Source organism: Salmo trutta, chromosome 5 (assembly GCF_901001165.1).
Source record: "Salmo trutta chromosome 5, fSalTru1.1, whole genome shotgun sequence".
Classification (NCBI taxonomy): Eukaryota; Metazoa; Chordata; class Actinopteri; order Salmoniformes; family Salmonidae; genus Salmo; species Salmo trutta.
In genome coordinates this window covers 43,344,697-43,488,875 of record NC_042961.1, presented here as the reverse complement: position 1 = coordinate 43,488,875, position 144,179 = coordinate 43,344,697, and the positions used below count along the sequence as shown (strand labels likewise).

The 144,179-nt window shown below is 42.2% G+C and overlaps 6 protein-coding genes and 2 pseudogenes across 12 annotated transcripts; 6 read left to right on the top strand and 2 right to left on the bottom strand.

Moving 5' to 3' along the window:
- The first annotated feature begins 2,462 nt into the window (after window positions 1–2,462).
- LOC115194236 (zinc finger protein 397-like) lies at window positions 2,463–5,628 on the top strand. Its single transcript, XM_029753753.1, has 2 exons — window positions 2,463–3,041; window positions 4,760–5,628. Exons 1-2 carry the CDS (start codon window positions 2,726–2,728, stop codon window positions 5,278–5,280), a joined length of 837 nt encoding a protein of 278 aa, XP_029609613.1. The 5' UTR covers window positions 2,463–2,725; the 3' UTR covers window positions 5,281–5,628.
- Window positions 5,629–13,752: 8,124 nt separating this feature from the next.
- On the top strand, window positions 13,753–15,805 carry LOC115194237 (zinc finger and SCAN domain-containing protein 2 pseudogene; annotated as a pseudogene).
- Window positions 15,806–33,965: 18,160 nt separating this feature from the next.
- On the bottom strand, window positions 33,966–47,032 carry LOC115194233 (5-hydroxytryptamine receptor 3A-like). The gene is made up of 10 exons (XM_029753750.1): window positions 46,902–47,032; window positions 44,432–44,543; window positions 42,007–42,167; window positions 40,755–40,799; window positions 38,955–39,064; window positions 37,784–37,956; window positions 37,488–37,645; window positions 37,167–37,377; window positions 34,676–34,834; window positions 33,966–34,517 (listed from the first exon to the last, which is right to left on the bottom strand). The coding sequence occupies exons 3-10, from the start codon at window positions 42,151–42,153 to the stop codon at window positions 34,240–34,242; spliced, it is 1,281 nt and encodes a 426-aa protein (XP_029609610.1). The 5' UTR covers window positions 42,154–42,167; window positions 44,432–44,543; window positions 46,902–47,032; the 3' UTR covers window positions 33,966–34,239.
- Window positions 47,033–53,118: 6,086 nt separating this feature from the next.
- LOC115194238 (U2 small nuclear ribonucleoprotein A'-like) lies at window positions 53,119–56,226 on the top strand. Of its 3 annotated transcripts, none has more exons than XM_029753755.1 (5): window positions 53,124–53,207; window positions 54,267–54,556; window positions 54,738–54,917; window positions 55,389–55,466; window positions 55,913–56,226. In XM_029753755.1, the coding sequence occupies exons 2-5, from the start codon at window positions 54,372–54,374 to the stop codon at window positions 56,055–56,057; spliced, it is 588 nt and encodes a 195-aa protein (XP_029609615.1). In that variant the 5' UTR covers window positions 53,124–53,207; window positions 54,267–54,371; the 3' UTR covers window positions 56,058–56,226. The 3 variants fall into 3 exon arrangements, with proteins under 3 accessions (XP_029609616.1, XP_029609615.1, XP_029609614.1); XM_029753754.1 differs by having other exon boundaries at window positions 54,735–54,917; XM_029753756.1 differs by lacking the exon at window positions 54,267–54,556 and having other exon boundaries at window positions 53,119–53,207; window positions 54,726–54,917.
- Window positions 56,227–58,238: 2,012 nt separating this feature from the next.
- LOC115194936 (cytoplasmic aconitate hydratase-like) lies at window positions 58,239–75,499 on the top strand (annotated as a pseudogene).
- Window positions 75,500–76,292: 793 nt separating this feature from the next.
- frem1a (Fras1 related extracellular matrix 1a) lies at window positions 76,293–105,854 on the bottom strand. 5 transcript variants are annotated; one of them, XM_029753747.1, is made up of 38 exons: window positions 105,674–105,851; window positions 105,549–105,589; window positions 95,241–95,682; window positions 92,862–92,956; window positions 92,266–92,576; window positions 91,822–92,018; window positions 91,051–91,374; window positions 90,729–90,837; window positions 90,325–90,456; window positions 89,876–90,220; window positions 88,751–88,893; window positions 88,440–88,636; window positions 88,183–88,273; window positions 87,928–88,095; window positions 87,379–87,587; window positions 86,999–87,092; window positions 86,642–86,894; window positions 86,206–86,409; window positions 85,742–85,927; window positions 85,289–85,485; window positions 84,308–84,533; window positions 83,946–84,090; window positions 83,388–83,529; window positions 82,891–83,083; window positions 82,351–82,615; window positions 81,684–82,101; window positions 81,290–81,491; window positions 80,920–81,064; window positions 80,482–80,611; window positions 80,204–80,276; window positions 79,967–80,116; window positions 79,508–79,734; window positions 79,318–79,365; window positions 79,011–79,217; window positions 78,588–78,719; window positions 78,208–78,323; window positions 78,027–78,112; window positions 76,293–77,933 (listed from the first exon to the last, which is right to left on the bottom strand). In XM_029753747.1, the coding sequence occupies exons 3-38, from the start codon at window positions 95,481–95,483 to the stop codon at window positions 77,731–77,733; spliced, it is 6,606 nt and encodes a 2,201-aa protein (XP_029609607.1). In that variant the 5' UTR covers window positions 95,484–95,682; window positions 105,549–105,589; window positions 105,674–105,851; the 3' UTR covers window positions 76,293–77,730. The 5 variants fall into 5 exon arrangements, 4 of the variants coding, with proteins under 4 accessions (XP_029609607.1, XP_029609606.1, XP_029609605.1 ...); XM_029753746.1 differs by having other exon boundaries at window positions 105,549–105,851; XM_029753745.1 differs by lacking the exon at window positions 105,549–105,589.
- Window positions 105,855–111,448: 5,594 nt separating this feature from the next.
- On the top strand, window positions 111,449–114,814 carry LOC115193414 (bone morphogenetic protein 2-B). The gene is made up of 4 exons (XM_029752118.1): window positions 111,449–111,596; window positions 111,911–112,565; window positions 113,335–113,421; window positions 114,644–114,814. Exons 1-4 carry the CDS (start codon window positions 111,449–111,451, stop codon window positions 114,774–114,776), a joined length of 1,023 nt encoding a protein of 340 aa, XP_029607978.1. The 3' UTR covers window positions 114,777–114,814.
- Window positions 114,815–115,599: 785 nt separating this feature from the next.
- On the top strand, window positions 115,600–142,113 carry LOC115194230 (tetraspanin-5). Its single transcript, XM_029753744.1, has 10 exons — window positions 115,600–115,983; window positions 125,732–125,782; window positions 126,855–127,001; window positions 127,568–127,738; window positions 137,201–137,326; window positions 138,554–138,601; window positions 139,229–139,345; window positions 139,688–139,749; window positions 141,563–141,612; window positions 141,799–142,113. Exons 1-9 carry the CDS (start codon window positions 115,903–115,905, stop codon window positions 141,573–141,575), a joined length of 816 nt encoding a protein of 271 aa, XP_029609604.1. The 5' UTR covers window positions 115,600–115,902; the 3' UTR covers window positions 141,576–141,612; window positions 141,799–142,113.
- The last annotated feature ends 2,066 nt before the right edge of the window (window positions 142,114–144,179 follow it).

The window sequence follows — 144,179 nt, the reverse complement described above, 5'->3', positions numbered from 1 at the left end:
TCTGCAACTGGATCCTGGACTTTCTGACGTGCCGCCCCCAGGTGGTAAGGGAAGGTAACAACACATCCGCCACGCTGATCCTCAACACAAGGGCCCCTCAGGGATGCGTGCTCAGTCCCTTCCTGTACTCCCTGTTCACTCATGACTGCACGGCCAGGCACGACTCCAACACCATCATTAAGTTTGCTGATGACACAACAGTGGTAGGCCTGATCACAGACAACGACGAGACAGCCTATAGGGAGGAGGTCAGAGACCTGGCCGTGTGGTGTCAGGACAACAACCTCTCCCTCAACGTGATCAAGACAAAGGAGTTGATTGTGGACTACAGGAAAAGGAGGACAGAGCACACCCCCATTCTCCTCGATAGGGCTGTAGTGTTGCAGGTTGAGAGCTTCAAGTTCCTTGGTGTCCACATCACCAACAAACTAATATGGTCCATTCACACCAAGACAGTCGTGAAGAGCGCACGACAAAACCTATTCCCCCTCAGGAGACTGAACAGATTTGTACTCAGATCCTCAAAAGGTCCTACAGCTGCACCATCGAGAGCATTCTGACGGGTTGCATCACTGCCTGGTAAGGCAACGGCTCTGCCTCCGACCACAAGCCACTATAGAAGGTAGAGCGTACAGCCCAGTACATCCCTAACCCAAGCTTCCTGCCATCCAGGACCTCTATACCAGGCGGTGTCAGAGGAAGGCCCTATAAATTGTCAAAGACCCCAGCCACCCTAGTCATAGACTGTTCTCTGCTACTGCACGGTTAAGCAGTACAGGAGCTTCAAGTTTAGGTCCAAGAGGCTTCTAAACAGCTTCTACCCTCAAGCCATAAGACTCCTGAACAATCAAATGGCTACCCAGAGCATTTGCATTGCCCCCCCTTTTACGCCACTGCTACTCTGTTATTATCTATGCATAGCCACTTTAATAACTCTACCTACATGTACATATTACCTCAATTACATCGACTAACCTGTGCCCCCACACATTGACTCTGTACCGGTACCCCCTGTATATAGTCTCGCTATTGTTATTTATCTGCTGCTCTTTAACTACTTGTTACTTTTATTTCAGATTCTTATTTATAATTTTTAAACTGCATTGTTGGTTAGGGGCTTGTAAGTAAGCATTTCACGGTAAGATCTACACCTGTTGTATTCGGCGCATGTGACTAATAAAATGTGATTTGATTTGATGATTTGATTTAATCAATCAACACATGCTTCTCTTTGTTTGTCTGAATTTATTATAATTTCTCTTTTGCATATCCCAACTCCCTTTAAGACACCCTTGATGGCAGGGAGGGGGGATCTAGTTAGATGTTTACACGGGGATGGTGGCTGGAAGACCGCGCTTGTTTGAAATTGAAAAACGTGACGGTAGCTTCTGATAAAGAAGAACATCAAGACGAAGCAGCTGCTTTATAAGTGGGATGCACTGTTGAGCACTACATCCCGAGGGGTTCGTGCTGATTATACGGAGATTGTGACAGCCGGTTAAATGGCATCCCTTGAGAAAGGAAGAACAAGATGTGTCTGGAGAAGTGCAGTATTATCAAAAGGAGATGTATACTTGGAATACAGAGGAGGAATGGAGGGAAAACGAGAGGCAGAGGAGGTCTGAGAGAGGGATGAAGACTGTGAGGTTGTCGGTTAAAAATGGTGGGAAAGTGAATGGTGAAACAGAAGTGTCATTGTTCTTTTGAGTTTTGATGTTGTCTTTTCCCGACAAAGTGATGTTAGGATATATAAGTTATCCTGTACGAGCTTTTGTGCCGAATACATTACTTTATTACTTTGTCAAGCTTATGGGCATGTGGCAGCAGTGTATAGGAGGGAGGTTCCTTGGTGTGAGAAGTGTGCAGAATGGCATGAGACAAAGGAATGTGTAGCATTGGGGAAAGTAGTGGTATGTGTTTATTCGCGGGGTGCCCATGGGGCTAGGGATCAGAAACGTCCTATGCGAGAGAGGCAGGTTGAGGTTTCCAGGGTTAGAATAGTGCAGAAATTGTCATGTCCTGAGGCAGTGAAGAAAGTAGAGGAAGATGGGTCAAGGGGGAGGGATCCTGAGAGGAGTGGTGTGAGTAGTTGATCTGTACCAGTACAGAGGGATAGGCCAATAGGGGATATATGTTTCAGTAAGATTGGATTTCTTGCATTTATAGCAATGGTTATCAACTGTACTGCAGGGATGGAACATAAGTCATAGAAAATTGAGGTTGTGGTGGTAGCTGCATTGAGGTATTTGGGTGTGCGAGACTTGACATCAGAAGAGTTACAGGGTGTGTTAAGTGGTCGTGTCTCATCCTTTCAGGTTGTTGGCATGAGGTAGGACTAAATATATTGAAATAGTGGAGTAGAGTTGTTATTATTTTTTTGTGAGTGTAGTGTTAGATGGTACAAGCAATGTATAAGGGAGTTTTACTCCAGTAGGTGGCGGTAATGCAACATATATTGGAAACCAACCGCCGTTAAACCTCAAAGAAGAAGAGGTTCTTTAACAACAGTTAGTGAGCCACCACGGTAGCTTGCTAGCCAACATAGTCGAAAGATTCAAGCTCTTTAGACTTCGGTGTATATTAGCCACTGTGTTTTGAACACACTTCGGTCGTCAAGCTAGTTTACCATTTACATTTCATATTTACGTTGCTAGTGGTTAGCTGGATAGCTAAAACAGCCTAGCTGATGATAATAATGTGCTAACTAGCTAGCTAACATCCGACCATGAGCTCATTAAGCTACTGCCCTGCTAAAGAAGAGGAAGTCTGCTGGACGGAGAAAGAGGGTCTTTGGCTGAACATTGTCGTAAAAGAGGAGGAGGAAGAGGAGGCTGTCACAGTAAAAAAAGAGGTAGAGGGTGAGGCTGTTGCAAGGAAAGGTGAAGGAGCTCCAGTGAAGGAAGAGTTCAGAGTGAAAGAGGAGGACGTCGTCACTGTGAAAGAAGAGGGGGAAGAAAAAGTGGAGGGTGGCGTTTTTGGAGTGAAGGAGGAGATAACTGTAACATTGAAAGAGGAAGAGACTGGAGATCAGATTAACAACGGTGAGTAATGTTATTATCTTAATTAACAAGAGGGGCACAAATTGTCTTAACGTCAGACTGTTACCATGTATATTCAGTTTGAAAGAAGTCGACCTAAAAAAAAAGTATCTACAAGCCAGAATGTTGAATATAATGACATTAACACCAAATATGTCTAAATGTTCTGTGTTAACACTTTACCGTTGTCTGTGCTGTTGGTGCATTTGACTGTGGGAAGTGGAGGTAAAATATCCACAGGAAAGTATTATTTAGCTGACTTTTTGCGGTGTCGGTAGGTTCTGTCACGTGTATTTTCAATCCGTTGACGCATTGCATGTGATGCACAATATGTAAACAATAGCTGAATTGAACCTTGAATGTTGTTGACCAAGGCAAGTTCCCTCACAATCAGCTGGAAATGCTTGTGAAACTTGCCAGCTGATTGCGTGGGACAAATTTAGCTCTGTGTCTGTGGTTAAGCGCCGCCATTGTTTACATATTGTGCAAGTGTTTGTTGTGTGCGAATTGCATCAGTATTAAAAAATACTAAACCGGAAACACAACCTAAATACAGACCAGCGTACTGAAACTCGGGTTAACACTTCCCTGTCTATATTTTGTCTAAGATTACATCAGATATAAGGACAAAATCAGTGGACAACAGGTAAATTAATTTAAAAATGAAGAATATTTAACATTCTGACATGTAATGGGATGGTTCGGAAAGGCTGAGTATTAATGACAGGAGCCAATACAAGTCTTCCACTCTTGGATTCTAAAAGAGGCCAGGTCACACTGTTGTTGAACCAATGCATGGTTTTAAAGGGGCCTTTTTGATTATGCAGTTTTTTAATGTCGGAAAGAAAGTTACACTGTAAAATGTGTATACCATTGAAGTCGGCCACCAACAAATGTTAACAATGGATTGTTTTGTGCGAAATTACAACTTAAATATCTCACCCTTAGGGGTAGCCCTTCAAAGCTCGCCACCGTGTATACAGTTAATAACAGTAAGTACTGTAATTTTAACAGTAGTGTCCCGTCTTAGGTCATTCCATAGTGACAGCTTGTGAGATATCGATATCACCCGAACCCGTTGCGGTACGCTACTTGTTTTAGCAGTAAGTGTCCTGTGTTGGATGGTATCCATAATCTCTAGACAGTTTATCATTGTTTGCATCGCCAAGTAATGCCCAAGAAAGTATTAAATCCACTTTTTGATGCTACCCCCACCCCTTCCAATCTAATTCAAAGATGGATTCCCTCTTATGGATGTTACATGGATTCCCAATTTAGCGTTATGGATGTTACATGAAATGGACAAGCTTTTTTGTGGAGACTGAACATATTAGCTGAAGTCTGTGAGTTGGTAAGTCTTAGGTCAAAACATGGATAGCCATTTCGAAGGAAAGGCTTGGCTGAACACAAAAACGATCATTTTGAAAATATTGTAATTCCTATTATTACTTTAGAGATAGTGGGCCACCAACAAAACATTGTTAACAATCGATCAAATGCAACCTGTAACATTGACTGAAATAGTTTGACATGACAATCCATTAGAGCAAGATTTGATTTGGAGCTCTTCATTTGTTTTTTAAATATTTTTAATTATGAAATGTTGTGAAGACTGGCCTCAGGTTGAGGGATCTAGTCCGGAAGAAAACTCGTAGGAAGACACTTATCACGTGGGGTTTTTATTCAGGTCTCTGTTGAACTAAATACTCTGTCTTTGGCAGGAGAGAGACTTGACTCTCCCTCTGACAGCGAGAAGAGTCCTTCAAGTGAACCAGACCCAAAGACGTCCAAACCTGCAGGACGACACCACTGCTCCCAGTGTGGAAAGAGTTTTACCCAGTTAGGGAGCTTGAAAACGCATGAGAGAATACACACAGGAGAAAAGCCCTACCACTGCTCCCAGTGTGAAAAGAGTTTTAGGTGGTTAGGTAGTCTGAAAAAGCATGAGAAGACACACACACGAGAAAAGCCCTACCAATGTTCCCTGTGTGGTCAGAGTTTTACCCAGTTAGGGGCCCTCAATAAGCATGACAGGACACACACGGGAGGTGATAAGACCTACCACTGCTCCATGTGTGGAAAGGTATTTAACCGGTTAAGGCATCTGAATAAGCATGAAAGAATACATACACAGGAGGAGAAGACATACCACTGCTCTCATTGCGGAAAGACATTTTCCCAGTCAGAGGACCTGGAATCACATGAGAGAATAGAGAGGCTGTGTTCTGACTTATGTTTTTGACTGGGAATTTGTGTTTTTGTTCATGCCACATGAAATGAAATTGTGTAAATGAAGTAACTATTGAAATGGCAACAGACGGCCCCGATTCTCCCTGTAATGCAGAGCTAGAGGATTTTAATAAAGCCATGGAGGCGCTGAAAGAAGCGCACAAGCATTCTACAAAATGGGATTGAGTATGGGAAAAAATTAGCAAACTGGATAAGATTGGTCAGCATTTCCCGGCTGATGGAAAATTCCAATCTGATAGAAAATTCAGGGAGGCAATTATGACTTGGCACAATGACATAAAACCTGAATCAAAAGCTGAATATACCAGTGTTTTCATGTCAGCATTATCTCAACAAAAAATACAAACCTATAAACCCGGAATTAGTAGATGTACTCAGCTACAGAAAGACTGGGTACGTGAGTACATTGATAGAATTTGTATTTCAGCTTTGATGGCAGGTTTGAAACCTGTGATCACAACGGCAATTGCGGGGTAGTGGATGAAATAGAGCAATATGCTTTAAGAGTGGAAAATAACTCCGCTCACTTCACAGACGTGAGAGGGGTTAATACGGCCACAGGGAAAGACTATAGAATGACAGGGTTCTGATAATATGAAATATACTTATTCATGTCACTGAGGAAGAGAGGATAATGTATAACGTTTACATTATGTCAGGATGTGTTTTTGTTATCCATCAGGGATCCTATGGGAGGAATCCTCTGGGAGGAGAAGAGACACAGTCTGGTACCAGTCGCCATGACAGCTGTGAGTTGGGGAGGAGTGAGCACTTTGGGGCAGAGGTCAGGTCAGATGAAGTGAGGAAGAACAGATATCACTAAGGTTCTGTCTAGCAACAGAGATGTATTGGCTGTTCAGATGTGTAGGAGGAGACTCGGCATAGGAGAAAGGGTTACATATCGGTGCTTGTGTGAATATGTCGTCATCTGTAGAGCTGTTTGACCCTTTGGGATGAATTAACTTGGTTTAAGCTTTCATAGTGTCCGTTGAGTTCTTACTTTAATAATTAAAACCTAACAATATAGTGCCTTAAGAAATGATTCACACTCCTTGAATATTTCCACATTTTATTCCGATTTTGTGTCACTGGCATACACACAATACCCCATAATGTCAAAGCGGATTTATGTTTTTAGAATTTATTGAAATGATTTACAAATGAAAAGCTGAAATGTCTTGTCAATTAGTATTCAACCCCTTTGTTATGGCAAGCCTAAATAATTCAGCTTTTCCATGGACTCGCTCTGTGTACAATAATGTTTAACATGATTTTTGAATGACTTCCTCATCTCTCTACCCCACACATACAATTATCTGTAAGGTCCCTGAGTCGAGCAGTGAATTTCAAACACAGATTCAATCACAATGACCAGGGAGGTATCCCAATGCCTTGCAAAGGAGGGCACCTATTTATTGGTAACAACAACAAAAAAAGACAGCAGACATTGAATATCCCTTTGAGCATGGTGAAGTTATTAATTACACTTTGGATGGTGTATCAATACACCCAGCCACTACAAAGATACATGCGTCCTTCCTAACTCAGTTGCCGGAGAGAAAGGAAACCGCTCCGGGATTGGGCCAATGGTGACTTTAAACAGTTAGAGTTTAATGGCTGTGATAGGAGAAAACTGAGGATGGATCAACAACGTTGTAGTTACTCCACAATACTAATCTAAATGACAGAGTGAAAAGGAAGAAGACAAATATTCCAAAACATGCATCCTGTTTGTATCAAGGCACTAAAATAACACAGCAAAACATTTTGCAAATCAATTTACTTTTTGTCCTGAATACAAAGTGTTATGTTTGGGGCAAGTCCAATAAAAAACATTAGTGAGTACCACTCTCCATATTTTCAAGCATTGTAGTGGCTGCATCATGTTATGGGAATGCTTGTAACTGTTAAAGACTGGGGAGTTTTGTGGATAAAAAAGAAATAGAATGGAGCTAAGCACAGAAAAAATCCTACAGAAAAATCTGTTTCAGTCTGCTTTTCACCAGACACTGAGAGATGAATTCACCTTTCAGCAAGACAATAACCTAAAACACAGGGCCAAATCTGGAGTTGCTTACCAAGAATGCAGTGAATGTTTCTGAGTGGCAAAGTTAGTGTTGAATCTGCTTGAAAATCTATGGCAAGACCTGAAAATGGTTGTCTAGCAATGATCAACAACCAATTTGACAGAGCTTGAAGAATTGTGAAAAGAATAGTGGGCAAAAGTTGCACAATTCAGTTGTGGAAAGCTCTTAAAAACGTACCCAGAAAGACACAGCTGTAATCACTGCCAAAGGTGCTTTTACGCAGTATTGGCTCATGTGTGAATACTAATGTAAAGGAGATATTCTGTGTTTCATTTTTAATACATTTGCAAAAAATTCTAAACATGTTTTCACTTTATCATTATGGGGTATTGTGTGTTGATGGGTGAGAATTTTTTTTATTTCAACCATTTTGAATTCAGGCTGTAACAAAACAAAAAATGTGAAATAAGTCAAGGGGTATGAATACTTTCTGAGGGCACTGTAGATGAATAGAATTTTGCATTTCTTGATTCCAACCTTGAAATGTCTTGAATGTGATTTGATATATGATTTGGATATAGCTAAATTAATTTGATTGGACACACCTACTCATTCGAGTTTTTCTTTATTTGTACTATTTTCTACATTGTATCTCAAATTTGGACTCATCAGACCAAAGGACAGATTTCCATTGCTTGTGTTTTTTGGCCAACGCATGTCTCTTCTTATTGGTGTCCTTTAGTGTGGTTTCTTTGCAGCAATTCGACCATGAAGGCGTGATTCACTCAGTCTCCTCTGAACAGTTGATTTTGAGATGTGTCTGTTACTTGAACTCTGAAGCATTTATTTGGGCTGCAATTTCTGAGGCTAGTAACTCTAATGAACTTATCCTCTGCATCAGAGGTAACTCTGGGTCTTACTTTCCTGTGGTGGTCCACATGTGAGCCAGTTTCCTCATAGCGCTTGATGTGTTTTGCGACTGCACATGAAGTAACATTCAAACTTCTTGAAATTTTCCGGATTGAATGACCTTCATGTTTTAAAGTAATTATGAACTGTTGTTTCTCTTTGCTTATTTGAGCTGTTCTTGCCATAATACGGACTTGGTCTTTTACCAAGTAGAGCTATCTTCTGTATACCAACCCTACCTTGTCACAACACAACTGATTGTCTCAAACGCATTAAGAAGGAAAAAAATTGCACAAATTAACTTTTAACAAGGCACACCTGTTCATTGAAATGCATTCCAGGTGACTACCTCATGAAGCTGGTTGAGAGAATGTCATCAAGGCAAAGGGTGGCTACTTTGAAGAATCAAAAATTTGTTTAATACTTTTTTGGTTACTACATGATTCCAAATGTGTTATTTCATAGTTTTGATGTCTTCACTATTGTTCTACAATGTGGAAAATAGTAAAAAATAAAGAAAAACCTTTGAATGAGTAGGTGTGCCCAAACTTTTGAATGGTGTTACATGTAGGAGCATTAGAGACCTAGTTGCATATTTATATATCTGTTTATCTGAATAATGAATAAGACATTGCCTTAAATGCAGTAGTTGATGTAAAGTTTGTTTAAAATTATTACTAATCAATCAACACATGCTTCTCTTTGTACTTCACCATTTAATATTGAAAAATGAAAAAATAAATAAAAACATTTACATTTTAGTCATTTAGCAGACACTCTTTTCCAGAGCGATTTACAATAGGTCCCCTGTGGAAATCGAACCCACAACCCTAAATGTTTGTAAAAAATAAAAACGTGCTCCTTTCCTACTCCAGTCAGCAGGCATGTGTGTTTATATACAGTTGAAGTCAGAAGTTTACATACACCTTAGGTTGGAGTCATTAAAAATCATTTTTCAACCACTCCACAAATTTCTTGTTAACGAACTATAGTTTTGGCAAGTGGGTTAGGACATCTACTTTGTGCATGACACAAGTAATTTTTCCAACAATTGCTTACAGACCGATTATTTCACTTATAATTCATTGAATCACAATTCCAGTGGGTCAGAAGTTTACATACTGTGGGGTACAGCAGGTCAGCCACCAGGGGGAGACTCGTCGAGGCCTGGTGACAGACGGAGTATACATCACGAGGCGATGGCTCCATCTGCTGGACGTGCCAGGTCTCGACGGGCTCTCCGGCCAGGACAAATTGGGGCTGATTGGTGAGTAATCAAGGGCTGATTGCTCACCAGCTGTACAAGTCCCATAAAGCTGCCAAAAGGGCAGCACATGGGGGGATAGACTGGGGGAGGAAAGGACTCCTGTATAGTTGGGGACGGTAACAGGAGGGAGTTCAGTTTTTGATCCCCACAGGATACAGCAAGACCCGGAGCCCAGAAGACGGTATCCTGGAGAGGGTCTCTTGGGGGAGACCTTTTCTTTTGGGCTATTATTTTAATAAACACCTTTGAAACTGAGATAATCCTACTCTGTCCGTGTCTGATCTGTGTAAACGTTTTGACCCAACCCCTGGTCTGCCACAATACACTGTTGCCTGTGCCTTTAAACAGCTTGGACAAATCCCAGAAAATGATGTCATCACTTTAGAAGCTTCTGATAGGCTAATTGACATCATTTGAGTCAATTGGAGGTGTACCTGTGGATGTATTACAAGGCCTACCTTCAAACCCAGTGCCTCTTTGCTTGACATCATGGGAAAATCAAAAGAAATCAGCCAAGACCTCAGAAATAAAATTGTACACTTCCACAAGTCTGGTTCATCCATTGGGGCAGTTTCCTAACGCCTGAAGGTACCACGTTCATCTGTACAAACAATAGTACGCAAGTATAAACACCATGGGACCACGCAGCCGTCATACCGCTCAGGAAGGAGACGCGTTCTGTCTCCTAGAGATGAATGTACTTTGGTGCGGAAAGTGCAAATCAATGCCAGAACAACAGCAAAGGACCTGATGAAGATGCTGGAGGAAACAGGTACAAAAGTATCTATATCCACAGTAAAACAAGTCCTTTATCGACATAACTTGATAGGCTGCTCAGCAAGGAAGAAGTCACTGCTCCAAAACTGCCATAAAAAAAACAGACAACGGTTTGCAACTGCACATGGGGACAGAGATCGTACATTTTGAAGAAATGTCCTCTGGTCTGATGAAACAAAAATAGAACTGTTTGGCCATAATGACCATCGTTATGTTTGGAGGAAAAAGGGGATGCTTGCAAGATGAAGAACACCATCCCAAACGTGAAGCGCAGGGGTGGCATCATCATGTTGTGGGGATGCTTTGCTGCAGGAGGGACTGGTGCATTTCACAAAATAGATGGCATCATGAGGATGGAAAATGATGTGGATATATTGAAGCAACATCTCAAGACATCAGTCAGGAAGTTGATGCTTGGTCGCAAATGGGTCTTCCAAATGGACAATGACCCCAAGAATACTTCCAAAGTTGTTGCAAAATGGCTTAAGGACAACAAAGTCAAGGTATTGGAGTGGCCATCACAAAGCCCTGACCTCAAACCTATAGAAAATGTGTGGGCAGAACTGAAAAAGCATGTGCGAGCAAGGAGGCCTACAACCCTGACTCAGTTACACCAGCTCTGTCAAGAGGAATGGGCCAAAAATTCACCCATCTTATTGTGGGAGGCTTGTGGAAGGCTACCCGCAATATTTGACCCAAGTTAAACAATTTAAAGGCAATGCTACCAAATACTAATTGAGTGTATGTGAACATCTGATCCACTGGGAATGTGATGGAAGAAATAAAAGCTGAAATAAATCATTCTCTCTACTATTATTCTGACATTTCACATTCAGAAAATAAAGTGGTGATCCTAACTGACCTAAAACAGGGAATTTTTACTAGGATTCAATTTTAGGAATTGTGAAAAACTGAGTTTAAATGTATTTGGCTAAGGTGTATGTAAACTTCTGACTTCAACTGTATATATACTGAACAAAAATATAAATGCAACATCCAAAAATGTTAATGATTTTACTGAGTTACAATTCATATAAGGAAATCAGTCAATTAAAATAAATTAGGCCCTAATCTATGGATTTCACATGACTGGGCAGGGGCGTAGCTATTGTTGGAGGCGGCTTATGGTAGAGAAATGAACATCAATTCTCTGGCAACAGCTCTGGTGGACATTCCTGCATTCAGCATGCCAATTGCATGCTCCCTCAACTTGAAACATCTTTGGTATTGTGTTGAGTGTGAAGAAACTGCACATTTTAGAGTGGCCGTTTATTATCCCCATCACAAGGTGCACCTGTGTAATGATCATGCGGTTTAATCAGCTTCTTGATATTCCACACCTGTCAGATTGATGGATTATCTTGGCAAAGGAGAAATGCTACCTAGCAATCAATCAAATGTATTTATGAAGCCCTTTTTACATCAGCCGATGTCACAAAGTGCTATACAGAAACCCAGCCTAAAACCCCAAACAGCAAGCAATGCAGATGTAGAAGCACGGTGGCTAGGGAAAACTCCCTAGAAAGGAACCTAGGAAGAAACCTAGAGAGGAACCAGGCTCTGTGGGGTGGCCAGTCCTCTTCTGGCTGTGCCGGGTGGAGATTATAACAGTACATGGCCAAGATGTTCAAACGTTCATAGATGACCAGCAGGGTCAAATAATAATAATCACAGTGGTTGTAGAGGGTGCAACAGGTCAGCACCTAAGGAGTAAATGTCAGTTGGCTTTTCATAGCTGATCAGTCAGAGTTAGAGACAGGTAGAGAGAGAGAGTCAAAAACAGCAGGTCTGGGACAAGGTATCACGTCCGGTGAACAGCTCAGGGTTCCATCGCCGCAGGCAGAACAGTTGAAACTGGAGCAGCAGCACGACCAGGTGTACTGGGGACAGCAAGGAGTCATCAGGCCAGGTAGTCCTGAGGCATTGTCCTAGGGCTCAGGTCCCCCGAGAGAAGAGGGAAAGAGAGAGAGAGAGAGTTAGAGGGAGCATACTTAAATTCACACAGGACACCGGATAAGTCAGGAGAAATAATCCAGATATAACAGACTGATCGTAGCCCCCCGACACATGAACTATTGCTGCATAAATTCTGGAGGCTGAGACGGGAGGGGTCAGGAGACAATGGCCCTGTCCGACAATACCCCCAGACTGGGCCAACCAGGCAGGTTATAAGCCCACCCACTTTGCCAAAGCACAGCCCCACTTTGCCAAACACTAGAGGGATATCTTCAAACCACCAACTTACTGCACTGAGACAAGGCCGAATATAGCCCACGAAGATCTCCCCCACGGCACGAACCCGAAGGCGGCGCCAACCCGGACAGGAAAATCACGTCAGTGACTCAACCCACTCAAGTGACGCACCCCTCCTAGGGACGGCATGGAAGAGCACCAGTAAGCCAGTGGCTCAGCCCCCGTAATAGGGTTAGAGGCAGCAAATTCCAGTGGAGAGAGGGGAACCGGCCAGGCAGAGACAGCAAGGGCGGTTCGCCGCTCCAGTGCCTTTCTGTTCACCTTCACACCCCTGGGCCAGACTACACTCACTCATATGACCTACTGAAGAGATGAGTCTTCAATAAAGACTTAACAGGGATGTAAACAAATTTGTGCACAACATTTTAGAGAAATAAGCTTTTTGTGTGTGCGAAACATTTCGGGGATCTTTTATTTCGGCTCCTGAAACATGGGACCAACACTTTACATGTTGCATTTATATTTTTGTTCAGTATAGTTGACGGGGCGCTTCTTCAACAACAACAGCCCTTCAAGCCATGACTGGCTACCTTTATAGAGCCCCACCGTGGAGGTGTCATAATACCCTTAAAACCTAGCGGTCAAACAGGGAAATTGTTCCAATCGTTTTTCCACCATTCATTTGTTCCATAGGGGATTTTAGAAACACTCTTTTGTGTAGGCTTACGCTGGCGTGACGCTTTGATAACCATTTAAATCTCTCTCAGACAAGGTGACTTTGATCAATATTTTCGGCTCTATTTACTCTCAGATTCGAAAACGCTAATTATCGTTAAAGTAGACATCATGCAAACTACAAATCCCTGCAAGCTCCTGCATGTCATCTCTAGCAGACACCTTTGCTAACAGGTATTGTGCTAATTTAAAACTTGCACAAGACAGTTCAGAATTGTCCATTTAAAGAAATGTAGGCAATTTATTAATTACTACATTTAGTTAGTTCATCCCAAGATTTTTACCTTTGCCTCGATTCGGCGGTCTCGGCCAGATCCTTATGGCATTTGTAGTTCTTTATTATAGCCACATTAGCAGCTAATTACAATTTTATTTTGGTGGGGTAAATACTGCAGCATATTTTTATAAATCACCTTGTCCTAGAAAAATGTACACGGTTATCAAAACTTCCGCCAGGGTAAGCGTACATGAAACACAGCCCTTATTTTAAGTGTTTCTAAAATCCCATATGAACGGTGGAAAAACGATTGGAACCATTTTCCTGTTTGACCGCTAGGTTCTATGGGTATTATGACTCATACTGAGGTAATCTATTATTTAATGAAATTAAAGAAAAATAAAACGTTTCCCTCAACTGCGTTACCTAATCCAGTCAGCAGTACCAACTCCAGTCGGCAGAAGGCGATATGCTTCTTTCAGACGAAGCTACCAGTGTGACGTACAATCTAGTTAACCGGACCCTTCTTCAACAACAGCTAGTCTGCCACCACGGTAGCTTGCTAGCCAACATAGCCGAAGCATTGGAGGTCTTTAGATCATTTCGTTCTATATTAGCCACTGTTTTAAAAACACCTCCGTCGTTGTACAGTATAAAGTTAGCTAGTTACCCCCTTTCATTTCATATTTACGTTGCTATACCTAGCTGGGTAGCTAAAACCGCCTAACAGGCTAGTCGCTCAGGCTAACTAACTAGCCAACCTCTCTGAGCATGAGTTTACTAAAATACTCTCCATCTGCTAAAGAAGAGGGGGTCTGCTGGACGGAGAAAGAAGCTCTGGGGCTGGACATTGTCGTAAAAGAGGAGGAGGAGGATGTTCCAGTGAAAAAAGAAAATAAAGAAATTACAGTGAAAGAAGAGGAAGGAGAGTTCAGAGTGAAAGAGGAGGAGGATGTTACTGTGAACGAAGAGGAGAAAGAGAAGGAACAGGATACCGTTTTTGGAGTGAAGGAGGAGGGGGAGATCACTGTCACATTGAAAGAGGAGGATGAGACTGGAGATCTGATCAACACCGGTAAGTACTATATTAAAAACAGGGGCACCAATTGTTGAACTAACGTGTGTTTTTTATAGCAGCATTCTACTGACGTTATAGGCTACACTTGAGTATGTTGTTCTGTACTGTATTGTTAAAGCTACACTGTAAGATGTATATACCATCAAATAGTGGGCCACCAACAAAATGGATGAATCAAATGCGGGTGGGTATAATTTGTGGAACGTTCCAACAGAAATCTGTTCTAAAAACTTCTGAAGTACAAGAATGCCAATAAACAACGCATACAGAGTAGCATGATCAATTCACCTAGCTAACTAGCTGCTGAATAAAAATAAAATCACCACGTAGCTTATTATTAATGTTTGTCCAGAGCGAGGACAGACATTTTTCGGGAAAAATAATGGTTGTGAGTGAAAACTTAAATTAAATTCCACTCTCCTTACCCGGTATCTTATTCTGCCGCTATACAACTTTGTATGCTTTGTTTGTTGGCAACCTTGTTATTTACGAAGTTTTGGGAACAGATTCCCGTTGGAACGTTCCACAAATAATACCAACCCATCAAATGCATCCAATGATATTGATTTAGCTAAATACTGTTGTCCACAATATCTATTATTTTAGTGCTCTGCTCAGCCTGAAAACGAACCTAATAAACCAGACTGTAATAACAGGTCTTGGTATACACTATACAGTCTGCAACATAGCACTGCAAACAATTTATTAGGCAATCTAAAAACACAACTTTCCGTGAGAGCAAGATTAAATTTGAAGTTCTACATTATTATTATTATGGCCATCAAGTTTTTATAATTGATGAAATGTTATGAAAACTGACTTCAGGTGATTGAGGGACCTAGTTCTGGATTAAACCTCATAGGAAGACAGTTTTACCATGTGTGGGTTTCATTCAGGTCTCTGTTTAACTAAATACTCTGTTTGTCTTTTGCAGAAGAGAGACCAGACTCTCCCTCTGACAGCGGGAAGAGTTCTTCAGGGGAACCAGATGCAGAGACGTCCAAACAAGCGAGACGACACCACTGTTCCCAGTGTGGAAAGAGTTTTACTCAGTTAAGGGGCCTGAAAATGCATAGGAGAATACACACAGGAGATACACCTTACCACTGTATCCACTGTGGAAAGAGTTTTAGGTGGTTAGGGAGCCTAAAGGACCATAAGAGAATACACACGGGAGAGAAGCCTCACCACTGCTCCGAGTGTGGAAAGCGTTTTACCCGATTACTACACCTGACATCACATCAAAGGACACACACAGGAGAAAAGCCTTTCCCATGTTCCCAGTGTGGAAAGGGTTTTACCCAGTTAGGGAGCCTGAAGGAGCATGAGAGAATACACACAGGAGAAAGCCCTTTCCCATGCTCCCAGTGTGGAAAGAGTTTTACCCGTTTAAGGAGCCTGAAGGGGCATGAGAGAACACACACAGGAGAAAGGCCTTTCCAATGTTCCCAGTGTGGAAAGGGTTTTAACCGGATAGGGAGTCTGAAGGAGCATGAGAGGACACACACAGGAGAAAAGCCTTTCCAATGTTCTCAGTGTGGAAATAGATTTACCCGGTTAGGGAACCTGAAAGGGCATGAAAGAATACATACAAAACCACAGGAGGAGGAGGAAAAGAAATACCATTGCTCTCATTGTGGAAAGAAATTTTTCCGATCAGAGGACCTGAAAACACATGAGAGAATAGAGAGGCTGTGTTCTGACTTAAGTTTTTGACTGAGAATGTGTGTTTTTGTTCATGCCACATGAAATCAAATTGTAAATGCAAAAACTTGCTAAAAAATAGGCCTACATTTGTTTTTCATTTTTAACCTCGCGACATACAGGGTGTTTCTCAATATGCATACGTTCTCTTGAGTACTTTCTTGTGAGGATGAATGTGGAGAACATTTGATTTGAGAAGCAATCGCACTCCCCATACTGTATTATTTCATGCTGCGTCTCCCCATTCACTGAACCTTCTTCCAGCCAGGACAATGGAAACAATAGAGATGAAACAAGATATACACAAAGCAAAAGTTTTACTTCATAATTATCAGCTAGATATATGTGAATCGTAATCTAACTATCCATCTAGCTAGTAAACAGGCAAAAATGATCTAAAACGAATGTTATGCAAGGTAAATGTCAATTCTTCATGGCTTGCTAGCTAGCCAGTAAGTCCTATTGACTTACTTTGGACTTACCCATTCACTGAACCTTGCTTTTTCTAGGCAGGACAATGGCAAGAGACGAAACAAGATGTACACAAAGCAAACGTTTTACTTCATAACTATCAGCTTGCTATATGTGAATCGTAATAATATAGATAACCAGATAGTATAACAAGCAAAAATGACCTAAAACCAATGTGATCCAAGGTAGATGTAAATTCTTTGTGGGTAGCTAGCTAACAATTCTTTGTGGCTATCTGGCTAGCTAACAGTAGTAGCTAGCCAGTTATCTCTATTGATTTACTATGGGCTTAGGACCTACGCACACTACAGTGGGGTATTGTAGGCAGGTAACCATGCCAAAATTAACACTGTGTGTATTTATTAACGTAGCAAGATAAAATATTGCAGCCAGGCAACATATGAGATGTGAATAGGCAACATTTCATTCCGAAGTCGGAGTATATTTTCTCTTTCTTCAGCTCAAATAATGGTCGCCATTGATTTCAAGAAAATTTGAGAAACATCTACGGTGTCTTCAGAAAGTATTCACACCCCTTGACTTTTTCCACATTTTGTTGTTACAAAGTGAGATTAAAATGGATTTAATTGTCATTATTTGTCAACAATCGACACAAATAATCAGTCAAAGTGGAAGAAAATGTATTACTTTTTCTTAATGGAAAATAAGACACTAATATATTTTTATTTCGATATGTATTCAAACCCCTGAGTCAATACATGTTAGAATCACCTTTGGCAGCAAGTACAGCTGTGAGTCTTTAAGAGCTTTGCAAACCTGGATTGTAAAGTATTTGCCTATTATTCTTAAAATAATTCTTCAAGCTCTATCAGGTTGGTTGTAATCATTGCTCGACAGCCATTTTTAAGTCTTTCCATAGATTTTCAAGCTGATTTAAGTCAAAACTGTAACTAGGCCACTCAGGAACATTCAATATCGTCTTGGTAAGTAACTCCAGTGTATATACAGTTGAAGTCAGAAGTTTACGTACACCTTAGCCAAATACAATTAAACTTAGTTTTTCACAATTCCTGACATTTTATCCTGTAAAAAGTCCCTGTCTTAGGTCAGTTAGGATCACCACTTTATTTTAAGTGGTGATCCTTAATGTGAAAAGCCAGAAAAATATAATTGTATTTATTTCATCACATTCCCAGTGGATCAGATGTTCACATACACTCAATTAGTATTTGGTAGCATTGCCTTTAAATTGTTTAACTTGGGTCAAACGTTGCGGTTAGCCTTCCACAAGCCTCCCACAATAAGTTGGGTGAATTTTGGCCCATTCCTCCTGACAGAGCTGGTGTAACTGAGTCAGGTTTGTAGGCCTCCTTGCTCGCACACGCTTTTTCAGTTCTGCCCACAAATTTTCTATAGGATTGAGGTCAGGGCTTTGTGATGGCCACTCTAATACCTTGACTTTGTTGTCCTTAAGCCATTTTGCCACAACTTTGGAAGTATGCTTGGGGTCATTGTCCATTTGGAAGACCCATTTGCGACCAGGCTTTAACTTCCTGACTGATGTCTTGAGATGTTGCTTCAATATATCCACATCATTTTCCTCCCTGATGATACAATCTATTTTGTGAAGTGCACCAGTCCCTCCTGCAGCAAAGCACCCCCACAACATGATGCTGCAACCCCCGTGCTTCACGGTTGGGATGGTGTTCTTCGGCTTGCAAGTCTCCCCTCTTTTCTCGAAACATAACGATGGTCATTATGGCCAAACAGTTCTATTTTTGTTTCATCAGACCAGAGGACATTTCTCCAAAAAATAAGATCTTTGTCCCCATGTGCAGTTGCAAACCGTAGTCTGGCTTTTTTATGGCGGTTTTGGAGCAGTGGCTTCTTCCTTGCTGAGCGGCCTTTCAGGTTATTTCGATATAGGACTCATTTTACTGTGGATATAGATACTTTTGTACCTGTTTCCTCAAGCATCTTCACAAGGTCCTTTGCTGTTGTTCTGGGATTGATTTGCACTTTTCGCACCAAAGTACATTAATCTCTAGGAGACAGAACGCGTCTTCTTCCTGAGCGGTGTGACGACTGCGTGGTCCCTTTGTGTTTATACTTGCATACTATTGTTTGTACAGATGAACGTGGTAACCTTCAGGTGTTTGGAAATTGCTCCCAAGGATGAACCAGACTTGTGGAGGACTAAAAAACAATTCTAAGGTCTTGGCTGATTTCTTTTGATGTTCCCATGATGTCAAGCAAAGAGGCACTGAGTTTGAAGGTAGGCCTTGAAATGCATCCACAGGTACACCTCCAATTGACACAAATGATGTCAATTAGCCTATCAGAAGCTTCTAAAGCCATAACATTTTAGGGAATTTCCAAGCTGTTTGAAGGCACAGTCAACTTAGTGTATGTAAACTTCTGACCCACTGGAATTGTGAATTAATCTGTCTAAACAATTGTTGGAAAGATTACTTGTCATGCACAAAGTTCATGTCCTAACGGACTTGCCAAAACTATAGTTTGTTAACAAGAAATTTGTGGAGTGGTTGAAAAATGAGTTTTAATGACTCCAACCTAAGTGTATGTAAACTTCTGATTTCAACTGTAATTGGCCTTGTGATTTAGGTTATTGTCCTGCTGAAAGGTGGATTTGTCTCCCAGTATCTGTTGGAAAACAGACTGAACCAGGTTTTCCTTTAGGACTTTGCCTATGGTTAGCTCTATTCCATGTATTTTTATCATAAAAAACGCCCTAATCCTGCCGATGACAAGGATACTCATAACATGATGCAGCCACCACCATGCTTGAAAATATGAAGATTGGTACTCAGTAAAGTATTGTGTTAGATTTGCCCCGAACATAATGCTTTGTATAGAGAACAAAAAGTGATTTTCTTTGCCACATTTTTTGCAGTATTACTTTAGTGCCTTATTGCAAACAGCATGCATGTTTTGGAATATTTGTATTCTCTTTAGGCTTCCTTCTTTTCACTCTGTAATTTACAGTGCATTCGGGAAGGATTCAGAAGTAGATTTTTCCCCCCCCACATTTTGTTACGTTACAGCCTTATTCTAAAATGGATTGGAAAAAAAAAAAATCACACAGTACTCCATAATGACAAAGCGAAAACAGGTTTTTAGACATTTTTGCTAATTTATTACAAATAAAAAAACAGATACCTTATTTACAAGTATTCAGACCCTTTGCAATGAGACTCAAAATCGAGCTCAGGTGCATCCTGTTTCCATTGATCATCCTTCCAATGTTTCTACACCTTGATTGGAATCCACCTGTGGTAAATTCAATTGATTGTACATGATTTGGAAAGGCACACACCTGTCAATATAAGGTCCCACAGTTAACAATGCATGTCAGAGCAAAAACCAAGCCATGAGGTCGAAGGAATTGAGCTTCGAGACCGGATTGTGTCGAGGCACAGATCTGGGGAAGGGTACCAAAACATTTCTGCAGCATTGAAGGTCCCCAAGAACACAGTGGCCTCCATCATTCTTTAATGGAAGAAGTTTGGAACCACCAAGACTCTTCATAGAGCTGGCCACCCGGCCAAACTAATCAATCAGGGGAGAAGGGCCTTGGTCAGAGAGGTGATCAAGAACCCGATGGTCACTCTGACAGAGCTCCAGAGTTCCTCTGTGGAGATGGGAGGATCTTCCAGAAGGACAAACATCTCTGCAGCACTCCACCAATCAGGTCTTTATGGTAGAGTGACCAGAGGGAAGTCACTCCTCAGGAAAGGCACATGAGAGCCCGCTTCGAGTTTGCCAAAAGGCACGTAAAGACACTCAGACCATGAGAAACAATATTCTCTGGTCTGATTAAACCAAAATGAAACTCTTTGGCCTGAATGCCAAGCATCAAGTCTGGAGGAAACCTGCCACCATCCCTACGGTGATGCATGGTGGTGGTGGCGGCGGCATTATGCTGTGTTTTTTTTGCGGCAGGGACTGGGAGACTACTCAGGATTGAGGGAAAGATGAACAGAGCAAAGTACAGAGAGATCCTTGATGAAAACCTGCTCTAGAGTGTGTGGGACCTCAGACTAGGGCGAAGGCTCACAATCCAACAGGACAACGACCCTAAGTGCTGTCATGACTTTCCCTCCTGGGTGAGGATCAAAGAGAGACCCCCCCCCCTCCCACCAGAGATGAAGGGGGGAAATTGGTCCGGTTGTATGACTTAACGACCGGTCGTAAACTTTCTCCCTCTCTTGCCTTTGCAGTATGGAGAATGGAATGTCTGAGTGTTACAACAGAGAGAGACTTTGCAGTACTTTAACCTCTCTAGGGTATGTGGGACGAAATCGTCCCACCTAGTCAACAGCCAGTGGAATCGAGTGGTGCGATATTCAAATACCTTAGAAACGATATTACTTCAATTTCTCAAACATATGACTATTTTACACCATTTTAAAGACAAGACTCTCGTTAATCTAACCACATTGTCCGATTTCAAAAAGGCTTTACAACGAAAGCAAAACATTAGATTATGTCAGGAGAGTACCCAGCCAGAAATAATCACACACCCATTTTTCAAGCTAGCATATAATGTCACAAAAACCAAAACCACAGCTAAATGCAGCACTAACCTTTGATGATCTTCATCAGATGACACTCCTAGGACATTATGTTATACAATACATGCATGTTTTGTTCAATCAAGTTCATATTAATATAAAAAAACAGCTTTTTACATTAGCATGTGACGTTCAGAACTAGCAAACATACCGAAAACTTCCGGTGAATTTACTAAATTACTCACTATAAACGTTCACAAAAAAACATAATTATTTTAAGAATTATAGATACAGAACTCCTTTATGCAATCGCGGTGTCAGATTTTAAAATAGCTTTTCGGCAAAAGCACATTTTGCAATATTCTGAGTAGATAGCTCGCCATCACGGGCTAGCTAATTTGACACCCACCAAGTTTGGCGTTCACTAAACTCAGAATTACAATAAGAAAAATTGGATTACCTTTGCTGTTCTTCGTCAGAATGCACTCCCAGGACTTCTACATCATCCACAAATGTTGTTTTGGTTCAAAATAATCCATAGTTATGTTCAAATATCCTGTGTTTTGTTCTTGCGTTCAAGACACTATCCGAACGGTGACGTGCGGATGCGTATCGTGACAAAAAAATTCAAAATATTCCATTACCGTACTTCGAAGCATGTCAAACGCTGTTTAAAATCAATTTTAATGAGATTTTTCTCGTAAAATAGCGATAATATTCCGACCGGGAGACGTCTTTTTCGTTCAAAGACTGAAAATGTAAAATGGCCTCTTCACGTGCACCTGCGCACCTATCTCATTGTTCTCAGATCGACCACTATCCAAATGCGCTACTGTTTTTCAGCCAGGGGCTGCAAAGTCATCATTCAGCGTTATGGCGCCTTCTGAGAGCCTATGGGAGCCTTAGAAAGTGTCACGTTACAGCAGAGATCCTCTGTTTTCGATAAAGAGGCCAAGAAATGGTCAGAGAGGGCACTTCCTGTACAGAATCTTCTCAGGTTTTGGCCTGCCATATGAGTTTTGTTATACTCACAGACACCATTCAAACAGTTTTAGAAACTTTAGGGTGTTTTCTATCCAAATCAAACAATTATATGCATATTCTAGTTTCTGGGCAGTAGTAATAACCAGATTAAATCGGGTACGTTTTTTATCCGGATGTGAAAATACTGCCCCCTACCCTAGAGAAGTTAACGTCAAAGATTGGACATTGAAACAATATTTCTAACATAAATAATGTAGGAAATGGTTGGTGGGGACCCAAACAATAATCATTTCAAATCAGTTGTTGTTTTGTGATGTCATTAAAGATGGTATAACAAGATAATGGTAACTCTACAAATGTATATGTCCCAGTTATCAGATTTACATCTAAATGTTGTGGAACTTATATGATTAAATATGAAACTATTTGTGAGAAGATGAAATGTGATTCTAGCCTTCTAAATGAGAATTGTTTTTCATATAGACTTTTGCCAGGTCAGTAACCACGCCCACGTGAGCACAGACATTGTGGCAACGTGATTAAACCACCCTTCAAGGCGAGTGCATAAAATGACTGCTAACGAAATTTACATTAGACCAGAAAGCGTGGAGCGGTGGCTACACGTTGAAATGGTTGCAATTTAAATACAGACCAGCGTGACCGGCAGTGTGAGCTAAATGTTACGAAATGGTAAGACCCTCTGAAACTTAACAGAGAAGAAGAAGACTAGACTAAGACATGCACTGCCTGCAGCTCTGCATGTAACGTAGTCTAGGAAACTCAACCGAAGAGGAGAAAAGAAGAACATTTCCCTCTCAAACACCGTGCGGTACGTCTGATGTGTCCAGTCTAATGAACAGTCAGGAACAAAGAGGGCCAACTACTACAACTGAGGACATTGTGACCTCTGGTGGACAACCAGAGACTTACACAACTAGAGACTTCTGTCGAACTGACTCCCCATAGACGGACCGGGCGATTTCAACAGAGAGACAACAAAGACATGCAAAACGTAAATATGTTTAATTTCTAAATCCGATTGAGCGGTGGTTAGGGTGCTAAATATCCATATTGATGATGAGTGTATTTTCCACATGTATGTACAATGGGTCCCCTCTCTGTCTCTTCCACTCTCTTTCCCCACCCTATTCATTGTGTAACAAGCCGTCATATCGGGTTAGTCCACTAGGGACTTTTCATTGCATTATGTTAGTTATCGATGTATAATCTATCCTGTGTGTGTGTGTGTGTGTGTGTGTGTGTGTGTTTATGTAATACTGGGTACTGTTAGTAAATAAAAAATTAAGCCAATTTGTGTATCGCTGAATCATCATTTAGACTAGGGTTTGTGCAGATTTGAAGTCAATGACGTTCAGAATGAGACTATGAGGTAATAATGAATGGATGACTGGTATGATAACGATATATTCTTGAGTTAATTTGGGAAATGGTAACTCATTAAACTTTTTCCGTGGCGCCCCAAGATTGCTAATGAGTTCATTTTTACATGATTAATGAAGTGGCTGGAGAGGTGGCCTGGATAGCAGAGGGCACAGTGGCCTGAGAGGTGGCTAAAGAGGTGACCTGGAAGGCAGCTGGCATGGCCAGTGTGTCAGCTGGAGCATTACATTTTTACATTTTAGCAGACGCTCTTATCCAGAGCGACTTACAGTAGTGAATGCATACATTTCAATTCATTTCATACACATTTTTTTTTCTCGTACTGGCCCCCTGTGGGAATCGAACCCACAACCCTGGCGTTGCAAACACCATTGCAAACACCATGCTCTACCAACTGAGCCACAGGGAGCAGGACGATTAGTGACAAGTGAGGGTGCAAAGTCACATTCCTGAAATATATCAGGGTTGTATGCCAAAATGCCGGTGCACCTGAACCCAGCCTGTATATTGGTGGGTGTTGTGGCACCTGGAACTTTGCAACTGATCTGATTAACTTCCCCTACTCTGCTACATAATTTGATGCTCTTTTCAAAGTGTGGAGAGCTTCTGTCTTTCTTGTCCATGATCTAGACATGCTGAAAGTAAAAGAAAACGTACCAAAAACATCCAGTTTTACTCAGGGTTAGTTGTAACATTTTCTCATGTTGTTACAACTAACCCTGACCCTTGCTGCCAATAGAATCTGCAGTTTATCACAGGGACTTGCTTTTTTCACATGAGGGTTCAGGACTAAACTGAACATTTGCACAGTGAATCACATGATTCTACCTCACTCCTGATTGGAGGCTTTGCAAGTGTTACAACTATCCCGTGTTACAACCATCAACGGTCTCCCCTGCACAATGAGTAACGATAACTTGGCTGTATACATGGGAATGCCTAGCACCAATGCTCCCTCTAAAATCATTGCGTGCCCGCAGTAGCCCGAGACTACCACGCAGCGTAGAAATATCAGCCCACAGAGAGAAGCACAAGATTGAATTTCACTCAACTTTCTAGAGCAGGTCAAGTTCCTCGGTGTCCACATCACTAAGCAATTATCATGGTCCACACACACCAATACAGTCGTGAAGAGGGCACTACAACGCCTCTTCCCCCTCAGGAGGCTGAAATGATTCGGCATGGGCCCTCAGATCCTAAACATTTTATACAGCTGCACCATTGAGACAATCTTGACTGGCTGCATCACCACTTGGCAAGGCAACTACTTGGCATCCGACCAATAGGCGCTACAGAGGGTAGTACGTATGGCCCAGTACATCACTCGGGCCGAGCTCCCTGCCATCCAGGACCTCTATACCAAGCGGTGTCAGAAGAAGGCCCAAAAAATTGTCAGACTCCAACCACCCAAGTCATAGACTGTTCTCTCTTCTACTGCACGGCAAGCGGTACAGATGCACCAAGTCTGGAACCAACAGGACCCAGAACAGCTTCTACCCCGCAAGCCATAAGACTGCTGAATAGTTAGTCTGGGTAGCTATTGGTTAACTATTTAACAACCTGCGTTGACCCTTTTTGCACTCTTTTGACTCATCACATACGCTGCTGTTACTGTTTATTATCGATCCTGTTACCTAGCCACTTTATCCCTACCTATATGTACATATCTACATCAATTACCTCGTACCCCTGCGCATTGACTGGGTACTGGTACCATAGTCGATCGCCAAACATTTCTGTAAAAAAAAAAACAATAAAGCCTTGTGTTCCTATTTTGTTTTATTTGTCTCGGGCTGTTGACGGTAGGTGCACCTGATTCAGCTGCCATGTGTGCCGGGTAGGCGAACTGTTGCCATTTAGAACCATTTAATGTGTCTGAAGGTACAAACTCTGCCTTCCCGGTGGGCCCAGAGAGCAGGGGCGGAAATCCCGGGGGGTACGGGGGGGACACGACCCCCCCCATCCTGGGAAAAATATGATTCGTCCCCCCCAATATATCACGGAAACATAACTATGTAATTTAAATAATATTAATAATACGCAATGAAAGCAATTGTGCTGATTATAGACACTTAATAGCGCGTTTTTAAGTTTCAAAAGATTGCGACCCCCCCACCCTTTGCCTCAATGGTTTGATCTACTGCCAGTTCCTTAGTTGGCAAGGTTACAGAGGGGTCGTGTCTACTGTCTGAAAGGCACTCAATGCACGTAACTGACGTGAGGTTAATCCAGTCAATCGCGCACACACACTAGCTGAATATGCAGAGCTAGCGCGCAAATATTAACTATTAAGCTTACTAGTAACTATTCCATTTATGTGGCGTCGTCAAAGATGGAATCTTTGCTATCGTCAATTTATTCCAAGATCAGCATGCAGATGATGTAAGTTAGTGCTTCAAAGTCCCTGTGATAAGGTTAGCGATAAACTGAAGTCCAAACTGAACAGAACTCTTCTACCATTGTCTTAAATATATTTAATGGTCTTGTTGCAAAAGCTAAATTGTCGCAAGGGAACTTTTATTTATTTATTTTATTTCACCTTTTATTTAACCCGGGTAGCAAAGATTATAGCAAACACCACTGAAACTGAATTGGTGCTCGCTAGCTTTGCAAATTCAGCTATTGTTGGAAGCCAGCCAATATGAAACAAACTATTAAAATTACAAAAGGTTGCAGCATATGTTGTGTAAATGGTGAACTCATACAGCTGTCAACTTTTGTCATTTTAATCCGTTTCACATTTGCTAGCTACCTTTTAGATCGAAGCCCAAATAGAATGATAGAAGATGATAGAAGCCCATCTCCTACTGTAAATAACCTACACACTGTGTGTGTGTGTAGCCAGCCAGCCAGCCAGGTAGAAAAATGGCAGAAAAATAAAAGACAGACATCAGAGTATTTTTCAATACACCAAAACGCATAGTAAGAACCCTAGTAGCCTAATATCTCAAAGACTAGTTGATAAAATGTTCATAAGAAAGAAATGAAATTCTAATGGAAATGTTTCACAATGATGTCATTAGGCAGAGCAGGCAACAGATGGCACACAGACAGCAGAGTTGGGGACAGATATGCAGGGACAGACTGGCAGAGACACGGAGTCTCAGGTAAGTTTGTTGAGTCTTTGTTTGGCAACATTATGAAAGGTTCTCCATTTTTTGGACTTGTAAAACAGGAACATAATTGGAAAATGCCATGGATACCCCCACTCTCAACTTAAACTGGTGACTGAACTAAGATTTGTTAAAGGCAATGGTATTGCTGTTGTGATTAGTTGTGTAGTTTTGGGTACCGGTAGTTAGGAGTACGGCAAACACCTTATTTCTTTGGTTCCTCAATATACATTTACCATATTACAATGTAGGCTATGTGTTACAGCACTACTTTTGGTGTCCCCCTCAGGAATTGCTCTTGAGAAAATTTTATGTAATTGTCCCCTCCAAAGTTGATATCAGATTTTCGCCCCTGCCAGAGAGTAGATCAAGTGCACTATGGTCATACCACTGGCCAATTGGATGGCTCAGATTATCGTGTCTGCAGTAAATTAGCAGGCATAAAAGAAAGTTACAGCAACATTGATCAAAAAGTTTACAACCATGACTAGAAAGAGACTTACAGTGAATACAGCAAAGAGATGCTGTTTTTATGAGTGTTCTTACTCAGCACTGTCAACACTTTGCATTCAACACTTTTATAAACCATAAAATGCGCGTTCCTCCTATTTCCACTCAGCGCTACAAACAAGCAGTGCAGCAGTAATGAATGAGTAGGAAGTATATCTATAGACTTGTGTTGTTATTATTAGTGCCTTGGGTCTTTTTTAATATTTCACTTTCTCGGTTTATAGGAGTAACAACATGAATTTGTGCATGAGGCAGAAATAATGTGGTGCAACTAGAGTTTCCCCATCAGCTGGAACACGGTGTTCCTTTTTGGTCAGTGTCAGTGGAGGAAAGGGAGAGCGGAGGGATGTTGAGAGGCGGACCCTCAGTCTGCTGCTCTCTCCCTTCGCTGAGACTGACCATCAGATGCAGGCATCATCAGTCCAGTAAAATAAAAACACAAAGAAAATGATTTAAATGCTCACTCAGCTGTGCCTCACAAGTAATACAACAATGGATCTATTACCGGTGTGATCATATAGCCTACCTCAAATGTTTTAATATAATTAAAAAAATGTCCAGAACAGCAATGCATTGGCAGGGCATTTCCAGCAAAGACAATATGCAGTGATAATGTATTGGGCCGATAGCTTACTACACAAACCTCATTGCTACAGTACTGTTTTTAATTGGCTAATGTTTGTGGTGGATGAATCAGAATTAATTGGGTAACATAGATAATTAAGATGTCTTATCTGTATAATATGCTTATGTGATATACTTGTTATTAGAATGTATCCCTTTGGACTTTGGTGTTGGCAGTTGTACTTCTTCCCTCAGCTGGGGCTCAGTCACCTGGGGCCCAGAGAGGGGAGAGGTCAGGCTTGTCTTTTACATGTCTCTGGTGCAATGCAGAATATCAGAAAGGGAAGAGGACAGGATGGAACATGGTTTTCATATGTGAATGTGTCTTTACCTATTCTTAAACCATGTGAAGGGATGGCGTGATTAAGGGGGAACAAATTACTTGTCTCCACAATGTCTGTGCGCAAGTCACTCCCTCTTTTGGCATTGGGGGGAGGTGTATGGCAGTGTCTGGAACCATTGTATGTCCTCTCTGATGTTGCACTTATCCTGGGATAATGTATGACCTAGAGACTCACTCCCCTCAGTGAGCTTGTCCAGGAGAGGGGTCAAGAAGGGGTTTTACTTGAGATGGGAGTATCTAGAGTTGACAATTGAGTTATGCCATTGGATGAGTTGCTGGTTTTGTGCTATGAAGTACCAGGAACGAGATTAGAACCTCGTCTTAAGGACCAAACTGAACGATAATTTATAGCGAATGCTATCTGGCTACGGGATACTCCTTTCTCATTATAAAGTCTTCCTTTGTGAACTGTTTCTAATATCTGTGGTTTGTTATGACGACTAGGGGGGTGGATCTTTGCTATAAAAGATCTCAGTAGCCATTGTGTTGTCACTCTCAACGGTTCATTAGAAATAGGGAATCGTTGAAAGTCATTGCTATTGCAAAGCTCTTATTATTAAAGATGTGGTTTAAGTATAACTCTGACTGGTGTGAAGTTTCTCTCCTCATTTGGTAATACAGAAATTAACCACCACATGTTGCATTGGCTTGCGTTTTTTAAGTAATGTTAAAAAAACATCTGAGCGTTAGGTCTCAGCTTGCATTTTGACACAAAGTGATCTTGAATCAGAAAAGGTTGGTGGCCACTGTTCTAGAGTTTTCCCTGTTAACATTATCAATGTTTCCCTTTACTCTGGCAATTGTGATCGAATCAACCCAATATTAGCCACTTTCAATGCAACATACTGAAACAAAAACCTTGCAAGAGATTTTGTTTTAGGCAGAACGCATCGGAGTCGGATTCTATTGCATTGACACACACTACTCAGCCCCTACTGTACACAGACCGGTGTGGCATAAACAATCAGAGCTGCATTAGGCCTATATGCAAATTGACCATTGCCATATATGGATCTGTGCCATTTACTTTGAACTGGACTGTGTTTACAGCATGAGGGGTCGTGAGTAGATGCACTTGTTTTGAGATTTTACATTTTAGTCATTTGGCAGACACTCTTATCCAGAGCAACTTACAGTAGTGAATGCATACATTTCATACATTTCTTTTTCCCCATACTGGTCCCCCGCGGGAATCGAACCCACAACTCTGGCGTTGCAAACACCATGCTCTACCAACTGAGCCACACGGGACCTGAGATCAAAGCGAGAGCTGCATGTAGCCACGTGTGAACATTTTGTTCACATCCTCTGATAGTGAGTTATTAGCCCAGTTATAGATCATTTGCAGTTAACCATAGGGGAGTGATTGCTTCCTACAAGAGCACAAAACATGTACATTTCTAGGCATCTTTGAAAAGCAAGTCAGGTAAAAAGCTTTTTTTTGTCTTAAAGAGGTGGTGTTGAGTTTTGAGACCGGCTTGAATAAGCTAAGTAGCCAATAGGCAGACGGTAGCATAATTTGTCTGAATCTCTGTAATAATGGTATAGAAATAACAATGCATTTTAGTTTGTAAAGTGGTTTCTTGCATCAAACTACAAAACATTTTCAGTCACCTCCTTGTCTTTAGGATTCTCATTGAAATATAGGCCTACATTGAACACCACACATTGGCTGCTACTGTAGGCTGAATGAAAGAAAATGTAAAAATGTTATGAGTTGCATTTCCTCCATTGTTTTTGGTGGTAGGCCTACATTATGATCAAATAGCCACAGTAGCCTACATGGCCACTATTAAAACTGGAACTTAAACTGGGTACAGCCTCAGTGTTCACAGTAAACGTGCCCTTGAAGTTGCATAGAATCTTCACAACATTCAAGTTTGCGCTCGTCAATGCCATTGGATGAATCCCTGAACATATTCCAGTCTGTGCTAGTGTAACAGTCCTGTAGTTTAGCATCTGCTTCAGACCACTTCCGTATTGAGCTCATGATTGAGCTCAGTGTAAAATACAACAACTGTATGAACAATAAAGTCATCGCTATCATAAGTAAATTGAAACAAATTAACAATAGCCTAACAAGGATTACATTCAAATGCAAAAAAAATCATACAGTACTTTCTATGAACTCCCATGATAGGTAGGATTTACCATGTAAGATGTTGATTTCTAAAAATCTTATGGATATTAACTCTATCAGTGAAAATATAGCGTGACATGTCCTTTACACAGATCACTGGCTCTACTTACAAAAAGTCAAAAGTACGACAATAGTTCATTAAAAAAAAATCTGACGCATCCGAAAAGACAACGTAGTGTCAGAGCGTTTCGTATTATTCTGTACGTAAATCTGAGACACTCCATTTAGTATGATATGTTACGTTTTGTATGATCTGTATTCATGTGTGGATGTCCATCAGTTCACACATATGCTGAACACTTGGTGGCTGCTTTTCCTTCACTCTGCGGTCTGACTCATCCCAAGCCATCTCAATTTGTTTGAGGTCTGGGGATTGTGGCCAGGTCATCTGATGCAGTTCTCCATCACTCTCCTTCTTGGTAAAATAGCCCTTACACAGCCTGGAGGTGTGTTGGGTCATTGTCCTGTTGAAAAACAAATTATAGTCCCACTAAGCCCAAACCAAAACGGGATGGTGTATTGCTGTAGAATGCTATGGTAGCCATGCTGGTTAAGTGTGCCTTGAATTGTAAATAAACACAGACAGTGTCACTAGTAAAGGACCTCCACACTATAACACCTCCTCCTCCATGCTTCACGGTGGGAAATACACATGCGGAGATCATCCGCTCACCCACACCGCGTCTCACAAAGAAACGGCGGTTGGAACCAAAAATCTCAAATTTGGACTCCTGACCAAAGGACAAATTTCCACCGGTCTAATGTCCATTGCTCGTGTTTCTTGGCCCGAGCAAGTCTCTTCTTCTTAATGGTGTCCTTTAGTAGTGGTTTCTTTGCAGCAATTCGAACATGAAGGCCTGATTCACACAGTCTCCTCTGAATAGTTGATGTTGAGATGTGTCTGTTACTTGAACTCTGTAAAGCATTTATTTGGGCTGCAATTTATGAGGCTGGTAACTAATGAACTTATTCTCTGCAGCAGAGGTAACTCTGGGTCTTCCATTCCTGTGGCGGTCCTCATGAGAGCCAGTTTCATCATAGCGCTTGATGGTTTTTGCGACTGCACATGAAAAAACTTTCAAAGTTCTTGAAATGTTCTGTATTGACTGACCTTTATGTCTTAAAGTAATGATGGACTGTTGTTTCTCTTTGTTTATTTGAGCTGTTCTTGCCATAATATGGACTTGGTCTTTTACTTAATAGAGATATATTCTGTATCTCCCCCTACCTTGTCACAACACAACTGATTGGCTCAAACTCCACAAATTAACTTTTAACAAGGCACACCCGTTAATTGAAATGGATTCCAGGTGACTACCTCATGAAGGTGGTTGAGAGAATGCCAAGAGTGTGCAAAGGTCTCATCAAGGCAAAGGGTGGCTATTTGAAGAATCTCAAATATAAAATATATTTTGATTTGTTTAACATTTTGTTGGTTACTACATGATTCAATATGTGCTATTCTACAATGTAGAAAATAGTAAACATCAAGAAAAACCCTTGAATGAGTAGGTGTTATAAAACTTTTGACTGGTAGTGTATATGTTATGAATTCCAATTTGTTGTGGCTAACATTAGCTAGCACTAGGGGTTAAGGTTAGGAGTTACGTCAAAGCATTAAGGTTAGGGGGGGTTAGCTAAAACAGTCAAGGTTAGGGGAAGGGTTAGCTAACATGCTAAGTAGTTGCAAAGTTGCAAAAATGCTAAAGTTGTCCGTGATGAGATTTGAATATGCAACCTTTGGGTTACTAGACATTTGTGTCATTCACTTACCCATCCACCCTGACCAATCGCACTCCTGTCTTTTTTTGCCTTAAATAACCTTATATCTTATGTAACCATACCAATCATAAAATATTATACTAATTTGAGTACCATGTTATCTCTAGTCTGAGACCAGTCTGGAAGAGATCAGGGAAGGTCATCATCAGGTCAACACCTGTATCCTCAGCACTGCAGAAGGAGAAAGAAACACTAAGCCTCCTTCAATGGTAAGAGAGGGACAACTTTTAGTACTGGGAAAAACATTTGTCTTACTAGTGCTCATGGAGGTTGTGTATGAAGCATAGTAACCCCAACATGTTCTCAGGGTAGGGCTTATTTTTGTTATCAAGTTTCTGGATCAGTTCAGATGCCAGCAGCGAACACAAAACAAAATCTGTAAATTGCGTACCTCTACACACTCTTCCAGGGGATATCCCACTCCATTGTTTTAGTGTTTCCATATACTGTACAGATTTAAATATACACTGGGTGGTTCGGGCCCTGAATGCTGATTGGCTGACAGCTGTGGTATATCAGACCGTATACCATGGGTATGACAAAACATTTCTTGTTACTGCTCTAATTACATTAGTAACCAGTTTATAATAGCAATAAGGCATCGCATCTAAGAACAGCCCTTAGCCGTGGTATATTGTCCATATAACACACCCCCTTGTGCATTATTGCTTAAATATACACTGTACACATTAGGAGCACCTTCCTAATATTGAGTTGCACCCCCTTTTTCCCCCAGAACTGCCTCAATTCGTCGGATCATGGATTCTACAAGGTGTCGAAAGTGTTCTACAGGAATACTGGCCCATGTTGACTCCAATGCTTCCCACAGTAGTGTCAAGTTGGCTGAATAACCTTTAAGTGGTGGAACATTCTTGGAACATACAGGAAACTGTTGAGTGTGAAAAACCCAGCAGCGTTGCAGTTCTTGACACACTCAAACCGGTGTGCCTGGCACCCACTACCATAACCCGTTTTAAAGGCACTTAAGTCTTTTATCTTGCCCATTCACCCTCTTAATGGCACACATACACAATCCATGTCTTAATTGTCTCAAGATTAAAAAATCCTTCTTTAAACTGTCTTCTCCCCTTCATCATTGAAGGGGATTGACATCAATAAGGGATCATAGCTTTCGCCTGGTCAGTCTGTCATGGAAAGAGCAGGTGTTCCTAATGTTTTGTACACTCAGTGTACGCGTTATGGTAAATTATAAAAAATGACATGTCTCACCTTTGATCCCCACTGATAGAAGGCTCTCTCCATAACACATTTCTCCAGAGCTTGTATGCTGCAGTTGCTTGACTGTTTCCCCTACTGACGTCAAATTCCATTGTTTCAGAACGCCAAACATCTTTCAGAACTTTCAAAAGTACTTCACAAACCGTTTGTTTAAAATTAATATTGTTACTTTTTTAGCGATAATATGTTTATAAATCAACTGAAAAACAATACTATGGTGCCTAGTGAAGGGTTTCCTTCTCCATGACCCCTTGTTTCATATACACCCTTTAACACCACTGATGAGTTTGTGGTTTGAACTCAAACAAATGCTTACACACCGAGACACACACACACACATTATAATAATGTTGCATCTATTATAAAGCATGTAAAGATACATATTCTATCAAATCTTTAAAGAAAATGTGTATTTTACGAAAGGATAAAAGGAACATTACATTTTTTTATAGTGTTCTGAATATTTATTAATATTCATGAACAGAAGAATGTGCTTTAAAAAATTGTATTACAGATAGGTTTACTAACCGATAGATTGCAGACAAAATGTCCTAAATGTAGAATAAAGGTTGTTTTCTTTATATCATGGGAAAAAGTGTATGTTAAGCGCTACTTTGGTTTTGGGGGATTTATTTTGTTATGAAGGACAGTAAACACACGAGCAAAGCAAACTAGCAGTTTATTTACTATCCGTAAACTCAACCACAAAGTAATATCATGAAGGACAACTCTACAGATACAGACACCATGTACAACCAATTTGAAAGAAGAAGAAGATCGCACGGGTCAAGTAACTTAAAAATGTAAGGTCAAACACAAGGCATGTGAGTATAGCTAAATATATATTCTAGAATATAGGCAGATAGCAGACAAACACAAGGGGCTTAGAGCGCCAAGACATACGTACTGTATGATCTACACACACCTTATAAAGTGCAAAACTAATGAAGCCACTGATGATAAGTGAATACCAGAAAACCAATGGTGGTGATGAGATAAAGGCAAAAGTAAGCCTGGTCAATTTGTCGGCCAACTCTCTCCCAGTACCCAGGCTTTTTTTTGTCACATCTCACGCTAGCAAAAAAACATTTCTGCCGTATGTTCCGCACCTCTAGGATCCGCTGCAGTAGGCGGGGGTTGCTCAGCCAGTCTCCATTAAGGTCCTTGTTTGGAATGTCCTCAACCTTCACCAGGCTGATCTCAGCATCTCTCTGAGACTCTAGGAAGAAAATGGGAGGTTTTGTAGCAAGTATTACAAACATAAGGAAAGATCTTGAGCGTCATGAACAATCCCCTTCCTCCCCTCCTAGAATCAACGTGGTGTTTACCCAAGAATGTACACTCTTATGAGGATGACAAAAGAACGAGAGATTTCACCTCTTTGGCAGTCGGTCTCTTCCGGAGTCTCCTCACAGGTCTTAGAAGAGGTCTGGATGTCGTGATCAACCCTGCTGTCCATATCAATCAGGAAGCTCACCAGCATGGTCTCCAGGAGACTGAGGCCCGTGAGGGCAAAGATTACGATGCAGTAAAGAGCTGGAGATGGAGGACAAATGATGTGAAGAGGAGATGAAGACTTCACATTGTACATTTCCTATCCTTAATAACAAAAGTGCAGGTTTACTGTGGGCTTGTGTTTAACAGTGTTACATGATACTGTGCACAGCGGGCTTATGTTATCATAAACTGATAGAGATGTGTTCCTATAATCACATAACTGCTTGACATGTTCTTTTTATCCACAAAATGTCAACTGTGGCCCCAGATGACCAGACTTGACCATTTACGGTACAAAATAACATGAAGTGCTAACAGCTTAGCCATAATCAAAAAGTTAATTAGAAAACATTAGCCTTGCAAAACAGTTTTAGCTTAGCTAGCATCTATTTGTCACTGTCCACTGTTGTGCTATCACAGACTGGAACATGTTCCGGGATTCTTCCGATGGCATTGAGGAGTACACCACATTAGTCACTGGCTTTATCAATAAGTGCATCAAGGACGTTGTCCCCACAGTGACTGTACGAACATACCCCAACCAGAAGCCATGGATTACAGGCAACATTCGCACTGAGCTAAAGGGTAGAGCTGCCGCTTTCAAGTTTCGGGACTCTAACCCGGAAGCTTATAAGAAATCCTGCTATGCCCTCTGACGAACCATAAAACAGGCAAAGCGTCAATACAGGGCTAAGATTGAATCATACTACACCGGCTCCGACGCTCGTCTTATGTGGCAGGGCTTGCAAACTATTACAGACTGCAAAGGGAAGCACAGCCGCGAGCTGCCCAGTGACATGAGAATACCAGACGAGCTAAATCACTTCTATGCTCGCTTCGAGGCAAGCAACACTGAGGCATGCATGAGAGCATCAGCTCTTCCGGACGACTGTGTGATCAAGCTCTCCATAGCCGACGTGAGTAAGACCTTTAAACAGGTCAACAGCCTATAGGGAGCCTATAGGGAGGAGGTCAAAGACCTGGCCGGGTGGTGCCAGAATAACAACCTATCCCTCAACGTAACCAAGACTAAGGAGATAATTGTGGACTACAGGAAAAGGAGGACCGAGCACACCCCCATTCTCATCGACGGGGCTGTAGTGGAGCAGGTTGAGAGCTTCAAGTTCCTTGGTGTTCACATCACCAACAAACTAGAACGGTCCAAACACACCAAGACAGTCGTGAAGAGGGTACGACAAAGCCTATTCCCCCTCAGGAAACTAAAAAGATTTGGCATTGGTCCTCAGATCCTCAAAAGGTTCTACAGCTGCAACATCAAGAGCATCTTGACTGGTTGCATCACTGCCTGGTACAGCAATTGCTCGGCCTCCGACTGCAAGGCACTACAGAGGGTAGTGCATACGGCCCAGTACATCACTGGGGCTAAGCTTCCTGCCATCCTGGACCTCTACACCAGGCGGTGTCAGAGAAAGACCCTAAAAATTGTCAAAGACCCCAGCCATAGACTGTTCTCTCTACCACCGCATGGCAAGCGGTACCGGAGGGCCAAGTCTAGGACAAAATGGCTTCTCAACAGTTTTTACCCCCAAGCCATAAGACTCCTGAACAGGTAATCAAATGGCTACCCAGACTATTTGCATTGTGTGCCCCCCCACCCCTCTTTTACGCTGCTGCTACTCTCTGTTGATCATATATGCATAGTCAATTTAACTATACATTCATGTACATGCTACCTCAATTGGCACAACCAACGTCCCCGCACATTTTTTACATTTTAGTCATTTAGCAGATGCTCTTATCCAGAGCGACTTACAGTAGTGAATACATACATTTCATTTTCATTTCATGCATTTTTATTTTTATATTTTTTTGTACTGACCCCCTGTGGGAATCAAACCCACAACCCTGGCGTTGCACACACCATGCTGGCGTTGCAAACACCATGCTCTACCAACTGAGCCACAGGGAGGCTGCTCATTGGCTAACCGGGCTATCTGAATTGTGTCCCGCCACCCACCACCCGCCAACCCCTCTTTTACGCTACTGCTACTCTCTGTTTATCATATATGCATAGTCACTTTAACCATATTTACATGTACATACTACCTCAGTCAGCCCGACTAACCGGTGTCTGTATGTAGCCTCGCTACTGTTATAGCCTCGCTACTGTATATAGCCTTGCTACTGTTATTTTTCACTGTCTTTTTACTGTTGTTTTTATTGCTTTACTTACCTATTGTTCACCTAATACCTTTTTTGCACTGTTGGTTAGAGCCTGTAAGTAAGCATTTCCCTGTAAGGTCTACACCTGTTGTATTCGGCGCATGTGACAAATAAACTTTGATTTGATTTGGAGAGGTAGATGTGGATTGAGATTTGACATGGTATGATTGGTAGTTAATATTATTACCTATGAGTGGCAGGTCATCTGCTGTGGAAGGCAGGATGTCATTGAGAATCAGCAGTAAGACAGAGATGGACAAGAGTATGGTCACTTTGTAGCCCAGCTTTTCCCCCTTGGCCTCATCAATGAAAAAGGAGGCCAAGTCCAGGATGAGGAAAAATAAGAGTGGCAGTAGGAGGTTGATCACGTATAAAAGGGGTCTTCTTCGTATGCTGATCTGTGAGGAAAATAGTAACTTACTGGACTTAACATTGTTTTTGGAGAATGATCAAATACCATGATGGAACACATTCCTATTCAAGTTCTTGCTCTCTCTGATTTGCATACCTTGTAGACCAGCTTGTCCCAAACAATGTTGTTGTCGTAGATTAGCTTTTCCATGGACAACCTAATGCCCAGGAAGTCCCATTCCCCCAATGTAACCATGACCTTCTCGGAAAATTGGCTCATGATAATGCTGTTGGAGAAGGGCCCCAACTTTATACCTATCAGTAAAAAGATTAAAGAAAATCTATTATACCTCCTGTGTGTGTGTGTGTGTGTGTGTGTGTGTGTGTGTGCGTGCGTGCGTGCGTGTGTGCGTGCGTGCGTGCGTGCGTACGTGCGTACGTGCGTGCGTGTACCTTTAAGCATAAAGGAAATAAAGGTAATGCTGCAGTTCTGGGTGTCAAAGGGGAACTTAAAAAGATTCATCTTGCAGGTGGTGGTCAACCGGCGGCTTTCTGTCACATAGGCCATGCCAGAGTGGGCCACCTCTGTGTAGGGGCTCAATGTGATACTGCCTGTATCAGAAATGCTGAGGGTGCAGACAACAGTGTATCAGTATTCAGCTACAGTTAAAGTTGACTTATTTTAAAGAGACATACTCTCATTAAATCATGATTTACATCATGGAGCAACAGATTTAGTTTAACTTCACTTGGCAGACATATCAGACTGCAGGTCAGGCCCATTGTGTTTTTCATTAAAAGCGAACAAGGCATCGCTCTCCCTAGCTGAGTAAACTCAACTCTGTCCATATGCAGTATACATCTCTATGGAGTTGAGTTGCGGTGGGTGTCGGCGGAGTGTACCACCGGCTACATTGAGTTGCTATTAGTCGATACTGTGGTCCTTTCTTTGTTTGCTGAAATCCATACTTTTTAATATAACTCATGAAATACAATCATCTTTCTCGTTTCTGTTGCTCTAAGATGATGACACAGTGCAATTGAATCTCAGCCTACGATTAGAGTTTAATGAAAAATGATGGATTTCAGCAAACAAAGAAAGGACCACAGTTACACGGGACAAACATAGGTACACAGTAAGGCTTTAACAATTGACATTTTTTACAAGTATCGTCTCATAGCGACTTGATGTAGTCATAGGACACTCCAGATATGTATAGACTGAAATGAGTTTACTCAGCTGCGCTCTCCCAGACAATGAGACATATTTGCTGTTTTTAAGAGGCTTATGAAGAGAGCAGAATCCAGTAGGAAACACATCCGTACTAATTACTATGAGTGAAAACAGCCTTTTCATAAAAGTACCTGTAATCTGAGGTATATGTTGTCCCTGAAACAGTGTGCTAAACACAGACAGAGAAATGTGGTTCTCACACCCAATGCTAATGCCCATTGTTAAGGATGTTTCGGATGTGTTATTGAACCTCTCGTCAAACATGCACCATTATCGACATTGACATTCACTAGAGTACTCTACACCTCCATTACTTTTTACATCATGGCGTCGTAAGCATGCGCAAATGATATCAATCATTTCAACATCCCTATGATGAATGATACTCACTCCTCTAAGATCATAACGTCTGGTATCCACAGCATGTCTCTGGGAACTGCTACGCTCTCAATCCCACACCAGTCGTTGGGTTCCCACGATATCAGTTCATTCTCCCAGCCCTGTAAAAAGACATGGGAGCGAAGAGGCTCATGGGTGAATAAAACCGCAGTAATTTTTTTTATTAAAACATGATATAACACTGCAGTGAATGGATGGTTGTTATTGGTCAAGAGTGTCATTGAGTCATGAGGAACCAATGACATTCATATTGATGATGAATGGTTCTTATTTCTGATTAGGCAGGTTGAGTATTCAATATCAAATATGAGAGGTCAAATGAGATGAAGACATTCACAGCCTTTTAGAGATGGATTGACGTTATATCAATATAATCTATAGTCACTGGGCAATTCCATGGTAAAGGAATTACGCTGAGGCTCATATTTTTCGCTTTAAAATCTATGCCAAACAAAAACAAATGATCGCAAAGTTAAATAAACCATTCAACTCTATGTTAAAAGTAGTCCTTGTGCAATCCCCCCCCAAAAAATAAATAATAATAATCGAATGTGTCATCCAGACAGACACTCAAAGTAGATCGCTGTCCATGGTGCTGAAGTTGCAACATGACTATGCAGCTGCATGCCTATCGAATTGATGATAGGCTTTCTATGGTGCCAGGGCTTTGCTTTAGCTAATGGATGAATGTTTATTGGTAGGTCTATTTGGTCGTAATTTTCTCAGGTTAAGCCTAACATTTCAAGAAGCTATACACGGTGTCACAATGCTGCATTTTTAGACCGCTGGCTGATGGCAATAATAGGTTTACTTTTTGAGTAATTAAAGTTGGAAATTCAAACATTGCAGATTGTTATTCTTTTGTATCAAAAATTTATTTGACAATCAGCTACCCATGGATTTGGTAGCTGTCCTGTTTAGGCTAACTGAACCTGCATTACATGAGCCGTCCTCGCGCTTTCTCCTAGCTTGGATAAAAAGTTGTTTGTAAAAACCAGTCTATTATTGCCAAATAATACAGTCAGTCCACCCTCAAAACACTAGCTTACTAGAAATTGTTTCATTATACAGTGTACTATAAATAGCTACAGTATATACTGTCTTTGGCTGCTATTTAGGTGCTATTTATACATTTTTTCTGAAATCCTTTTTTGTGTGCAAATTTGTGTCCACGCTTGTAGGTCTAGGTTGCGGGCCAGCCTGTTTTCTATACTGTGTATTGCCAACCCATACAGTCTTTCCTGAGACATTTTGCATTGTATGTCCATTGCACTGCAAACAATTGAAATATAGCCTTGATTCTTGAATGATGCATGCCAAGATAGAGCAGAGACAAGAGACTGTTAATATTGCAACCACACGACTCAAACACCTGTTTAAAAAAAAGGAGTCTTGATGCCATGGCATTTGTTCGCAGATATCCCCCTTATACTTTCAATCGGTTTGATAGTTGTCCGCTACTTTGCAATCATTGATTTTTGTTTGGCATACATTTTAAAACGATTCTCAGCTAAATGATGGTCCCGTGGAATTGCCCTACCTGCCCCAACCACATCTTCTTCTTTTTATTTTACTAGGCAAGTCAGTTAAGAACAAATTCTTATTTTCAATGACGGCCTAGGAACAGTGGGTTAACTGCCTTGTTCAGGGGCAGAATGACAGATTTTTACCTTGTCAGCTCATTGATTTGATCTTGCAACCTTTCGGTTACTAGTCCAACGCTCAAACCACTAGGCGACCTGCCGCCCCAGTCAATCTAAATGATAACTAACTATGATTAACTGTACTTACCATTGAGATCATCACATGGGAGGTGAAGGTTTGGGACTTCTCATTCTGCAAACAATCAGAAATGAAAGGATGTCACAGAGACAACACTGGAGTGTGTGGTAGTGCAGTACATATTGTGCATTTACTTACACAGATATCATTCAGTGCACTGTATTACAAAGTGCTGAAATCAGTTTAGTACTAGTCACTTTAACATACAGGATAACCAGTTAAATGTAACTAAATGTAATAAAAATGTAATCCATGTAATCCCCAAAAGTAATTATTTATGGGAGGGCTATAAACAATAAATCGTAATGCTGCATACTCAAAGAAAGGTTACAATCTCACCTTTTTGGTAAAAATAGTTATACATTGCTGAGGTGTAGTCACTTTTGAGGACACAAGCTCAAGTACACAGTACAAATATGATAAAAATGTAAAATATTTTATATGATGTATTTCCTATTCAACAAAACTGTATGAATAAGGCTCAAAATGACATGCTTACTAAATATAGTGTAATACAATTATAAAAGGGCTAACTATAAGATTTCACCTTCCTTATAACTGTAAAATACATATTTGTATGTTTTAGTATCAGAGAAAATGTGCATATTTTCTAAAGGTCTCTTGATCAAAACGTTTGCCCCGATCTCTGTCAATGTCTCACAGAGCTCTAGCTTGGCTTCCTGAACTTGTTAGGAACTCGCCGTTCTTCTCAAATATATTGTCCATGACCAACAGAAAGTGTTTTTTGTTTAAAATCTAGGAATTGTTTTAAATGAATGACTATAAATTGATCTCCAAAAGTGCTACAGTGATAAAACCACTCTCTTCTGCTGCGCTACGATGTAAGGATTGCAGGCATGTGCTTTGTCAGTGGCTGTGACACGAGGTTCGGCTAGGAGTTGATGGACAGTCGGAAGAGCGAATGAAATGGTAGGAGGGACATCCCAGCTTCAAATGGTTTCAGATTTCACATCCTACTTCACACAGGCAAAAAAATATATAGATCCAGGGCTCCCGCTCAATGCAAGCCATTTTGATCTACATTGTCCACAGATCGATATATAGGCAAAAATGTTGGTCCGAACTGGTACCAGAACCATGCAGGTCCCCTAAACAGGGGACTTTAGATGTTTATTAACATACAGGACAAAGGATGCATGAATGTATCAGTCAGGGGTCAATACACAAGGAATATCAAACAACAGACAGTATTGAAAGTTAGATCTGAATCTGTAAGCTACAGGGAGCTAAAAATACTTACCACATCCAAAATACCATATAGATAAGTGTCCACCATAACCGGCGTAGGTGTTGTCCAGTTCCACACCGGCCGCACATTTGATAAACTCTCACTTTTCTGTGACAGACCCAGGTGATCTAGAAGACGATGATAGGAACAATTGCTCATACTTGAGACGCCACCTGCTAAGGAGATGAGGTCCCATATTAGACATTATGCTGGTACCATAATAATGGCAAACAGGACAGGTTAACTTCCTCTCATCAACCAAGTGTAGACTGTGCAACTCACGACTGTGCGAGGCATTAGCTCTGGGAGCTAACGTATGTCTACAGGTCTCGAGCAAGGTTACTCATCATGCGGAAAATGGCTAATTGAACCACCTTGAGAACTCACCCATCAGAGCCAGTGAATACAGAAGCCACAGAGCGATCGTCATTGCTGTGTGTACAGGCTCACAGAGTGGTGTCCAAGTGGCAGGGCTGCGTTTTCTATTTGTGTGTGAGTGTATTGCTAGTGCGCATGACTCAGTCGACACCATAATTTTTCATTACTTTGGTCAGGGGAACAGAGTAATAAAACAAATATCCATTCTGGTTAAAATGTGTAGTTCCGCCTGTTGCATAGGCGTAAAGCTCCAGTACTGAACGACACAGATTGGATTCAGTGGACTGATGGTGAGGGTCTGCTCCTAACTTAGAGCTGAGATGAGCAGCTTGTGGTCAGTAGCCTCGTCTCACCTCGTGTTTAACACCACTGCGTTTGTGGCTTGATATAAGAGAGAAGAATATGTGCTTTAGAAAATTGTATTACAGAGAAGTTTATGAACCCATAGATTGCAGACAAAATGTCATAAATGTATAATAAAGAATGTTTTCTTTATATCACAGGAAAAAGTGTATGTTAAAGCACTACTTGGGTCAAATCGTCTCCCATTACCCAGGCTTCTTCTTGTCACATCGGCCAATTTCCAACCTTCCATTCTTCAGCAAAATTCTGGAGAAATTGGTTTTCAAACAGCAAAATTATCTTTTAAGTTTAAAAAAAATCCAATCTGGTTTTCGTGCCCGCCACAGCACAGAGACAGCCTTAGTTAAAATGGTAAATGATCTTGGAGCCAACAGATTCCAAACAGCTCTCTTTCCTTGTACTCTTGGATTTAAGTGCTGCATTCAACCCTATTGACCATGATGTCCTTCTGGACAGACTGGAGAGGTATGTTGGCCTCTCCAGTCCAGTTCTAAATTGGTTTAGGACCCATTTAACTGGTCAAGAGTTTGTCATCACCCTTGGTGAACATAACTCAGAGAAAATAGCTATCACATGTGCCTTTCCACAAGGTTCGATTTAGGTCCGGTTTATATACTTGGCAGCGTTGTCAGGAAGCACATCATTGATTTGTATTGCTATGCAGAAGATTCACAACTTTACATTTCCATGTCACCAGATGATTTTAGCTCCACATAAATTATTAGACTGTATTAGTTAGTGATTTAAATACTTGGAAGGCTCACAACTTCCTCCAGCTAAATTAAGACAAGGTACTTTTTATTGGAGCCAAAGCACAGAGAGAGAATCTGGCTGCACATTTTAATTCATGGGCAAAAAAGATAAAACACCAGGTAAAAAGCCTAGGTGTCATTTTAGATTCTGAACTCAATTTCAAATCACACATTGGGAATGAGACCAAAATAGCTTTTTACCGTCTGAGGAACATTGCCAAGGTGCGGCCGTTTCTATCTCAGGCTGATACAGAGAGACTCCTCCATGCTTTTACTACAAGCATGCTTGACTACTGTAATGCTCTCCTGTCTGGTCTACCCAAGAAAGCCATTGGTCAACTGCAAAACAAAACAGAATGCTGCAGCACAGGTGTTGACAAAGACCAGACGGAGAGCACACAATACATCGGTTTTAAGGTCTCTGCACTGGCTGCCTGTGAGTTTTAGAATTAGTTTTAAGTTTCTTCTATAGTTTTTTTTTTTTAAATCAATCCACGATTGTGCACCCCAATGCATAAGACATGCTTTTGAGTTACGTCCCACATAGGTTCTCCGGCACTTACCTTTTAACTATCCCAAAGCCTAGGACCAAGAAGCATGAAGAGGCAGCCTTTAGTTACTATGCCCCCAGCCTCTGGAATAGTCTGCCAGAGAACATGAGGGGGGCTGAAACTGTGTACATATTTAACAGAGATCTTAAAACACATCTTTTTAGCTTTTTTTTTTCCTTAAGGTACTTTTTCACTCATTCCGTTTTTATTGTTATTCTTTCGGGTTTTTTTTATCCTCTTATGTTTCAGTTTTTTTATTCATTTATTTATTTATGTTTTTCCCTGTGAAGCGCATTGCGTTGCATTCATGTCTGAAATGTTCTATATAAATGCAGCTTTGATTTGATCTCACGTTAGCAAAGAACCATTTCTGCCGTACTGTACGTTACGCACATCCAGGATCCGCTGCAGCAGGCGGAGGTTTCCTTCAAGGTCCTTCTTGTTTGGAATGTCCTCAACCTTCACCAGACTGATCTCAGCATTTCTCTCAGGTGCTAGAAAGAAACTGGGAGGTTTTGTAGAAAGTATTGCAAACACAAGGAATGTTTTAGTTGACAAGACAAAAAAAATAAAAACACAAACCAACAGACATTACCCAAATATACATTTATTCCCCCACCCTCTCCCCTTCCCACCCACAGGACCTGCTTACTTAAGTACATATAAAGTAATGATTTTATACTGCTAATAGTTGTAGTCCATATATAGGTATTTCTATAAATAACGGGGACGGGGGTTGTATATGCTGTACAGTGCATGAGTGCAGAGTTTGATGGTGAGCCGTGCATTGCATGAAGTGCAATTTTGTGCTGTTTCTATCAGGTACATTGTTAAACATATTATATTGTGTATTGTACTTCTTGTATTATTTTGGTAACTACTGTACATTGCCCCAGTGAACAAGCACCAAATCACCATGCGTGAGTGATGAGTTGGATGGTGAGCCGTGGATTGCATGACGTGCAATTTTGTGCTGTTTCTATCAGAATAAATCTCCATGACTGGTGCTACAAATTGGAGTCCGTGTCGATGATTGTACACAACACACCAGAAGAGTACTGTTACACAAGCCTCTTGTATTGTTTAAAATTGCAGGTGTAACATGGCAAAACCAAAATATTTGTCATGTTATTTCATTACCAGGTGATATTGTGAATAAGCCCAGCAGGCTGTGTAATATGTTGTCATTTATATCCAGAATAATGAATAGGAATAACGAATAGGAATAACGTTGGGTGTTGCGCGATTATTCTATCCTGCACACGATTAGTCTATCCTGCACACTATCGCACAGTAGACTAGCGTGTCCAATCCTAGGCACAAAAACATATGAAAACATAAACTCATTACCTTGATGCGATCTCTGTTAAATCTAACGATTAGAACGGTTAGAAGCATTTGATTTAGCAATCGCATACATTCGTTTGGATTTGTGTGCCAATGAAAACTGTTTTCACCATGTAACTTAAGGACACACAAAATGTTACTTAGTTACACTGCATTTCTGAGATCTCTATACAAAAAAACTGTAGGACAGCTAGATCCAGGGTTCTTACAGGGTTTAAGTTTAATGTCTAATGTAACTGATTAATGCTTAATATGATATAACGACAACGTACACTGCCATAAATGCAAGGACAAAAAAGTAATGTTTTATGTCACACAATTTGACAAATCCATCAAGACACCAACCATGATAAAGGGTTGTATTTTTTCCCTTATTTTAGCAGGTAAATTGACAGAACACGTTCTCATTTACAGCAATGAGCTGGGGAATAGTTACAGGATGAATGAGCCAATTGTAAACTGGGGATGGTTAGGTGGCCGTGATGGTATGAAGGCCAGATTGGGACTTTAGCCAGGACACCGGGGTTAACACCCCTACTCTTACAATATGTGCCATGGGATCTTTAGTAACCACAGAGAGTCAGGCCACCCGTTTAACATCCCATCTGAAAGACAGCACCCTACACAGGCCAATGTCCCCAATCACTGCCCTAGGGCATTGGGATATTTTTTTTAGACCAGAGGAAAGCGTGCCTTCTACTGGCCCTCCAACATCACTTCCAGCTGAATCTGATCTCCCATGCAGGGACTGACCAGGACCAACCCTGCTTATCTTCAGAAATAATCCAGCAGTGTCATGCAGGGTGGTATGTTACAGGTTTTAAATCAACCCATGCATTTTTTATTGAATATAGCTATGATCCCCCTTATATCTTAATGTAATGACATAAAACAAATAGGCAGATTATTATCAAAGACTTATCAACTGCTGTAACAAGTTGTCCAGTATAGAAAATCCTCACTGGTATCCTAGTTTATAGAAAGACCCAAAGGTTAATATTCTATGATTTTGCACCATGCAGGCTAGCGATTGATGGTTAGTTTAGCAACCATTCTCTTGGCTGCTGTTAGGCCTGTAGGAAAAATCCTCCTCTGCCTGTATGTTAAGTTCAGTGAAGGGTCATAATTAAGCAGCAGCACTTTGGGCAGACATGCAATGGGTTTAGGCAAAATGCCTGATAAGGATGAAGCCACAGATTGCCAAAAGGAGAAAACCTCTGGGCAATCTTAGACCATATGAATACATGCGCCAGGAGTACCCTGGAGGCAGAGCATACAGACAGAGGTTGAGTTTATGTTCATCTGGAAAAAAAAAAAAATTGAGTCGGAGAACTCATATGGGCAAAATTGTCGTGGGTCATTTGGTAATTACGTTTCTTGATGAGAATGTAATATTGGACCAGACAGTACTTCAGTTAATATCTACTGCTGGTACATCTTCATTCCATTTTTAATAGATTGGTAATATGTTGGTTTGTAGAAATATTTATAATTTGGAGACTATGCCCTTACTTACCCTTGAGGTAATTATTTTGTGGATAGGATGAGATGATTAGAATCCCAGTGTACTCCATAAGCACACAGAGCAGAACGAAGCTGCAAATTAAAGAAAAGTTAAGAACCAGACCGATGTTATTGCTTTTTCAAGTCATGGAATTGTTGGGGTCCGTTTCCTTGTTCCTTGTCAATCATTGGCTCATTGGTGAAATTAGCATTATGACAATATCTTTAATTAAATCATTCAAAAACCTTTATTAATGCAACTGCAGTCAGAAGTTGACAACAGGAACTTAACGTATGTTTCCGAGTAAGTTCTGCATCAAAGAAAAGGTTCCAAGTTATTTTATTAAAGCCAAAGTCCAGCCCTAGTGATGTCACTTCCTACGTCATTATCTTCTACTTATGAGAGCAAAACCAACACTAAAACTCTTGTTTATATACCTATCTAAAAGCTTAGCAGTAAATGTCCAAGTTGATTTATAGTGGAATGTCTTACATCTCTTACACTCCCCTGCAGAGTTCTGTCTTCAGTCACACATTTCTCAGACAGTTTCTTCATAATAGGCAGAGAGACTAGAAAAGTGCTGTGGAACAATATTAAACCTCATAATGTATAGATATTGTTCATCTGTAGTCTAGGACCCTATAAATGTAATGAGGGAGGGGTCTTATAACCCCTCCCCATCTATTAATACAACATAAGCATAATCAATTATTATAATACATCAAACATTTGGTACAGCCCCTATCATGACCCCTAGGTGAACCCCTTTCAGAATGCAGGTAGGCTACAACTGTCCACAATGTCAGAGAGAGTATGAATTCCTCTCTCACTCCAAACTGGAAAAGATATTGGCTGGCCACCCATGAGGAGACTGTAATTATTAAACAATGGTATATGGGGGTGAATGGTGATGATTAATAATATATTTGCAATGGTTCCCCATTGAACACCATATTGCATGCATTTGCATGATGATAGGGCCAAAGGTAAGTTTGGCTTTTTTTGATAGAGATGTTTGAATATACCAGATCTTGGAGCCTGTACAGTTTTGCTAAATTATCCCAGAGGGGGCGCCAGGTCACTGAGACGTTGGGGTTCAACCACACACATAGTGGGCGCAAAATAAAGGTCCAGAAATATAATTTAAGATTGGAGAGGTTTTGGCCTCCAGAACACTTCTGTCTTTGTTAAGTGGACATTTCCCCTCCATATAAATTTGGAAATCAAAGTGTCCCAGCGGCGGTGAAAGTGGAATCATAGAGCTGTAAAAGTTTATTGGAGGAAGTATATTATTTTAATTTGTGCATTTAGACCATCTTTGTAGGTCTGATTCTACTTGTTTATAAACACTATTAAAATTGGTAGTGGTGGTGATCTGTAAGGACGGATGGATGTCAATACCTAGATATTTGAAATGGCTTACTATTGGGATGTCAGGGGACAGGGAGCTATTTCTCATATCTTTATAAAGCGGTAGTAGTGAAGATTTGGCCCAATTCATTTTGCAACCTGAGATTGAACTGAAATTTTTAATGATATTGAGAAGGACAGGTAGAGAACGAGGAGCGTCTCCAACATATAATAAAATATCATCCGCATAAAGGGAGATATAGCGGTCAGAGTTGTGAGCAGTGATAGGAACATGTGTGGACTGACAGACTGCCTGAGCCAGGGGTTCCAGTGATAACGCAAAGAACAAGCTGCTGAGAGGACATCCTTGCCTTGTACCTCTGGCAATGGGAAATTGTTTAGAACACAAAGTGTACAAAACATTAGGAGCACCTTCCTAATATTGAGTTACACCTCCGAATATGTCCTGGAGTCTACAAATTGTTGAAAGCGTTCCACAGGGATGCTGACACATGTTGACGCCAATGCTTCCCACAGTTGTGTGAAGTTGGCTGGATGTCCTTTGGGTAGTGGACCATTCTTGATATACACAGGAAACTGTAGAGCGTGAAAAACCCAGCAGCGTTGCAGTTCTTAACACACCCAAACCGATACGCCTGTCACCTACTACCATACCCCGTTCAAAGGCACACATATTTTGTCTTGCCCATTCACCCTATGAATTGTACACACACAATCTATGTCTCAACCGTCTCAAGGCTAAAAAAATAATTATTTAACCTATTTCCTCCTCTTCATCTACACTGATTAAATTGGATTCAACAGCTGACATCAATAAGGAATCATAGCTTTCACCTGGATTCATTCTACAGTGCCTTCGGAAAGTATTCAGACCCCTTGACATTTTCCACATTTTGTTACGTTACAGCCTTATTCTAAAATGTATTAAATTAAATGTTTTCCCTCATCAATCTACACACAATACCCAATAATGACAAAGCAAAAACTGTTTTTTAGACATTTCTGCTAATTAAAAAATAAAAAACTGAAATATCACATCTACATAAGTATTCAGAGCTTTTACTCAGTACTTTGTTGAAGCACCATTGGCAGCAATTACAACCTTGAGTCTTCTTGGGTATGACGCTACAAGCTTGGCACACCTGTATTTGGGAGTGTCTCCCATTCTTCTCTGCATATCCTCTCAAGCTCTGTCAGGTTGGATGGGGAGTGTTGCTGCACAGCTATTTTCAGATCTCTCCAGAGATGATAGATCGGGTGCAAGTCCGGGCTCTGGCTGGGCCACTCAAGGACATTTAGAGACTTGTCCCGAAGCCACTCCTGCGCTGTCTTGGCTGTGTGCTGTCGTGTCTCTGACTGATTAAATAAGATGGCAGGTTATTTTTCAAATTGATTACCTAATGTTTAATTTATTACGTGATTTAATTAAACCATGTAACAATTAACTCATTAATTACCTGGGGCACCACGGAAGAGTGTTTATAGAGCTGCTGTCTTCCGAATAAACTCTTTTAAAGATCTAAAGATCTTTTATATCAATATCAGTCAATTATTAATCATCACCTTATTCAGTCTCATTCTGATTGTCATAAAGTACTTGGTAATCTGTACGAACTCTGGCTAACAATTGAATCAGCAATACACAAATTGGCTTAATTATCTATTTACTAAATACCTAAATAATCACACAGAAGGACATATATATACACAGGATAGATCATACATCGATTACTAATCATGTCATGAAGTCCCTAGTGGACTAAGCCGATATGACGGCTGGTTACACAAAGAAAGGGGTTGGGTTTGAATGAAAGAGCAGGAAGACTGAGGGACAAAGAATTGGGTCTCTATCGGACCTTGAGAACCTATGCTACCGTAAATACAGAATCTTATGCATTCTAATAACCGCCCATTCGGAAAAGGAAAATGCAAGATCGAGTAAATATATAAGCTGCGCTTCGATAGATGGGTGGAAGATGGAAGACTGGTTTGCCAAGCAGAGATCGCCATTGTCCTTTGAAGAATATTCCAGTCCTCACGTCATCGGGAACTAAGGTTGACTTCCGTCAACAGGCTTTTGTACTGGGGGAGAGAAGGGTGTGTTTCATAGTTCTCAACCAATGTCTGTTCACTTGGGTGTGGCCACTGACTGGGCCTAAGTTATACTATGAAATAATTATGTTATTTAGGAGGCTAAAATTACATTTCATCTTTTCACAAATAGTTTCATATTTAAACATTTCAATTGCACAACAATTCCTCACCCAACAGGGCAATGTCATGAAGGTGCTTAGGGTCATTGTCCTGTTGAAAGGGGAAGCATCGCCCCAGTCTGAGGTCCTGAGCACTCTGGAGCAGGTTTTCATCAAGGATCTCTCTGTAATTTGCTCTGTTCATCTTTGCCTCGATCCTGACTACTCTCCACCATGCCACCACTATGCACTATGGGATGGTGCCAGGTTTCCTCCAGACGCTTGGCATTCAGGCCAAATAGTTGAATTTTGGTTCAGATCAGAGAATCTTTAGGTGCCTTTTGGCAAACTCCAAGTGGGCTGTCATGTGCCTTTTACTGAGGAGTGGCTTCCGTCTGGCCAATCTACCATAAAGACCTGATTGGTGGAGGGCTGCAGAGATGGTTGTCCTTCTGGAAGGTTCTCCCATCTCCACAGAGGATCTCTGAAGCACTGTCAGATTGAGCATCGGGTTCTTGGTCACCTCCCTGACCAAGGCCGTTCTTCCCTGATTGCTCAGTTTGGCCGGGCGGACAGCTCTAGGAAGAGTCTTGGTGGTTCCAAACTTCTTCCATTAAAGAATGATGGAGGCCACTGTGTTCTTGGGGACCTTCAATGCTGCAGAATTTTTTTAATACCCTTCCCCAGACACAATCCTGTCTCGGAGCACTACGGTCAATTATTTTGACCTCATGGCTTGGTTTTTGCTCTGACATGCACTGTCAACTGCGGGACCTTATATAGACAGGTGTGTGCCTTTCCAAATCATGTTCAATCAATTGAATCTACCACAGGTGGACTCCAATCAAGTTGTAAAAACATCTCAAAGGTGATCAGTGGAAACAAGATACACCTGAGCTCAATCTCGAGGGTCTGAATACTTATGTAAATGTGATAATACATCTTACATTTTTAATACATTTGCAAACATTTATTAAAACCAGTTTTCACTATGGAGTATTGTGTGCAGATTGCTGAGGATTTATTTGTATTTAATCCATTTTAGAATAAGGCTGTAACGTAACAAAATGTGGAAAAAGTCAAGGGGTCTGAATACTTTCCGAAGGCGCTGTATATGCAGTTATCTTAGCCAGCAAGCCAGCCAGCCAGCCAGATAAAGTTAGTTATTTTAGTATGCATGCTAGCCTAGCCAGCTAACTAGCCAACCACCACGGTTGACATAACTAAGTAATAAGCCAGAAATCAACACCAATTAATCTAGCCCAAGCAGGAACCCAGAGACCACAACAAAACAAATCCAGTAGATATACAGTAGAGAGCGGAGACTTACCGATTGACGGCTGAGTTGGCAACCAAATAAGAGCCAAGGAGCAAGGTGCTTCAGAGCGAGAGGCCGTTTCACCGGCCGAGGAGGAGACAGCTAATAGAATAGCAATAGTACTAAACCCGGACATGAGCCTGGGTCGTTCAGTCATTCCTTTGGGGAAAATGTATGGAGAAAGAATGGAGAAAAACACAGAAAATATGGTCTGAGGTTAATACAGGCTTTGGAGATCTTATACGTTTTGTTCTATGAGATAATCAACATCCCTGCTGTTCACAGCATGGTTACCAGGGGACTAAAACAGCTGAGAAGTTGAGCCTCACCCTTCAAATCTCTTAGTGGTTGAGGAAATTAACCCACTATGCTGTTTACTTTCTGCATCTACATTATATTGCTGAGTTTACCTTTAGTAACATGTATATAGATAATGTTACCGTTACATTTGCTGTGTTATTTTAGCCAGTAATATTACTGTTTAGTGTTATATTGCTTATTTCAGGGGAAATGTGCAGTATCTATTAGTATTCTAAACTACACCGAAGCAAAAATAAACGCAACATGCAACAATTTCAAAGATTTTACTGAGTTACAGTTCATATAAAGAAATCAGTCAATTTAAATAAAATCATTAGGCCCTAATCTATGGATTTCACATGACTAGGAATATAGATATGCATATAGATATATAGATATAGATATGCAAAAAAGGTAGGGGCGTGGATCAGAAAACCAGTCAGTATCTGGTGTGACCACCATTTGAAACATGCAGCGCAACACATCTCCTGTTGATTGTGGCCTGTGGAATGTTTTTCCACTCCTCTTCAATGGCTGTGCGAAGTTGCTGGATATTGACGGGAACTGGAACACGCTGTTGTACACATGACTGGAACACGCTATTGTACACATAACATGTCTGGTGAGTATGCAGGCCATGGAACAACTGGGACATTTTCAGCTTCCAGGAATTATGTACTGATCCTTGTGACATGGAACTGTGCATTATCATGCTGAAACATGAGGCGATGGCGGTGAATGAAAGGCACGACAATGGGCCTCAGGATCTCGTCACGGTTTCCCTTGACTAGAAGAATAACTATAAAGGATTTTTGTTTGGGAATAACTGGGCCAGTAGATTGTGGAACATTCAGAGACAAATGTATTATGTAGAATGAACATGCCTCTTTGACACGTGGAATAAGGAATCGTGTCAGCTCTATTCATTACATTTCTATCTGAAACTTAACATATTGTTACGGCACTTGTTATGCCGGGTCTTGTCCTTTGGGAGAACCCGTGGACAGGAAGGGGTTAACGGCCAATGTGATTATCCGGATCTTGTGATCCAGAGCTGAGCCATGAATGAGTGCCTTTTATGTGCAGTGAGCAGACTGCATCTGGGCCGGTAGAGCTGCCTGAAAACCACACATCGTGGTGAGTTGGATCAAATGGAATGATTACCTGTATATAGATCTGTTCATGTACTGTATGTATTGTTTGTGAAATCATGTTTGCCTATTTGAACTGACCTGCTTCTATGAATGTTCCTATGTATCTCTGACAAGTCTGAGAGACAGCTTTGCTGCACCCGTGGTGTCATTCGTGAGCGATCCAGATTGTTTTTTAAGAGTTGCCGACCATACAACCTTAGCTTTTTCATATCCTTTTTTCAAATGGCAAGATTTAAAGATGTTTGTAGAACTATGAGAAGGCTAATCTGCTTGGAGAAAAACATTTCACTGAGGGAATTACATGCACAGGCATTTCGTCTGGTTTTCTAACAGAGTGGGTCATTCATTCATAGCCTCCTGGACTCCAATACCCTCAGCCCTGATCTAATGGTGAATTGACTTTAGAGTAGCACATGACAACAGGCACTGCTGTTGATCTACTGTATTCTACAAATAAAGAAGGGTGAACTGAATGATAACCGAACCACCTCGCTGACGGTAAACTACTGTATTATGCAGTACTCTCAAGCCAGAAAATGCTTGTTAGTGTAGTCTTTTGACCAGTGTAACAGTGCTGTAATGAACTCACGTCAACATTCCAACATTCTCAAAGGTGAAAAATGGTTATACATATTCAATTTTGGTCCTGAAGGTCTACTGCAGCTGCTGGTTTCCATGCAATCCCTCCGATCAGTGACTGATTCAGATCTGGGACCAAATACTATTTGAAATCATTTCAAATACTTTAGCTGTGCTTCATTGAGCTTCCCTGTTGCAAACCCCACCCGCATAGCAACCCAGGCAGGCTGAAGCAAACGCTCAAAGTATGTAAAAGATTGCAAATAGTATTTGAACCCAGGTTTCCCTGGGACATCAGCTGAATTAACTACCTAGTCTGTCAATTATATGTACAATTCAGCAGATGTTTGGGTGAGCGATTAGCATTTTGGCTGCTTGTTTATGTTTAACTCCTGGAAAAGAGATTTTGGAAATTAGTACTCTCAATAACTAAACCATGATGCCCTTGTCGTTTTGATTTGAGGGTGGATATTGGGAGTTATGGCGCCATGTATCTGAATCCCCTGGTAATCTGGCTAGTTGGCACCGAGAAGTGAGGTGTTGGAGGCTGTAGTTCGGCCTCTTGGCCATGGAGACAGCGGGGCCTCCTGCTGCACCAGGCCAGCCTGGCCAACCCGGTCAGCCAGGCCCGGTGCTGGGGCTTCGGAGTCTCTCCTTTGCCTACCAGGGATTGCTAGAGATCCCCTACGAAGTCATACTAGCCCAGCGAGACACCCTGGAAGTGTTGGACCTCAGCTACAACCTGCTGGAGGAGTATCCTTCTGCTCTGAGCCCTGTAGAGACAGAGGCAAATACACACCCATTACATACACACACATCTGAATTCCATCTCTCTCTTTCACGCACCAATCAGAGACATGCTATGCATGTGTACTATACTATTAACACACAGTCTACCTGGCAATGTTTCTCCTTCATTCAGCTGCCAACGGAGCCCAGCTCTCCTGGGTGAACTGGAGAAGCTCAGCACTCTGATCCTGGACTGCAACAGCTACTCGTCCCACGTCAAGTTCCCCTACATGCCTAGTGTCACCACCGTGTGGATCAACAAGAACAAGATCGGCAACCTGCCCACCTTCGTTGAGGAGATCCGAAGCAAGTTCCCCAACATCAAGTAAGACTGGCTTTTACTGAAGCCATTGGGGCAGTGTGTGCCTGTGTGTTTTTGCCTGGGTGACAGTTTCTGTTGAAGTCAACACCTTTGTTGGTTTCGTTCCAAACTGCATTCAGTAGGGTGCAACATTGTGGAGCATTGAACAGACATGTTATTACAACATAAAAAAAACATGAGACCATAACCCAAAGACCATTTTCAAGTTTCAAGTTTTAATGTCACATGCACAAGTACAATGCAGTAATACATATCAATGTAATCCTAAAAGCAACACAAGGTAGAACAAACAAGAAATACAAATAAGATAAGAACAACACAAGAAAGTAAATAAGATATATACAGGGTCAGGTCCAATACCATATTTACAATGTGCAGGGATACTGGAGTGATAGAGGTAGATATGTAAAGGGATAAGGTGACTAGGCATTTAAGTGTTGTTGTCTGACCTCTGGATGTTTTTACTTCCTTTAGGATTCTCAGCATGATGAACAACGAATCAGCACCCAGCTACTTCAATGGAGGGAGTCTAGACCAGTACATAGACTACAGGTGAGCTTGAGTGAACACAGCTGATACACTAAAGCTGCATCTTTTTGATGAGGTGTCTTTTTAGATTAAAATGAGAAGGATGTGTTGTGTAACCTTACAGGTCATAGGAATATGACATGATTCTATAACTCAAAATAAGTTAGAGTTAAAATTGTGTGATATGCAGTGCATTCGGAAAGTATTCAGACCCATTGACTTTTTCCATTTTGTTACGTAACAGCCTTGTTCGAAAATGTATTAAATTGTTGTTGTTTTTTTGCATCAATCTACACACAAAAAACACTTGCGGGTAAGTTTTGGAACGCGGGCCGCCTGTTGCCGACCCCTGCTATATACCAGACGTACTGTTCCTCATCAATATGTTAAGTCATTACTACAGTATGAAATTATGTGCTTTATGCTTTTTGTGTCTCGCCCACCAACATGTTCCTCCTCTGGCCACACAGGCAGTATGTGATCAGTCAGATCCCAAGCCTGAAGATCCTGGATGACACTGAGGTTTTGGAGAAAGAGAGAGCGCAGGCTAAGAAGACCTATAGGATGCAGAGGACCAGGGAAGGCAGCAAAAAGAGGAAGGAACTTCAAAATTAAACCCTCCATTACACTGCTCCCTATCGAACTGAACTTTATCAAAGATTTATCAAGATGAGAAAAAATAATCACTGTATAGATAGATGTCTAGTTCAAGGCAAGTTAGCACAATTTCAAATATATTTTCAACATGTTTATCTATCAAAATTAAAATGGGATAATTTCTCTTATGACTTTATGGATGGGGGGTTCTAAGCTGAAATATGGAATTGTTTAAAGATGGTCATACTATGGATAATTTAGCTATTTGATTTGGAATCTTAGGACCCCTTCAGGTATAACACATATTTGATCAAATATTGAATTTGGCCTTTACTACTATAGCACATAGAAACACATTGAATAACACATTCATAAATGGCTAAAAAGACAGTCAGAAAATAAATCATAAGGAACAAGGTTTTGAAGTGTCTGTCCTATATCTAGAAGATATAAGAACGCTGATGAAATATACAGTATCAGTCTAAAGTTTGGACATACCTACTCATTCAAGGGTTTTTCTTTATTTTTACCATTTTCTACATTGTAGAACAATTGTGAAGACATTAAAACTATGAAATAACACATATGGAATCATGTAGTTACTGAAAAAGTGTTTAACAAATCTGAACATATTTTAGATTCTTCAAAGTAGCCACCCTTTGCCATGATGACAGCTTTTGCACACTCTTGGCATTCTCTCAACCAGCTCTACTTGGAATGATTTTCCAACAGTCTTGAAGGAGTTCCAACATATGCTGAGCACTTGTTTGCTGCTTTTCCTTCACTCTGCGGTCCAATTCATCCCAAACCATCTCAATTGGGTTGAGGTCAGGAGATTGTGGAGGCCAGGTCATCTGATACAGCACTCCATCACTCCCCTCCTTGGTCAAATAGCCCTTACACATCCTGGAGGTGTGTTGGGTCATTGTCATGTTGAAAAACAAATGATAGTCCCACTAAGCGTAAACCAGATGGGATGGTGTATTGCTGCAGAATGCTGTGGTAGCCATGCTGGTTAAGTGTGCCTTGAATTCTAAATAAATCACAGACAGCGTCACCAGCTAAGCACCATCACACCTCCTCCTCCATGCTTCAAATTTGGAACCACAAATGCAGAGATCATCCGTTCACTTACTCTGTATCATGACATGGCGGTTGGAACCAAAAATCTCCAATTTGGACTCCAGACCAAAGGACAAATTTCCACGGTCTAATGTCCATTGCTCGTGTTTCTTGGCCCAAGCAATTCTCTTCTTCTTATTGGTGTCCTTTAGTGGTTTCTTTGCAGCAATTTGAAAATGAAAGCCTGATTCACGCAGTCTCCTCGGAACAGTTGATGTTCAGAAGTCTTGAACTCTATGAAGCATTTATATGGGCGGAAAGTTTTAAGGCTGGTAACTTTAATGAACTTATCCTCTGCAGCAGAGGTAAATCTGTGTCTTCCTTTCCTGTGGCGGTCCTCATGAGAGCCAGTTTAATCATAGCGCTTGATGGATTACATTGTTTTTTCCCCCTCATCAATCTACTCACAATGCCCCATAATAACAAAAAGAAAACAGATATTTAGAATATTTACAAATGTAAAGAATAAAAAATAACAAAAAAATATTTACAAAATTGTTGTTGAAGCAGTGATTACAGCCTCGAGTCTTCTTGGATATAATGCTACAAGCTTGGCACACCTGTATTGGCACCCCATTCTTCTCTGCAGATCCTCTCAAGCTCTGTCAGGATGGACGGGGAGCATCGCTGCACAGCTATTTTCAGGTCTCTCCATAGATGTTCGATCGGGTTCAGGTCTGGGCTCTGGCTGGGCCACTCAAGGAGATTCAGAGACTTGTCCCTAAGCCAATCCTGCATTGTCTTGGCTGCGGAGTTGTTGTCCTGTTGGAAGGTGAACCTTCGCCCCAGTCTGAAGACCTGAGCAATCTGGAGAAGGATTTCATCAAGGATCTCTCTGTACTTTGCTCTGTTCATCTTTGCCTCGATCCTGACTAGTCTCCCAGTCCCTGCCACTGAAAAACATCTCCTCAGCATGATGCTGCCACCACCATGCTTCACTGTAGGGATGGTGCCAGGTTTCCTCCAGACGTGATGCTTGGCATTCAGGCCAAAGAGTTCAATCTTGGTTTCATCAGACTAGGGAATCTTGTTTACAGGCTTGAGGGCACCCCAGACAAGTTCATCACCTCCACCGACATGATCCTCACCGACACCAAGGTAATCGGTTAGTCAGTTGCATGACAGTGGGGCCACTGTTTATCTATCCTTTTAGACATCTCTTTTGAACAAATCTGTCCAGTCAGTATAGTTTAAGGCATGAAATTATTCAACAAAGTAGTACTATCAATGCGATCCATTTGGAGGCTGTTGATTTGTTACTTGTGTAACCCTCTCACCAGGCTCGAATATGACTCTCACAATATTAACTTATGCAGAGTATCTCAGCAGCATGGGATGTTAGGTGAGAAGGACATCTCCAATAAGAATTCCTATTGTAAACTATCTAGGGTTATGACAATAGGGTATTAACTTCAGAATAAATGATTATAGGTTTTTGTTATTGAATCAGGATAGACCATCCCATGCATTAAATTAAATTGAGACAATCAATGACTCCACCAACTCAATATACATAACGTTCCATATGTGTATTAGAACATTGTCAAACACAAATACATTTTCAGACACAACAAAAGAAATAGAAAATAATAAACCCCAATGAGTCCAAATTATTTCAAGTTCGCTTAAATAAACCGTTGGCGCGCGTTGGAGCTCAAAAAATGATGACACCCAAAAATATCCTGAAGCACCTCACGTGGTGGTTACTCACTGCTTGGTAGATATTCCCTCAGCGAAGTATGGCAATTCCATGCAGGTTTCCTCACAAAGTCCAAGGCAAGCACAGCTACCCATGCAGACAGTACTCCTTAGCCGTAACCGATATCCCATGGGAACACGAACTCGTTAAGCTTCCCAGGCAATTATCTCCCAGTGTCACACGATGCTAGGCTAACCTCAATGCTGACAAATACCTCCACGACGAGACGGTAGCTTCAGTCTTTACTGAGTTTTAACAAAATTATAACAACTCTTTTATAAAATAAAACATGTATTTCCCTTCATATCCTAGTAGGTATGGGTTTTGTTCTAGTTCTGTCGTCTTCTTTTATAATTAATTTACCAACCGTCCTAAGGTAAAGACGTCCATCCTTTTCCATCAACGTCTTTTTCCCTCTCTTTCTTTCCCCAGGCCTCCCGTTAACCAGGTCAACTCCCATTGGCCACAACTTAACGAGCGACCTTATTGGTCAAAACTTACAATTCAAAGTAAAACAAACTATTCACTTATACATTAAATAAATATTTCTTCAAAAGCATAATGCATTAACAACATTACAGGTTAGGAGTAATTCAATTATCTTTTAAATATATAACCAATTAATTATAACAAATAAACTCAATACCTGGTTCAAACAAGGGTATTACACTCTCCCCCCACCAAAATTAGGCATGTCCTCATGACTTGTAAACACACAGTTGAAAAGTAATAAGTAACCGTGTCAACTCTTAACTGTCTACAACCTACAACTGAGACAAATCTTGTTAGATAATTGAAAAGGAGATACATTTGTATTTCCCTTATCCAATCCACTTGTATAGTGTGTAACAATATCTGACAACTGGGGCTAGACTTGGAACTCCAGGTTTATCATAGGTAAGTAGTACAGGAGCTTTCTTTATTCTCTGAGATCTTCGTATCCCTGGTCCTATTTCCTCTGAAATTTCCACTTCTCCTTGAACTTCTTGTTCCTCTTCTTGAATCTCCTCCATTGAATTAGATGTCTCATTATCATCTGCTTCAACTCCAGTTGCGACCTTAGCTTCTTGACTGGACTCTATTGCTTCTCCAACTTGTTCTGTTCTTTCAGATTCCCCTGTCATTTGATTCCAGACTATGTCTAGGTCCAAGCTAAACGGTTCAGACATCTCTTCCACTTCTCGGCTCATACAATTTGTATTAGGCACGTCATACCATACTCCGATGTCCTCATCTTCTGAGTCAAAATCCTTCTCATCTTTTGGATTCTTAACCTCTTCAACTTTCTCATTATTCTGAGGAGTACATTTCCCAGGCAACTTTTCATTTCCCTTTCTCGTCCTCCTTCTTTGCAGGGTCCTTCTACTAGGAGTTAGTTCTATGTTAACCACAGGTTCTAGGCGCACTTTCTGCCCCAGTGGTAGCAGGTGATTCCGATGAAGAATCTTATTGGGTCTATCTCCACTTTCAGGCTTCAAACGAAACACAGGTACGTTTGACATCTGACTCTCCACCACATATGGCGTAGAAACCCAGCGATCTGCCAGCTTATGTTTTCCATGCAGTCCTAGATTCCGTATAAGAACTCTGTCTCCAGGCATAAGTTGCGTGTAGCGAATCTTCTTATCATATCGCTGTTTGTTTTCATGGTTTTGCTTTCCAGCAGTGCTCTCAGCAACTTTGTAAGCAGCTTGTAACTGTTTCTTCATATCAGATACATACTTGAGGTATGTTCTCTCTGATGAGCTATCACTCGAGACTCCAAAACAGATATCAGCGGGCAATCTAGCTTCACGTCCAAACATCAGGAAATAGGGCGAGTAGCCAGTCGCTTCATTCCGAGTACAGTTATACGAGTGCACTAGATGACCAATATACTGACTCCATTTTTTCTTTTGAGTAGGATCAAGAGTTCCAAGCATGTTCAACAAGGTTCGGTTGAATCTCTCGGGTTGTGGATCTCCTTGAGGGTGATATGGTGTTGTGCTTGACTTCTCCACTCCAAGCATATTCAGTAGCTCACGGATGAGTCGACTTTCAAAATCTCTACCTTGATCGCTATGCATCCTCTTCGGAAGACCATAATGGATGAAGAACCTTTCCCACAATACTTTGGCGACAGTGGATGCTTTCTGATCCTTCGTAGGAAAAGCTTGAGCGTATCTCGTGTAATGATCCGTAATGACCAGGACATTCTCTATGTTACTTGAGTCAGGCTCAATGGACAGGAAATCCATACACACAAGGTCCATAGGTCCCTCACTTTGCATATGACCAAGTGGAGCAACAATCTTTGGAAGTGTTTTCCTCTGTACACAGCGAACACAGGATTTACAGTAGTCCTCTACTTCCATCTTCATGCGTGGCCAGTAGAACCGGTCTCTGACAAGTCCATAAGTCTTGTCAAATCCTAAATGACCTGAGTCATCATGCAGCGACTTGAGAACAATAGTTCTGAACTTCTCTGGAAGTAGTAACTGAGCACGACGAGTTTCGTTTGGCGGATGCGTGATCCTGTACATAACTCCATCTTCCATCTTTAGCTTCTCCCACTCTCTCAGGAGCAAAGAGATTAATGGATGTTTGGTCTTTGTCACCCTGGTAACATCATGTTTATTAAGAGCAACCCACATCTCTCCCAAACAAGGGTCTTCTTGTTGCGATGCAGAAAGTTCCACAGTGCTCAATCTGGGCATTTGAGACTTCAACATGCTCAGGTTACAGTATGCTTGAGGCACAGCATGCATAGAGGCTCCCAACTGATCAATCACTCTACTAGATAATCCAGGAGTTACTCTAACAACATTAGACATCTGGCACATGGCTCGGACACCAGATGCAGGAATGTCTCTCCAATCTTGTTCCACTGCAGATTGCTGATGAGAGCGGCGAGATAAAGCATCGGCATCTATGTTCTGCCTGCCGGGCCTGTACTTGAGACTAAAGTCATAGGTAAACAACGCAGCTAGCCAACGATGACCAGTGGCATCCAATTTTGCGGACGTGAGGACATATGTCAATGGGTTGTTGTCTGTTCTAACCTCAAACTTGGCCCCATACAGGTAATCGTGTAGTTTGTCAACCACGGCCCACTTCAACGCAAGAAACTCTAACTTGTGAGCTGGGTAGTTCCGTTCAGAAGCGGTTAGGCTTCGACTCACAAATGCCACGGGACGCGGACCCTCACCTTGATCTTGGTACAGTACTCCTCCTAACCCTTCGCGGCTAGCATCTACATGGAGAACGTATGGCAACTGAGGATCAGCAAAACCCAACACAGGAGCTTTTGTGAGGCTTTCCTTCAGTGTCTCGAATGCTAATTCACACTTCGCATCCCACCTTGATCCAAATGGTTCTGAGGGGTTAAGGTAGGCTTTCTCCTCCTTAGACTTTCTTCCTTTCCTGGCAGAGGGAAGATATCCACATAAGAGCTGATTCAGGGGGTAACTGACTTTAGAATAGTCTTTCACAAATCTTCTGTAATATCCACAGAATCCTAGGAAAGAACGCAGAGCAGTCACAGTTTCAGGCTTTGGCCACGTGGTGACAGCTTCAATCTTTGAGGGGTCTGTAGCCACTCCACTCTGGGATATGATATGTCCAACATAGTTGACAGATGTGCGGCAAAACTGACACTTGTCAAGGGACAGTTTTAGACCTTCACTTTTCAAGCGGTCTAACACCTTCAGTAACCTCTGCTCGTGTTCCTCTAGCGTCCTTCCAAACACGATTAAGTCATCAAGGTACACAAGAACTTCGAGTAGGTTCATGTCTCCAACTGTCTTTTCCATGACACGTTGAAATGTTGCAGGTGCTCCGGACACACCCTGTGGCATCCTCTCAAATTGGTAAAATCCAACTGGACAGATAAATGCAGTCTTCTCTTTATCTGTATCGCCCATCGGAATTTGATAGTATCCACTTCTGAGATCTAACACACTGAACCATTTGCTTCCACTCAAACATGTCAGAGCATCCTCCACACGTGGGACTGTGTACTGATCTGGAACAGTGCGCTTGTTGAGAGTCCTATAATCAACACACATACGTATGGTGCCATTTTTTTCCCTCACCACCACAATAGGAGACGCATAGGGGCTTCTCGACTCAGATATGATCCCAGAACTTTTCAAGTTATTAAGGTGCTTCCTCACATCTTCAACGTCAGCTGGGGCCAAGCGGCGAGATCTCTCCCTAAACGGTTTGTCTTCAGTAACTCTGATGGTGTGGTGAGTACTCTTTGAACAACCCACATCAAACTCATGTGTTGAGAACACTTCTTTCCGTTCAATCATCTTTTCACATAACCTCTTCTTCCATCCTTCAGGCACTGAAGAATCTCCAAAGTTGAATGAAGAAGACGTCAGTCTCTCAGATGAATCCTGCTTACTTTTCAATGGGACACCCGGAGCAACATCTACAGGAAACAGATGAGCAATAGGCGTACCTCGTTTCAGGGTGATCTCTTTTGTCGAGACATTCCTGACAGTAAGAGTGATTCTTCTAGATGACAACTGCAACCGTCTGGATTTCAGGCCTCACTAGAAGTTCGTCGGGGAACCGGGGTTCTTCAGGCCTCTCTACCAGAATGGCTTGAGTAGAAGGTATCCCAGGAAACTTTGGAATTCCAGTAACTCTCATCTGCCCACCAGGTGGCAGGGTGACAGGTTTTGTCTGTGCGAACCAGACCGTTCCTCTTTTCTCTTCGTCATCAGTTGAGCTTTCTATCAGCCTCTCATATGCCTCTTTGATAGCAGGATGAACTTGTAGTGTGCTAAGGAAACCTTCACCTTCCTTTTCTTTGCAAGCAGTCATAAGTCTCCTCACTACAGATGTATTGGTGCCGACCAGAATAGAAACGTCACCTTTCATGGTCGGATCTGGACATACCAACACAAGTGCTTCCATGGTCTCTGCTACACCCACAACCGATCCTGAGAACTCAAGCTTGAGTGACAAATAGCCATCATATGGATACTGATCAGAGCTAAGGCCCCATATCTCTAAGTTTCCTATAGGAATCAATGGCAAATGCGTCAAGTACTTGTCATAAAAGGATCTGTACAGTAGAGTAATCTGAGAATCACTATCTAGTAAAGCTTTAGCATAGATACCTTCAATCTGTACAGGAACGACAGAACTTGGACCAACTAAACCTGTAGGTAGCATGTCTTTCATGTCTTCATACTTGTGGCACTTGGTGGAACGTATCTTCACCGGGACGTCAGGCCGCTCCTTTACTGGGTCCCTCTGTAGTTTCCCATAGACCGCTTTTGTTTGATTAGGCGTGTGTTGACTTTCCTCAAGTTCTCCTCACCTTCACAGTTTCTCTTGAAATGGCCATCTTCTCCACATCTATAACAGAACACTCCGGGGTTGCTGTCGGCTTGTGTCTGTTCTTGTGATGGATTTATTCTCTTCTTTTTGCTTTTAAATGCCACATCTGACCTTTGTATGTCAGATTGAGCTGCTGTGACGTTAGCAGACATGAGACGTGTCATTTCAGTTTTTAAACCATTCAGCTCTTTCCTCAGCACTTCTATCTCAGAATTAGCTTCTTTGCAAACTGTGGCAACAGGAGCAACAGCTGATGACTTCACAACACTCTTTGTTGTGTTCCTGTCTTGAATCATGTCCTCCTCCTCCCTTACTTCTTGCATTAGTTCAGTAAAGGTTGGTGGTTCACGCAGTTTATAGGTCATGCGAATACGAAGCGCAACCATGTCATGTGAGGAGGCACCTCTCACTATTTGACCAATGCGTGTGCAATTCATTTCTGACAGCTCAATGCCTCCTTTTCGATAAACAGCATGCAGCAATTTGTCAAGTCTCAACAGGTAAGCTGAAAGCTTCTCTCCTTCATTTTGGAATGTGTTTCTGAACCTTACCATGAGATCAGGTGCACTTTCGGTGGTACCGAATGCCGTTTCTAGAGCCTTCATGTATTCAATCGCTGTAGCATGGGGGTTTCCTGTCTTGAAGAACCTCACAATGTCAGCAGCAGGCCCTTTAAGACTTTCTATTATTCTCTGTTTTTTCACATTGTCGGCGCACTGCCATTCCTCTAGAAAATGGGTGGTTTGTTCAGCCCATGCATCATACTCTTCCTCTCCACTAGGAGTGGGTTTCACACCTGAGAACATACGCAGCTTACGGTAACTCTGAGTCTCAGATGGCACATTGTTGCATTTCTCTACCAGTGAACTTATGGCAATAACCAGTTCAGTGTTGAGGTCAGCACCAGAGGGACTTACCAGGCCTTTAACATCAGCTACAGTCTTCCCTTCATGTCTTAGAAAGGATAATAGCTTCGCATGAAAATCTTCACCCTCTCTCTCAACAGGAGATGTGACTTGTGAAACTACATGTACAGGCCAGGGACCCAACTCTCCAGGTATCCCAACCACACTTGGCACAGCTATTTCGTTAAGGTTGTTTGATATCTCCACCAAAACATACTGCTTTTTATCAGCTGAATAAGAACAACGACCATGCAGTCTAATTTTACCAAAAGCCTTAACATAAGTCAGTGTTTCCAGCAGAACCTCATCAGACATATCCTCTGTCACATTGCTAAGGACAAATGCACGATTAATAGCTAGTTGTTTCTCTCTACACCAGGTAACAATCTCTTCAGCATCCATGTTGTAAGTCTATACCTATACAGCAATGTTAGATAGAAATTCAAAATTTCAATTAAAACATTCAAATGGTGAGTCAGTGTAGAATCTTAGCATAGATGTCAGCAGTGAAAACAGTGGACAAAGAAATCTACACCAGTCATTTCTGAAAATATCCATCAACAATAACAGAAATCCCGGACGAGCCCCCAAAAATGTAACCCTCTCACCAGGCTCGAATATGACTCTCACAATATTAACTTATGCAGAGTATCTCAGCAGCATGGGATGTTAGGTGAGAAGGACATCTCCAATAAGAATTCCTATTGTAAACTATCTAGGGTTATGACAATAGGGTATTAACTTCAGAATAAATGATTATAGGTTTTTGTTATTGAATCAGGATAGACCATCCCATGCATTAAATTAAATTGAGACAATCAATGACTCCACCAACTCAATATACATAACGTTCCATATGTGTATTAGAACATTGTCAAACACAAATACATTTTCAGACACAACAAAAGAAATAGAAAATAATAAACCCCAATGAGTCCAAATTATTTCAAGTTCGCTTAAATAAACCGTTGGCGCGCGTTGGAGCTCAAAAAATGATGACACCCAAAAATATCCTGAAGCACCTCACGTGGTGGTTACTCACTGCTTGGTAGATATTCCCTCAGCGAAGTATGGCAATTCCATGCAGGTTTCCTCACAAAGTCCAAGGCAAGCACAGCTACCCATGCAGACAGTACTCCTTAGCCGTAACCGATATCCCATGGGAACACGAACTCGTTAAGCTTCCCAGGCAATTATCTCCCAGTGTCACACGATGCTAGGCTAACCTCAATGCTGACAAATACCTCCACGACGAGACGGTAGCTTCAGTCTTTACTGAGTTTTAACAAAATTATAACAACTCTTTTATAAAATAAAACATGTATTTCCCTTCATATCCTAGTAGGTATGGGTTTTGTTCTAGTTCTGTCGTCTTCTTTTATAATTAATTTACCAACCGTCCTAAGGTAAAGACGTCCATCCTTTTCCATCAACGTCTTTTTCCCTCTCTTTCTTTCCCCAGGCCTCCCGTTAACCAGGTCAACTCCCATTGGCCACAACTTAACGAGCGACCTTATTGGTCAAAACTTACAATTCAAAGTAAAACAAACTATTCACTTATACATTAAATAAATATTTCTTCAAAAGCATAATGCATTAACAACATTACAGGTTAGGAGTAATTCAATTATCTTTTAAATATATAACCAATTAATTATAACAAATAAACTCAATACCTGGTTCAAACAAGGGTATTACACTTGAAAAACTGACTTGCCCTAAGGGGATCAAAAAACTTGTATTAAATAGTTTAGTTGTAGATAAACAATGGTGAGTGTTTCATTCCACAAGTGTATGTCACATAGAAACACCACTTGTCTGAGTGTCCCATGCTCTCCCTCTGTGCCCACAGCACCTGCGCCAGGTTGGCGTCGTGGGGAAGTTTGTGGAGTTCTTCAGCCCAGGTGTGGCACAGCTGTCCATCACCGACCGAGCCACCATTGCCAACATGTGCCCAGAGTATGGAGCCACTGCAGCCTTCTTCCCCATGGACCACATCAGTGTTCAGTACCTGGAGCAGACAGGTGGGATCTTTAAATGTTGCATATTTGTAAGGCTTGGGCATAGTGGGTGTGAAGTCAGGCGCAGGAAGCAGAGAGTACAGGGTAGTGTTTTAATGAACACAACAGCGAACACAAGCCACCCCACGGTGATACAGGGCGCACACAAAAACAAGGTGCCCCAAACACAGGGGACTGAAACAGTCCGAGCAAACCACGTACCAGCACCTCAAACATGAGCGTGCACAGAAACAAAATACAGATAAACAATCCCGCACACAGAGCAGGTGGGCCTACTGGCTAAAATAGCCCAGCTAATCAGCCCAACACAAAACAGGTGCAAACAATAAACAGAAAGGGGGAAAAAAGGGAATCAGTGGCAGCTAGTAGGCTGGTGACGACGACCGCCGAGCACCACCCGAGCAGGAAGGGGAGCTACCTTCGGTAGGAGTCGTGACAATATTTGAGAAAAAGCAGGACAGATGCTACTTTTAAACTGTAGCGTTTGAGGTTTTAGCATCTACTGTCAACAATGTCTAAGAACCTCAGATGTATTTGAAATGTAAAACGGGGCTGGCAACAGTATATCACCTTCTCATGGCAGTCAAAACTCTTTCCTGTCTCTTTTTTCCCTTCATTTATTTTTTCATCATTGCTCTTTTTGCTGCTCCCTCTACTCAGGGAGAGATGCTGAGAAGCTGGACTACGTCACTAGGTATCTGAAAGCAGTCGCCTTGTTCAGAGACTACAGCAACTCCTCCCAAGACCCCGACTTCACCCAGGTACTCAATTCCAAACTGGATCATTTTAAAATGCATTTAATCATTTAGAAATGAGGACTTGTAGATGTAAGTTTCTAGACTTATGACAAAAGATTGTCAGGCATGAGTTATGGCAAGTTATTCTGTTTTGAAAATGATTGGACACAGTCTATGTCTGGGATCTACAGTATGTGTCAAGTGATCACTAATAAGCTTCACCAAAAAAATCCTAACTCTTGTTCTACTTTCCCTCTACTCCCCCCTGCCCCCTCTCCATCCTATGCAAGGTGCACAAGCTGGACCTGAGCACCGTGGTCCTGTGCTGCAGTGGTCCCAAGGGACCCCACGACAGGGTGGCCCGTGCCGGACATGAAGACAGACTTTGAGGCCTGCCTGACAGCTAAGGTAACGACAACACCCGTCTCTCACTCACTTGTTGGTATCTACATGCTGATAGTATGTCCTGTTATCACAAGTCCTTCCCTTAACATTTGTGTGTATGAGGTGTGAACAGATTTAGAAAACCTAAAGGGGGCATTTGGGACAAAAAACTGATTGCATGCACCATTTTAAAGTAGTCAACCAGATTGGACTTACTATGGGTTAAGGAGGCACAGATTTCCATCCAGGTCAGTAGGAGGGGTCATGCTAGAGGTGTGCTCACTAGCTTTTCTAACTCAATGTCTTTGCAGCAAGGCTTCAAGGGTTTCCAGGTGGCCCGGGAGCGTCACCACGCAGAGGTTCCCTTCCAGTACAATGACAAGGAGTACAGCCTCTTCCATGGCTCAGTGGTCATCGCTGCCATCCCCAGCTGCACCAACACCAGCTGCACCAACACCAGTAACCCCTCTGTTATGCTAGGGGCTGGTACGTACTAGGCCTTGTCCCATGCCCTGCCCTATCTGGGTCGTGGTCATTAGACATCAAATAGAAGAACATTTTCTGAAATGGGGAGGGACTACCTGCAGTTTTTCATCATCCGTTTTAAAACGTTTTTCATTACGTGCCTGAATGAATACGACCCAGCTGATTTCTTCTATCTGGGAAGTTGTTTAGTCATTGAGGTTGAATTGGTTCTGTGTTGCTTTTCAGGTCTCCTGGCAAAGAAGGCCATCAAGGCTGGACTGAGTATGAAGCCCTACATCAAGACCAGCCTGTCGCCCGGCAGCGGAGTGGTCACATACTACCTGAAGGAGAGCGGCGTCATGGACTACCTCTTCCAGCTTGGGTAAGGCAGTCCTTCCTAAAGACTGACTAATAGTCTATAGGTAAGGGGTTCATCTCAAAAGTGTTTCCCAGCTCCTTCCATTTTTTTCTCCTTGCATTCCACTCCCCGTAAGGTTTGAAGTGGTGGGGTATGGCTGCATGACTTGTATAGGCAACAGTGGGCCTCTCCCAGAGCCTGTGGTGGAGGCCATTACTCAGATAACTACTAACTTTTAACATTTACACCCACACCTGGGTCGTGTTCATTAGGGGAACACAACAGAAAACGTTTAGGAAGGGAAAATGAAAATGAGTGTTTCTCAGTGGACAAGTCCAATGAGTGTTACAGTCCTTTTTCTTCTGTTGGGTGCCTTATGAACATGACCCTGCAGGGTCAATGGCTACAGGTCCTCACTCGATGCTCTACCTACCATTCTCTTCCAGGGAGATCTGGTAGTTGCTGGAATCCTATCAGGTAACAGGAGCTTTGAAGGGCGTGTCCACCCCAACACACAAGCCAATTATCTGGCCTCTCCCCCCCTGGTCATCGCCTATGCCATCGCCGGAACTGTGAGGATTGACTTTGACACAGAGCCCATTGGTGAGTATCTTCAAACAAACACTGTGTTCTCTTTGCAACAGTTGTATAGTTTTACTATATAGCATTCACACCAGTGGAAGCTGTAATGTCTGTAATGAAATGAATCGAGTAGTACCGTTCCATTCAATCCATTCCCTCATTACAATGAGCCCTTTCTCCGATTTCAAAGAGACACCAGCCTCCTCTGGTTCACACATACTGTTCTGGAACACTCAAGAAGTTCAATGAGATTGGGCCGTCCGGTGCTGATACTGGTTTCTGTTGTTTCTCTTTCGCTCTCTCTCATATATCTTCTCTGGTTTCATGATGTAGCTTTGAACAACAAAGGGAAGGCGGTTTTCCTGAGGGATATCTGGCCCACGCGGCAGGAGATCCAGGCTGTGGAGAGACAGTTTGTCATTCCTGCCATGTTCAAAGAGGTCTATGAGAAGATTGAGGTAAACGCAGCTCTTTGGATAATAATATTCTATAATATCCCCAGCTTTGATAGTGTAGAAAACTTGATCGGGGGCGGGGATTCTAAGTAATGTCAACTTTTCAGGATTTAGAAGGCCAAAAAAAGTATGACAATTTTTAAGATGTGGGTGAATAGCAGACTTTTTCGAGGTATTGGTACATTTAGTGTAGAGAGCTGTTGGTGTTGTAGTTTTATATGGGACTGTTCTACCCTGCTCCACCCTGGCAGAAAGTGAACGAACGCTGGAACACCCTCAACGCCCCCTCAGACAAGCTGTATACCTGGGACCCCAACTCCACCTACATCAAGTCTCCATCATTCTTTGATGGACTGGTACGACACACAAACTAATGTCCTCGTTGTAATGTCCGATTTCTTTCCCCTCTCAGGTTTTATCTTTTGAAAAGGATTGTTCAGTGAAAGTACATATTTATATATATTTTTTCCTTACCTTGAAATTAGTCTATGGGCTGCAATCCACAACCACTTTCACAAACTTTCTTTTAGCGCAGCTATCCCTTCAGCCTTTCTGTGCTTTCTTCAGACCAGGGAGCTCCTGACCCCCGGGTCTATAACGGATGCCTACGTGCTGCTGAACTTCGGTGACTCTGTGACCACATCTCTCCTGCTGGGAACATCGCCCGAACCAGCCCTGCAGCACGCTACCTGACCGGCAGAGGGTGAGAGAGATGGGAGGGGAGGCAGTAACTATACCCTTTTCACACTACTGAGCTGTATTGGCCTGGTTAGTTGCTGGAAAGGACAATGTGAAAGGAAAAAAATCCAAGCCAGCCCAGTACAGTTTGGGTCAGCATGATAGTGTGAAAGCATCTTTTGCTAGCTAGCTTAAGGTTATTAGTGAGCTCCAAAAGTATTGGGACAGTGACATTTTTTAAAAATTGTTTTGGCTCTGTACACCAGCACTTTGGATTTGAAATGATACAATGACTGTGAGGTTAAAGTACAGACTGTCAGCTTTCATTTGAGGGTATTTTCATCCGTATCGGGTGAACCATTTAGAAATTACAGCACTTTTTGTACCAAGTGCCCCCCCCCTCCATTTTATGGGACCAAAAGTATTGGGACGAATTCACTTATATCTATTAAAGTAGTCAAGTTTAGTATTTGCTCTCATATTTATAGCACGCAATGAATACATCAACATTGTGACCCTCTACAAATTTGTTGGATTCATTTGCTGTTTGTTTTGGTTGTGTTTCAGATTATTTTGTGCCCAATAGGAATGAATGATCAATAGTGTATTGTGTCATTTTGGAGTCCCTTTTATTGTAAATAAGAATAGAATGTGTTTAAAGAATTGTGAATAATGATGAGTAAGATAATGATGAATAAGATAAATAAATGCTAACCTCCCCTGTTATTGTACTGGTGAGAGGTTAGCATGTCTTGGGGGTATGATATAAAATGCCAACCTCCCCTGTTATTGTAATGGTGAGAGGTTAGCATGTCTTGGGGGTATGATATAAAATGCCAACCTCCCCTGTTATTGTAATGGTGAGAGGTTAGCATGTCTTGGGGGTATGATATAAATTGCCAACCTCCCTTGTTATTGTAATGGTGAGAGGTTAGCATGTCTTGGGGGTATGATATAAAATGCCAACCTCCCCTGTTATTGTAATGGTGAGAGGTTAGCATGTCTTGGGGGTATGATATAAAATGCCAACCTCCCCTGTTATTGTAATGGTGAGAGGTTAGCATGTCTTGGGGGTATGATCTTTGTGCATCTGTAACTTTCTCACTCATTATTCACGATTCATTCAGGATTATCCATAATCATGGTAGCATCCACATTAATGTAGAAGTGTTTAGAAACATGTTCTATTATTTTATTACAATAAAAGTGACTCCAAAATGACACAATACATTATTTACCATTCATTTATATTGTGCACATAATAATCTGAAACACAACCAAAGCAAACAGCAAATGGAAGGTTGCTGGATTCTGATTCAGAGGGGTTAGGTTAAATGCGGTCAGACACATTTCAGTTGAATACATTGTTGGACAACTGGGATAGGATAAAGTAATCCTTCTAACCCCCCCCCCCCCTTTAAAAGATTTAGATGCACTATTGTAAAGTGGTTGTTCTACTGGATATTATAGGTGAATGCACCAATTTGTAAGTCGCTCTGGATAAGAGCGTCTGCTAAATGACTTAAATGTAAATGTAAATGTAAACTGACTAGGTATCCCCCTTTCCCTTTCTCAAACGCATCCAACACATGTGTAGAGGGTCACAAGCTTGATGCAATCATTGTGTGCTAGTAATATGGGACCAAACATTAAGCTACTTTAATACATATAAGTGAATTTGTCGTAATTCTTTTGGTCCCGTAAAAAGGGGGGTGGGGGTAGACTATGTACAAAAAGTGTGGTAGTTTCTAAATGGTTCACCTGATATGGATGAAAATACCCTCAACTTAAAACTATCAGTCTGCACTTTAACCTCAGTCATTGTATCATTTTAAATCCCAAGTGTTGGAGTACAGAGCCAAAACATTTAAAAGAAATATCACTGTCCCAATACTTTTGGAGCTCACTGGATGTCTAGCTAGCTTTTAGCTTAGTATTTTTTTTATGTTGGAGTCAAGTTGCACCCAGAATCCAAAGTAACATTTTAAACCCTTTCCAGTTTGAACCCACGTGACTTCAACTCGAACGGCTCTCTGCGTGGCAACGATGCTGTGATGGCCCGTGGCACGTTCGCCAACATCCGTCTCTTCAACAAGTTCCTGAACAGACAGGCACCGCGTACCCTGCACCTACCCTCTGATGAAACGGTATAATGCCCTGGAACAGCGGATAACGTAATAACTTTCAATAATGTAATATTCTTTCCTGTTATAATGTAATAAAACCAGGTAAAGTTATACAGCTCCAGATAATTGTATAACTTATTACATTATCTGGTGGCTATTACTTTATCAAATGAGTAACACAATTTTTATGACTATCGTATTAACTTACTTTTATTGTATGTTTAGCATTTCTTCTTGTATTTTGACTGCATATTAGCGTATTTTGTTATATGGCTGTTATATGTATTATGGTTGTCCCTATGTATCAATGTATGTATTTAGTGTGCTCTAGCCATTGTCTGCTTCCCTGTACAGCTGGATGTGTTTGATGCTGCAGAGCGTTACCAGCAGGCTGGCTTCCCGCTCATGATCCTAGCTGGGAAGGAGTACGGCTCCGGCAGCTCCAGAGACTGGGCCGCTAAAGGCCCTTTCCTCCTGGTCAGTCTCTCGTCTTCGATCACAACAGCGTTCTCATCACACCAACTCATTTGATCATGTATGATGTAATAGCTGAATGTAAGTTAGGGGCTAGCCTGTATGACACTTTTCAGTATCAAATATAAGATTCTGGTGGGCTATGTGGATGTTTTTTTTTATTGAACAAAGATTAAACAATACAAAGTAGGGAGCATACAAGGTACACATAACAAATGGTGAGCTATGTGGATGCCCACTGTTACCTGCCTGACACCCTTTCTCTGTTCCCCTCTCCCAGGGCATCAAGGCTGTGCTGGCAGAGAGCTATGAGAGGATCCACTGCAGTAACCTGGTGGGCATGGGGGTGATCCCTCTGGAGTACCTGGCCGGGGACACGGCAGACAGCCTGGGCCTGACGGGCCGAGAGCGTTACACCGTGGTCCTCCCAGAGCCACTCACACCCAGGGTGATTGTTGACATTAAGGTACGACCGGTGATTACATAGGGTGGGAAATTCTCAGTGGAAAGGGAAAATTGGATACATAGTCAGTTGAATGCCTTCAACTGAAATGTGTCTTCCCCATTTAACCCAACCCCTCTGAGTTAATGAGTTATGCGAAAGTCTGAGTTGCTAGTAGATGTCTAGTCCAAAAAAAAGAACACTTTGTGATTTCTATGAACTCTCTAATACATTATGATTCTGTAATACATTTGAAAAGAGCAATACTCAATATATTGGCCTTTTTTACTATGAGCAACCTACAACTGTCTGTTTCCCTTCCCTTACAGCTCGACACGGATAAAACATTCCAGGCGAGGATGAGGTTCGACACAGACGTGGAGCTGACGTACTTCCACAACGGAGGCATCCTCAACTTCACGATCCGCAAAAATGTCTGAGAACTAGAAGGAGCGCACCATCGGGACCAAGCCGCGCTGAACAAGCACATCCTCCATGTGGACGGAGAGACAGAAAGCCCTGACTCACCCTCTGTTGGTTTGAGTTTACCATTTGGTTTTCATCATGTTGTCTCCATTGGTTTTAGTGCATTAATCAACCGCAGTACTGGTTCCATACTTGATCCATTGCGGGTCGGGATGATGAAATGAAAGTCAGAACCCGCCACATTTAACACTGGTATGATAGACACCTGGGTTCAAATAGTAATAAAGTCCAGCCAAAGTATTTGGAAGAAAACATATTTTTTTTTTAAACCCAGGTCTCAAATAAAGTGACAATAGTACAGTAGCCAAGGACTTCTGGCCTCTCACCCTACCTCTGTGTTGCCAAACCAAATGCTAACATTAGCTAGCCATGCACGTAAGCCTAGCCTGCCCTGGTTGGTTCAATGTTGCCGTTCATTGTTATTTGTCAATTTAAATTAATTGCCGCTGTGGTGGAGTAGACATGGGTTCCTTCTGAAATTGCACCCTATTCACTATATAGTGCACTACTTTTGACCAAAAGTAATGCACTACATCGGGAATAGGATGCCATTTCGGATGCACCCATGGTGGAGTTCCATTCTGTGTTCTGTTTGAACAAGAGATTGCCATGGGTATTCTAATTCTAATCAAATGTTTTGATTGCCTTAATGTTTAAGTTGCCACTATTAGCCCTCCCCTTTTGGAGAGGTATATTGTGTGCGCTTCTCCATCTGAGAATTTGAGGCAGCGTAATTCCAGTTCTCTGTCGTGTAAAATGTACTTCTCTCTTAACCCGTTGATGTTAGCTATAGGACTTCTATGATTATGTAGCCCTGAGTGCTTATTACTGTTGGTGAGTAGGGTTGCAAAATTCCAGATCCAGTTAATTCCCAGTTGTTCCAGGTCTTCCCGGTTAGTAGATTCAGGAGGGAATGAGCAGGAAATGCAGGAATTCTCCAACCAGGATTTTTGGGAAAGTTGATGAAGGCCATTGAAAGCCCGAAATGTTAGTCTTTTAACCTTGCTTAAAAAAAATGGAATCATTGTTAATGGTGAGCGAATGTTGCACCTTTTTCTTTCCTATTTTGGGAAAGTTACCAGAATGGTTCAACCCTAATGGTGAGTTTGGCTGGACTTAAAACCCTAGTACTAGTGTAACGGGGCGAGTTAATCAAATCAATCTATCAAATAAACATAAGTAAACCTCATTAGGTTTCTGACCTGAAGCTACAATTCATATTTTCTCGAAGCACTAAGGGTTTTACGGACCAAATTGTTTGCGTCTATCAAAAGGAATGAAGGCCTACTTTGAGATTTGTACTTGTTTGTGACCTCGTCACTCTGATATGGATAAAATGTGTATTTTGTCTGTTAGCAGAAGGAGTCTGCTACAAGGCCATATCAGGGCTAGTGGCTGACTCCTAATAGTCTTAGTGCTGTCCCCTTCCCGTTTTCCTTTCCATAACTGGAGGGGCCAGGGGAAATTCCTGGTACATATCCACCATATTGCTTTCGCTTATTATGTATTCTTAGTGATTGCATAATGATTTATATCAACTGATATGTTATGGGCAGGTTGGCGTTTATTGGGATGAGTCTTGTCCTTGAGGCAGAACTGAGCGATTTCCGCTAGATGGGCCAGCTGCAAAGTCAAAATTGCCTATATTGTAACATTTATGAAAGAAAAACATTACCTTTTTGGTCTAAATTTAAGATTAGGGTTAGCAGTGTGGTTAGGCTTAAAATAAAATGTTATGACTTGTGGCTGTGCCAGCTAGTGACCACTGCAGAGCTGTCTCCAGATCAGGATTCATGATGAAAAATGCTAACCTGCGTGATATGGCTCAGGGGCAGAGTAGACTACGTTTGTCAAATTGTTTAACTTCTACTTTACTCAAATGCAGCATTGTTGTGTCAAAATAATTTTGCATTATTAGCATACGGTAGCCTATTCTTGAAAAACAACTAATTAAGCAGTAAAATAAAGATTAACCTGATAGATTTGTGGAATAATATACGTTTATAAAATAATTGCATACAAATCATTACATTTTAAATGTAAATTCTATACAGTAACTGGCTAAAATGTTGCAAATGTCACAATGTAATTTGAGAAAGCAACGGAGTGATCCCACAACTGCATACGAAGCTGTCTCGAAGGCTGCTGATGCCTTTCTGTATTTGTGGAGTTTCGGTGGCATAATGTGAACTGTAGAGTTGGCACCATATACACTCAGTGGCCTGTTTATTAAGTGCACCCATCTAGTACTGGGTCGGACGTCCCTTTGCGTCCAGAACAGCCTGAATTCTTCGGGGGATGGAGACATTGCTCAATATGTGTCAAGGGACGTAACGTGTGCCAGGAAAACATTCCCCACACCATTACACCACCAACACCAGCCTGTACCGTTGACACCAGGATGTGGCCATGGACGCCAAAATCCTGACTATGCCATCAGCATGACACAGGCAATGTTTTTCCACTCCTCAATGTTTTTCCGTTATCTTTTCCGCCGGACATTTCTGAGATACTGGAACCGACGATCATAACACGCTCAAAGTTGCTTAGGTCACTAGTTTTCCCCCACTCTAACGTTCAATCTAACCGTGACTGACTGCCTCGATGCCTGTCTGCCTGCTTTATATAGCAAGCCACGGCCACGTGACTCACTGTCTTTAGGCGCAAAGCATTTTAATGAACAGGATGGCATACCTAATAAACTGGCCATTGAGTGTAGTTTCAGTGATGAGTGTAACCTGAATCTTACGTTGTTATTCATAAAATATAACATTTGTTAATACAGAAATACTATAGTCCCCAAACCCAGTTATGACTGATTTCAGACAAGACAGTGTTGCTACCATCAACGACCGTACATTTGAATACAACCTTGAGACGGTGAAATCAAATAATACTTGAAATGTACACATTGAGAGGTATGCGTTACTCACAATACAATTTGTTATACACAGATATGAAATATTACACAGATGGCCAGGGCAGCAGTTACAGCACTCAACAATAATACTAGTAATAAGTATAGCTGTTACACAGGTGAACAGTACTGTACATCTGCACATGGTAAAGCTACTCAACATTAAGAATGGTAAGGAAACCAATGTCATTGGAGGGAACGTTCCCCTTTAAACTACTGTAGCCGGGAAAAAGCGTGAGCTTCTGCGGTGCATGTGTGACCTGTTCGCTGACCGAGTTTGCAACCGATGTGTTTGACGCAGTACTTCCGTTTGAATTAAAGCTGACCTCGTCATCTATCTATTTCTGTAGTACCGTAGTAAATCTCCTTTGGGTGATTGGCTGATGTTACCTGTAGGAATGCAACTTGTCTTGAGGGTCAGCTCCATTCCTGTTGGAACAGCCAGTGAAAAGAGAATAGTTCTGATTCATAGCACCAATCCAACGTTAGGGATCCCCCTCGGCTCACGTCTTGATGTAACACATGTAGAGATGACCCCTGCCCGTCTTACAGTCTCTGATCTGCCACTTGGCCCTCCTCCACACCAGAACACACCTCCTGGTCCCCTTCCTCTTGCCACTGGCTGGACTCTTCCTCCAGTTGGTGTAGGTGATGGGTTCTCCACCCACCCACTCCCAGCGTCCTCGGCTCTCCCTGTCGTTTAGACCTGAGAGATGGAGAGGACAGCGAGTGAGGTAGACGCACGCACACACGTTGAGCCACTTTTCAGCCAATGGAAATAGGACAGGATACTTTTTACCTATCCAGAATGGCTTCCTTCCACTGAAGTCCCACAGCCAGTCCATGTCTGCCTTGGAAAAAACGCTCACCAGATTGGCTTGGTGACTGGAACCACAGGAAAAATAAGAAATTCTAGTTTACTACAACACAAAGGCACATTCTCGCAAAATAGGTCACATGTTTCTTGTTCCCCTCCTCACCTCTCCCTGCATGCCTTGATGGCGGTGCTCCACGACGACTTGCGCTCGGTGCTCAGGAAGTAGCAGTAGCCGCTGTGATAGGTCCAGCCCTTACGACAATTCTGAGCACTGACCATCTGTGTCGGGGAGGAGGAAAATGGCTGGCCAATGAGGTGAGAGTTCATTACTGAAATATGACTAACATATAACTAACATTAAGGGCTTGTTTCCCGGACACATCAAGCACAGTCCAAGACAGTGGCCCAGAATGTTGAGCTATGACTTGGTTAGCCCATACTCTATGACCCTGAAATAGTCTATGATATTCATAATACAATTGGGCAAATGATGAGGGTACATTGTTATTCTGTTTCAGGCGCCATCCGTCCCAGATTGATTACCTCATCAGTGGGAGCCCAGGGCTTCCAGGAGACCCCGTTGCAGCGGAGGAGCCCGCCTGAGCTCTGGTTAAAGTGTAGGAGCCCCATCAGCTCTGGGACACAGGGTTTAGGGCCAGAGCTAGGTGAAGCCTCCTGAGGGCCAAAATTATTAGAGTAAGTAACACATTTAGTTAATTTGTTCATCATGTTGGAAGTAGTTTATAGGCCAAGAGAGAGAGACTGTAATCTATGCTTTGGGTTTGTTTATATAGCCACTGCCACCAATGTCTGAATAACCCTCAGTGTCTGTTTTATATTGAGGCGATTTCAGTCCTACCTTAACTGTTACACCATGAGATCCAAACCTCTTGATGTGATTACCGGTGTTGTACTAAAGTCGCTACAATATAGAAACTGTTCCGAATCAATGTAACGATGACTCACCTTATTGGGCTGCTCAGTCATTGTTCGTGGGAGCAAGCTGTCACTCTTCGTCTTAGGGACAGGTTTAGGGTTGAGGTTGGGAGCCACTGGTGGTGCTGCTGCTGCATGCTGCTGCTGCCCTCTGCTGGTCACCTGAATATTAGCCTTCCTTCCCTTCCTAGACGGAGACTTGTCATCCTCCAGGTGCACGGACATGATCCCGTGGTACTGCAACCACAGAGAGGCAGTGAGAGAAAGACAGTGATTGCTGTCCCTAGGTTAGATTCGGTGTGTTTGATTAGTGCAAAAGGTCGTAGCCTCAGCTTACCGTGAACACAGTGTCTGTTCCATTACGATGGACTGATGATGGTGGAATCTGTGAGAAGATAATACATGATCAAGTTGTACTACATAACTCTTAGGTTTAGAATAGTTTAAAGTGAAGGCTTGGAACAAAGACTTGGGACAAACCTCAACAGAATAACAGTCACACCGGTGATTACAGAGTAAAAACTCACTGTCTTTCTATTGGCCATGGCTCTGAGTTTCATATTGGGCGTGGCGGGCACAGCAGCGGGCACAGACTGGGGCATACCATCGCCCCGGGTCCAGGTCATCTGCTGGTCTCCTTTGGCAAGGGGCAGTGTCTCCAAATGAATGGAGCCATGTTGGGGGTAGGGCCCTGACTGAACCTGCTTCCCCCCCAGACTGGAGCCCACAGGGGCCCGACTGGATCCACACTGTCCTGGAAAAGCACAGAGACTTACATTGAGATTTTGAAACCACATCAATACTTCATAGAAGGTTGGTGTATTGTCTCTATCAGTCTTTGGCTTCATCGGTCCCTCCAGTTTCAATAACTTGAAAAATGTACCTTGACAATGTACAACCTTTTTAGATTCAAATAAACGGCATTGACTCACAGGACAATCGAAAAGGTTTCTATTTGATTTAGTCACTAGTTCCCCAGTGTTCACCTTTCCCAGAGTCCTTGATTTTAACCAGAGCTTTGGAGGTGCTGCCTACTACGGTTCCCTCAGGGGACACCAGTGTCACTTCAAATGTCTCCTCTGCCTCCTCCAGGTGATCTTGGGTAATCTCAATACGCCAGCTCCTTTTGGATACACCTTCATAGAGAGCACAGGTTTGAGTTACCTATCTCCTAATCTATGATGGTAACTCATATCAGCATCCCACTCCGAAGCCACACTTACCAGGATCAAACTGGATTAGGCTGGACGGGCTCAGAGTGAAATCCTTTCCAGCAGTCGCTGTGACCTCTCTCACCTAAGATATTGACAAAAGGGGAATCCGAAAGTGACATTACATTCATTGCACTAAAATGGATTTATAGTGCAGTCTATCACTCGATTTACCTCACCGAGACTAACCTAGTTAAATAAAGGTAAACAATTAATATGTGCAATTTAGCTGAATTTCGAGATTACAGGAATTGTTCTGAGAATCATACTGTTTGAAACAGATCAGAAACCTTGATGGTGATGTACGAGGACTCGGCCATGTTGCCTTTCCGTAGGACGTCCAGTGAGACCGTGCCCTGGTCCTCACATGCCTGGTACTCAGACACAGCCAGCTCCACACGAGACCACTTCACTTTCAGTCTGCAGCATGGGACCATGAAGAACACAGCACAGTGAAAACAGTTTAACACACTTACCAAAGATCCTGCGTTGCCTTTCCAAGTTGATTGAGGGTGATGGTACCTTCTTTCATTACGAGGACACAGTACATATGTTACATACAGAGACCAGTACGGTCGTTGGGGACCATTTATCAAATCTTCATAAGCTGTCATATAAATTGGCCTTGTCGTGTATGTATGTAACCATTGGTTCTCTCCTCCCCTGACTGACCACGGTATTCAGAGCATATTAATACTATTTGTGTCTTGCGCGGAGTAGCATCTCACGTGTGGGAGGGCCCAGTGTTCCCCAGAGGGTCGGACACTTTGAACTCCAGGCTGTCCGACAGGGCTTCTGTCGCTGGGTCTATGATATACACGATAGTCCTTTTGCTCAGGTCCCTCTGAGTGAAACGCTGCTGGATAAAGCTGCCTGCAAGAGCACAGTGTAAGATTGACTGTTTACTGAAGAGCAAACACAATTAACCTGGGGTCTATGGGCTATCGTAATGGTCTTATTTTGAAGGAGCACTGATGGCCTAATTAAATGCATTTGGATTAATTATGCGTAAAATAAAGAATATTTTCTGTATTTTCAGTGTACAAACGGATAAAACAGAGGGAATGGGGTCTGACACCCCTGCATATAAGGCCTCACCTTTAATAGTATTCTCCAGGTAGCCAAAGTATGGTGGTCTGTGGATGTGGAAGGTGAGGTCTTCGTCCTTGGTGTTGCCGTCCTGCGCTCTCAGCTCCCGGGACGAGAGGTAGATCCCATAGCGACCGTCAGACAGGACTTCCGCCTTCCACAGAGACTGCAGCTGCACAACCTCAGGAGCCGAGCTGTCCAAAGGCTCAATCTGGAATACAGGGTCTTGTTCATCAGGCACCATCAAAAGCGTCCATCGAAACCTTCCCAAAACATTGCACAACTAATTATTTTGATTCCACTACTATTGAATAAGTTGCTGTGCTGATCTACTGTATACCTGAAAGGGCCCCTCGATCGACATACCTGGGCAGAGGTGTGTATGCAGATGTGTGTGTCCTACCTGAATGGTAAAGATAACAGGTTCCGTCTGTACCCTCCCCTCCAGCAGGAAACTCCTGTTGGTAGTGTCTGAGGCCGTGAAGGCAAAGCGGTCGATCTGCGACGGGCCGCCCCCGTGCCTGTAGGTCACCTCCAGCTCCTGCAGATCCCACTGGGTGAAGTTACCCCCGGCAGCGAGCGGGACACCGCCCCGGAGCAAGGTGCCGTACTGCGGAGGCTGGGCCAGGAAGAAGAGCAGGTCACTGGGTGGGGTGTCGGGGTCGGACAAGGCGAGGACGTCAGGCGTCACCGCCATGGAGGACTCCTGAGGGACTCTCAAGCCGCTGTTACAGGCCAGTGATGGCAGCACGCGGTCTGTGGTCTCAACGAAAATCTCCAAGGTGCCGTTACGGGTGGCCTTGCCGTTGCTGACGACGAACCTAGCAAAGACATACAGGAGCATGGCAGGTTCTTAGGGGAAGGTACTTCATCTCATACAATGTATCAAACTTCTAGATGTGGGTCAGATTTGGGCCATCTGCTATCTGTTATGATGGCTACCGTCTTGGAGATGTAATTTTTTTTCTACAAACCAGCATCGTTTGCAGCATGTTCCAACCACTATTATGTGGAATAATGTTAAGATTATCAGCTGTTTAATTTTATACATTTAGAAAGGTTGCCATTACTGTAGTGTCTCCAGCGACGCGGTGGCCCTGTTGTCGTGGACGTAGCCCACCAGGTTGGCAGCGATGTCCAACTGGCTGAAAGTGCTGATGGTCACCCCAGGGTGTTTGATGTACTCCATGTGGCCATTGCCGGGGGGGACCGTAACGATGTAGAACAGCTCCTCGGGTTTGTCTGTACCGTCCGTCGCCAGCAGGACATCCGTGGTCAGAACCACGCGCTCACCGCGGCTGGTCTTCACCGGCTTCACAAAAACGGCAATGTTTCCTGGGAATTGACAGAGAAAGTGAAGTCTTAAAATGAAAGTTTGCACAAATTGGTTTACACAACAGACTTATAAACCAGCTTATTTTATTCATTGTTTTAGCTCTGTTTAACATTATTATAATAAAATAAGACAACAGTAGTAGTAGCTACCAGCTGATATGATGAGACATCTCTACTAGCGTTTGTTTTTTACACAGACCATGAACGTGTAGGTTATGGCAAACTGCATAATAGTGCACTTCCCAGTTTGGTGGTCTGTCCATCTGTTCACAAACCTTTCTCCATGTCCTTGAGGGAGATGTGGAAGTGCTGCGCGGGGGAGCGGTTCTTCCCGTCCAGCAGGTAGAACATAAAGAAATCCTGTGTGTGTCCCAGTGGCCCGGTATGGAGGTAGCGCAGCAGGTTCATGTCCACTGTCTCCTGGGTGCAGTTCATCCCCGCAGACTGGGTCAGCCAGTCAGAGCCTACCTGAGAAGGGACCATGGACAGTTAGGGAGAGAACGCATAACGGAAGGCACATAATGACTGAATGTTGATGATTAACTTACAGTGAAATCATTAGTGGACTGAAAGTAATATCTTCTGAAAAAATGTTATGTTGACATGCATGATTTTGAATGTTTCAAAAGTTGAATAATGAAGCATTTATATATATTAATGCTTTTTTAAAAGTGAAACGCCCCTTTAAGCTAGCATGGAACAATACTTTCTATACTGGCATTTGTTAATAACACCTACCAGTTCATATCAGATGATATTTGAATGTACTGACCTTAACCTGTAGCAGTCCCTGAGTGGGAACGCTCTCCAACATGTAGACTATCTCCTGAGAGGTAGTGTCGCTGTCCTGAGCAAAGAGAATAGCACTGGAGATCAGCCTAGCCTCGCCTGCCTCCACCTCCAGTCCATTGTTCCTGTAGGGCAGACAACCATGTTTGTTTTAGGAGTAGGGTGAAGTTGCTTGGGTCAGTTTTGCATTTCCCCCACTAATGGTTAAGGTTAGGACTGGGGGAGGGGAAACTAATCCTAGATCTGTACCTAGGGAAACTTCACCCAAACGGTTTGTTTATTAACTTGTGTGAAATGTGTACCGAATGTACACAGGAAGGAGAAATTGTGAAGTAGTACTCAGGAAAGCCAGAAGGGGGAGCACAGATACAAGGGAAGTCTAGATTCGGCGGGAGGAAGTTTATACGACCTGTTGTAAACTGGTTGCAGTACGTTCCATGTATGGATTATTGGTGAAGCAAACTCATAGTAAACTCTCCAGAACGTGTGGACATCAATTCATTGTTTTCTCGGTGTAAATGTAACAAGTCCCATCTGTTACCTGATGACTCGAGGCTCCTCATCATTGACAGGGAGTACGTTGACCATCACGTGCCTCTGGAGCTGGTGTTTCCCATCGGTCAGATGGATGGTGAAGCTGTCCACCATGTTCTCAGAGTCATCGTGCATGTACATCAGAGACATACCTGAACAGTGGAGTTGAACTCATTATTTCAATGTGCCTGTATGTATAACCCCACGACTGAAGATCACTAGTACACAAATCCCACCAAAATTGCTCTATTTGAATCTCAACAGCTTTTTCATGCTCTTCAGGATCACCAGTCTCAATAATGGCGCAGTACTACGGTGTCCATATTAGGACAGCCTCTGAGTCACAAGGAGTTGATCACGGTACAGTACCATTCCTCAACTCCTGCATGGTGAAGTCCTGGACCACCACCTCTGCGTCCCTGTGCCTGTTGAAGGGTCTTCCATTGGCGGGCACGTCGTTGCCATACGTTCGGCCCATGATGGTGCCATGCTGGGGGGCCTGGACCACGCTGAACAGCAGGTTGTTCTTAGGGACGTCCAGATCCACCGCGTTTATAACAGCAGGGTCCAGCTCCTTCATATGGCCCTCTCGCACCTTTTTACACAGGAACATCAATGGGGATGTCGGTTAAATCGGTCCGGATGTGATCCTAGAGTGCTTTGAGGCATGTTGCACTATAGAATAGGTGGTTAGCTGGTTTCAGTTGTTGTAAATGTGAAATCAGAGAGTGAAGAGCATGAAAAAGGCCATCACTAGCACCTTAGAGGCTGCTGCCTAATATACATAGACTTTAAATCACTGGCCACTTTAATAATGGAACACTAGTCAATTTAATAATGTTTACTTATTTTGCATTACTCATCTCATACAGTATGTATATTCTGTATTCTACTGTATTTTAGTCAATGCCGCACTGACATTGCTCGTCCAAATATTGATATATTCTTAATTCCATTCTTTTAGATTTGTGTGTATTGTTGTGAAATTGTTAGATATTACTGCACCGTTGGAGCTAGAAACACAAGCATTTCGCTACACCCGCAATAACATCTGCTAAACACGTGTATGTGACCAATAAAACTTTCTTTGATTTGGATTTGAACTATAATAGCTTTACATAGTGTAGACAAGACGCCTCCAAATCCGGCCCAGGAAAGCTACAAGATGTGCAGGTTTTTGTTTCAGACCAGCACTAGCACACCTAATTCCACTAATCACGGTCTTCAGCGAGACCAGGTGTGTTAGTGATGGGCTTCAATAAAACCCTCCACATCCAGTAACTCTCCAGGACCGGAGTTGGTGGTGACCTCGGCTGTGGATAACTGACAGCTTGACGATGGGCGACTCACCGTGATATTTCTGGCGAGAAACTCCGGGACCTCGTCATTGATGGGGTTGATGATGATGTAGAAGTGGACGTGGGCAGAGGTGTGTTTCCCATCAGAGACACAGAGCATGAACTGGTCAGCGGTTGGCTCGATCCTCTGGTGTCTGGACTGGACGTAGTTCACATGTCCGTTCATGATGTCACTGTAAGAGAAGGAGGCTGAGGAGAGACCGGAGGAGAGATGCTGAGGTGGAACAGTCCGGGAACCTTTACAGTTAGTAATGTACATACTGCTTATACATACTACGAAAAGGGGACAAAGTTTGAGTTTTTACAAAGGTTAATGTAACAAGTGATTTATTTAGGAAAAGAAATCGGTGGATTGTTCACTGCTTATGAGGGATTCCATATGACAGCATTACAGTCTAAGAAAAAGTGCAAAGCCTGTGATGTGAATGGGGTTAAAGCTACTCACCGATGCTGATGCCTGTGTTGCTTTTCTCAAATCCAGGACTGGGCAGGATATTCTCTATGTAGCCATACTGGGGAGGAGAGACCAGGCTGATCACCAGCTCCTCCAGAGGAGTGTCCACATCCGAGGCACTGAGGTGGGCTACGGTTATAGGGCCCACACCCCCCTCATCCACCACAAACACATCTCCTACAAAGGAGGAGAACATCCATATTGATTGACTATTTAGGTATAATTGTGAGAGAAAATAGTAACGGAATGCACTATAAAGTATTGCTCAATATTTTACTTTTCTGTTGGTAAGCCCAGAGTGTTGCTTTCAGTGTTTTTCTTCCACAAGCCCACACTTGCTAATATAGGTGTGCGTTCGCTCTTGAACCGTTTCACAAATCTCAAGGATACTAATAATGTCTGAACCTAAATAAAAAGAATCCTAGGCATTGCTGCAACATCACGGCATTCATTACCTGTTGCAATAGAAGGCATCTGACTGTCCACAGGGAACACGGTGACCTTCAGGTCATACAGAGGCAGGCTCTCCTGGACTTGTGTCCTGCCTCTTTTCAATGTGTCCCCTCGGTCATTACAGCATGACGGAACGTTCTCCGCCTGGCCGTCGGATATCACAAACGTGATTGTGTCGTGTCGAGGGGCTAGTCCAATCTCCGCTCCTGAGAGACATAAGAATCATGATTGCAAGTTTTTGGCTTCAAAGAATGGGATGAAATAATATGTCTATAATCATGTTTTTTTGACTCACACAGAAAACCACATGATGGCCAACAGAAACAGTTGTAAGGTGTTAGGGTTGATGTATAAAATATATATTTTTTAAATGGAATGGTCATAAACCAGCAATACACTTATGGTGGTGCATGGATGAGGTAGATTTAACAATAATACCTGTGTGTTCGTAGGTGATACTCCCTGCGACAATGTCTGCCTGAATGAAGCGATCGACCACAATGGCGTTTTTGCGCACCACGCCATGGTATGGCTGGCGGGCAATCATGTAGGTCAGACTGTTGTCGTCACTGTCTGCGTCCGTGGCATAGATGTACTCAGCGGTGATGATGACTTCCTGTCCCTCTGCACAGTCCAGAACAGGTTTCAGACCTGGCATGAGAACTGGAACCTCATCATTAATCAGTGTCACCTGTTGACAAAGATAGGGTCTTTGACTCTCATACAAACATTCACTGTAACATCTTTTTGGCTCTGTTAGCATCGAAATGGTCATGTACATGAAGTTTACAGTACCTTAACTTCCAGAACAAAGTTGATTGCGTTAATCCCATCGGTAGCGATTAATTCAATGGCATCGCCCACTGTTTCCGAGCTGTCGTGATGATATCTGCACGGACAAACCAACACAATTGTAGTTCGACGATACAATAGGATTGTTGACACAATTTGACTCTCCTTGTTATCGAATCAGTTTGTGTCCATGCTGTATATAGATAGCCTGCTCTGTCCCAAAATTCATACTAGCATCACGTTTAGAATCAAGCCTTCTATTGGGTATACGTTCTAAACGGTGTATAGTGTGGCCATTGGAACGCAGCCAACATGTCCAAACTTCACATGAGCATTGCAGTGTGTTAGGGTGCAGTAATGAAGTGTCATCAATCATATCTGACCTAACTTTTAGGCTTTTCAGGTCGCGAACAGTGAAGTTCTGGCTCGGTTTCATGGGAACGCCATCCAGCTGAACAGCTCCGTGCTGAGGCTCTCTCTTCAGCTCCACTCTCAGACTCTCCTCTGTAGAGTCATGGTCTGTCAGCAGCAGGTGGTCTGGACCCACCCAGCACTCCCCACCCTCGTCCACTGTCAGAGGTTTCATGTGCACCTGGGGAGGGAACATAAAGTATACAGCAGGGTTGTGCAATGAAGGGCCTGAAGGGAGGAAACAATTCTGACTCTCATTCTTCTATTTAAGGGCTAAATTGTCTGTTCAATTCATGATATAAATTGACCGATTAACTACCAGGTAGAAAATAAAACCCAGTACTACTTTGGCCTTCAAGGGCCTCAACCGCCTTGGTGTAGAGTCTTCAACCTGCTTCAGCTACTCCTAGACAGCTTGTGGTAGAGTTAGCAATGCTAGCATGATTGTGACCGGTTGGGGGTTAGCCTAGCAGTACACAGAAGTGTTATCTAGCTTGGTAACTTTGAACACAACCTTATACCTCTGGGGCCAGGTTGTCCACTGGCACCACAGTAATATTGAAGCAGATGCCAGCGACTGTGGTTCCCTGCTGGTTGGTGACGGAGAGCACCAACTGGATGTGCTGCGGGTAAGGCCCAATGTCCAGGATGGGAGGCATGTAGGCCACTTTCATGTAGTTGACTGCATGCTGGAACAATAAAGGCGTTAGTAATCCAAGTCTGACATTTCTCCCGTCCAGCCAAAATAACTTGGGAGTAAACATATCTGAGCTTACCTGTGTGAATAACCTTAACACTGGGGCTTCAGGATCCTTGGTGAATTTGGCAATGCTGTCAACCAGGAACAGCCTCCCTGCATCATGGCCCCTGGCCAACAGGAAAATAGCCCATTGAACGTAACAGTCGGGTTTGAAGGGGGATGCCTTAAAGTATTAGCATTGGTATCATTCTTCCTCAATGGTACCAAGTGTACAGTATGAATTCTATCCCTGCAAATGGCAAATACAAACTTAACTTCGCATGAGATGCTCACCCATAAGACCTGCTGTAGAAGGGCGGAGAGGTAACAGTGTATGTGAGCTCGCTGTCAGGGGACTCCAGATCGATGAAGTGAAGCTGCTTCTTGGTCAGGTGGACCACCTCTGTCTCTTTGACCACCAGGCACCGAGTCACCCCAGGGACCTCTTTAGGTGGCTGGTCAGGCACAGGGTTGATGTGCACCACTATGACCTGTAAAGGTGGGAGGCCACATTAGCTTTGAATGACATTTGAGGAGTTTGAACTCAATTCAATCCAACTTTATGAATCTACAATTTGACACGATCCGGTAATGGTACTACTCACCTGAGGTTCTGAAAGGTTGGGTGGGTCATTGAAGTCCGAGAGCACCACTTCGAAGGAGTCATCAAACACCTCATTCCCTAGATGGCGGTAGTAGACCACGGAGTGGAACAGGTCCTTCTGCAGGAAACGGCTGACTGGATAACCTGAGAGGACCAAGGAAAAGAACACCATTGTCATTTTTTACAGGTGATTTAAGATTAAACTAAGTGATAATATATGAGGCTGTGTGATTTAACTGAAACATACAGGTAACTGCCAAAATAAAGGAAACATCAACGTAAAGAGTCTTAATAGGGCGTTGGGCCACCACCAGCCAGAACAACTTCAGTGTACCTATGGAGAGATTCTGCAAGTGTTCGGGACTCTATTGGAGGGATGCGACGCCATTCTTCCACGAGACATTCCATTATTTGGTGTTTTGTTGATGGTGGTGGAAAAAGCTGTCTCAGGCGCCGCTCCAGATTCTCCCACAAGTGTTTAATTGGGTTGAGATCTGGTGACTGAGATGGTCATTGCGTAAGATTTACATTGTTTTCATGCTCATCAAACCGTCCAGTTACCACTCGTGCCCTTTGGATGGGGGGCATTGTCATCCTATGGGGGCATAGCCATGGCAACCATGGTAAGGGTCTGGGCTATCCGGGGTCCTTGGGACATCCCTAACCCATTGAAGTTGACATTTTAAATAGTTAAGGTTAGGTAAGGGTTATGCTAAGGGTTAGGGTTTAGGGTAGGGACGTCCCAAGGGGCCAGGATATCACTGACCCCAAAATAAGGGCCTGCCCAGCCTTTTTATAAATGACCCTAAGCATGATGGGATGTTAACTGCTTAATTGACTCAAGAACCACACCTGTATGGAAGCACCTGCTTTCAATATACTTTTGCATCCCTTATTTACTGAAGTGTTTCCATTATTTTGGCAGTTACATGTATATTGAAGTATTGTATTCTAAAATTGCCATTTGATTATCAAACTAAACAACAAGTGGGTCATCGCATAATAAAGCTCTGCAAAAGTTCCCCATTGCTATGCCTTGCAATTGCATTCAGCTGGGAACCAAAGTGTGCACCATAGCTGTGCCTTGTAAAACAATGTGGTCTTTTTAGAGTGCTCCTCTCCTCACCGGTGAGTCCAGGACCAGGGATCTTCATGAGCTCTCCAGCTTGCGGTGGCCGGGTGATGTTGAACAGGATGTAGTCGTCGCTTGAGTCCATGTCTGAGGCCTGCAGTATGGATCCTCTCAGCAGGGCCGTGTGGCCCTCAGACAGCTCCAGCACTGTGTTGGTGATGAGGAATGGTGGGCTGTCATCCTTGGGCAGGATGTTGATGGGGAACTTGTGCCGGGTCTGGTGGCGCCCATCGGTGATGCGGAAGATGATGAAGTCCTTGGTGGTGTCGCTGTCGTCGTGATGGTAGCGCACGGCGCCCGCGAGGATGTCGGCGATGGTGAACATGAAACCCTTGCCACCTGCAGATTATGGACACATAGTGGGGATGTCGCCGACATCCTAGAAGTAATTAAAATAGAATAACAATCAAATGATGCTATTGAAGGAGTAATGAGTTCTATACCTCTCAGTGTTAGCCTGCCATGATGGAGGCCGTCGACAGTGATGATGCGTACAGCCTTGAAGTTGTCGTTGTCCACAATCTGGAGCTGATCCCACGTGATTGGACGAGACTGACCTTCAAGAAGACTAAGACCTAGAAAGATCACATTGTGACATAACCATTTTATAATCTGTGCAAGATCTGTGCAGAAGTTGTGTATCTGGAATACACCCATTGACGGGTGGAGGCTGGTGGGAGGAGCTACAGGAGGACAGGCTCATTGTAATGGCTGGAATGGAATACATGGAACGTATCAAACGTATGGAACCATGTATGACTCCGTTCCACAAGTCCATTCCAGCCATTACAATGAGCCCGTCCTCCTATGGCTCCTCCCACCGGCCTCTACTGCCATTGACACCTACCCATGTTCCATGACACCCTGGGTGCATTGGTGTCTGCTGTTCTAACTGACATGTGGACCATGATCGGGGCGCTCTTCTCAAAGAAGAAGTCATGTACCTCAAACTCCACCTGTTGAAGAGAAACTACATCTGATGGCCTGAAAAAGATTACATTCTAGCCTGGTCTCAGATCTGTTTGGAATGTATAGCCAACTCTGTTGTTATGCCAAACAAAATGTTGCCACACTTTTGGACCTGTTCCACCACCTCCTTAAATGCAACGGAAATTGCATTTAAACACTGTGAATGTGATGGGCCAAACAAAGGAAACAGTAATGGGCACCTCATAGTTCCTACGCTGGGTGTGGGAGGAGTTGGGTGGCTGGTAGCCGATAAGCATGTCATTGAGGTCCACCCAGGTGAAGGAGAAGATGGGTCGCGTGTGGTCTGACAGGTGGGTGATGAAGCCCTCTAGGGGGGGCTTGGTGATGTTGAACACAAGCAGCTGTTTGGGGGTCTCTCCGTCCTCTGCGTCCAGGGTGGCGGTGGAGAGGGGCGTGAGGATGAATTGGTCCACTTCCAGGATAAACATGGACATGAAGGCTGGCTTGGGCGGCTGGTTGGGAACTGCGCCAGGGATGTGGACAGGTATCCAGGCCCGCTCTGACTGCACATACAAACGCAAGCACAAGCACATAGACACACAGTGAAATCACTAGGCTACCCTGGGCGGCAGGATAGCCTAGTAGTTAGAGTGTTGGACTAGTAACCGAAAGGTTGCAAGATCAAATCCCTGAACTGACAAGTAAAAAAATCTGTCATTCTACCCCTGAACAAGGCACTGTTCTTAGGCTGTCATTGAAAATAAGAATTTGTTCTAAATTAACTGACTTAAATAAACATACAGACAAACAAGGCATTCTACTGTGAGGTTGTGCTAACTAAGAGGCGTTATTTACTTCCTGAATTTCTTAGTTGAAATTAAATTGTCCCGAACTTTCGCAGCATACGACGTTAACAAAGATACAGTACTTTCGCTGACCTCAAGATTTCAATCCTTCAACATTTTGGTAACTTCTAGAAAATGTTTCTGATGAGAAATTGCATCAAGTACCTTGTATATGCTCCCGCTCCTGGTGTCGGTGAGGTCCAGTCGGAGGGCGATGTAGTCCACGTCTGGAGACGGTGGGTCTATGTGCTGGTACCTCAGGCCCATCACCAGGAACTCATCACAGGGCACTTTGGTAACCTTTGCCAGCTTCAGGCCCTTCAGGCAGTCCTCAGTCTTACACATGGCCCTGGCCTTGTTATCTGTACGATTACAAGAGGAAGAGTGAGGTTAGGAGGATGTGTTCAAGGACAAGTAAATGATTTTGGTTGGAATTCATGGATTACACTGATTTCTCATGCATTCAAATGAATTCAGTTCATGTTGAACACTACTTTTAAAACATCCAACATTCTGAGTTTGCCAATAATCTACCAATTGACTGTATCACTACTCTTGTTACCATTACTACAAATATTTTATAATAGTAATACTATTATACATCCATACCTAGCTGCTGCCGGAGAGGAATGAAGCTCTCCGGCTCGTCCCCTCTGGCCTCCAGCTGGTCTGGCTCCCCAATGACCAACTGACCATGACCCGGGAGGTGTGTCTCATGGGTGTTCACACGGATGTTACACTCAAGACTGGTCATCCTCTCATAGTGGAAGGACACCACGTTGCCATCCAGCGTGTCGGACAGGCCGTAGAACTCTGGCACCACCAGGGACTTGGGCCCCAGTTTAATGATGTTGCAGTCGGGTTCCATGACCTCCACACGCAGGAAGAAGACCTCCGTAAAGGTCTCTGTCTCTGTGAACCTGGGGAGAAGACTATCTAGTCACACTGCAAACAGTACCAGTGGTCATAACTTCATTTTACAAGTGGGGCCAACTTTACAGGGAGGAGATAAGTGAGTACAATACTTAGTACAATAAAGAATTCCTGTTGCTATGTACTCTGTTTTGCAGGAAGTGATGTCTTCAGTCTCATTCAATACCATTTTAGTTAGTTAATTCAAAATGGGTAAAAAAAAAAAAAGGTAATTGTAAATCGATACATGTAATCATAGAAACTCTGAATAGAATTTGGGTAGATGCAGGTACCTGTAGAGTCGAAGCTTGACAGTATCTTCCTTTAGTATCGGGCAGCCATTGTGAACATACTTTACGTCATCAGCCAGGTAGTGGCAGTCAAATACCTACAATTATGATGTGAAAATAAAGTCAGATGTATCCGAAAGGCAGCCGTGGGCTACTGTAGCCTTTAAAAAAAAACGAATTTCCACATTATCACTTAAAAAATAAATAATAATAATCTTCCTGCTGCAGGATTATTATACTCCTGTGACAAAACTGGTCAAATAAGGTTCCCACGTATGTAGCTTGAGGCTTAGTTTATTGCAGTAAATCTTACAAGGGGCATAAAAAGTGTCCTCAAAAAACACCAGCTAAAAAGGAGAAAGAGCAGAAATGCTAATAAAACCAAAAGTTGTTTTTCCTCTCAAACAGCGAACAGAAAACATGCAAACCACTGTCTTGTTTACCCATTATTCAAGTAACATTCAGAAGAAAAACAAAACAGAGCAACCCAAGCTGCACCTAAACCAGAGGTTTCGTCCTGTCATCTGGTAGTAATAGAACGTTACCATTGTTGCTTATTTAGGATAAATACTCTCTACAGTCACCACCACATAACTAGCACCATTTAAAGCCACTACTTGACGTTCGATGTTGTTCATCGTGAACAACAAGTAATAGCGGTCTTAAAAAGGGCTACACAGTAACCAAACAACTCATGAGAGTGGGTGGCAACATTTTCGGCTGTGTAGGGGTATCTCATGTCATCTCAGACATATAGGCTACTAGGGAGGGCACAGGGAAAAGCCCTGAGTCTGTCAACAGACCTTCATTAGGCCTGGAGGCTGCCTGTCTCTCCCTGCAGACAACGGCTCAATTAGTGTCCAGGGTCAGACATAGAATGCTCAGATCTACCTTCCTTTTCCTCTTCTGAGGATCAGACATATCAGTTTCAAGGGGTTCCAATGACTAATGACGTCCACTGCAGTACTCACGTTGGTTGAGTTTGTATAGCCACTGCCACCAATTGCTAATGTTAGCATTTTCTACGAATTTTCTAACCAAAAAACAACTTTCATGCCCAAATCATTAAGGGCCGGTTTCCAAGACAAGCCTAGAACTAAAAGCCATCGTCAATAGAGAATCTCCATTGAAAGTGCTTTTTAGTCCAGGAAATGAGCCCCTAGGGCCTAGAGCAGGACATAAGTTGTCGCTTAGAGCCCCTGGAGTGTTGGAATAATAAAATACACAAGGTGCAAGTAAAAAATGTGTTTGTGCAGCAGCACTCACTCAGTTAGCCATGTCATCTAACAATTTTTAGATTGGATGGTTAGTCTAGCCAGTTATCTACTTGTAGTAATCATGGCCAAATACCGACCGGGGCAGGTGCCCAGGTGCCCTGACTTCCAGGGGGCTCCCATTTATTTTGTTAGTCACTCTCACTCAGATATCATTAACATGGAATAAGTCATGGCAAAATGTGTAGAATTGCAGGAAATTAGCTTTAAAACAAAAAACAGTATCTCTGCCGAATGGTAAAAGGAGTAGAATTGCATGAAATGTATAAAAAAGATCTCAATTTTCTCCCTGCTCAATAGCAAAATTAGTAGAATTACATGACTTCTATCTGTCCCATGGCAAAATGTGTAGAACTGCAGAAAACTTGCTTTAAAACGGCTAAATATATTTCTGCCCCATGGCAGAATGAGTAGAATTGCATGAAATGCGTTATAAAATATAATTATTTTCTTTCTGGCCCATGGTAAAATGTGTAGAACTGCAAAAAAATTGCTCTAAAACTGGTACATGTTCTCTACGACCGATGGCAAAATTTGTAGAATTGCAGGAAATTAACTTTAAAAAGTAAATGTATCTCTCTGTCATCATGAGAAGGGGGGAGGGGGGTGGGCACTAAAACATTTTGCCCACTTGTAAGGGGGGCTCCCCAACCAAATCTCTCTTAGGGCCCCCAAAAGGCTAGAGCCGGCCCTGGCCTAGAGCCTATTGAAGAACTGCTTAAGAAACATACCATGGTACATACTGTATCACAATCCCACTGGCCCCTTGTACCTAAACCTCCTAATATAACAGCTTTATGGTCTGTTTTTATGATCAGCAATTAGGACAATGTGTTAAGCGTTGTCAGGGATTCTCATTATGGAGGAGAAACATGCCAGTGACACACTGTTATTAGCATTTTACTGCCAGGTTTACCCCAGGGCAGTTGTCTGTCACTAACCCTTTTCCTGGATAGTAAAAGGTTGTTCAGACTTTTGTTCCAGTTGTAACAGGTAGGACATGTGTGCTTGTCTCCTATCATCCACGCTTAGATGAGTATTCAACTTACAACTGGAAAAGCAATGGTTCCCACCTGTTGATCTGCTACAAAGAAGCCAGTTACATTACCTGAGGTGTCAGCGTCCCCACCCTCTGCGTAATTGGCTCGTTGAGCACCACCTCCACCTTGCAGGCGTCCTTCACCCGGGGGATGTGGAACTGCAGGTCCCCCTCCTGCAGGTAGGCCGACTGGCCCCTCTTCACCCTCAACCCTAGGTTAGTCTTCACCAGGGAGCCGTGTGACCCTCCAGCCACGACTAGCAGCAGCAGCCAGGGAAGTGCCCATCGCAGTGCCCCTCTTTGTAAACCCATCACTCTCCCTGACTCAGTGGAAGCCTGTCTCCTGCTTCTTCATGGAATGGGTACCAAAGCAAAGTGGAGACAGTTTGAGTTATAAATTGTGAGTCGGTTGTTCTGTTGACCGCTGTGCAGACGTGGATGTGACAGATTTCTTAGGAGTTTGTGGTTATCCTCCTCTATGGTAGTGACTGCTTCACTTGTAGTGGAGGGGCTGAAAAATACAAATATTTTGTTAGTCAGTAACTCCTGAACTAATGTGCAATGGTAATGGAAAATAAACTTTCAAAAACATCTAAAAACACAGTGTATCAGATTACTAGACAATTTGTCAAGGAGATCACTATTGCAAATAGTGTATAAAGATGTTTACATTTAATACATTATATCATGCTATTTGTGAGGCCGTTTTGTAGGGAAAATGACACAGTTGTCTAGTGTCCACCATGTCCATCATCAGTTCAAAATGATGTCATCCATTTAATTCCAGGAAGGGATAGTTTGCTGTTTCTGAGTTAATCAGCAGTATACCTTAGCTGTTTTCTCATGTGAGGAACAAGGGTGTCCTTCATTTGAGACCGTTGCTCACAATGTCTAATTGGTCACAGGTCTTTGACAAAAGCTTGTATTTGGCATCTTGCCTGTCTCCTTCTGCTTAGCAACGAGCGTAGGAGGAGTTAGAGTGGTTTCCTGTGTCAGAGATTCTCCAGCTGGATATTGTCAGAGATTCTCCAGTTGGATATTGTCAGAGATTCTCCAGTTGGATATTGTCAGAGATTCTCCAGCTGGATATTGTCAGAGATTCTCCAGTTGGATATTGTCAGAGATTCTCCAGTTGGATATTGTCAGAGATTCTCCAGCTGGATATTGTCAGAGATTCTCCAGCTGGAATATTGTCGGGGAGTCCTCCAAGAAAGCCAACACAGTTCCTGAGAAAGAGCTTTCTGTACCTGTGGTACTCAGGATAATGTCTACCGTTTCTTCTCTGTTTAGAGTTTGAACAGAGCCAAATAATGACAATGAAATGTAAGGATAAGGTCCTCTTACAAGTAGTACCACTTTGTGGAATCAACTTGGCAACAAGAGCCGTGTTGGTAAGAGCATATAAGATGATAGTGTCCCTGTAATACACTCATGGATTAGAAGAATTAAAAGAATGAGCTGGATAAGCCTTGACCTCTCCCTGACCTCAAAACATCTGGATAGTGTCTCCAACACAATTACCCAACATGCTCTGGCATTGAGAATTTTAGGCCACAACCTGACTGCATTTCTTTGGTTCACAGGATGAGGGGCCGGATACTTTCAGAACTGCTGTATTTCTCCATAAACATGGACTAACAACCCTGCATGGAATAAATTATAATGGTGCTAATAATGCATCTATGATTGAGAGACATATTTTCCCATCTTCCCTTCGGATAACCAATTGTTGTGGACTGGAACTTTAGCTGACCACAGGAATCCCTGTCAAGGACTAGTTCTTAGGGTGGCTCTTGTAGCCTGGTAGCGTCAGAAGGGTGAGTGTTCAGTCTGGTTTAACCAGGCTAGTGTCTCAGCACGTCCATCTGAAGATGAGGTGATAACTTCAAATATACCCTCTCTGAGCCTTAGGAACTTCACAAGCTTTGAACTAGGGTCTGGCTGAGAGAGACCTGTCTCATCTGTCATCATTGAACACACGGCTAAACAAGGTTCATTTCCCTGACTAGCAGTATAATGAACTGCTAGTGCTGTGATAGATAGTTGCTGTCACATTCTCGCTCTCTCTCACACACACAAGTGCACACACATATCCGGCAAAAGTCACTCATTGTCTTTAGGACTTAAGTTTGTGCATGTGGAAGCGGGCATGCCATTTCCAATTTAATTGACTAAAAACAAAAATGCAAATGAGCAAAGCCACAAATTATTCATTTGAATACCGGTGTGCTGCAATTCAAGAGTCATTCTTGCGAGGGATGCTGATTTAACACAGGTGTCATATTGCACTGATTGCGCTGACTCACTTTGACCTCTTATGCGGCCTCTCATTGTCTGCTCTGACGAAGGTGGCTTTAAGAAGAGCTTAGCTCTGGGTCTAAGGATTACGCTAAACTACAACTGGCGTACAGTTGAAAGTCTAAATATATAAATAATGACTTATCAAACTCAATATCAAAGTAAACAGGATTTCCCCTTAGTAAATCATCTTTATTAAGAAAACAAAGAGGAAGTAGTAAAAAGCCCTGGGGGAAGTGAACTGTAAATCCAATCATCATAACGAGCCAAGGGTCGGATTTCTCCTGTCTCTCTTCCTGAGTTTGGAAGCGGTCCTGCAGTCACAGACATGCCTTTGTTTGCTCATTCCTTTTCAGTCATTTTTACTCCCTCCTCCTGTAGGATGACTCCTTCCCTCCCTCCCTTCCTCCCTCCTCCCCTCTTCATACAGTGCATTCGGAAAGTATTCAGACCCCTTCACTTTTTCCACATTTTGTTACTTTAAGCATTTTTTTTTTATCAATCTACACACAATACCCCATAATGACAAAGCGAAAACATGTTTTTAGAATTTTTTTCTCACATTTATTACAAAAGTTTGAAAAATCGCAAAATACCAGTCCCAAGGTCAACAGTGAAGTGGCGACTCCGGGATGCTGGCCTTCTAGGCAGAGTTGCAAAGAAAAAGCCATATCTCAGACTGGCCAATAAAAATAAAAGATTAAGTTGGGCGAAAGAACACAGACACTGGACAGAGGGACTCTGCCTTGAAGGCCAGCATCCCGGAGTCGCCTCTTCACTGTCGACGTTGAGACTGGTGTTTTGCGGGTACTATTTAATAAAGCTGCCAGTTGAGGACTTGTGAGGCATCTGTTTCTCAAACTAGACACTCTAATGTACTTGTCCCCTTGCTCAGTTGTGCAATGGGGCCTCACACTCCTCTTTATATTCTGGTTAGAGACAGTTTACGCTGTTCTGTGAAGGGAGTAGTACACAGCGTTCTACGAGATCTACAGTTTCTTGGCAATTTCTTGCATTGAATAGCCTTCATTTTCTCAGAACAAGAATAGACTGACGAGTTTCAGAAGAAAGTGCTTTGTTTCTAGTCATTTTGAGCCTGTAATTGAACCCACAAATGCTGAAACTCCAGATACTCAACTAGTCTAAGGAAGACCAGTTGTATTGCTTCTTTAATCAGAACAACAGTTTTCAGCTGTGCTAATATAATTGCAAAAGGCTTTTCTGATGATCAATTATCCTTTTAAAATGGTAAACTTGGATTAGCTAACACAACGTGCCATTGGAACACAGGAGTGATGGTTGCTGATAGTGGGCCTCTGTACGCCTATCTAGATATTCCATAAAAAATCCATAAAAAATCTGACATTTACATTTACATTTTAGTCATTTAGCAGACGCTCTTATCCAGAGTGACTTACAGCAGTGAATGCATACATTTCATTTCATACATTTTTTTTTCTGTGCTACAATAGTCATTTACAACAGTTTACAACATTAAGAATGTCTACACTGAATGTCTACACTGTATTTCTGATCAATTTGATGTTATTTTAATGGACAACAAATGTGCTTTTCTTTCAAAAACAAGGACACTTCTAAGTGACCCCAAACTTTTGAACGGTGGTGTATGCAAATATGATATTTCAAAAACCTGTTCTTGCTTTTGTCATTATGGGGTATTGTGTGTAGATTGATGGGGGAAAAAAACAATTTAATACATTTTAGAATAAGGCTGTGACGTAACAAAATGTGGAAAATGTCAAGGGGTCTGAATACTTCCTGATTGCGCTGTATATGCAATCCAGTACCATGCACCTCCAAAAGCTCTGCTCTCAAATGAGGTCTATCCTCTGCAGCCCTAAACGCACTTGCTAAGACCAGACGATTTATCGGTCTATGTCTCAAAATAGAACGTGACCCTGAAAGACAGGTGATAGCTGAAAAATTTGACAACCAACATTATGCACATGATTTTTCAACAGACAGTTTAGTGTGACTATCAGGAGCCGTGTGGAAGAAGCCCTTTTGCCACCCATGGAACTGGCACATGACTGACTTGGCTGTCTCTCCAGGGCATGTTGATGATGACTGACCTGAGGTTCCTGAACACTCTAACCACTAACTCACTGACCGAAACCACACATACACACTCACACACACTGCCAAATACAGATGGCTGATCTGACGAAGGGCCATTAAGACTATGTGCAAAGCATTATGGGAAGGCATGAGATGGACTGAGGACCAGGCCTGTGGGGAGACATCAGAAGCCCCCTTAAGCAGATTTCTGATGGTCTAGTTTTAACTTTGTTGCTTTCCCATCATAGAACTTAATCTCAGAGCATGAAATATTAGTCTATTTTAACCATATTTGGTTAGGAGTGATTTAGACCGTTACCTGAGTAGGGATGCCCAACGGCATACTAAATAGTGCTAGTTGAACGTCATTTGGGTGTGTTTGTGGAAAATCACTCGCCCTCCATGGACAATTGAGAGAGTTGAAATATTGACCAGTTACGTAACTGTTTCTGAAAACATGCATGATACCTAGGAACATAATAATGTGAGGTGATATGGGTGAAAAGGTTCCCCTATAGTTTTAATATAAATTGTTTAATATGTCTGAATTTTTGGCTAATGGTATCAAGCTTTACACTCGTCAACACCCGACTCATATTCCTTACGTAATGCACTACTTTTGACCAGAGCTCTATGGGTCAAAAGTAGTGTACTATATGGGGAATAGGGTGCGATTCAGGATGCTGCCCTGGTGCTCACAGTCACCACATCATGAATCAATTGGGATCCTCTGCTCTGGATGATTTCCTTGAAGGTGCAACTGCAGTCCTTCCTTACTACAGCAATAATGTATGACTTGAGACCAGGGGAGTTCAGTAGGTCATACCGTAGCAAAATTGATTTCCAACCGAAAGCAAAAATGTGCATTCTTAATGGAAAAATTCTAGTTGTACCTCCCCAATTCAAAATGTTTCAAAACATTGTCTCCCTACTAAACATCACCTAGGACAGAGTGACTGTTTAAGCTCTGTACTTTGAAATGTTCAGATCTAAGACTGCTCTTACATTACCAACCACTTCCAAGCATAGTACAATACCTTTGCAATACGCCATTCAAAGCATGACTGACATGTGTAAGTGTTGCAGCCTTTCAATTTACAATTTAAAGGCGGCTGTGTGTTGTAGTTAACACCCGCCATTTTAATTCTAACCCTGGTGACTGTGTTCTTTTCTTTTCCCTGCTCTCCCCTTCTGGAGACCTTGGAACTTGGCCTTAGCCTGAAGGCAAGTGCCAGTTGGTGGTAATGACAGTATTTCCTGATGCAACCTGCTTATTTCCAGATGCTCCTTGGTGCGTTAGCTGTTAGCACATGGGCAAAGTGTTCCGCTGCCTAGGGCTACAGCACACTGGTCCACCTCCCAGCCCAACCCAGGACAGCCACGGCTTGCCCTCCAATCTGCAGCCTTCTTGGTGCCAGAGCTAATAAGAATTAGTGCCAGGCCCAACTCAAAGGGCTATTTACTGTGCTGATGGGGATGGATCTGTCTTGGTCTGGTCCCAGATATGTTTGTGCAGTAGGAGTTGGCAAGATACTATAGCACAAACAGATTTGGGACCCAAACACATTTTTCAAGCTGGCACCAAGGCTAAGGAACTATACATCACATTTTAGGGTAATGCCTTTGAAACTGTGAGAAACTCAGTTTCCTGGAGGCGTGCACTTTCCCCTGCGTACATTGGCTTTTGTCAGAGCTCAATCTATTAGCAATTAAAAGACCCAGTTTGCTTCGTAAAAAAAGGGCCTCAACTCGAAACGGTTGGACCAGGAAGTCAGATTCCTCAGATGTTCCCTAAGGGCAATTTCCTGTGTCCTGTAAGGGGAGCCTCTCCAATACTGGGTGGTATTCATTAGGGCATGTAACAGAAAACATTGAAAAACATTTTGTAATGTAAAACGGAAATGAGCGCTTCTTATTGGACAACCCCTCACTGTTTTTTAGACCATTTTCTTCTATTTGGGGCCTAATGAATACGACCCGGTTGTCCAAGGAGATTCCTAACAGGGAAAGGATTAGCCTCTATTTGTAAGGGGGGAAAGGGACAAATTAAAGGCACAGCTTAACACCAGGGACCTTTCCCATCACTAACCGCCCACTCCAACCATCTGCCCCGGCCCCTATATCCTGCATCCCCACAAAGAGAGGCTCCCGGCAGGGTAAACATCACTCCTTGGGCCTGGGTTTTGTTCATTCGGCACTAAACGGAAGAAATGTGACAAACGGGGAGTGACTACTATGTTAATTTCCATTTTCCATTGCAAAATGTTTAAAAACATTTGAAAATGTTTTCCGTTGTGTGACCTAATGAACACAGCCCTGGCAAAGCTCTGAGAATCAGAGCTATGTGAGATTAGGGAGGACTTATTTTCACTGCATTGATAATGGTGTGGAATATCACCTGTTATGTGCTGAGAATAGTGCTTGTGTGTTTACATGCTGATGGGAGAGAGACAGTGGTGGATTAGCTGCTATCTCTCTGAGACAGTTTGATCTACTCTCTTTACTCTGGACTTTGGTCTGCTCTCAACATTCACATAGCCAACATCTTTATGTCGAGACCTGGCATCCCCCTCACTTACATATTAACACACAAATCACCAGCTGGAATGTGCAGTTAAGACAATCTTGCTCACTTCGCTAGCTTGTTCCTGCTCACTGGGTCAGTGAAGCAGTGCTCACTGATATTTATGTAGGTTAAAGCCAAAGAAGAACTTATTCACCTGACTTTCATTACTGTAAGTCCGTCCAGTGAACCCAAATATATGTGACACCAAACCAAACAGACCGACAATGCCAATGGTATTTCCTAAACAGACTAACTCAAAGGGATTCAGTGGATAATAAAGGGATAAATATAGTATTGTGTATTCAAGTGCCTTCCCCACTGGGCAAAAACTGGTTGAATCAACGTTGTTTCCACGTCATTTCAACTAAAAAGATCTATGTGATGACATTGACTCAACGTGGAAAACTGATTGGATTTACAAAAAGTCATCAATGTAAGGGGATTTCGTCTTTTTTTTCACCCAACGTTTAACCTAAATCCAATGATGGGTTAACATTTTGGGTTGATTTCATTTTGAATTCACAACTCAACCAAATGTAAGTCGAAACTAGACGTTGAACTGACGCCTGCGCCCAGTGGTTTGAGGCTTTACAAAAAAAACTAAGAGACACCAATCTGAAGTAAGCTTCTCACAAATTTCTGACACTGTTTACCCCTCAAAACTCCTTGAACATGATCTTACCAGCAGCGTAAACCACTGGCATTGTACTGAGAGCAAGACGCGACACGTTTTTACCAACCCTGACTCTGATTATAAGGTTAACCTCGGTTGGAGGCATTCACAGGGAGGTTTGGAGCATGTTCAATGCACCAGTGTTGAAAGGAGCCTGTGTGGGCTAAGAAAAACACATAATAACGGGGCGGAATGTCTTTTTGTTGACGTCAGTCACACAGAAATTCATTTGTCAAACTTCTAACTGCAGTACAACTCCAACTGGGTCTGTGACCCTCTTAACCAACTGAAGCATGCAGCTTTTTTTCCCTGTTCTTTGCTTGTGATTATAGTTTGAGGAAGGAGCTTGACAGCTCTGGTTGAAGCTTCACTTGCAGTTCAGTTGGAATCTGTTGTGTTTTTAGTTGTGTTTTTACAGTGGGAAGTTATCTGAAAAGTCGCACAACGGTGAGATAATGGAGGCCTAATAAAAGTCAGTCAATTAAAATAAAAGTCAGTCAATTACAGTTGAAGACAGTTAAATCATTTGATTGTTGGGACAGAAAAATAGCCAGTATCTCTGATAAAAATGTTATCCTATACCAACCAGAATGAAAACACATGTCCACAAGTCTATTTAAGACATACAGGTGTGTGTCTGCAAAGCATCAGATCCAGGATGGCCCTGGACCTGGCCCCCAATAGTTGAATTTTGCTGTCCCCCAGGGGTGTGATGCAATCCCTCTGTCATCACCTCAAGCTCACAGCTCTCTATGCCCGTCATAGCACAGCCCAGACATCCGCTCTGTGTCAGTCCAACGTAAGGTCTCAAAATTAGATTGACTTTTTTTTCCGACTGAAACTGAAGTACGACCTGGCATCGGTTCATGTGTGTCTGCTTTCATCAATGAAACTGGTATTCATTCTGAAATAAACTGATTTTTATCCAGTAATGTTTTGCAGGAGGCTGGATATGGGACAGGGTTATTCCCAAGCAGAACTGTACCAGGCCAGTTAGAAGTCATTAGACCTGGGAATGGACATCGATTTGTGAAATGAGGCCTGTAAGGCCAGGCATGATGAGAGTTGTCCCATGCTTTTTAATTTGTACATTGGGGAGGAGACTGTTTTACTCATATTTGTGATTGTGTGCGTGCATGTCTCTGTGTTTACATGATTGTGTGAGTTGAATTGTGTCATGTGATACTGGACTGGTCATGTGATCCTACGACTGACATATCCCAGAGCATGCTAGGTTGGTGGCCTGTGCCCTCCTGAATGCTCACTGACGTAACACAGTTCCGGTACCTGATTGGTGGGGGGGCAGATTGGGAGGACACAGGACAGCATACCAGGCCTGACTGTAAAATCAGGATTCGTTTTGAGAGGGGCTGCGTGATATGGGTTTTGAGGCAAACATTTAGGTGGAATGTCTGTAGATACAGTATGTTTATTTCAATCTAGAGGGATCTCGTGATGTCAAACGGAATCATACTATCAAATAGATCCCTTACTGATTTAGTATAAGACCAAGCTGTAGTTACTAAATCTTTAGAATCAAGCGTCCGAACTCCGTAGAATCCATATCGCCAAGATCAAAGTCATCCCCACTGTACCTCTTCAAAGACAAATTGACACAAACTATCACTTCCGTGGCCAGTTCTCAGTGTTCAACTGAGTATATAATTTGGGTCTTGCAGAGATGGGAATGTAGCGCTTCCCTTTGACAAGCGGGTCTTCTCCACAGCTGGGAATGCCTGGTGATCAGCTGCCTCCGCTCAACAGCCAAGCGCCGCTGCACTGCGTCTCATCTCCGTAATGACAGGCTCCTGAGCAGCCAGCAATTTCCAAAGAAAGAGGAGTCAGAGAGAGAGAGCGAGAGAGAGAGAGAGAAGAAGAAGTCCTGTATTTGGCAGCCAGCCAGCCAGCATATTCATCCAACAGCCAAGTTATGATGTGTCCCAGACTTCTTATGACAAGAGAGAGGAGTTTACTAAGTCCCAGTCCATGAGGTTGATACAAAGGGAGGAAATGTAGGAGTGATGTGTCTTCATATATTTGACTTCAAAAACAGAACGGAAACAGAACTGCCAACACGTTTCATTAAAATGCTTCAGGACATTTTTTTGAGTGTCTTTGAACATTTGCAATATAACTACTGAGCTCAGTCAAGATGACTCACGTAAGTGGTCCGTGACGAACTCCTGGAAAAGTGACACGCAAAACATACTTGACAGTCAAATTTCAAGCTCACTGTATTGTGAAGAACGTGAAGGTCATGCAGTGTACTACCGCTGAAGACTCACAGCCATCTCTCTGTCTTAACTAGGGCACACAATAGCATGTCTGAAGAGGACTGTGCAGTAAGAGAACCGCATGAAAGACTAGAGTCCAACAACTAATGCCCTAGCCTAGACTCACTGACTTTAGGTTTGCACAACCACTTTATTGTGATGTTTGTTGTTGCTTTAAGAGGCAGCTTTCTCACGAAAACAACACATTCTTTTAGAAGGGTTTGAGTGTGCTTTTTAGAAGTGTGTGTGTGTGTGAGGGGGCTCATTCCTGATCTCCTGGTAGCTTGAAGTACCATCATACATACCATCCTTCCTTTACACAACTGATCAGAGACCGGATTGATAACAAATCCAGTGGACCATCCTTGTTTGTTTTATACACCTCGCCCTTCCCTTTCTTTTCCTGAAATGTTTCCCACTATAAAAACTTGAAATGACAAGCCAGACCACTACAGATCACAACTTTGTCTTTTAGTAAGGAAACTCACATCTCATCAACTTTTTGGAACTCCTCCACATGCTGATTGCCCTAAGGGGACAAATAAAAATAAAGCTGTATTGACTGCCAACCAGTAAAGCCAACAGCAAGACAGACTGACTGACATGCCCTTACCTTATTAGTTCACGGCTCCTTCTCCCTCGTTTTCCCACCAGGAGCTCCCTCTGTTCATGCACTCCTCTCTGCTTCCCACAGCAACTGTCTAATTGACAGAGAACCTTGCTCACTCCTAAATGTCAATCCACACCCCACGAAGAGAGAGAGAGAGAGAGAGAGAAAAAGGAGAGAGGAAGGAGGGAGGGAAAACAAGCCTGTGCGTGTGCGTGCGTTCATGGGGGGGGGGGTGGTCCCCCTTCGAGGGAAGGTTGAGAAGAAGAAGGCTGACCAAAAAGGGAAGAGACTAAACAGAGCGGAAAGAACCAAAGACAAACACTGAGAGCTCAGATCAAAGGGTTCCTCTAAGTGCTCCTAGTGCTGTGTGCTTAGACCAAGACCTTTGTCATTATATACGAGGAGTGGGCTGAGAGACAATAATATTTCACATCTGATTATCACCACACACACAAAAAAACAGGCAAGAAAAACATCTGAGCATATTTTGTAGTTTATCTACTAAGATCTTTGTCATTATATACTGGGAGTGGGGCTGAGGTGGACTAATATTTCAGATCTGATTATGACCACACACAAAAAACAAGCTGGAAAAACATCTTCTGAGAATTTTTGTTCTAGTTTATCTGTGTTTGTGTCGCTCCCATTTCCTCTTTCACTACCCCCGTAAGTTTATTTTCGTGGCCTTTCGTAATTATAGAACGGTGATAACATCTGGAAGTATGAAACAACACCTCCAATCTTTTATAAGCTTGCTTTGCAGGTCGGCTAACCTACTCCTAATCTATGCACAGATGCCGCCTGAGAATGTGTTCCATCCAGGGAAAACACTTGGGCTTTTTGGAAAGCTTTTTCTGAACCACTGTCTTGTTCTCCCATACAGATAGATGAGCAAACAACTACAGTTCTTCCTCACTACAGTAATAATGTATGACTTGAGACCAGATTTTTCAATAGGCCTTACCATAGCAAAAATGATTTTCAACCAAAAAGTTCAGGTTGTAGCTCCCCAATTCAAAATGTTTCAAAATGTTTTCTCCCTACGAAACAACAACAACAACAAATGTGATGATGTTGAATCAACCTAAGGGAATTTGGTATTTTTGTCACCCAACTTTTAACCTAAATCCAAACCCTTATGGAAAAATATTGCAGTTAGAGTGCAGTATAACTGCAGTTCAACTGCAGTACACTGCAGTTATTCTGCAATTATTGCATTCAAAATACCACAGTGGACTGCAGTTAATGCAGTTTCAAAACTGCAATCTTTTTTTGTAAGGGATGACATGGTGACATCTTTGGTTGGTTTCACGTTGAATTCACGTTAGTTGACAACTCAACCAAATGTAAATCAAAACTATACAGTACCAGTCAAAAGTTTGGACACAGCTACTCATTCAAGGGTTTTTCTTTATTTTTACTATTTTCTACATTGTAGAATCATAGTGAACACATCAAAACTATGAAATAACACATATAAAATCATGTAGTAACCAAAGAAGTGTTTAACAAATCAAAATATATTCTATATTTGAGATTCTTCAAAGTAGCCTTTGCCTTGATGACAGCTTTGCACACTCTTGGCATTCGCTCAACCAGCTTCACCTGGAATGCTTTTCTAATGGTCTTGAAGGAGTTCCCACATATGCTGAGCACTTGTTGGCTGCTTTTCCTTTACTCTGCGGTCCAACTCATCCCAAACCATCTCAATAGGGTTGAAGTTGGGTGATTTTGGAGGCCAGGTCATCTGATGTAGCACTCCATCAATCTCCTTCTTGGTCAAATAGCCCTTACACAGCCTGGAGGTGTGTTAGGTCATTGTCCTGTTGAAAAACAATTGATAGTCCCACTAAGCGCAAACCAGATGGGATGGCGTATCGCTGCAGAATGCTGTGGTAGCCATGCTGGTTAAGTGTGCCTTGAATTCTAACTAAATCCCAACAGTATCACCAGCAAAGCACCCCCACACCATCACACCCCCTCCTCCGTGCTTCACGGTGGGAACCACGCATGCGGAGATCATCCATTCACCTACTCTGCGTCTCAGAGAGACACGGCGGTTTGAACCAAAAATCTCAAATTTGGACTCATCAGACCAAAGGACAGATTTCCACTGGTCTAATGTCCATTGCTCGTGTTTCTTGGCCCAAGCAAGTCTCTTCTTATTATTGGTGACCTTTAGTAGTGGTTTCTTTGCAGCAATTCAACCATGAAGGCCTGATTCACGCAGTCTTCTCTGAACAGTTGATCTTGAGATGTGTCTGTTACTTGAACTTATTTGGGCTGCAATCTGAGGTGCAGTTAACTCTAATGAAGTTATCCTCTGCATCAAAGGTAAGTCTGTGTCTTCCTTGCCTGTGGCGGTCCTCATGAGAGCCAGTTTAATCATAGCGCTTGATGGTTTTTGCGACTGTATTGGAAGAAACTTTCAAAGTTCTTGAAATGTTTCGTATTGAATGACCTTCGTGTCTTAAAGTAATGATGGACTGTCAATTAATTTTGCTTATTTGAGCTGTTCTTGCCAAAATATGGACTTGGTCTTTTACCAAATAGAGCTATCTTCTATATACCAACCCTACCTTGTCACAACACAACTGATTGGCTCAAATGCGTTAAGAAGGAAAGAAAATCCACAAATTAACTTTTAACAAGGCACACCTGTTAATTGAAATGCATTCCAGTTGACTACCTCATGAAGCTGGTTGAGAGAATGCCAAGAGTGTGCAAAGCTGTCATCAAGGCAAAGGGTGGCTACTTTGAAGAATGTCAAATATAAAATAGATTTTGATTTGTTTAATACTTTTTTGGTTACTACATGATTCCATATGGGTTATTTCATAGTTTTGATGTCTTCACTATTATTCTACAATGTAGAAAAAAGTCAAAATAAAGAAAAACCCTTGAATGAGTAGGTGTGTCTAAACTTTTGACTGGTACTGTACATTGAAATGACATCTGTGACCAATGGGTAAGCCAATATCAGGGTGAGCGCTAAAGTGCGGTGATTGTAATGATTTTCACCGAAAATGTACAACTACGGCATTAACGTCTACATTTTTGTGAAAAAATAAAATGCTTTGATCAAAATTGAAGGATTCTGAACACTCTCCCTAGTCCCAACTGTCTCGGGAGTTTGAAATCACTTTGACGTAAGCTGTAACCCTTCTAGCCACAACCCTCAGTCCAAGCTAAGCATCCATCAATGCACTTCGTCACAGTGACACCCAACTTCACAAAAGCCTAGTTTGGAATAACATTTGACCTGAGTGTCAGATATTAACCAAACACTGTGTTCACCATATCCCCCACTCTGACCCTCACCATGATTTAACCCATATAGAAATATAATTGACAAAGGATATTAAATATTTATTACGCTTTACATCCTATATTCAATCGCACTATTTCTATTTAATAATACTTTTTTTACCACAATTTTCAATCTTGTCTCATCACTGCAACACCCCAACGGGCTCGGAGAGGCAAAGGTGGAGTCATGCGTCCTCCGAAACATGACCCGCCTAACCATGCTCCTTAACAACTGCCAGCCGCACCAATGTGTCGGAGGAAACACCGTTCATCTGGCAACCGGGGTCATTCAGCAGGCACCCAGCCCACCACAAGGAGTCACTAGAGCGCAATCAGCCAAGTAAAGCCCCACCGTCCAAACCCTCCCCTAACCCGGATGACGCTGTGCAAATTGTGGCACAGCCCGGGAATGACCCCAGGTCTGTAGTAACACCTCTAGCACTGCAACGTAGTGCCTTAGACCGCTGCGCCACTCTGGAGGCCCAGTCACACTTTTTCTATGTCTAACCCTGACTCTTATATACTCTTAAATAAAAAAAGGTGCTATCTAGAACCTAAAAGGGTTCTTCGGCTGTCCCCATAGGATAACTCTTTGAAGAACCCTTTTTGGCTCCATGTAGAACCCTTTCCAAAGGGTTCTACATGGAACCAAAAATGGTTCTACCTGGAAACAAAAATGGTTCTCCTCTGTGGACAGCCGAAGAACCCTTTTGGAACCCTTTTTTCTAAGAGTGTATTTTTCCATGTAACATGAGCTCTAACTTTTCTAAAATTCTTCCTACAAACTGTAACAGAAAATCTGTTACGTGTATCCAGAAGTTTAAATCTAAAAGGGGTTATGCGCCAAAACAGTTATTTAGCTAGCTCAGTCCCTGAGAAACTGTTTGTTGCTCTCTGAGGCCCATTACGACGTGCAGTTTGTGTAAGATGTACATACGTGGAACCAGCTTTAACTCCTGATGCTGACATATACACATAGATGAGTGCACACGCACGCACTCACACATGCATGCACATACACACACAGGGTAGTAACAGATAGCCTTTCAGCCCCGCCCGGCAACACCCACCTCCAGAGCACTGAGGCACCAAATGAATCCTTCATCAGCCAGTTAATATAAAACAGATTAGTGATTTGTTAGCAAGCTGGTACTAAAGCTTTTTATTAACTTCTTTAGGAAGTTTTAGTTGGCACCCCCCCCCCCCCCCCCCCCCCCAAAGAAAATTCAGTTTCTACCACAGATTTGGGGTGTTTAGATACATTTTTTGTTAATGGTAGTCGTAAGGGTGGAATCATTACGTAGAACGTGTTTGTCTGTCTGTAAGGTTAGAGCATCCCTATGGAGCACAGCTGCGTCTTTGAATTAAATGAAGGTTCAGGGAACCTTGATGATCTGCTTCTGTCAGGCTGAGCCCAGTGAATTAGCCCCCTCTATTGACACTTTTATTTAATGACATAGGTAAGGTAAAAGAAGTAATGAGTGTAATGTGTTACTTTTGGAAATGCATTAACTGATTGATTGGGTAGTCTGTTCGTAAAAATGTGATTTGGTTAGACTCCTTAAGGGGCCCAACGAGGGCCTTGACTGCCTGTCCAACTGTAAAGTATTTTCTAATGTTTAATTTAAAAAAAACATGCATCTTCTTCGAACAGGTTTTGTTCTCACGGTTGTTATCTTTTGTGGAGCGAGGGTAAAGTCTAAACACTTAAAACATCAATTGAGGTATCGCATGTAAAGTGCTTGTTGACCCTTACAATAATGCCTTGTCTTTTCTGTGGAAGGTTCCCACAGTTTTTAGGGTGGACTAAAACTATATTCTGGTTAGGATATCTGACAATTTATGCAACCCATTGTGCTGCAAAAAAATAATTTGGTCTCTAGAATAAAATTATACGATATCCAATATTTGATCATACTTTTACATCAGCAGCAACTGAAAATCTCAGTGCTTTTTAATTCCAAAACCAAACGGGGGAACAATGTTGTACTCAGCCCCCATTGCAGAAACAGTCACTATAATGATGCTTGTCAAATGGAGTGTGACATTCCAGAGGTTCTCTGTGTGATCCCTAATTGCTTTCACAAAGTTCTGACGGTTCCTGGAGTTCTAACAACCCAATTAGTGAGCGACCCGCCTTTCGGTCCTTTCTGTCCTTCTGGGGCATGAGATTGAGGCTTGGCCGTTTCTCACCATTCTGGGATCAGACAAGAGGACGATAAGACATCGGCTCATCCCCAAAGTCTGTTTGTGAAGTTGGATTTTTTTTTTATCGGAGGTTCAAATTTGCCTTTTAGGTGGATTAGCCAACCGCTGAATCCAAGGTTTGATTGTTGACCTGGCTGTTTGAGGTGCTTACATGCCATGCTGTTCCTTCTCCTGCTGAATTGTGCCTGGGGCTTATTGCTCACAGATGACCTGGAAGGTTCCATGAAGGAGAATGAGGAGCTGGGCAAAGCCATTCTGGAGATGCTGCACATCAATAAGCTGTCTGCACCCCATCAGGCCAAACCACACCCCTACATGAGACAGGTCTATCAGCTTCTGGACACACAAGAGGCCAGAGACTTGGGAAGCTCTGATGGAACACTGGTGCAGAGTTTCCGGAGTGTCCTGGGTAGGAGCCTAACTTGAAACCGTTATACCGTAAATAAGATATTTTCCTGACATTGATTGGTCCTCATATGGAATTTGAACAGTATGTTTAATGTCTTATTAGCTAGTGAAATTCCTCTTAGTCCTGAAAACAATTCTAGCTCGCAGTTAGCTAATATCAGCTTTATTATTACCATAGTTGTTCAAGGAAAGTTGTGTATGTGATGTTGTTAATTGATGCCTGTGTTTTGTGTGTTCTGTGCTGTGGGCCAACTTTGGATGCAATCAACTAGATTGATTAACATTATCTCTCTTTATGTTCCTTGGACCAAGCAGGCCCACTGCATGCCCCCGCAGGATGGATCTGGTTCAATGTCTCCCACCTGAAGCCTTCCATGGCCGTAGCTGAGCTCGTCCTGCTCCGCAAGACCCTACACCCCGACCCCCTCAGTGTCACGGTGGCCCTGCACAGCCTGACCCGGGGGGCGAGTGGCCTAAGCGTGAGCCCTCCCCTCGAGGAGAGGATCCTGACCCTGGATCAGCTACCCCCGTCTGGCTACGACGTGTTCGACGTGTCCCCCTTCATGTTCTCCTCCAAGCCTCTGGACGTGGTGGGCTTCCAGCTGCGCTACACGGATGAGAGTGGGAGCCTGGTGCTTCACGAGGCCCTGACCCAGAGCCTCTACTGTCTGGGGGGCGGCTCCCTCAGCGAGCCCCTGCTGGTGGTGTACCGGGCTAGGCCGCTTCGCTCCCAGACGACGGCTGCCACCAATGGGTTCCGGCCTGAGCGAAGACAGCGCCAGCACTGCCGCACGAGGAGCCACGAGAGGAGGAGCCTCTTCCTGGCCAAACGAAATGGCTACAAGCGCCGTCGCTTTGATGCCAGCTCTGACCCACAGTGTCGGCTCTATCACCGCTATGTTGACTTCAACAAGGGTGATCTGGCAAACTGGATCCTACAGCCGTCAGGGTTCAATGCTACCTTCTGCAGGTGGGAACGTCACACAAACATACATTGAGCTCCAAAAGTATAGGGACAAATTCACTTATATGTCTATTAAAGTAATAAAAAGTTAAATATTTGGTTCCCTATTCCTGGTACACAGTGACTACCTGTGACTCTAGCCTGTGACTCTACAAATTTGTTGGATTCATTTGCTGTTTGTTTTGGTTGTGTTTCAGATTATTTTGTGCCCAATAGGAATGAATGATCAATAGTGTATTGTGTCATTTTGGAGTCCCTTTTATTGTAAATAACAACAGAATATGCTTCTTAACACTTCTACATTAATGTGGATGCTACCATGATTACAGATAATTCTGAATGAATCGTAATGATGAGTGAGAAAATGACAGAAGCACAAATATCATACTTAACTCTGTACTACTTTAATACACGTAAGTGAATTTGTCCAATACTTTTGGTCCCCTAAAATAGGGGGATTATGTACAAAAAGTGCTGTAGTTTCTAAACGGTTCACCTGATATGGATGAAAACACCCTCACATTAAATTGGACAGTCTGCACTTTAACCTCATATTCATTGTATCATTTGAAATCCAAAGTGCTGGAGTATAGGGCCAAAATAATAACAAAATGTGTCACTGTCCCAATACTTTTGGAGCTCACTGTATATGATGACTTAACTACCCAAGTTATGATGTCATTGCAGTCAGTTTTGCCCGCTGACTGGGTAGTGAAGTGATCATCCAATACATAACCTTTGACGGGTTTATAACCAGATCGTTATCCCATTTCAGAGGTACCTGCCACATTGGGAATTCAGGAGTGTCCATAGAAGGATTTATACCAAGGAAAATACCACCTGAGGAGAGATCAGTAAATAGGTATGTGTTGAGAACTCGATGTCCAGTATGCGCTATAGATACTGTAGTAGCCTTTGTGTGGCTATTTGACGACAATACTGCCCTACAAAGGCAAAATGCAGTAACTACACTTTCAGTCAAAATGTTGTTAAGACTGAAATGAGGCTTTGTAGTATCTGTGTTATCTTGTGACAGTGTCCTGGTTCAATTACGTTCTGTTTCAAAGAAAATGGAGTTTGAAATTTGCAGTAACTACAAAGTCCAAGGAAAAACCAAGGAAAACAGCAGTAACTGAAGTTACTGCACTTTTACTTTTTCACCATGTTTTGACTGCAGTTACCCGCTCTGCCATACAAAGACAAAGAGCAGTAAATATGCAAACTGTGAAACTGAAAAAAAAATGACTTTAAAGTTATTTGCTGTGCAAACAAATACAATATATTGTAGGTAGATAAGTGATAATGCACTGATGTATCATCTTATTAGGAAGTCATTTTTATGCACATCAACCATGACCACTGATTTGACCTATGACCCACAACGAGAAAATTGGATAAACACATTTAGATTGTAGATATATATATTTTTACATATAAATGTTCTGTGTGATGAAATAGTCCTTACCTCATGGCGAAGAAATTATTGTGGGTTACTACAACAACATTCAATACATGAAAACACAACTACATAACACCATTAAGTATAGTTGGAATGTAGTTGGAACTCTCGAGCTGTTTCCATCAAACAGAAAAACAACAGAGTTCAATAAACACATTTAGATTGTAGCTATTGCACTTTGCCTTTGCATGACCCATATAGTTGTTTAAGGTCAAATCAGTGGTCATGGTTGATGTGCATAAAAATTGCTTCACAATGAGATGATACATCATTATCCCTTATCTACCTACAACATAATTGGCTGGCTAGCAAAAAAACTGTAAAGCAATTTTTCTGTTTCACTGTGTTTGGCCTTTGTAAGGCAGAATAGACATCCACTTTGTATAGTTTCATATCCACTAGGACAATATTATTCTGCAGGATTGTTGTAATTAGGTTTGCAAGATTTTGGTAACTTTACCAAAATTCCCAGGTTTTCTAGAAAATCCCGGATGGAGGATCCCTGACTTCCTGCTTATTCTCTCCTGATTCTGGGAGTCTTCCAACTGAGATTTTTGTTACAGGAATTTTGCGACCCTACAACTACATTACTGTAGTTGTAATATTTCGTTTCCTTCAATTTCAGCTCCAACTGTGTTCCACTGGAGCTGTCGTCTCTCACGGTGATGTATAGGAGTGACACGGATGACGTCATAATCCAGAAGTTTAGAGACGCAAGGGCAGAGAGCTGCACATGCCAGCCACAGGCTAAGCATTGAAACCAGCTCCCACATACAGTATTTACCTATCCTAGCCACTGGAGGGCGAAATTGCTTATTGAATCTGAAGTAGGATACCTGCTAGAAGACCGGCCAGTAGACCTGGGAGAAAAGGATTAGGGTCATTTTATGTTTTGAGAAATCTATGAACGAGGGTTGATAGACTGTATGTTCTAGTGTGGGATAGACTGTATGTTCTAGTGTGGTGGGTGAATAAAAAAATACACTTGAAAAATGTCCTCCTGTTTACTACATGTGTTACAACTCAAGAGCTTTTAGTCCATCCAATACAAGCATTAGAATAAAGAATCAATTGAATACATTACACAAACAGGCTTTTTGTTATAAGATTTGTCATTTGGAAGTGCAGCAAAACAGTTTTTTACAACTGCATACTATATTATAGGCTAATTTACATATTGTACCTATCTGATCCTTTCAGATCTACAATGGTGCTTGTAGGGGCTCAGCTTAGCCTTTCCTCCCATAGGGCCAGTGAACCACAGATTTATATGGACAAAATCCCAGGTATCAAATGTCAAGTGTAAACCAGGGATTAAAAAATATTGCAGCCTAGGGGTCACTGCCTTGCTTAAGGGCAGATTTCTTCACCTTGCTGGTTTAGGGATTCGAACCAGCAACCTTTTGGTTATTGGCCAAACACTATTTAACCACCAAACACTATGAACCACTAGGGTAACTAGGGACCGAGCTAAAATTGGGCAGGAAGAGCAAGAAAGGGCAGGAAGAGGAAGAACAACCCACTATTGAACAGTCAAACATCTGATTGGTTGTAGCTGTAGTCCTTTAAAAACGCGGCCATAACTGTGGGGGAACGATTATCCGATTTGATCGGTGACAACGGAGAGGTCCCGTTAGTTGTAAACGCAGAGTAGATAGGTTGATGTTTGTTTGCTTACAGTGTTAGATTGTGGATTATTCCACTTTTACTATCAGGGTGACATCTGTGTCGAGGGATAGGCTACGGTATGTTTATTCTATTTGGATGAACCGAGCAGACAGCAAGTTGCAAGAATTGGATCGCCGAGGAGCTGAACCTGCCGCCTGCGAGTCTATGATCCGGTATATTTATCAGTCTATGAAGCCTACTGTATGAAATTCAAGTATGTCAGGAAAACATTTTAAAGGCCATGAAGTCAGTTGCTGCATCAAATATTTTATTTTTGGATTTAACATAATATTTTGGGTAAGTGTGTTTTTCTTCTTGCTATTTGCCACTCTTATTGTCTTTCATTGGGCAATTTTGAATCTGCAATCTGATGTTGTAAAATTAAACTGTAGGCCCAGCAATAGGAAATGGCTTAAGTGATATTATAATAGCCTAATTATTGTGAATAATATTCCCATGACGATTTTACGACCAAGATGCTCCACAAGCTGTTGGTCTATTGATGTATTAGATAATAGTCTGTTAAAAACTCTAATAAATGATAACATGTGATCTTTCGATGTGTGTATAGCAGCAAACCACTTTGGTTGTGTTGCCATGCATTGCAAGCTATTTTTACCTTGCTTATTTTGGCTTGTGGATATGCACAATAGCCTTCACATAGACTGCTGCTCAGAGCACTTTTTAATTTTCAGTCTCCACCGTCCCCGGTAATCCGCTTTCCGTCCTCGTTTGTCGGGACCAACTCACATCGTTGTGAAAAGTTTTTCTTCACATGCGAATGGTTGCATAAACATGAAATTGCACTATTTATTATCATCATCGGACTACATTCCCAGTAAGCAAAATGACATTGAAAAAACGTCTAAAATACAAACGTTGAAGTGGCATCTTTTCTGGAGATTGAAAATAAATATTTTACAGACGGTTTTCGGTTCTGAATGAAAGTGGAAAATATGTAATTTATGGACGTTTAAAATACGTATTTTTTTGTCATTGATTCTATGGCCAAATTTCAACTGCACATACTGTACATTCTCAAGTAATCCATATAATATAGGAAAGATTGGAATATAGAATATTTATTATTGCTGCCATCTGTCCCATGCACTTATGTTAGCTTTTACAAAAGCTTAAAATTGTCAGTGATAATGTTCAAAGTAGTCCTACTAAATAAACCAACAGTCCAATTGAAATACAATAACATTCCCAGTAACTGATCTGTTGTTGTTTAAGTACCCTAATTGAATGCATTGACTGTAAGTCGCTCTGATTAACATCATCTGCTGAATCACCAAAATGTAAATGTAAAAAATAAACACATGCAAAGCATACTGTTCTAATGAGCTCCGCCCCCAAACAAGTGCACATTTGGTCAGTCTGGACTAGTCTGAACGAGTCATAGACGTATTTCATTCGTTTGAACAGCACAATAGAGTATGGCACAGCTCGGTACAGTAGAACACAGTAGGGTACGGTACGATACAGTACAGAATATTTGTATTCCGTAGAGTAGAGTATTGTACAATTTCATTTAGTAGAGAACAGTACAGTAGAGTACATCAGAGTAAAGTAGGGTACAGTACATTATACTGTACTCTACTGTCCTCTACTGTATTGTACAACACTACTTTTCTTTACTGTACTGTACTCTGCTATACTCTACTGTACTGTGATTTGCTGTCCTGTGCTTTGCTGTCCAAACTTGTGAAACATAGATGTCTATGATTGGTTCAGATTTGGTCTGATCCAGACCCGACCAAATGATTGGTTCAGATTTGGTCCATTCCGGACCAGACCAAATCTGAACGAATCATAGAAACCACAAGTTAAAGTTGGAAGTTTACATACACCTTAGCCAAGTACATTTAAACTCAGTTTTTCACAATTCCTGACATTTAATCCTAGTAAAAATTCCCTGTCTTAGGTCAGTTAGGATCACCACTTTATTTTAAGAATGTGAAATGTCAGAATAATAGTAGAGAGAATGATTTATTTCAGCTTTTATTTCTTTCATCACATTCCCAGTGGGTCAGAAGTTTACATACACTCAATTAGTATTTGGTAGCATTGTCTGTAAATTGTTTAACTTGGGTCAAACGTTTTGGGTCGCCTTCCACAAGCTTCCCACAATAAGTTGGGTGAATTTTGGCCCATTCCTCCTGACAGAGCTGGTGTAACTGAGTCAGGTTTGTAGGCCTCCTTGCTTGCACACGCTTTTTCAGTTCTGCCCACAAATGTTCTATAGGATTGAGATCAGGGCTTTGTGATGGCCACTCCAATACCTTGACTTTGTTGTTCTTAAGCCATTTTGCCACAACTTTGGAAGTATGCTTGGGGTCATTGTCCATTTGGAAGACCAATTTGCGACCAATTTTTAACTTCCTGACTGATGTCTTGAGATGTTGTTTCAATATACAGTTGAAGTCGGAAGTTTACATACACTTAAGTTGGAGTCATTAAAACTTGTTTTTCAACGACTCCACACATTTCTTGTTTACAAACGATAGTTTTGGCAAGTTGGTTAGGACATCTACTTTGCGCATGACACAAGTAATCTTTCCAACAATTGTTTACAGATAGATTATGTCACTTATAATTTACTAAATCACAATTCTAGTGGGTCAGAAGTCTACATACAGAAATTGACGGCCTTTAAACAGCTTGGAAAATTCCAGAAAATGATGTCACGGCTTTAGAAGCTTAATAATTAAGCTTAATTGACATAATTTGAGTCAATTGGAGGTGTACCTGTGGATGTATTTCAAGGCCTACCATCAAACTCACTGCCTCTTTGCTTGACATCATGGGAAAATCAAAATAAATCAGCAAAGACCTCAGAAAATAAATTGTAGACCTCCACAAGTCTGGTTCATCCTTGGGAGCAATTTCCAAACGCCTGAAGGTACCACGTTCATCTGTTCAAACAATAGTACGCAAGTATAAACACCATGGGACCACGCAGCCGTCATACCCCTCAGGAAGGAGACGTGTTCTTTCTCCTAGAGATGAACGTACTTTGGTGCGAAAAGTGCAAATCAATCCCAGAACAACAGCAAAGGACCTTGTGAAGATGCTGGAGGAAACGGGTACAAAAGTATCTATATCCACAGTAAAACAAGTCCTAAATCGACATAACCTGAAAGGCCGCTCAGCAAAACCGGCATAAAAAAGCCAGACTACGGTTTGCAACTGCACATGGGGAAAAAGATTGTACTTTTTGGAGAAATGTCCTCTGGTCTGATGAAACAAAAATATAACTTTTTGGTCATAATGACCATCGCTATGTTTGGAGGAAAAAGGGGGAGGCTTGCAAGCTGAAAAACACCATCCCAACTGTGAAGCACGGTGGTGGCAGCATCATGTTGTGGGGGTACTTTGCTGCAGGAGGGACTGGTGCACTTCACAAAATAGATGGCTACATGAGGAAGTAAAATTATGTGGATATATTGAAGCAACATCTCAAGACATCAGTCAGGAAGTTAAGTTTGGACAGCAAAGCACAGTACAGTAGAGCACAGCACAATCTTTTCCTGACAAATCTATGTCCATGGACGTTGAAATCAAGGCTGATCCAGATCGCACCAAAGAAGACCAAAAAAAGATGGTTGGTCCGGACAGGTCCAAAAAAAGACTTGTAAAAGACGTTGGCCTCGTTCCATGCATAGTGGGTTATGTCTACTCAATTCCCACTCAGTTTTTCATTGTGAAAAGTAGGCCTGGCCTAATGAATGTTCATTCCAAGACAGCTTATTGTTTACCTAACACTTAGCCTTCACACTTAATCTAATTGCGACTAGGCCTATTAGTGAATTGTCTCAGATCTACTGCGAACAACCATTGGTTGTAGGACTGACAACACTGAAAAAGGAGGATAGCTTCTAAAGATCCCATCATTATTTCAGTGACTTCATCTCAGACAGGGAGAGCTCATTATATGATACCAAGTAGCTGTAAAAATAGGTTAGTTTACTAAATAAACCTCGCTATTGTTGGGAGAACATGTTTTGGACTCACGTCTGTGTTTCTTATTCCTCTTTAGTTTCAACTGCCCTGTTAGAGAAATGCATGAGCCAGAGTTTAAGGGTCATGTCCAGAGGGACAAAGACCATAACAAGGACATTTTTATATAAAAAGCCTATCTCTGAAAAACAAATTTGGCTCTTCAATGTATTTCCTTGAAGATTCAAAAAAGGCAGTCTTCCCATGATGCTTTTTCTTCTTCTGTTGCCTCTGTAAGTTTTTTGGACTGGGAATAGCTGACTGAGGAGAGCTTTTCCCATTAGGATTACGTACAGGTCATGTGACTCTCTAAAGTCTTATGCTGGCTCGCAGGAGTTTGGCAGAAATGGTTGCCTGGTTAATTCAATGCTAATGTAATCCCATTCAACGCCCTCCATCGCCTTTGTTCCCCTCAACCCCTCCCTCTGACCTTCCTCCTAAAGTCCGTCCCATTCGGCATTGTCTGCTTTCAGTGCCATTGACCATGTCCATGATCGTGAGAGCCAGTGGTCTGCTAATGGTTTGAGCATTATTGTGGTCTTAAGTGATGCGGCTGCAAGAGCCTGATTTCACCTGCCATGATAGAGAACCAATAGCTGCAATGGTTCTAGCCATGTCGCTGGCATGGTTATGCATTCTGTACTATAATGTACTTTTGATAACCTATTTGTGGTAAAGCTGGTACAGATGTTGAGATTAATGGGAATGCTGGTGAAGAGTTAAGGTATTTATGGGTAATGCCTAATGCCAGTAACATCTCTGATTCTGAGATAAAGCAAGCTAGGACCATAGAGACGGTTTGCATGTGAGAATCCCTTTACGGTTGCCCGTTGTCTTCAAGATGTAACGATATAGCCAAGATCCATGTGAGAGGGCTTTGATAAACTACACAACTCTATCCTAAATGTCTTTGGAGGGTATTGCGTTGTGTAATACAGAAGTGCTTATGATATCAGATTTATAAATGGAGCTAGTGCCACTGAAGAGAGTTTGCGTCAATAATTTATTGCAGAAATTTTCAATGGGATCATGAGTGCAGTATCAGCGTTCAACTTTCTGTCACTGCATATTCTATTAAATCCAAGCTTTCTCTTTGTCATTGAAGCCACACATCCATGCCATGGCCAACAATAGGCCTAACTCACTGAAATCACTATCAACCACATTTAAAACTATCATTAATAACCCAAAGAATTGTCATTTTCTCTGACATTGGAATGTAATATTTGCAGACTTTCGCACATTTGTATCAACATTGTATCAACATTGTATCAACATTACAGAACGTTCTCATGGGGCTGTAATGAATTAAAGGCCAGTGGATAAATAAAGGCTTTGGACACTGCTATAGCAACAGAATAGCAGCCAGGAGAAACATTGTTTGTGGTATTTTTGTAATAGTTTTCTCTCTGGGGGTCCATCTGGGACCATCGTCTGGAGTACCTCACAGTGTCTGGTGAAGTTCAAGATCACATATTACACAACTGGAGTCTTTGCAAAACAAGAACCATGGAAACCAAAGGGTTTGCGTTGTGATTTGTCATTGTCACATCACGTCATGTGCTAAAGAGGAGTGGGTGTGAATTATGACTATAGCTTTATACATAATGATAATCCTCATCTCTTTACCCTATCACTACAGTTGTGAGTTTAGAGTTCAGATTATCCTCTGGCCCGTGGAGATATTACATTTTTAGTCAGTTCTTCTCCAGTATCTGACTGTGTTGATTTGAAAGATTTTTCATGGGCCCTCATATCCTCAAAAAGTTACACAGCTGCACCATTGAGAGCATCTTGACTGGCTGCATCACCGCTTGGTATGGAAACTGCTCGGCATCCAACCGCACGGCGCTACAGATGGTAGTGCGTACGGCCCAGCACGTCACTGGGGCCGAGCTCCTTGTCCAAGACTCCAGCCATCCAAGTCAGTCTGTTACCGCACGGTAAGCGGTAGCAATCTAGGACTAAAATTCTACCCCAAAGCCATGACTGCTGAACAGTTAATTAAACAGCTACCCAGACTTTCTGTTTTCACCCCCTACCTACATGTACTTCAATCAATCACCTAACCAAACCTACATGTACATATAACCTCAGTCAATCATTCCAACTACCTTTTACCCCAGTACACTGACTCAGTACCGGTGGTACTCCTTGTATATAGCCTCGTTATTGTTATTTTATTGTGTTACTATTTTCTTTTTATCTATTTGTTAATATTCATACTTTTAAACTGCATTGTTGGGAAAGGGCTCTTAAATAAGCATTTCCCTGTAAAGTCTACACTTGTTGTATTCGGCGCATGTGACGAATACAGTTTGATTTGTTTAAGTATATGGATTAGTCTCGTTGTGAATAATCTTTGAAGTAATACACTCAGTCCAACTGAGGAGTGTGAATCTGTGTATGTAACCTAATGTATTCTGCATCCCAAATGGCACCATAGTTCCTACATAGTGACCTACTTTGGGGTCTAGTTACCTACATTTGAATGTTTATTTGGTTTTTGGAAAGAGACCAGGTCTTGCCAGCCATTTTGATATTCAGTGTAATCTCAGGGAATTAAAGAAGTGCAGTAGGTACAGTTTGCATTTTCCTACAAACGTTTCAGCCGTCTTGCTTTCAATGGCTGAAGGTATAATTTATTATAGTGATGGTTACAATTCTCATAGTGTTCATAAACAAATAGCTAATAGGTTTCTGTACTAAGTAACCAATAATCGATCTTTTAATGATATACAGAAAACGAACCCTAACCTGACATGTATGCAGTTCAACCCTACTCCCAAGGGTGACTTTATTCATCATGGCTCTCTCTTCCCTCGACAAGGACACATTCAAAATGGGGCCCAGAGGACCAGACACACTTTCTCTTTTCCCTAAATCTGCAGATTGTGCTTCAAAACGCACAGTAAACCAACCATATCTAGGCTACGTGACCCACAGTGTGTGTCGGCCATAAATTGCCTCTGATACAGCATTTAACAACCTGAGATTTAGCCTAACACTATTATTCTCATCCCAATTCTGGTTCATACGCTGTATGACAATATCCCTGTATGATAATACAGTTTACTTTCTAGTCTCGCATTTGACTCCATTGTCTCTGAACTGGTAGCCAATAAAAGTGCTGGAGAGGAAGGAATCCGCTCAAGGATTTCACCATGTGACCAAAGGGGACTTTTAAACAGTTACAGAGTTTAATGGCTGTGCTAGGAGAAAACTGTGGATGGATCAACAACATTGCAGTTATTCCACAATGCTAACCTAATTGACAGAGGGGAAAGAATAAAGTCTGTACAGAATGCAAACATTCCAAAACATACATCCTGTTTGCAACAAGGCACTAAAGTAATACTGAAAACAATGTGGCAAAGCAATTCACTTTTTGTCCTGAATACAAATGTTTGGGGCAAATCCATTACAACACGTTACTGAGTACCACTCTCCATATTTTCAAGCATAGTGGTGGCTGCATCATGTTATGGGTATGCTTGTAATCGTTTAGGACTGGGAAGTTTTTCTGGATAAAAAATAAACAGGCAAAATCACAGGGAAAATCCTAAGGGAAAACCTTGTGGTCTGCTTTTCAGCAGACACTGAGAGATGAATTCACCTTTCCAAAGTCCAAATCTACACTTGAATTGCTTACCAAGAAGACAGTGAATGTTCAGGAGTTACAGTTCTGACTTAAATCTACTTGAAAATCTATGGCAAGGCCTGATAATGGTTGTCTAGCAATGAATTTTGAAAAGAATAGTGGGCAAATGTTGCACAATCCAGGCGTAGAAAGCTCTTAGAAACTTACCCAGAAAGACTCACAGCTGTAATCGCTGCCAAAGATGCTTCTACAAAGTATTGACTCACAGGTGTGAATACTTATGTAAATAAGATATTTCTGTATTTTATTTTCAATACATTTGCAAACATTTTTAAAAACATGTTTTAACTTTGTCATTATGGGGTGTTGTATGTAGATGGGTGAGACACAAATCTATTTAACCCAGGCTGTAACACAAGAAAATGTGGAATAAGTCAAGGGGTATGAGTACTTTCTGAAGACATGGTATGTGACCGTGAGCCTTGCTGAGATGAATGACAAGTCGAAGCGCTCTCTGTTGTCACGACAACAGATGCCTTTAGGCATTGTTGTCAAGGAGAAGGAACTTAGTAGTTAGGCTGTTCTAAGAATCACCAAGCATTTCTTTTCAGGATATTGCTATAATCGCCCCCCAAAACCTAGCCAGTTTGTTTGTGCTATCATGCCAGCTCCCTGTCACTCATGGTCCTGTTTGGCTTGACTGACAGCAATAGAGTTGGCAGGAGCACAAACAGATCTGGGCTACCCAAAACCACCCTCATTGTCTTTAGGTAGAATTCAAACAACTCGGAGCCGTTACATTTGCCAACACCCAACCCTCGGTTGACAAACAGCCATTAGGGCCTCACTGTAGGCAGAAACCCAGATGGAGGAAGGTTGCTTTAACCGGGACTATCCATCCCTCTGATGTGTTGTTTTAGCCACAGCTGTGGTTTCTGTGTTTTTATGAGAACGTCAAGCTATCACATACTGTGTGTATGCATGCACATGTATCACTCCATTTGTAGTGTGTGTGTGTGTGTGTGTGTGTGTGTGTGTGTGTGTGTGTGTGTGTGTGTGTGTGTGTGTGTGTGTGTGTGTGTGTGTGTGTGTGTGTGTGTGTGTGAGTGCATTGACTATGTCCATCACCCAGCTGTCGAGGCTTAGCTCTTGTCACTCGTGTTAGTGTAGCCTATTGATCCAAGCCGTTTGGGTATCCCAGCCATCAGAACACACATGACGGCTCCTTCTGGCCCTTCCTCTCACATACAGTAAATATGCAGAGCACTGACCAAACTGACCTTGCAGTCATTCTTCTCCAGAGTGACAATGAACTTGTATCATTGATCAGCGAACGATAGCTGATCGAAGTTTAGGGGTGTGCTGCTCTTCTTTATAGCTCAGCTCATCTATCCACACATCTCGGTTGGTTGGGGCACCCTCTTTATACTTGCCCTTAGGCCTCAGATCTCAGTCCAGCCCTTAGCCAACAGCTCTGTATTACAACCACATGAAGTGGCCCTGGTGCACTAACAGGAGATCAGTGCTGATCAGGATAGAGTAATAGTTTGCAAACGATGCCAAACTGCAGCCAGATGGGGTGCAACGGCCACTCTGCCAGTGTCCCAATGTCCCCTGTAGCTGGCATATAAATGCAGCCATTTGTTCATATCATTCCGTGACATATAAGGCCAGCAAAGTTGCACAGTGCTGGCTGATAGGGCCTGTTCAATCTGAGCTGGAAGGTTGGACAGCTTGGGCATGTCTCGTTCACTTCCTGTTGTTGTCATTTGGAAATGGTCCGCTGCATTCAGCCAGATTCCAGACGCCTGGCCCCACCCCACAGCTTCCTCTCAGACAGACAGACAGATGTATTGACAGGCAGGCAGAAAAACAGTATAGACAAACATACGGACAGACGATCAGACAGGGAGTGAGGCACCTCAGACTTGCATCTCACTTTCAACTGAGATAGCAGTTTAAGATGTTATCACCAAGTTAGTTAGTTAGTTCTGTCAAACGTCCAATCTATTTCATTGGTCAAACCTGGCTTTTCAGAATAAGGGTTTCACAAAATTGTCCCAGAAATCAAATTGCTAATATTCTGACTGGGCATACGTTGCAGTTGAGTGAGGAATTCCTTGGGAGAATTGTACATTCTGGCTTTTTTTAATCCTTGACTCCTAATTTAGAATATGCAAGTGAATATGCAGTTTAGTACTGGAAAGTGAAGTAATGTGAGTTGTGTGTTTATGTAACTGACGAGCATCGCTGACACCCATGATGTGGAGAAAACCTTTTTAAGTGTCGAAGGTGAAATTGAACGATAATACATTTCGACAAAGGTGAACTTGAGTGCAGGAAGGAGAGGTTTCACCCTATTTTTGTCTCTGAGATTTGTGACAGCATATGATGGAGTAACGTGATTAATGTGACATATTGTCTTTCTGTGGTCTCTTTCAGTTGCTGGGTGTGGCCTTCCTTGGAATCGGACTATGGGCATGGAATGAGAAGGTGAGTGGAGACTGGGTAACATAAGGACCCAGTAAGAACATCAAATAAGGTCTTATTAAACAAGGAAATGTTCACTTAAGTGCAATATACAATCAGTCTTTTCCCACCCTTTGTCATTTACCTCCCTTGTGTTCTCTGGATGAGAAGCAAACCACCTGCTGACCAGCACCATGGCATGCTTCCAAGCATTATCTTTGATATAAGATAGCCCAAGTTCTCAAACTTGGGAGTATTTGGAGTAATTTGTGAAAATGTGATTACGGAAACAACACCAGAAGCACCCATAAGGGCACTGTCTACCCTTTTGCCTTGCTCTGACATACAGGCCTTGTAGGAGCCATTTTGTCTTACTTATGTGCTTGTTGTGTTGTCTATAGTTTGTCTATCTTGGGTCTTGGGTCTAAGCAGTAAAGAAGCACAAAACCAGTAAGGAGGAAGCGCATGAGTTGTTTTGGGGAATACAAACATAGTTGTTTATATTAGAATTATTGAATCTGGGGTGGCAGATAGCCTAGTGGTTAGAGTGTTAGGCCAGTAACTGAAAGGGTGCTGGATCAAATCACCGGGCTGACAAGGTAAAAATATGTTGTTCTGTGCCTGAACAAGGCAGTTAACCCACTATTCCCTGGTAGGCCATCATTATAAATAAGAATATGTTCTTAACTGACTTGTGTAGTTAAATAGAAAAAAATACAAAAAATGTACTAGGGAGGAGCTGGTAGAAGAATACCAAGGCTGACAGCTTGACATACTGCATAATAGGGAGTTAATGATAGTGGTGCCTGGTACTGAGGTATCCCAGGCCAAAACTGAACCTCTTTTTGATCAATGACTTTTTATGAATTCCCTACACAAGGTTGGGTCGTAGTTGAATAGAGGAACTATAAATTAGAACTCTCTGAATTATTTTAACACTTGACCCCTTACATGTTCGATTCATCCTGCCCTTTATGCACTCTATTCCCTCACATGGTTTTATAGCTTCCTTTTTAACCAAATTTTATTTTCCTCTCTCTCTCTCTCTCTCACTCTCTCACTCTCTTTCTTTCTTTCTTTCTTTCTCTCCCTCCAGGGTGTTCTCTCCAACATCTCGTCCATCACAGACCTGGGGGGCTTTGACCCTGTCTGGCTCTTCCTGGTGACGGGTGGGGTCATGTTTATCCTGGGCTTCGCCGGCTGCATCGGAGCGCTGAGGGAAAACACCTTACTGCTCAAGTTTGTACGTCCACAACTCTCTCACTCCCGGTTGGCTCCCATAGACATACACATTTCTATGTGTGTGTATGTTCATCATTTATGTATATGTTATATAGATGATTGGCTCCCTCTTGAACTCCCACACCTTCCCCAGACTCAGCGCCTGTACTTCCCGCGGCTATGTCCCACATGTTTAGTCCATGATGTGTAGCCTTTTTCTGGGGCTGGGAAACCAGCCCACCATGTACCATCTCGCACATCAGTTATTACAGAACACTTTTGCGTTGTTGATTAGTCAGGTGTGTTAGTGCTGGGCTAAAACAAATATGTGCACTGCCTGGAGGTTGATTCCCCAGGAATGGAATGAGAAACACAGGACCAAATCTTTAGTACTAAATCCTAGCTTTGTGTATGCTTGTTACCCTTTATCCCTCTCTTTCCCTCTTTATCCCTCTCTTTCCCCCTCTCGTTATCCCTCTTTCCCCCTCTCTTTATCCCTCTCTTTCCCACTCTTTTTATCCCTGTCTTTCCTCCTCTCTGTCCCCCTCTCTTTATGACTCTGTTTATCCCCCTGTTCCTGTGTTCCAGTTCTCTGTATTCCTGGGGATCATCTTCTTCCTGGAGCTGACGGCTGGAGTGTTGGCCTTTGTCTTTAAGGACTGGATCAAGGACCAGCTCAACTTCTTCATCAACAATAACATCCGGGCGTACCGCGACGACATCGACCTCCAGAACCTCATAGACTTCACACAGGAATATGTAAGTGTTTGAAGATCAGTGTGTGTGTTTGTGTATGTGAAAATGTAGTTATTACAGAGGAGAAGCTCTGGTTTGAGTAAGGTGAAGAGATGGTCTTGTAAGGTACGGGCGTAGGAGCATGTGTGTTGGCGCGTGAGAGAGAGATAGAGCCTGGTTGCCCCACTCACACTTCCCAATGCCTTGGCAACGTATACCATGTTTCTATAGCAACTAGGGGATGCAGGGTGGCCTACGACTCTTGTCGGATGCTCTTAACAATTTTTGTGAAAAGGATATTTTTATCCACGACGTGAGAATCTCCCATAGTATCTTCAATATTCCTCCCAATCCAGGAATCGGGTAAATTTGAAATCTGCTGTGGAGTACATACCACCCAGCACAATATGTTTGCAGTCAAAAATGTGATTTTTCCAGTGTTTTATATGCAGTGCTTTCAGAAAGTATTCAAGGTGGGATTAATTGTCCTTTTTTTGTCAACAATCTACACAAAATACTCTGTAATGTAAAATACTCTGTAATGTAATGTAAAGTGGAAGAGAAATTTGAACATTTTTTAAAAAGTATGAAAAATATGTTTTGGAATATTTGCATTCTGTACAGGCTTCCTTCTTTACACTCTGTCATTTAGGTTAGTATTGTGGAGTAACTACAATGTTGTTGATCCATCCTCAGTTTTCTCCTATCACAGCCATTAAACTCTGTAACTGTTTTAATGTCACCATTGACCTCATGGTGAAATCCCTGAGCGGTTTCCTTCTTCTCCGGCAACTGAGTTAGGAAGGACGCCTGTATCTTCGTAGTGACTGGGTGTATTGATACACCATCCAAAGTGTAATTAATAACTTCACCATGTTCAAAGGGATATTCAATGTCTGCTCTTTTATTACCCATCTACCAATAGGTGCCCTTCTTTGCGAGGCATTAGAAGAACCTCCCTGGTCTTTGTTGTTGAATCTGTGTTTGAAATTCACTGCTCGGCTGAAGGACCTTACAGATAATTGTATGTGTGAGGTACAGAGATGAGGAAGTCATAAAAAATCATGTTAAACACTGTTATTGTTGCACACAGAGTGAGTCCATGCAACTTATAATATGACTTGTTAAGCAAATGTTTACTCCTGAACTTATTTAGGCTTGCCATAACAAAGGTGTTGAATACTTATTGACTCAAGACATTTCAGCTTTTCATTTTTTATGAATTTGTAAAGATGTCTAAAAACATTATTCCACTTTGACATTATAGGGTATTGTGTGTAGGCCAGTGACACAATCTTAATTTAATCCATTTTAAATTCAGGCTGTAACACAACGAAATGTGGAAAAAGTCAAGAGGTGTGAATACTTTCTGAAGGCACTGTATATTTCCACACTATGAGTTTGGAATAATACTGTGAAATTGTGAAAATTAAGATAATGCCCTTTTAGAGTAAGAGCTGAAACAATATTCTCTATGGACACAAAGTTTGTTTGTTGGTAGTGTACTTGTTACTGATTATGACTAGATATACTCTTGGATGACCACTCACATAAAGACGATGATTTAGAAGGCCAGATCAAAAGGTCCAACACTAGTGAAGTCCAGTTTGTAGAAAAGCACAGGGCAGACCTCATCGCAGATGCCCTGGTCTCACAGAATTGGATCCATTAAAAGGTCTACTCTAAGATCCAGAAGGCCAAAACCAGCCAGGATCAAATGAGGGAGCTGTACTCTGCCCTGTCCACTCTAACCCAGAAGGAGGCTTTCTACGGGATTCTAAAGGAGAAATATCCTTGGCTTTATCATGGAGAAAAATTCAGAACCTCTCAGGGATGATTACCTGGAACAGATGAAGTCTGACAATTTCTACAGTGCAAGAATATCACTTCCACATTTGAGAGACGTTGCTACTGGAGAAATGATACACAAAGTGCTCAATGGTCCAGAAACACAGAAACGAGTGGGAGAGAGTGCAGGAGAAAAGCTTACGCGGGGCTGCCTTGCAGAATGTCCTGAGGACCATGGACAGTCAGAACACCAGCATAGAGAGACTGTTTGAACCTGATCAATATGGAGAAGAGAGAAGAACTCTTCTATTACAAGGCCAAGCACTCAGAAAATCATGTTGGGTTGGGCATCCAGACGACTCTTTTCAGACCGTTATTGAATGTCTTTCTCTGAATGTGCTAGCAGGTAAATCTCATTCATCGTGACCTGAGTCTCAATGATGTTATACTGAACTGCAACCCAGACTTGAAGCCAGTTATTCCACACATTCGCTCCCATCCAGAGAAGATCATCTTCAGCCTGGAAGGTTTTGATGAGTTGAAGGTTTCTTTCTGTGTGGCAGCAATTTCCAGCAATGACCCAAACCAGAAAAGATCCCTCGAAGATATTCCTGGGGACCCTTTGAGTAAAAACATCTTACCCAAATCATTTCTACTCATCGCTAGCAGACCAGGAGCTTTAGACATTCCAAAGACACTCCTTAAAGATAAATGCTATATAGAGATTCTTGGATGTTCACAGGAGGGAGTTGAGGAATACGTTCAGAATTGCTTTGACAATGACTAGCAACAAACATAAACTGTGATGTATGGGAAAGGAAATTAAAATGTGTTCACAACATGTTTCAGTCCAGTTATGTGCTGGTTTGTTTCCACTGTTTTGAGAGAACGTTCTGAGAAAGGCACAGATGTACAGTACATCATGCTTTGGACACATTTTACTAATACTTCATGGTCAAGAATCAGGTGCTCCTGCCCGAAACATCCTTCAATGTCTTGGCAATTTAGCAAGAAGAGGAATACAGAAAAAACAAGTTCTGTTTAAAGAACAAGATGTGATTCAAGAGTTGTCTGTGATCTCCCAAGTGCCATCACTGTTTTTGAATAAGGTCTTATTGAAGAAGACAACCCACTGCCAAACAGTTTACAGCTTCGCTCACCACATACTCCAAGAGTTATTCGCAGCAATATTGTACACTGAGCTTACAAAACATTAGGAACTCCTTCCTAATATTGAGTTGCACCCCCTTTTGCCCTCAGAACAGCCTCAATTTGTCAGTGCATGGACTCTACAAGGTGTCAAGCCTTCCACAGGGATGCTACTGGCCCATGTTGACTCCAATGCTTCCTACAGTTGTGTCAAGTTGCCTGGATGTCCTTTGGGGGGTGGATCATTCTTGATACACACGAGAAACTGTTGGGTGTGAAAAACCCAGCAGCGTTGCAGTTCTTGACACACTTAAACCGGTGCACCTGGCACCTACTACCATACCCCGTTCAAAGGCACTTAAAACTTTTGTCTTGCCAATTCACCCTCTGAATGGCACACATACACAATCCATGTCTCAATTGTCTCAAGGCCTAAAAATCCTTCTTTAACCTCTTCTGCCCTTCATCTACACTGATTGAAGTGGATTTAACAGGGGACATCAATAAGGGATTATAGTTTTCACCTGGTCAGTCTGTCATGGAAAGAGCAGGTGTTCCTAATGTTTTGTACAGTCAGTGTATGTTCTCTGTGATGAAGAAGAGTGTTGTGACTTGACTTTACCATTAATCTGAAGACCCGATTTTAAATGAATCATGTATTAACTCATTAGGATCTGGGGCACCACGAGAGCGGTTCTTTAAAGAGTTACCATCTCCTGAATGAAACTCTAAAAGGTCTTTTTACCTATCACATCTATAAACATATTAATCATAACCTCGTATCATATCATTCTGAACAGTCGTAACCTCCTTGCATCTGCAAAAACCCCAGCCTTACTTATGATTCAGTACTACACAAATTGGTTTAATTATTTATTTACTAGCTAATTACATGGAACACAGGATAAACATACACACTCTCGGTTATTGACTGGAGACTTAATATGCCGAAAACATGTCCCTAGCAGAATGACAACAACCTGGCTGCTTGTTAAAGAAGAGATGGAGAGGGACACTTAACATTGGTACATTCAGAAACTACTCTCACCACAGTAACCATATACTTTGCACAAGAACTGCCACCCACTGTGAGTAAGAAATCATGAATGTATTTATGTGAAATGCCTGGGTTTGCCGGGGGTCTCTTGGTGAACAGGGCACCTTGTAAGGCTCTGATTTTCCAAAATGGTTCCAACAAGTCTTCTACTGTTGTCCTTCTTACTAGTTGTCCGGTATCCGGTTACTTGTCGTGTAGTCCTGAACAGAACTACAGAGTTGATTTTCCTTCCATTCGCTCTTGAAGATAGGCTAGCCAGCCGTATCGATGGTTCTCCAGTGGGGTGATGAGAGTCGCGTAACACAATGGTTTGAGCAGAGTAACAGGATGGTCCTTATTTCGCCTTTGAAGATACTTTACTTAGGATACTAAAGTACTAAAGTATCTTGAAGATACTTTACAGCTAATCAGCCATACCAGTAATTGTCCAGGAGGTGAGTTTATCTTCTCCACCTCGTGTTGAGATTCAAAGTTCAAACCATTTTAAACATGCAGCTGCAGCTTCATGCTTTTCTGGTCCAATCATTTATACAGTTTGGTCGAAAGGGGTGGTTCCGGCAGGCACGTTCCCTGACCTCACTCCGGGGCGGTGACTACTGAGTGTGCAAAGTTAATGGAAACCAATTATCTCTTATAGCTTCTCAAATCACATCCCTCTCTTAACAAAAGCACTTTCATCATTTTTCATATTACATGCACAACGCATAGTATGGAAACTTCATATATGTAGTGGGTATACTTTCCAAGTTACAGTATTTCCTTTAACATTTTTAATGACATCCTAAAATAACAAACAAAATGACAGTGTTCTATAGATCGCCTCTGATATTCCCCCGTTCTACGTTAGAAATATTGTTCCAGTATTCGCTTTTGAACGTGTTAGAGTTTCAGCGGTAAAAAGTCTGTTGAGACAAAGAACATTCCTTTGAATCCCGAGAGCGCAGGCCTGAATCTTCTCCCTTGATTTACAACAGGGCGTGAGTTGTTAATCCCCACTAGTTCTTTCCTTCCCCCTCTATGGGTGAGAGTGGGTCTGATTGAAGTTTCATTGCAAACCTTATCTGACCTATTTTGGATTCTCGTGGACAGTCATGACAAGAGCCAAAGAGAAGGATTGCTATTGGGAAGTAGTAGCTCACCTCTAATCTCTCTCAGATTCTATGCACAGCTGACTAAATGAAGCTAGGTTTTTATTCTAGCTCTTTAAAAGAGACTGTTTTGCCTTTTCTCTCTGGCCTGTTTAACAGAAAAACAAGGTACTTCCTGAAGGAGTTAAACCTTACCTTGCCAGCTGATTCACAGTTACTAAACTGGTTAAAAGATGGTTGCCAACACTTAGTCTATCATATTGGATTTCTGTTCAAATGTCTCTATGAGCAGCATGATGAAATGTTTGTTGGAGACGCGATTAAAAATCATGTAAGTATAACGGCTGGTAGCTTCCACAAAGAATTCTCATGGCCGTTATAATATTGCTTTGACAATTGTAAACAAATTAAGAGACTTAGTCTCAATTGCAAAGAGGTAAAAATACTGCAGCATGCCTTACATAAGTGTGTAAAGGTGCTTGACTTGCTGGATAGAGGATTTGAAATACTGTGCTCATCACGGAAATCTCCCAATTGTAATTTTTTTAAAGATTAATTCTGGTCCCCAACATGAAGTGGTACATCTTTGGTCCGCTCTTCTGGAGTCTCACTAATATCAATGTGGTCATGAACGATTTATTTGATAAGCAAGTGGCATGGCTGCTCAAGACCCTTTTTGTGAAGCAGTCGGAGTGGGTACTCTGGTGGAGGAGACTGCATCAAGTTTGGCAAGCCTCGTCCTGAGCTGTGAAAACCTGCAGACAGCACTGATTGCCATCAATTATGTTCCTGCAGGTTATTTTGGCCAGATTTGCCAGAGAAAACTGTACTTGTAACATTTCTCGGTGTAAAAGCTTTTGGAAAAAGGTCTCATCATAAAGAGCTTCACGGTGAAAGATAGACACTAGTATTATTTTAATATTAGGAGTCACAACAACGGTGATCAGATTCAACATGTTTACTTAACGCAATCTGCGCATGTCATACATCAGTACAGATGCCCTCAAGGGACACTGAAGCCACCGCAAGATATTAAAGGTGGATCAGACTGCTGACACAGGAGGCGATCAGAGTACTTTATGGAGCCCAAGGGCGTACAGTGAACTGTTACTGGTTGGAGATGTGACAAGCCAGTGGATCAGTGCTCTTACTGGATAAAAGAGGACTGCAACTCTTTTGTAATACACTGGAGATACATGGGGGAAGAATCACAGATGAGCTACTTAGAGCAGATATTGTGAGAGAGGTCATGTGAGGATTTTCACTGGGGCTGACTACCCAGATTCTTGAGGGCCCCAGTGTCTACTGGTATTTGCCTCTCCCTTGAATTTAATTAATTAACTAATTTGATTGCTGTGAAACTGCAGTTACTACTGTACCATTGCTGTACTTAGGTTTTGTGAAAGATTACTATTGTTGTACATATGTATCATAGTGTAATGGCTATCGTAGAGAGGGGACCAAAGCGCAGCGTGTTGAGTGCTCATGATGAAATTTATTTTAACTCAAAAACACTAAAGACAAAATAACAAACAGAAAACGAAAGCGCACAGTTCTGTCAGGTACATAGACTAAACAGAAAACTACCCACAAACACAGGTGGGAAAAAAAACCCTACTTAAGTATGATCTCCAATTAGAGACAACGAGGACCAGCTGCCTCTAATTGGAGATCATCCCAAAAAACAACAACATGGAAATGAAAAACTAGAACTAAACATAGAACTACAAAACATAGAAAAACACAAAACACCCCCTGTTATGCCCTGACCTACTCTACCATAGAAAATAACATTTTACTATGGTCAGGACGTGACACATAGTTGGTCTCTACATTTGTTCAGACCTGTTTTAAATTTGTTTGGAAAATGTTTTATTGCTCTGTGTGTATGTCTTCAATAACATTCTGTCTGTATATTCTGTGTATTATCCGTCTGTATATTCAGTTTATTGTGTATATTCTGTGTGTCGGCTATCTATATATTCAGTTTATTGTGTATATTCTGTGTCGTCTGTCTGTATATTCCATTTATTGTGTATTGTCTGTCTGTATATTCAGTTTATTGTGTATCATCTGTCTGTATATTCCATTTATTGTATATATTCTGTGTATCGTCTGTCTGTATATTCAGTTGATTGTGTATATTCTGTGTATCGTCATTGTGTATATTCTGTGTATCGTCTGTCTGTATATTCAGTTGATTGTGTAGATTCTGTGTATCGTCTGTCTGTATATTCAGTTGATTGTGTAGATTCTGTGTATTGTCTGGCTGTATATTCAGTTGATTGTGTAAATTCTGTGTATCTTCTGTCTATATTCAGTTGATTGTGTAGATTCTGTGTATCATCTGTCTGTATATTACGTTTATTGTGTAGATTCTGTCTATTGTGTATTCTGTTTTATTGTGGCAACACCATTTCACCAGGTCACATTCCTGGTACATGCAAATGTACTTTGCGATTAAAGGTGATTGTGATTCTTCTTTAGACGGCAGGTAGCCTAATGGAGATGTAAGTCGCTCTGGATAAGAGCGTCTGCTAAATAACTAAAATGTACACAAATCGTAGTCCTAAGGACCTAGGACCTAAATTAACGCAAAATAATTGTCTGTTTTTAAACTGTATTTTATGGAATTGCCTTTATAAAGACTAACATTAAAATGAGACGGAGAGAAAGATGGAAGGGAGCAAAGCAGTTGATTGCTAATGAAAGTGTTCAATGCAATTTACCTCTGCATTCGTTAAACCACTTTCGCTTATTGGACTGCTAATCATATCATACAATGATGAGGTGCTAAAGCTATTACCATATTAAAATGAGTTATGCTGAATTACTTTCAATGCAATACAGTGGTTCGGTAATTAAACATTAAATATGATATATGATTCATTAGTTTTGCTTCACTCAATAATGTGTCTTAAAATCCTCACTCAGGTTCCTTATATTGTTATCAGAAATGAATTGATATGCTTTAGCCAACATATTTATTGAATTCACAAGGGCCTTGTGTAGAATCTCCTCTCTGGATTGGTCTTCGTCTCAGTTTCTCTATTCAGTGGCAGGCCTTTGTTCGTGTAGCCAACTGGTTGGCAGAAGCACTTGTCGTATTCCATCTGGGCCTCTATTCACAGAGCGTCTTATAGTAGGAGTGCTGATCTAGGATCAGTTCACCCCCCCCCTTCTTATTCATTAGGATCTGAAAGGCAAAACTGATCCTAGATCAGCATCCTGCTCTGAGACGCTGTAAATATGTGCCCTGTTTTCAGCCTTCCACAATCTCTATCAGTCACACACCACCCACACTGATGGTGTGAGATGAGAGAGGAATTCACTACAAAGTCATTCCCTCTAAACATTGGACTCTTTGTTTTCACCATATATGATAGCACTGCTATGCTGCAGTAGGGTGTGTGTGTGTGTGTGTGTGTGCGTATGGTGTGTGGGTCAGCTCTTTGTTCACCCGCACGCAACTGCTAACAACCCATCTGCAACCGCCTGACTATATGTGAAAATCTGAGGCCCAACCCTAACCCACAAATATAGAAAATGCGCTGTAGAGTAAGATGGCAGAAATATTTTTTGACAGGCCTTCGTAGATAGGCCTATATTTGTGCTTTAGAATTTCCTAAATTTTGGTAGGGTATTTGTTAGGCAACTTGTCTATAATTAAATACAAGCAGCTCCTGCCATTACTTGTTGCACTAGAAGACTAAATAAACCTTTGCTCACCAGAATGTCATAAATTGATAGAATGAAAATTGGTTCTCTCTTTCAGCTATGCTTCTCTCATGCAGCAAAGATGTTTAGGGACCGGGGAGAAAATGCTATAACCCCCCCCCCAAAAAAAACCTCAGTTTGGCCGGTTTTAACACAATTTAAAAGCTGTTAAAACGCTAAGATTTCAGTTCGGTTTGGATGCATATTTTATGTGGTTGAAATACTATCAGCTTTTATGATGCTGATAAAGATAGCCTCGCCACCTTTACAGATGATCCATAACCGCACATTCATTCTCAGATGCTGAAATAAATAAATCATAATTTCTCCACTCCTGTTCCTGAGTCAATGTACATTTTGGTGTATCATTTTACTGCAAGAGATACTTAATTCTGCAGGAGTTAATATTATATTAGGCTATGTGAGAGGTCATAAACTTAGTCAGTGTCCAGATATTTTTTTGACATATTTAGTCATCAACCAGACGCTCCTATCCAGAACAATATACAGGACTTTATTATATAATCTCGTGGACTGTGGGTTATGAGTCAACGCGTGCATCACTAGTGTGTGCATATGTTGTGAGGTAGTGGAACTTCCTGGGTATTTAAAGTGAAAAACATTTTAAATTAAAGGAAGAAACGTGGATGTGCTGTTGATGTTCTCTTCTCTGTTGCTTCTTGTCAGTGGGAGTGTTGCGGCGCATTCGGAGCGGACGACTGGAACCTCAACATTTACTTCAACTGCACGGACACCAACCCCAGTCGGGAGAAATGTGGCGTCCCCTTCTCCTGCTGCACCAAGGATCCTGCGGTAAGAAAGTCTCACAGGGGCTAGGTAGGGTTGGTCAGATACGTGGGTCATGGAGTTCGGTAATCAAGCGTGGATTCCAAACTGAAAACCAACTCCCTTCCCCTTCGTCCTTGGCTTGCTGTTGCAGATCTGGAAAGACTGGAGGGGTAAAAAAACAATATGGTGGAAACTCCTTTTAGCCAGACTTATAGATATACTGTTTCTATGGCTCTTCTTTTAGCGGTATTTAGTACACTGAGCCAGTCTCCTCAGATATGTGAGGGGGAGTCGTCAAGGACGGAGGAAAGTGAGTAAGTCTCCTATTTGGAACACAGCCCTAAGCTGCTTTCATAAGAGTGCCTCAATTGGAGTAGAGGGAGGTAGCAAGAAAGTAAGACATATTGAGTCAGAGAGAATGACAAGAAAAGTGAGCAACAAAAGGGTTTGACTGAAGAATAGATACTGTGACATAAGGACATAGGAGAGGTAGAACGTGACAGAAGAGAAAAGACATTAACAAAGAGGGAGGGAACAAAAGTCCTGGCGACAAAGGGAGGGATAGAACATTGTAACAATGGCCTCCACACATGCAGAAAACATCAGTTACATGGGACTGCCGGTGACAAGAGGAACAAGGGCTAAATTATTTTCATAATGGTATCTGGAAGATCAGTACTAATATAGTAACGTCTTTCATCATTGGGGCACTTTTGAACAATGAATCCTACAAGATGTAGTGGAAATTGTGTTCCCTTACTCTCTGATGAATGTGTCACACTTTTACAGTTAAAGGGGTAGTTCATTGAAAAGTATTTTGCTTCTGGTTAGTCCCAAGTGGCGCAGCGGTCTAAGGCACTGCATCACAGTGCTAGAGGTGTCACTACAGACCCTGGTTTGATTCCAGGCTGTATCACAACCGGCCGTGATTGGGAGTCCCATAGGGCGGCACACAATTGGCCCAGCGTTGTCCGGGTTTGGCCGGGGTAGGCCATCATTGTAAATAAGAATTTGTTCTCAACTCACTTGCCTAGTTATATTTTAAAAAATGGCAGTATCTATGAGACAGCAAAACCCATTTCTCAGACTGACATTAATGCTAACATGCTCATATTATTGGTCAGAAACTCAAACATGAATTGACACACAAACAGGAAATGGTCATGGGTGTCAGTAGTATTAGCAATGGAGGTAGGGGGGTATTGGCAGTTGACTTCTCTTTTTGATAACACTTGTATTTCTCTTCGTTAGGAGGATGTGATAAACACCCAGTGTGGCTATGACGTACGAGCCAAAACGGTGAGTGCCGTTCCATTTCTCTCCTCTTTCCCTCTCTACCGCCTTCCTTTTTCCTTCCCTTACATTTGTCCTCTCGTTTCCCTAATATAGTAGCCTCTATTATTATGACGTAAGAGACATTACTGAGAATATGTAAAGTTATATAACGAAGGGCTATATAATACGATGGTTGTGTAATGAAGGCATATGCTTTGGTTTTCATACCATTTGGAGGCTAAGAAGCTCCCTGTCCGGGAGACCCATGGGGCGGTGCACAATTGGCCCAGCGTCGTCCGGGTTAGGGGAGGGTTTGGCCGGCAGGGATGTCCTTGTCCCATCGCGCACTAGCGACTCCTGTGGCGGGCCGGGCGCAGTGCACGCTGACACGGTCGCCAGGTGTACAGTGTTTCCTCCGACACATTGGTGCGGCTGGCTTCCGGGTTAAGTGGGCATTGTGTCAAGAAGCAGTGCGGCTTGGTTGGGTTGTGTTTCGGAGGACGCACGGCTCTCGACTTTCGCCACTCCCGAGTCCGTACGGGAGTTGCAGCGATGAGACAAGACTGTAACTACCAATTGGATACCACGAAATTGGCGAGAAAAGGGGGTACAAAAAGAAGCCTCCCTGTAATAAACGTGTCATTGTCGTAGGACGCAGAGCAGAAGACCTACATCCATGTGAAAGGCTGCGTGCCACAGTTTGAGAAGTGGCTACAGGACAACCTGACAGTGGTGGCTGGGATCTTCATAGGAGTTGCACTGTTACAGGTAAGAGAAATGTTTCTTTGACTACTTTCAGCCTAGAAACAGATCAAGCAACTCTGATTCAGAACATTATCTTGTTTCAGCAGCATATAGTGATGTTTAGACACACTACACATGACTGATATGGCTTGTGTCCATCATATTAGTATCTTGCGGAGATTGAACACATTGCATTACAACTGCCAATCCCAAATAAATCCGGGACGTTATAAGTATTGTAGAAGAGCAGAAATTTAGAGCAGAGCAGCTTGCACGCGACTCAGTCAGGACTGGTTAATAAATGTTAAGGAAAACATTTAAGTACAACAGACATCACATTCATAATCTATTTTCTTTCTTTTACAGATATTTGGAATATGTTTGGCACAAAACTTAGTGAGTGACATTGAAGCTGTGAGAGCAAGCTGGTGAGAAAAAATACATCTCTCAATTTCATTCTATAACATCTTATGCATTTCCCTACATCTTTCATTATTATCTGGATTCATTATTGATTTCCATACTCCTTAGCATAAGCATTAGCGGCATTGAAAATCAGAGAATTCAAAGTTCTACAATTGTTTTATTTTGAAAGTGAGCCACCATGTGGACTAAAGTTGCAGTACGGCGACATGGAAATCCTTTGATTATGGAATCACATTTCAAAACCAGATTAGCGTTTTAGAAAAAGTGCCTCACTCATTTGGAATAGAATAGAGTGAGAAGACCTTGGGCCATATGTATCAAGCTGCTGAAAATAAAACAATGGTTTAATAAAATGGTTGAAAATTGTGAAAATGTACTCCTACTCTCAAAATGAAGAAAAAAGTTACAGCATTGATGTGTGTAACTACTAAATCAGCATTTTACCAGATTCTTAGTTTTTCCGATGTAGTTGGATACAGATCGATCCAGAGTATGCTGTCCAGTAAAATGTTTAGTTGTAGTTTCTTTGGCTTTGTTCTGGTTACTAAAGTCACCTCCTAGTTTGACAGAGTAATTTCACATAGGTTCTGCCCCTCTCAGTTTTACATTTGTCAGACACCGTATAGGAGTAATTAGGGTTAAGTGCCTGGCTCAAGGGCGCGTCGACAGATTTTTCACCTAGTCAGCTCGGAGATTCGAATCAGCAACCTTCTGGTTACTGGCCCAACACTCTTATCCGCTAGGCTACCTGCCACCCCAGCTGGCCACTCAGCTAGGAGACAGGAGCACAGCAACCCCCACTCACTCATGCCCACCCCCATCCCTGGCAGGGTGACTGGGAGACTAGCTGTTACACACTACTACTCTACCACACCATCGTCATGCCAACTCACCTCACGCTTCATTCTTCCTCCCCCATGCTTCGTCAGGGTGCCCCCGCCCTCTCTCTCCATGCGCCGACCCCCGCCTCACTCTGGAAAGAAAGGGTCTGCGTACTACGCGTGAGGAACATGCTCGCGAGCGTGTGTATGTATGAACTGTAGCCGGTGGGTGTTGTTGTTGTCCTCCGTGAATCAGTACTAGTCACCGTAGTCAATGATATACCACAGCCCAGACCCTGCAAGACCCCTGCAATTTGAACCAATGAGTTGACTGAGGAATATGATATAATATATAACAAATCCAATGCTTTGCTGATATACAGTATAATGTTAGACTCTTTAAGCTAAAACGTCCGTGGGTAAACACAGGCTGAAATGACAGACTTAAATGCAGGCTTAATTAGCCTGCCCTGTATACACTGTCTGCCAGGGGTGTAGTGGGTTCTGTAAATTTCCAAAGACACATTGCCCTTTTTCCAAAGCCAACGAATAGCCAAAATGTCTACCTATAGAAGGACTGGACATTTTCCTCCACTCGTCAGTTCTCTCCACATCCTGTTGTCGTGAAGAATGGAAACGCTTTCAGACTATTGAGAAAGGACTCCTCCACCTCCCTCAGATCCCTCCTCCACTCTGTCACTGTGCCAAACCATCCCTCTGTGCCCCCCTGACCATTCCCACCCCAACCTATCCACCAGGGGTGTATTCAGGATGCATTAGATGTTTACCGAACACTCAAACGCAAATGGAACTACACATGGACTTGAATTTAACATTTGGTTCCAGAGTATTGTGAACACTACTGATTAGAGTGGGACTGAAAACACTTGATCACATTTAAAAAACTTTACGCATTTTGAATACACTCCCTGGCTTTGCTCTTGTGTAATAGAAAGAAAATGCTTTAGCTTTTTTTCTTTCTCTTGCTGTGTAGTTTGTTTACCTGATGTCACGGTTTACCTGTCTTCACCCAGGAATGCACAGGTAAGGATTACCAAGTTACCTAGCTGGGCGTAAAGTTAGCTAGCTGAGCTTTATAGTGCACTTATGTCACAAATACAACTGTGTTGTTGACATTTCTCAAAGTTCACCCCAGTAATACATTGACATGGGACTAGGATTAGTTTGTTTTAAGAGCTGTGACTGACCTTGATGTCTGTTTCTCCCAAGGTCTCTTCAGCATGGCTACGCCATTCTCGGCGCATCAGAATATGCTCAAAGCCTGCTACCACTGGGAAAGATTCCTGAGAGCACCTGCACTATGGTGACCTGCACATTCTGATGCTTTTTAAACATGTGTTTAGGGTTGCACATTTCCTGTAACTTTCAAAAAATTCCAAGGTTTTCCAGAAATCCCAGTTGGCAGTTTTCTGGAAAACCTGGACATTTTGGGAAAGTGACCCTGTTTTGCATCTCCATCGTTCCATGGGATTCCATCCATGTGACAAACACTTTGTGTAGAAATGTACAGAAAATAATGACCCAGAAAAACTTGGGGGCAAGTTGTTTGTAAGTGCACTGCATGCCTGTCCACATAGGGTGGCCACATTTAAAATACCCAAATGCGAGACTATGGGATGATATTGCGGCACAGTGTAGCCTACATGAGTAAAAACATTTGGCAGCCCCCCCCCCCCCCCCCCCCTGGAATTTAGACCGAAAGGATTTTTACAAATGTGATTGGTTGATGATATGACATTGGCCTACCTCTCGTCTGGCGCTTCGCAAAATATCAGATCTCAAAAACGATTGGATAAGTGTTTAACATCACCAGTAGGCTTAGACTACCACATCCTAATGATATATATTTTTTCAGACGCGCATATTACTGGTGCTTGAATTTGTTGATGAAATGCGGGACATGATCATTTCGTTGCAGGACGCGGTACAAAGGGGAAAAATGTGGGACTGTCACACAATCCGGGACATGTGGTCAACATACTGTCACAATAGCATGGATTCTAGTTTTGTTTCATTAGAATGTGCAAACGTTTTCTTATTGACACAAGTATTTTTAACAGTAAAATGGTAGCTGTATTTGTGGTGACACTGTGAGCGTAGGAAAGAGAGTAATGGTGCTAGAGTGCAAATGTACAGTAGTAGTCACAGCCTTTAAGTCACATTTCCTTTGAACTGCTGAAGCGTTGTCGGTTCAAGCGTTTTTGTTGCACAAATGAGCATTCGTTATATTCCATGGCATCTCTAGCACCTGGTGAAATACATACAGGTATTTCAGATACTTTCAAATACTTGAGGTGTGCTTGATTTAGCATGTTTGCACTTTTGGGACAAGTCACTTGGTTCCGTTTTAACAGGCCAACTAAATCAAGCACACTTAAAATGGCCAATGCAGCCGTTTTTATCTCTATATCAAATCATTTTTGGATAACAATTTAGTACCTTACTGCGATTGTTTTCAATTAAAATGGTCGAAAATAAACAAAATTATCTTCTTGGCCTCCCGAGTGGCGCTGTGGTCTAAGGGTCTCCCACGACCGGGAGACCCATGGGGCAGCACACAATTGGTGCACAATTGGCCCAGCGTCGCGTTAGGGGAGAGTTTGGCCGGCAGGGATGTCCTTGTCCCATCGCGCTCTAGCGACTCCTGTGGCGGGCCGGGCACATGCACGCTGACACAGTCGGCAGGTGTACGGTGTTTCCTCTGACATATTGGTGCGGCTGGCTTCCGGGTTAAGTGGGCATTGTGTCAAGAAGCAGTGAGGCTTGGTTGGGTTGTGTTTCGGAGGACGCACGGCTCTCGACCTTCGCCTCTCCGGACTCCCTATAGGAGTTGCAGTGATGAGACAAGACTACCAATTGGATACCACGAAATTGGGGAGAATAAAGGGATAAAAAATAATAATTGTTTCAATCTCTTCATAGCAAAGAGCAATTTCTCTAGGACTGTGAGTGGTCTGAGTTGGGAGGGGGAAAACTGAAAATTAGCTGATATTGGCAGAGAAGTTTGGAACTCTTTCTTATTGGGCGGCAGGTAGTCTAGTGGTTAGAGCGTTGGACTTGTAACCGAAAGGTTGCAAGATTGAATCTCCGAGCTGACGAGGTAAAAATCTGTCGTTCTGCCCCTGAACAAGGCAGTTAAACCCATTGTTCCTAGGCCGTCATTGAAAATAAGAATTTGTTCTTAACTGACTTGCCTAGTTAAATAAAGGTAAAATAATATTTAAAAATAAAATTGGTCTATTAACTAATTTACAACATGGAAGGGTAAAACTACATCCACCAAAACAGGATGACATTTCAGGGGGTCTTTTCAAACAGCTCTGACACTAAAAGAACTTTATCATCATGTTCACAGTATTATTCCAACCTCAGTGTGGAAATATATTTAAAACATAGGAAAATCACATTTGACTGCACTGGGTGTTTTAAGTATCAATGTATTTTGTCTGATCTCTGCACACTCTACATACAGGTTTTTAATGGTCAAAACACTCAATAAAGTTGTATCCCTGTTTTTTAGTTCATGTCCATTCCTTACTATGGTGGTCTTCTGTTTTCAATACCTCAACGTGAATAGTGTCAATCTTTAG

What these genes read in the sequence shown, in the direction of transcription:
- frem1a (XM_029753746.1), bottom strand. Translation starts at nt 95,483, where the DNA reads ATGGGTTTACAAAGAGGGGCACTGCGATGGGCACTTCCCTGGCTGCTG. An exon ending in TGGCAGGCTAACACTGAGAG is followed by an intron (nt 90,221 to 90,324) that starts GTATAGAACTCA and finishes CATAATCTGCAG; the next exon opens with GTGGCAAGGGTTTCATGTTC. An exon ending in TTCTCGCCAGAAATATCACG is followed by an intron (nt 84,534 to 85,288) that starts GTGAGTCGCCCA and finishes CTGTGTAAAAAG; the next exon opens with GTGCGAGAGGGCCATATGAA.
- LOC115193414 (XM_029752118.1), top strand. Translation starts at nt 111,449, where the DNA reads ATGCTGCACATCAATAAGCTGTCTGCACCCCATCAGGCCAAACCACAC. An exon ending in GAGTTTCCGGAGTGTCCTGG is followed by an intron (nt 111,597 to 111,910) that starts GTAGGAGCCTAA and finishes TGGACCAAGCAG; the next exon opens with GCCCACTGCATGCCCCCGCA. An exon ending in GAGGAGAGATCAGTAAATAG is followed by an intron (nt 113,422 to 114,643) that starts GTATGTGTTGAG and finishes CTTCAATTTCAG; the next exon opens with CTCCAACTGTGTTCCACTGG.
- LOC115194230 (XM_029753744.1), top strand. Translation starts at nt 115,903, where the DNA reads ATGTCAGGAAAACATTTTAAAGGCCATGAAGTCAGTTGCTGCATCAAA. An exon ending in ACACCTTACTGCTCAAGTTT is followed by an intron (nt 127,002 to 127,567) that starts GTACGTCCACAA and finishes CCTGTGTTCCAG; the next exon opens with TTCTCTGTATTCCTGGGGAT. An exon ending in GCTGCACCAAGGATCCTGCG is followed by an intron (nt 137,327 to 138,553) that starts GTAAGAAAGTCT and finishes TCTCTTCGTTAG; the next exon opens with GAGGATGTGATAAACACCCA.
- LOC115194233 (XM_029753750.1), bottom strand. Translation starts at nt 42,153, where the DNA reads ATGAGCAATTGTTCCTATCATCGTCTTCTAGATCACCTGGGTCTGTCA. An exon ending in GACGTTATGATCTTAGAGGA is followed by an intron (nt 37,957 to 38,954) that starts GTGAGTATCATT and finishes CTGCACCCTCAG; the next exon opens with CATTTCTGATACAGGCAGTA. An exon ending in AGATGACCTGCCACTCATAG is followed by an intron (nt 34,835 to 37,166) that starts GTAATAATATTA and finishes CTCCATCTCCAG; the next exon opens with CTCTTTACTGCATCGTAATC.
- LOC115194236 (XM_029753753.1), top strand. Translation starts at nt 2,726, where the DNA reads ATGAGCTCATTAAGCTACTGCCCTGCTAAAGAAGAGGAAGTCTGCTGG. An exon ending in TGGAGATCAGATTAACAACG is followed by an intron (nt 3,042 to 4,759) that starts GTGAGTAATGTT and finishes TGTCTTTGGCAG; the next exon opens with GAGAGAGACTTGACTCTCCC.
- LOC115194238 (XM_029753754.1), top strand. Translation starts at nt 54,372, where the DNA reads ATGGAGACAGCGGGGCCTCCTGCTGCACCAGGCCAGCCTGGCCAACCC. An exon ending in AGCTACAACCTGCTGGAGGA is followed by an intron (nt 54,557 to 54,734) that starts GTATCCTTCTGC and finishes CAGCTGCCAACG; the next exon opens with GAGCCCAGCTCTCCTGGGTG. An exon ending in GACCAGTACATAGACTACAG is followed by an intron (nt 55,467 to 55,912) that starts GTGAGCTTGAGT and finishes CTGGCCACACAG; the next exon opens with GCAGTATGTGATCAGTCAGA.